General features: G+C 39.9%; 1 protein-coding gene across 2 annotated transcripts; it reads left to right on the top strand.

The window, feature by feature from the left end:
- The first annotated feature begins 27952 nt into the window (after positions 1-27952).
- Positions 27953-143826, top strand: ppp1r9ala (protein phosphatase 1 regulatory subunit 9A-like A). 2 transcript variants are annotated; one of them, XM_060827298.1, is made up of 19 exons: positions 27953-28144; positions 29421-31213; positions 70619-70751; positions 74393-74513; positions 77622-77726; positions 84789-84927; positions 85319-85462; positions 93124-93177; positions 93271-93500; positions 96538-96634; positions 96732-96879; positions 104894-104944; positions 106700-106851; positions 114967-115306; positions 120954-121035; positions 123448-123519; positions 123779-123977; positions 130086-130268; positions 141924-143826. In XM_060827298.1, exons 2-19 carry the CDS (start codon positions 29612-29614, stop codon positions 142092-142094), a joined length of 4023 nt encoding a protein of 1340 aa, XP_060683281.1. In that variant the 5' UTR covers positions 27953-28144; positions 29421-29611; the 3' UTR covers positions 142095-143826. The 2 variants fall into 2 exon arrangements, with proteins under 2 accessions (XP_060683281.1, XP_060683280.1); XM_060827297.1 differs by lacking the exon at positions 27953-28144 and adding an exon at positions 28893-29070.
- Positions 143827-144179: the final 353 nt, after the last annotated feature.

Here is a 144179-nt window from a genome sequence, read left to right as displayed (position 1 = left end):
CTTGTGTTACTTTCTCAGTCATTAGCTGAAAATATTTTTTTTTAAATTAGCAATCTCTCAGGAGATCACAATGGGTTGGGGGAAGTGGAAATTTTAAATTCTACTCTGAACCCCCTTGGATAATCAAAATTATTCCAGAAGACTATTGTAGCCATGATTAATTTCATACAGTATGTATCTTCTGTACAAAATAATCTTCACCCCAACTCATAAGAGATCCAACTCTCATGTGAAGGAATTCAGTGAATCATCACTAAATACCTGAGCTGGCAGTCTGTTCTGCAGGTTTAACATTTTCCAAGACAAGACCTATCTCCTGGCACCTAACCTAGTTCCAGCCTTACATAACTTGTAACGTGAAATTGTTATCCCCATCCTTGTTAACCTTTGAATTCAAATAGCTTTCCACTACTGATGTATTCCTACAGAAATTATTGATAGTGAACAATTCTTTTTATCTTGTAATTCTCAGGATGTTGACATGCTATTTTAAGGACTAGTCTAATCGATCCCAAGTTCCTCATCACCATTCAGTCTTAAGTAGCTAAGTTTACTTTGTTCATGTTTGTGCTCCATTTGCACTAGCGGAAATGTGTACTAATGTTATTAACCTGGTCCTTATCAGCCCCTATTTTCTAACTGTGGTTAGAAGGAAATAGGGAACCTTGACTGAATCCCTGAACCCCACTTCTTTAAGCATGCCTCACCTATATATTTGGGAATATGATAGACATTTACATTCATGCCTGGTCTTGTTTACTCAAGTTGCTGTGCACATTTTTATTTTGACAGTCTGAGTGACTAAGCGCCACATTTTGTCCATTATAGCCCAGTCAGGACAGCTGCCCTCTCTCAGGCAATGCCAGCTAGGTGAAGGGCCAACAGCAGAGCAGTTTCAGCAGTGTTAATGGGAAGAGGACACCATGGAGGATGATACTCTCACAACCTACTAAAAGAGATTTGGGGGGGTGGGGGAGGGGGTTGGAGGTAGGAGAGGAGAGGGTGGTGGTGGTGAGCGCTTGCCAGGGCCAATCAGGCATGCTCCAGTGATGTTGGTGCCATTGTCTCAGAGGCATCATTGCTGCCAGACAGGCCTCTGTGCAGCAAAAAACATCCAAATAGGGAGGCACTTATCAGGTGTGAAGCTACAGGTAGATGGCCAGTGTTCCCTTGCTGGTCTCCCCACACAGCACACAATATCCACCTCTGTCATCACTGCTAAATTGTCAGTGTTGGCAAAAAGGGAATCTTTACTGCCCTCTTGTAGTGTGGTCGAAGTGTTAAACAGCAGGAACTATATAAAGGAGATGTTTACTCTACAGGCAGCAAGGTTAGACTAAACTGTTTCCTGCCCAAAATGGTAATGACATCATCATTACATCATGCTATTGAACACATACACAACAGAATCAGTACCAACTAACACTTCTCCATGGCTAATTAGATGACATTGTGGCGGGAAGATAATAAGCATTCCACCTCACCATTTTGCAGCAATTCCTTCTTTCCTCAGTGGTTTGACTTATAGGCTAAATATTGCCCAAGAAAGCAATTTGTTCTTCTCTGTATAGTGTGATTAGATATATAATGTCTGCCTGCTAGGCCAGTTAGAGCAACAGTTTAACATTTCATTCCAAAGACAGCACTTCCTCAATATTCTGGGGTGTCAGTCTGGATTTTGTGCTATGTTTCTGGCAGGGGACTTTAACCTACATCATTCTGACTCACAGGCAAGAGTGCAACTACTGAGTCATAATCAACACCTAAAAGAAATTATGGTCTCCCAGCAACTACACAAAAACATTCTCTCTTTCCTAATACTTAATGAGACATAAATCTTTATTTGTCAGTTTCTTCTGCTTCACAGAGAATTAAAAGTAATTCATCTTGTTGCATACGAAATACCAAAAATTTTTAATGGATGTACATGTAATACCATATTAAGGCAGTAATACAATCAGGGTTGAAGAGGTATTTGCACTGTTCTGTGATTTCTGATTACGTAGTTTTAATGTTTTTTGTCCGATCGTAAAAATGATATATTTACATATACTTACATTCTTAAAAATAGCGGCTTAGTTATATCAACTGAGATGTCATCCATACTACCATTTTAATCAGACATCTGATCCAGATCTTAACTGCACAAGGAGGGTGGACAAAGACCAGAGCAAGAGAGATCAGAGACTCAACAGTAAGGGGTACAGATAGCCATTTCTGTGGCTACAGATGTGAATTCAAGATGGTGTGCTGACTCCCTGGGGCCAGAATCAAGGATATCACTGAGTGGTTGCAGGGCATTCTGAAGTGAGAGGATGAATAGTCGGTGGTTGTGACTCACACTGGTATCTACGACAAAGGTAGAAAGAGACATGAGGTTCTGAATCAAGAGTTTAGGGAATTAGGATTCAAAACCTCAAAAGTTACAAGTTATGGATTTCTTTTGATGCCATGTGCTAGTGAGGATAGAGTAGATGAATGTGTGGCTGAACAACTGGAGAAGGAGGAGCACTTTCGATTCCTGAATTAATGAGTCCATTTCTGGGGAACGTTTCATCTGAATGAAAACAGGATTGAAATAATAGCCTTATGGGGTGGTGGGGTGTGGTACTAGTGCTGTAGGTGAGGTTTACACTAACGTGGTGGGGGGATGGGGGTACTGAATGGAGGTACAGTAGGGGGTGATATGCAAACAAATAAAGCAGAAAATGCAAGTCAGACTCTAGAGTGAAGCATATATAGTCAAGTCAAGGCACAATGGAGCACAGCAAGGTTGGGTGGCATTTGTTTTAATACTGGGAGTTTTGCATGTAAGACAGATGAATTGAGGGTATTGATTAACACACAGGAATATGATATCATTGCTATCACAGAGGTAAGTTGAAGGATGGGCAGGACATGCAGCACAATATTCCAGGGTTTAGAAACTTCATGCAAAACAGGGAATGGTGCAAAAGAGGAGGTAGTGTTGCAACATTGAGGTCAATTACTGCCATAAGGAGGGATTATGTTTCGGAAGATTCCTTAGTTCATAGAGTCATAGCGATGTACAGCATGGAAACAGACTCTTTGGTCCAAATTGTCCATGCTGACCAGATATCCTAAATTAAAATATTCCCATTTGCCAGCATTTGGCCCATATCCCTCTAAACCCTTCCTATTCATGCACACATCCAGATGCCTTTTAAATGTTGTAATTGTACAAGCCTCCTCCATTTCCTCAGGCAGCTCATTCCAGACAAGTACCATCCTCTGCTTGAAAAGGTTGTCCTTTCTAAATTTTGCCCTCTCACCTTTAGCTTTTGCCCTCTAGTTTTAAGTCCCCTATCGCGGGGAAGAGACCTTGGCTGTTCACCCTTTTCATGCCCCTCATGATTATATAGTCTTCTATAGGGTCACCCCTCAGCCCACGCTCCAGGTAAACAGCCTCAGCCTATTCAGCCTCTCCCCATAGCTCAAACCCTCCAACCTTGGCAACATGCTTGTAAATCTTTTCTGAGCCCTTTGAAGTTTCACAACATATTTCCTATAGCAGGAAAACCAGAAGAGAATGCAGCATTCCAAAAGTGGCCTAAACAATGTCCTGTACAGCTGCAACATAACACCCCGACTCCTATAGGCGGAAGTGGGTATGGCAGATGCTGGAGATTTGACCCATCCCAGACGAAAGGGGTAGCCATGGGCACCTGCATTGTCCCCAGCTATGCCTGTCACTTTGTCAGCTACGTGGAATAGTCTATCTTACGCAGTTACACTGGCACCACTCCCCACCTTTTCATCCACTACATTGGTGACTGCATTGGCGCTACCTCGTGCTCCCCTAAGGAGGTTGAACAGTTCATCAACTTCACCAACACATTCCACCCCGACCTTAAATTCACCTGGACTATCTCTGACACTTCCCTCCCCTTCCTAGACCTCTCCATCTCCATCAACAATGACCGACTCAATACTAACATTTTCTACAAACCCACCGACTCCCACAGCTATCTGGATTACACCTCCACCACCCTACCTCCTGCAAAAATGCCATCCCGTATTCCCAATTCCTCTGCCTCCGTCACATCTGCTCCCAGGAGAACCAGTTCCACCACAGAACACACCAGATGATCTCCTTTAAAAACCACAATTTCCCCTCCCATGTGGTTGAAGACGTCCTCCAACACATCTCATCCATGTCCTGCACCTTCGCACTCGAACCCCACCCCTCCAACCACAACAAGGACAGAACCCACCTGGTCCTCACCTTTCATCCCATCTCAGCCACTTTCCGTAAAGACTGTTCCCTCTGCGACTACCTGGTCAGGTTCACGCCCACTAACAACCCACCCTCCCCTCCTGCACCTTCCCCTGCCACCGCAGGAATTGCAAAATCTGCACCCACACCTCCCCCTCACCTCTGTCCAAGGCCCCAAAGGAGCTTTCCACATCCATCAAAGTTTCACCTGCACTTCCACACATATCAATTACTGTATGTGTTGCTCCCGAAGCAGTCTCCTCTACACTGGGGAGACCAGATGCCTTCTCTCAGTGCAATTCAGAGAACATTTCCGGGACACCCACACCAATCAATCCCACCATCCCGTGGCCGAACATTTCAACTCCCCCTCCCACTCTGCTCAGGACATGCAGGTCCTGGGCCTTCTCCATCGCCACTCCCTTACTACCTGACGCCTGGAGGAAGAATGCCTCATCTTCCACCTCTTCAACCCCATGGCCTCAATATGGACTTCACCAGTTTCCTCATTTCCCCTTCCCCCACCTTACCCCAGTTCAAACCTTCCAGCTCAGCACTGTCCTCATGACCTGTTCTACCTGTCAATCTTCCTTCCTACTTACTGCCCCACCTCCTCTCTGATTTATCACCTTTACCCCTTGCACTCTCAGCTACCTTGTCCCCAGTCCTGCCACCCCCCCACCCTATATATCTCTCCCTCCCCAAGGCTCCCAGCCTCATTCCTGATGAGGGTTTTTGCCTGAAACGTCGATTAATCCTGCTCCTCGGATACTGTCTGACCTCCTGTGCTTTTCCAGCACCACACTAATCTTGACCCCAATTACTATAGTCAATGCACTGACCAACAAAGATAAGCATACCAAACACCTTCTTCACTATCCTGTCCACCTGCGACTTTACTTTCAAGGAGCTATGATTCTGCACCCCAACATCTCTTTGTTCAGCAACACTCCCCAGGACATGACTATTGAGCGTAGATTTGCTATGCTGTTTTGCCTTTCCAAAATGCAGCACCTCACATTTAGCTAAATTAAATTCCATTTTCCACTCCTCAACTCATTGGCTCATTTAATCAAGATGCCATTGTACTCTGAGATAATTGGCTGTCCACTACACCACCAATTTTGGTCTCATCTGAAAACTTACTAACCATACCACCTATGTTGACATTCAAATCATTTACATAAGTGACAAAAAGCAGTGGACCCAGCACCAATCCTTGTGGCACAGCGTTGGTCACAGGCCTCCAGTCTGAAAAACAACCCTCTACTACCACCCTCTGTCTTCTACCTTCAAGCCAATTCTGTACTCAAGTGGCTAGTTCGTCCTATACTCCATGTGATCTAACCTTGCTAACCAGTCCACCATGTCAAACACCTTACTGAAATCCATATAGATCACATCCATCACTCTGCCCTCATCAATCCTCTTCATGATTTCTTCAAAAAACTAGTGAGACATGATTTCCCTGCACAAAGCCATGTTGACTATCCCCAATCAGTCCTTGCCTTTCCAAATACATGTAAATACTGTCCCTCAGAATCTCCTCCAACAACCTTCCCTGACTAATGTCAGGCTCAAAAGTCTATAGTTCCCTGGATTTTCCTTACCACTTTTCTTAAATAGTGGTACCATGTTAGCCAACATCTAACCTTCCAGCACCTAATCCGTAGCTATCAATAATGCAAGTATCTCAACAAGGGGCCCCAGCAATCACTTCCCGAGCTTCCCACAAAGTTCTAGGATCGACCTGATCAGGTCCCAGGGATGTATCCACCTTTAGGCATTTTAAGACACCCAGTACCTTCTCCTCTGTAATATGGACACTTTTCTGGATATTGCTTTTAATTTCCTCAAGTTCTCTAGCTTACGTATTCTTCTCCACAATAAACATTGATGCAAAATACTCATTTAGTATCTCACCCATTTCCTGTGGTTCCCCATATAGGCAGCCTTACTGATCTTTAAGGGGCCCTATTCTCTCCCTAGTTCGTCTTTTATCCTTGCGGACAAATGGGTAGAATGTAAATTCGTTTTGCTTGTTGTCTGTATTTGGTCTTTCAAGTTCATTACAAAATACCATGCAAGGACTGTAACAAACACTGCATTGGACAAACAGGCAGAAAACTAGCCATCAGGATACATGAACATCAACTAGCCACAAAAAGACATGACCCACTCTCACTAGTATCCTTACTTACGGATGAGGAAGGACATCACTTCGACTGGAACAACACATCCATCCTAGGACAAGCCAAACAGAGACATGCATGAGAATTCCTAGAAGCATGGCATTCCAACCGGAATTTTATCAATTGACTTGGATCCCATTTACCACCCCCTGAGAAATAGAACAGGACATAACATCACCAACCCAAGGAAACCCAAACATATAAATACAAAGCAGGCTACACCACCAGTGCTTCATCTGGAGGCTCACTGAAGATGTTACCTAGTATGGTGATGAAACATCTGAAAACTAACATTCCATCTCAATGAACAAACCTACATCCAGAACCTCAACCTGAGCTATACATCTTCTCAAAACTCCCTTACTTATTATCATAATCAATAAACAGCTATTAATTTAAATAATAGATTTGGAAACATTGTGTTTCATGTAACTGGTTCTGGGTGGTGATAGTTTCCTCATTGTTTGAATGTATTCGAGCTGAAAGTTCTTACATTTGTTCTGTGGACCTCCTCACGATTGAAGAATCTGATCAGCATGGACAGCATGGAAATAGTTTTGTTGTAGCTGATGTTCAGGGAATCCTTTGAGCTGTGTCACCTCTGACCTTCTGGGAATGTCACATGTTGCAACTTTTTAAAAAATATATTTTTATTGGAAAAATATGTTAATATTGCAACAAGTACAAAACAATACAAAAAAAAACAAGTAAAAAAACCCAACCCACCCTCATGTACAAATGTATGAACATATATAGAAAAGTATAGAATAAAAAAAAGCAAACTGGCTTTTTAACTAACTAAATAAATAATAGCCAACAACAAACTAATTAATAGTAATAACTCAGCTCAGCCAAACAAAACGCTCATGCGTTCACAGTTTCTCCTGCCTGGATATTGGACCTGTAAAACACAATCATTATGGCTATATAAAAGCCCTTGTTAGTGTGGCAGATAAATCTGTGTCCAGGTATACCAAAAAGGGCTGCCATGTCTTATAAAAATTCTTGGTTTTGTGGTGTACCATATTTGTGAGAAACCCAAGGGAATATTCTTCATAACAATCTTCCACGAACCCAACAGACCCGGGGGTTTTTGGATACCCAACTGAGCAAGGTATTCTTTCTTGCGCAGAACGTGAGAATATTAAAAAGCTTTTTCTTATGTGCATCTGCAGGGAATACAATGGGTACGCTCAGAAGGAGAGAGATAAGGTGCTTCTCCACCCTTACACATGAAATCCTCTCCATTGAACCTGCCACAGCACTCCAATATGTTTGAAGCCCACCGTAAGACCAGAGACAATTGGGTAAGAGTGCCCATACAGACCTTGCACTTGGGACATGCTGGAGATACCCCGGTTTAAATTTTGACAAACGGTCCAGAGCCAAGTGGACCTTGTGGAGAATCTTCAGTTGCAAAGCATGGGTCCTATTAGAAATTAATATCTTCCTTGCATTCTCCCAAATATCCTCCCACGCCTCTGAGGAAATTTCAACACCCAGCTCTCTATCCCAAACCCTGTAGAGTCAATCAAACTCATTTGAGGGGGCAACCCCCAGTTGATGATATAAAGTACTGCCAGAAAGTGTACTGTTAGCACTTAGCACCACCCTCCGCCATGTCAGATTTGCAGGGATAAGTCAAAAGTGTGCTTTTTTAAAAATAAATTCCCTAAATTGAAAAAAAAGAAAGAGGTCTCTATTAGATAACTTGTACTTCCGTACTAACTGATCGAAGGACATCATTAGGGCTCCCTCAAATAAATTACCCATGCAAGACACGTTCCTAGCTGCCCAACGTTTAAGTCCTGAGTCTATCATCTCTGGTTGAAAACCCAGCATACCCACTAAAGGGATAAACAAAGATGATTTGCCAATATTGCCAAATTGTCCTCCATACTTTAACAGTATTGATGACTATTGGGTTATGGCAATATTCCCTAACTGTCCTCATTTTGTCCAAAAACAGCAAACCTGTAAGGGGGCACCTTGCCTGGGAGGCTTCGATATCTAGCCATATTGAAAGAGGGCATGCACTTACGTAGAATAAAAGCAAGCTTAACTGGTAATTTTTAATGTCAGGAATATCCGCTCCTCCCAATCTGTGAGGCAGTTGCCGTTTAGCCAGTTTAATGAGGGGCCGCTTACAATGCCAAATAAAAGAGTTGAACCAGCCGTTCAGCCTCCTGAGTGTTTACTTATGGAAAATTACGAGGAGCATCCGTATAGAGTATAGCAAATGGGGGAGAATATTCATATTCATGAGCGCTATTTGACGCAACCACGAGACCGGACGTGCCTCCCATCTTTGACAGTCTTGTTTAATTTTATCAAATAATTGGATAAATTAGCTTTGAACAGTCTATCCAGAACTGGAGTAATGAATATACCCAAATATATAAAAGCCCCCTGTGACCACCGAAATGTGAAACTATAGTCACCCTCAAGACCCAGCTCCTTTGTAAGGCCACCCATAGGCATAGCCTCTGATTTCGCAAATTATCCCAAAAAAGTGCCAAACGTGCGAATGCGTTGTATCAGGCGAGGCACCGAAACTGCTGAATTTGTCAAAAAAAAGGACATTGTCTGCATACAATAAAATCTTATGTAATTTTGACCCCACTTCTGGAGCTGATATATTGGGAATGGCCTCCACCAATGGTTCAATCACCAGTGTAAAAAGCAATGGTGGAAGGGAACAGCCCTGCCAGCTGCCCCTAAAAATGTTAAAATTGCTTGATCGTATCTCATTGGTGGTGACTGCAGCGAGAGGACCCCTGTAGAGAACCTTTACCCATCTCATGAAGACTTCACCCAAACCAAACCGCTCCAGAGTATCAAAAAGGTACGGCCATTCAACTCTGTCAAATGCCTTCTCTGCATCTAGAGAGGTCACCAATCCCTGTATTGACTTCTGTTGGCATGCATGAATTACATTAAGCAGCCTCCTACCATTATTGGAGGATCTGCAAGCCTTTATGAAGCCCATCTGATCCTCTTTAATAATAGTAGGTAACATAGTCTCCAGCCTTAACACGAGAGTCTTAGAGATGATTCTAAAGTCCATTTTTAAGATGGGCCTGTTCGAAGCACAGTCTTCCGGGTCCTCCTCTTTTTTAAGAATAAGTGAAATATTAGCCTCTCTCAGAGATGGTGGGAGACAATCATGACTGTATGAACGATTAAACATATTGAGCATAGAGCCTGACAGTATACTTATAAATTGCTTATAGAATTCACTGGGAGGTCCATCAGGACTGGTGCCTTTCCATTCTGAAGCTGCCTCACAGCTTCCTGCACTTCTTGCTCTGATAAAGGGGCATTGAGAAAGGACACTTGTTCAGGGGTCATGCCCGGGAGCTTCAGATCCTTAAAAAAAGATTCCATTTGGCCTGCCCATCCTCTCAATCCTCAGATTGGGATAACTTAGAGTAAAATCTCTCGAACACCACATTAACCTTTTTAGAATCACATTTAAGATTCCCAGTTCCCCGATCGCCATAATGGCTTGTGGGGTGCTCCTTTTCCTGGCGAGATATGCTAAGTATTTGCCTGGCTTTTCACCATGCTCATATGACCTTTGCTTTGCAAAAGCTAGCTTCTTCTTTGCCGTCTGCGTGAACACAGAAACTAATGCAGACCGCAGCGCCGTAATCCTCTGTAGTTTGACCAACGAGGGTCTGTCAAAGTAAGCCTTCTCGGCTGCCTTCATCCGTGCTTCAAGGAGACGTTGCTACTCATCCTTCTGCTGCTTCCTACTGGTGAAATAAGAAATAACTAACTCCCTGGCATAGGCTTTGGCAGTTTCCCAGTGGACGCATTAACTATCAAACGAGCCTAACTTAATGTCTAGGAACGCCCTAAATTCCCGAGGAGAATACTCCACAAACTTATTATCCTTGAGGATAAATGAATCCATTTGCCAGTGCCTCGAACCCACTGTAATGTTCTTAATCTTAACCATAAGGTACATTAGAGCATGATCAGAGATGGTAATATTATCAATCGTACAAGATGCCACCAAATCCAAGGTTACCGCAGGGGTCAGAAAAACATCAATCCCAGTGTGACATCTGTGTGGATTGGAGAAAACGTAAAATCCCTGCCTTAGGGTGGAATCACCTCCAGATATCTACCAACCCTAACTGCCCACACAGATCCACTAACTGTCTAGTTTGTACAGAGGGTATCGAGGGACTTTTTGGGCAACCTGTCTACTGTGGGTTCCATGAGACAGTTAAAATCTCCCCCAATAATGATGTGTCGGGACTTGAACCTTATCAGTTTAGGGAAAGCATCTACCAAAAATTTAAGGGGATGAGCTGGAGAGTAATAAACATTTGAAACAACGTATTCTGCCCTGTTTACCAAGGCTTTAAGAATTACAAACCTCCCATGTGTGTCTTTAACACACTCAAACAACTTAAATGGGAGATTCTTCCTAACCAATATAGCACTCCTCTGCTTCTGGTATTAAATTATGAAAAATAAACTCGGTCAAAGCCATTCTGCTATAATTTCAGATGCTTGTTGTCATCCAAGTGTGTCTCCTGTAACAAAGCAATATCCAGCTTCTCCTTTCTAAACTCAAGAATACCTTCTTCCTCTTAATTGGTGAGTGACTTCTCTTGATATTCCGGGTATACCATTTAATCATGTCATTAGTCATAACCTTCTGCAATAGCATTTAAATTCCAGGGAGAAGTAATCCAAACCACAAATCGCTGAGCCTTAGTGTCACATGATCCACTAAATATAAAAACTACATAAACTAAAACCACTACATTTAACAAACCTACAAAACTATTAAAAATTAAAACAAGGAAACCAAAAAACAAACTAACATATAAAGTGCCAACAGCACTGAATAGGGAGCTCACCCCCAGAAGGTGCAACTACCCATCCCAAACTGCCCATAAGTAGGCATCTAACCATCTCAACCACCTTCACTTCTCCCAGCTAGAGCTGCACCGCAAACACAAGCAGAAAAAAGTAAACACAGCATAGAATACCAATATGAATAAAAAACATTAAAAAAAGGAATAAATACCCCACCCATCCTTTGGTATATCCTAACTTAGAAACTGAAAATGTACATCTCAACCACCATAGTTTAAACCAAATTATTATCAATAGAGAAAAAAATAGAAAAATAAAGCTCTAACAGGACTACCTCCGTTTCTTTTACAAAACGATAAAGACATACCCAAATAACATATTGTTCAAATTAGGTTAATTTGTTCACAATGTCTCTTGCCTTCTCTGATGTGTCAAAGAGATGTATGGATCCATCTAAGGTGAAGCACCGCTGGATATCCCAGGGAGTACTGAATCCCAAGTTCCCTCAGTCTTCACTTGACACCGTTGTAAGGTTTTTGTTTCTGGATCACCGCCACTGAGAAGTCCTAAAGAATGTGATCTTAGAGCCCTCATAAGTTAGGGCCTTCGAATCCTTCCCCTGGAACCTAGAAGCCTCCATGATTCTCTCCTTACCCTGGTAATGATGGAACTGCATTAGAAGAGGACAAGGAAGTTGATCAAGACCTGATCTCCGCGCGGTGACCCAGTAAGCCCTCGCTATCTTTAATTCTCTTGTGCCAATCTCCAAGTCAAGGAATTTTGGCAGAATCTTCAACAAATTCCGCAGGCCGCTCACCTTCCTTACCCTCAGGCAGACCGATGATCCGAATGTTTTTTCTCCTGGCCCTGTTCTCGAGATCACCCACTTGGTCACGCAAATTATGGACCTGTGACTCCAGGGCTTGGATCTTATCCTTGGATAAACTGGTATCAGCTTCCACCACTGTGACCCTGTGCTCCACTCATCCGTCCTCTTCTCCAGGTCTCCCAACTGCTGCTCATGCTTCTGCAGCATGAGAGAGATTGGAGCCAGCTTCTCTTCAATCTGCTTCCCCAGCATCTTGTGAGATTTCATGAGCTTGTTCACCAGGGTTGGAAAGTAATTGACTCCAAGGATCCTGCAGGCTAGGCCATAGGCCTAGTCTCGCATGCTCCTCCTCCCTTTTTTGGCATCTCTGGATGGCTGGAATCACAGGTAAGTTAACCTTTAAAAGTTTCTTGGGACTCCACAATCTTTCCAGAGTCCCAAGATATCATGATGGTCGGGGTTGAAGGTTCATCCCACTTGTGCTGCGATGCAGAGCTCTGCAGTGCGATCTCCTTAGATCACAGCCATCTTGGATCCCCCCATTGCAACTTTGTTGATGGTCATAGAGTCATAGAGATGTACAGCATGGAAACAGACCCTTCTGTCCAACCAGTCCATGCCAACCAGATATCCCAACCCAATCTGGTCCCACCTGCCAGCACCTGGCCCGTATCCCTCCAAATCCTTCCTATTCATATACCCATCCAGATGCCTTTTAAATGTTGCAATTGTTCTTGCCTTCACCACTTCCTCTGGCAGCTCATTCCATACACGTACCACCCTGTGTCCTTGAAACATGTGAAACTAAATTTTGCTGCTTGCCTCCACATGGACTGGTTGGTTGTAATGTTGTCCTAAAAGATAAATTCTACAGATTTTTGTAAAGCTTTTCTTAAAGGCTGTATTGTTCTTCGTATCATTTAAGATGATTTACTCACCTTAGACTTTCTGAAAGGTGGTCCCCTTCTTCAACCCAGCACAATGAAGGACCTTGTTGTTTGTTATTTTCTTTTGAGGCAAAAAACCTGCAGATGCTGGAATCCAAAGTAGACAAGTGGGAGGCTGGAAGAACACAGAAAGCCAGGCAGCATTAAAAGGTGAAGAAGGCAACTTTTTGGGTTTAACCCTTCTTCCTTCTTTTATTTTGTTCTGCCATCAAATTCTTGTCATGGAACTTGTGTATCTTTAATTCAAGTGTTTGAGGGATATACTGTGGCATCTTTCACTGATCCAAGATTCCACATCATGCAGCAGGGTGAAAAGGACAATGGTCTGCTGGAGTTGATTTTAGCTTTCAGCTTAATGCCATGCTATGCTCAGACATGATCATGGAGTCAGCCAGAGGAAGAACTTGATCTCTGGATGGATGTATTGGTATCCTCATCAGTAATACTACATATGGAGAGTACTCTACCATGGGATGAGAGATTTTCTAAAGCCTTGAGACAAGTGCAATCAACATTTATGCCTGGTGCTTCATGGCATAAGTCTGGTGCCAGCTGTGATATCACATCAGTCTTTGAGTCACTGTGGAACTGCTAGAAGACATGCAATGAAAGTTGTTTCTGTTTTAGATGAGAGTTGTTTATATAAGCCTCGTCTAATTTTTGTCTGCAGTTTCCCAGTAGGTATGCTAAAACTTTGTTGATTTGATCATGGAGCTATGTTTATTCATCTTCTATGTCTTTTGAGGAAGAAAGATTAAACTGTCAAATAGTATCAAGTTGTGCGGTAAATCTGAGGGTTGAGTTCCAGAGAGGTTTAACACTTAGTTTTCACCATGCTGAGCAAGTTTTGTAATGATGTTTTGGATGGATCTTTAGACTCAGTTCCACCAGCCAGTGTCCTGTCCAGCAGTCAGCTTCCAAGTCTGAAATGTATCCTTTTGCAATGTGCAGCAGCTTTGAACTCAGATGCTTTAGTCAGGGATACTATTTTAAAAATAATTGGGAGAAGGATTAGAGGTGTGTAGAGGAATAATAATTTCATCCAGCTGTCTGAAAGTGTGGTACAGGCATAAGTACTCCTAGCGTTTTTACATTTGAACTGACCTATGAAGTTAACAACCAAGAGCTGGAAGATGGGGATAGGTTGGTTAACATTTTGTTGGCCTATGTAGGTGGGCCGAATGACCTCCCTTCTTTGCTGTAAAATATTTCTATGTTTCTATGTGAGTTGAACATATGTTGGATGTCAAGTTGGAAAAGAAAATTCACATAGGATTCTCCTACTGTGTGCCACTCATGAACAATATCATGTTGCATGTGAAAGAAAAATATAAGACAAGCTGTAAACCACATTCAAAACACCAGCATCTCCTTAACTTTATGCTTATCAAACAGAAAGAAAAGGCTGATGTCAAAATAACTTTTTATATATCGGAAGCTGTCTGCTAGACATGCCATCACCTGGTTGAACTGAGTCTGAAAAATTTTTTTTTAGATTACTTACAGTGTGGAAACAGGCCCTTCGGCCCAACAAGTCCACACCGACCCGCCGAAGCGCCACCCACCCATACCCCTACATTTACCCCTTACTTAACACTACGGGCAATTTAGCATGGCCAATTCACCTGACCCACACATCTTTGTGACTGCGGGAGGAAACCGGAGCACCCGGAGGAAACCCACGCAGACACGGGGAGAACGTGCAAACTCCACACAGTCAGTCGCCCGAGGCAGGAATTGAACCCAGGTCCCTGGCGCTGTGAGGCAGCAGCGCTAACCACTGTGCCACCGTGCCGCCCAAATCTTTAACTGTGTGTAAAAATGTCATGTAAATAAGCCAGTATTAGTTTTTCAGGGTAAATGCATGAATAAATAATCCTTTGTATTTCACCCAAGAAAAGCTTGTGTTCAAACTGTCCACACAGTCAGAGGTTAAGATGGCATACGGGGGATCCAAGATGGCGGCGACCCAGCAAGACTGAGTCCACAGTGCTCTACCCAAAACTTGGGGAAAGTGGGCTATCCACCCCCACTACACTCACTAAACCATTTATAATAGTTGTTAACCTTAAATAGTTACCTATTAGTACATTTAAATAGTCTAATACTAGCTGGAAAATGAGTAAAGGGAAGGGAACAGGCGGCTCTAAGAAAGCAGGGACCCCTCCCCCACCCTCTGCCTCTTCAGCTGCAACAAAGGTGTCTTCAGCTACTTCAGGAGATTTACCAATGAAGATGAGCTTTGAGGAGATGTTTGCCAGGTGGGAGGCGAAGATTGATGCTTTTATCGATGAGTCTCGGCAGAGCAGAGAAGCACTATCAGCCGAGCTGCAGAAGCAGGGCAGAGACATTCAGGAATTGGAGTGCCGAGTCAGAGAGGTGGAGTCGAAGGCCGCAGCCTCAGAGACTGGGATAAAATCAACAGCCGACCACATCCGTTTTCTCGAGAATCGAGTCCAGAACCTAGAAAACCACATTGATGACCTCGAAAATCGATGTCGTAGAAAAAATATTCGGTTGTTGGGCCTGCCCGAGCAGGAAGAGGGAGGTCAGCTGACAGCATTCTTAGAGCATTGGCTGCCACAACTTTTAAATCTGCATAATGGATCAGGCCAGGTAAGGGTAGAATGGGCCTACCGGGTCACAGTACGTGGGCCCGGCTCAACCCAGCGCCCACGCCCGGTCCTGTTCCAGCTGCAGAGCTATAGGGAGAGGCAGATGCTCCTGGAAGCCTCAAGAAATCTGGGAAAAGACCCCCAAGCTATGACCCACAAAGGATCCAGGATCATGCTGTTCCAGGACTTCTCCCCTGCGTTGGTCCGAAAGAGGAAGGCATTCGATGAGGCGAAGAAGCGTTTAAGGGACTTAAATATCCAGTACTCCTTACGATATCCAGCGACGCTACGCCTTAGCCACGAAGGATCCATATATAACTTCGGATCACCGGAGAAGGCTAAGGAATTCTTGGACTCTCTTAAATAAACTGTAAGAGATTGTGGACGCTGGTCTGCCTTTCCCATTATTTTGGTTTACATCCCTTCATCTTTACTTATCTTTCCCCCTATACTGTATATATATATATATATGTTGGGGCGTTTGGTTAATGTTGATGGGGAGAGGTGGTTACCTTATTCTATTTTACTTCTGTTTTTAGGAGCGGGGTTGTTTTTCTTTCCCCTGTTATTTTGTGGTATTATATTTAAGTATTACATGTTGAGATTGTAATCTTATAGTTATATATGGTATTAATATTCCCAAATATATTTAGATGTGGGTGTGGGTGGGGGTGGGGTGTTCACTGTTAACTCTAGCTTTATATTATATTTGAATTCTCCTCATTTTATTGAGGAACACCTGGGTCAAGGGTGGGGCACTGGTTGGAAGAGGGTAAGATGGACTGTGGGAGAGGAAGTGACGCTCCCTGGGAACAAGGGAGAAAATCTCCAATTCGGAATGTTTTATATTTTTTATACTTAGAAAGTGTTTTTTGTTATATTGTTTTGAGTGTATCAGAGAGTCTTTACTTTTGTAAATCTTGTATGCTCCATGCTCGGGATGTTCTAGATAGGGTTTCCCCTCCCGAGGGGTCTCGGATCTGTCCAGATGATTATGGCTGAACAGTCGGTTAAGTGGTGCACCTGGAATGTCAGGGGGAGTAATTCGCCAGTTAAAAGGAAGAAAATATTATCAAATCTTAAGAAGGAGAGAGTTGATATAGCTCTCCTACAGGAGACACACCTGTCGGATAAAGAACACTTAAAATTACGACAGGGCGGATTTGATCAGGCCTTTTTTTCCTCTTTTAATTCAAAAAGCAGGGGAGTGGTTATCCTTGTCCGGAAGAACTTCCCTTTGAAAATTCTAAATCAGATAAAAGACGAATCTGGACGATATATTTTGATTAAAGCCCTCATAAATGGAGAGGAATATGGGATCTTAAATGTATACTGCCCCCCGGCACACCCCTTTAAATTCATAACGGAAGCTTTTTCAAAACTGATGGCCTTTGGTGCCCGTCATACAATTATAGGGGGAGACTTTAATTGTATTATGGATCCGGAAATAGACAGGATTCCCAAGAGTGCCGCTGGAGTATCTCCCAGATCTAGACAACTGGCGGACCTGAATAAAGAATTAGGATTGGTAGATGTATGGAGATGTCTCCATCCACAGGGTAGAGATTTTTCTTTCTACTCTAATCCACATAAATGTCACACAAGAATTTATATGTTTTTTGCCCCATCGACTTTTCTAAATTCTATAGCAACCTGTAAAATAGATACTATAGCAATCTCTGACCATGCCGCTGTATACATGGTAAGGTAAAGAACAATGGGACATCCGCTCGGCATTGGCGTATGGACTCCTTCCTGATAAAAGATAGCAAATTTTTAAAGTACTTCTCCCAAGAACTTAAAACTTTTTTAGAAATTAATACTGGTACGGCTAGCAATCCGTCAATGATGTGGGAGACCATCAAAGCTTATGCACGAGGTTTGATCATCTCCTATTCAGCGACCCAGAGGAAAATGAAGGGAGAGCAACAGCGCCTGCTCGAAGCTCGCCTAAAAGCAGCCGAAACAGCATACGCTGATAGACCTTCTATCACAAAATTGCAGAGGATTACAGCTCTTAGGACAGCTTTAAACACCGCGCTTACTCAAACGGCTAAAAGGGAAATATTATTTGCGAAACAAAGATTATATGAATATGGCGACAAACCGGGTAGATACTTAGCATTTCTTGCAAAGAAAAAGAAAGCCCCTCAAACTATTCCGACCATCAAGGAAAGTACAGGTACCCTGACTCATGATCATAAAAAGATCAATGCGACCTTTAAAGAATTTTATTCTGAACTATATAGATCGCAGGATTGTGAAGATAGGATTAGGAGGATGCAGTCATTTTTAAAAAATTTGACCTTCCCGGGCCTGACTCCGGAACAGGTGTCGGCCCTAAATACCCCTTTAACAGTCCAAGAAATACTTGAGGCAATTAGGCAACTTCAGAGCGGAAAAGCACCGGGCCCGGATGGTTTTCAAGCTGAATTCTATAAAGAATTTACAGGAATATTGGTTGACCCACTTATGGATATGTATAATTTTGCGCATAGTCAGGTCTGTCTCCCGCCCACGCTGAAAGAAGCAAATATTTCTCTTATCCTCAAAAAAGGAAAAGACCCAGAAGATTGTGCATCTTACAGACCAATATCCTTACTAAATGTAGACTTTAAAATTCTCTCAAAAATGTTAGCACTAAGACTAGAAAGGGTACTGCCATATATTATAAAGGAGGACCAGACGGGATTTATTAAGGGCCGCAGATCATCCAATAATATCAGATGGGTCTTGAATATGATCCAAGCCTGTCATCAGGGAAAGATACCAGGAGTAGTAATTTCATTGGATGTGGAAAAGGCATTCGATAGGGTTGAATGGTCATATTTATTTTACACATTGGAAAGGTTTGGCGGTGGACAGGTGTTTACCAAATGGGTTTCAACATTGTATAGTGACCCCAAAGCAGCTGTTATTACTAATGGGTTAAGATCGGATGGCTTCAGTGTGGGTAGGGGCTGCCGTCAAGGATGTCCTCTCTCACCATTGTTGTTTACACTGATAATCGAACCATTAGCAGAAGCCATCCGGACTGATCCTAATATAACGGCCCCGAGGATTGGTACAGGTAAACACAAAATTACCCTCTATGCAGATGACGTTCTCTTATTCCTCAGTAATCCTTTAATGTCAGTGCCTCGTCTAATTCAAGTTATTAATACATTTAGTGCATTCTCAGGCTATAAAATTAATTTTTCAAAATCGGAAGCCATGCCAATGGGTGGTCTGGCTATGATACCCCACTTAATGGACGGATCCCCTTTTCCCTTCCGTTGGTCCCTGGAAGGCTTCTTATATTTAGGTATTTTTATCACGCCAGTATTTGATCAGCTGTATAGGGCTAATTTTGTACAATTAATGGAAAGGATAAGGCAGGACCTCCAGCAATGGAGAGACCTTCCGACTTCCTGGCTAGGGAGAATAGCATTAATTAAAATGAATGTTCTGCCCCGTCTCTTATATCCTATGAGAATGCTCCCGCTGATGCTGCCAAGGCTAGCCCTACGTAAATTATATGGCTGGTTGGGCTCCTTTATTTGGAACCATAGACGGCCCCTTATTAAGCTGAAGAAGCTACAGCTTCCACAGGCAAGGGGAGGACTGGACTTCCCAGACTTTAGGAAATATCAGTTAAGCTCCCTACTAAGTTACATAGCTGATTGGGTTTCATCTGATCCACAATCAATTTGGCTGGATATCGAAGCCTCCCAAGTAAAATACCCACTTATTAACCTTTTATTTTCAGATAAGAGGAAAATCATTACAGACCACTGTAAAAATCCCATAATATTAAACACAATTAAGGCCTGGAATATAATGCGGCAAAATGAGGGTAACTCACATAAAACATCCCCCCATGCACCAATAGTAGGCGCATGGGGATTCCAACCGGGGATTACAGATGCCACCTTTAAACTCTGGAGATCCAGGGGCATCTCATGCTTAGGGGACCTATTTAAAGATGGGATCCTGATGTCCTTTGAGCAGCTGCGTCTGAAATTCAGAATACCTAATGGGGATCTCTTTCGATACTTCCAAGTTCGAGATTATATACAGAGGAAGACTACATTAATAGATAGTCTTTATAAATCAGACAGAGAACGTAATGTCTTACGACCAGCGGGGGCATCCTCCGTTAGTACTATATACCATTTGCTACATGATGGAGTATCAGGAGACATGGATGACCTGCTTAAAACATGGGAGCAGGACTTGGGGCTAGAAATCTCTGAGGATATGTGGAATGACATTTGGGAAAATGCTAGAAGAATTGCTATCTGTAACAGAACTCAGGCTATCCAACTAAAGATACTTCATAGGGCCCATATAGCTCCGGCTCGACTGGCAAAATTTAAGGCAGGAGCAACTCCAATGTGTCCCAAATGCAAAATAGAGGTGGGTACTCTTGCACATTGTCTGTGGACTTGTCAGAAAATCCGCAGATACTGGACTAAAATGGCAAATACCCTGACAGAAATTTTAGGAACGGAAATTAGGGTGGACCCTGTATCTCTCCTTTTGGGCTTTTCGAACCTCTCATCTCTGGATATGCATGGGAAGAGACTATTTTCTATTCTCTCTTTCTGTGCAAGGAGAAATATTTTGGTGAACTGGGTGGCTGAGGGCCCCCCTGGACTTTCAAATTGGCACAGATTAATTATGGAATATATCCCCCTTGACTTCCTCACAAATATGGTGCACCGAAAGACTGAATTATTTTATAAAATATGGCAGCCCTTTTTGAATTACATAAATGCAGATATTTCAGCTATCCTAACAAGGGCTTTTATTTAGTGAAGATTTCAGACCGGGCTGCTCCGGGGCCCCTTAGGAGAGGAATCCTGCGCGAATACGGGTTTTATTATATTTGATGTTTATACATTCCGAGCATGTAAGAGACTTAGGTATACACTCTGGTTAGTTATAGGTTAGATTAGTAGAAAGTTGAGTTTTTTTTTCTTTTTTCGTTTCTTTTTTTTCTTTTTTTGTTTTCTTTCTTTCTCTTTTCTTTGTTAAATTATGACTATTGTATATATGATTTAATTGTACATCAATGTTTGTATTTGAGAGTTTTGTTTATTTTTGTAAATTTGCAAAAATGTTAAATTTCAATAAAAATATCTACAAAAAAAAAGATGGCATACATTTTTCTTTTCAAAACAGCACAGAGCTTATGGCAGTAGGGAAGAGACAAGTGCTCTCTAGTAGCTCTTTCTCACCTTATTCAAAACAGAGACCTTTCTACTCTATTTATCTAAGCACCTTGTAATTTTATATACTTCACCGTAATTAAGGTTCCCCAATTTTATAGAAAACAAGTCAAGTCTTTCCTATCTTTTCTCATAGCTAAAATTCTTCATTCTTGGAACTATCCTTTTAAATCTTTTTGGCATTCTGTCTCACGTGATCACAAAATTTGTGTAATGCAGTGACCAGAAATATATATTATTCTAAGCAGTGATTTAGTTGGTGTTCTTTAGCATCTAGCATTACCTCCTTGCCATTATGCTGTATACTTTGACCAATAAAGAGAACTGCCCCATATGTCTACAACTGTGCACTCCATTGTTCCTCAATACGCTTCAGAATCCTACCATCTACTATATATTAAATCTTACTATTTGCATGTTACTCAAGCCTTGCACTTCTCTGGATTGAGTTCTGGTTGTCTCTTTTCTATCCACTGACTAGACATTGATATCTTCTTGCAAACTTTGTATAATCATAGCCTCACCTCTTTCATTTAAGTCATAATTACTGCTATAATTAATAAGCAGCATAGGATTGAGTCTGCCATATTTAGTCCCTCTCGAAACAACCTTGCTGAACATTATCCTTTGCTATCTGCACTGAACAAATTTGGGATCTAACTATCCTCCCTTCGATCTCATTAGTTTTTTTAATTATCGGGTCAGTCTGCCATGAGGGACCTCATCTAAAGACTTGCTAAAATCCACATAGACGATATTAAGCGTGCTACCCTCAACAACATTGTCACCTCCTCAAAAATCATCTTCCTTTTTCCTTTCACCACTGGGAAGTGAATTTTGATAGTTGTTTATTTGCTAGTGGGGCTATATAGGTGCATGTTTTGCATTTACTACTTATTTTCAATTATTGAGTTAAATGAGAGACTTGTGAAAAGAATTTACATTTATAGAAGATCTTTCATGTCTAATCAGCAGTGCAAAGTATTTTACAGCCAATTAATTATTTTCTGAAGTGGAATGACTGTGGCATATTGGTAAGTTCATTAAGCTATTGAATAATATATGTTGTCAATAATACTACCGATGTAGAGACACATCAGAACTTGAATATCCAACTACAAGGTATAGTAAGTAATGAAAATCAAAGGTACCTTGGGGACTTCTTCATTCTCAAGCAAATCAGCAGGTCAGTCCACTAGAGTTTCTTTGTGTTGAGATGATCCTACATTGCCTTGTTGATTCTTTGACATTCTTTAATGAGGTCCTTTTGTTCTAATTTTCCAAGATTGCCTTCGACACCAAGTGAGCCTACATCTCAAACCGTGTTGACATGCTTCATATTGATACTTTTACATCCTCAATGATTTTACCTACATCTACAGCTGCACAAGTGTCCTACTCAGATCAGTGTCCTGCTGAGGTCCATCTCCTACACATTTTCAGTTGGAATTCCAGAGAAGAAAATCACTAGGATCTTCCTTAGTCTCTTACACTACACTTACACAGATTCGTTATCTTTCAAGGTCCAGCCTCAGATTCAGTGGTGTGCAGCAATCCTAGCATTGCCTATAGATCAGCCAATCCATCCCAACCTTGGTCATGTCCCAGTGGATGCATACCTGATGATCTGGCCAATGTATAGGCATGGAGGAACCTCTATCTGTTATTCAGAGAGATTCCTCCTCCCGAGAATGCAGTCAAGCTCCTAAATGCGGGCAAGCTAACCTCTCCCCCCCCCCCCCCCCCCCCCCCCCCCCACCACCACCACCACCACCTCCACCAGCAATGGATATGACCACCTCATGTCCAGAGACTGGTCTGACAGAGCATCTTCCCTTTTTTCTGACCATCGTTCTTCCTTGTTTCCAGAGGAGAAATAATTCAGTTATTCCACCATGATCATTCCTAGGAAGCACAGTGGAGGAGATGCAGATACTCCAATTCCCAAAGCAATGTTGAATTTTCTCTGAGGCACAGAGAAGAGTATGAAGAACCAGTCATTTCCCTTTCCCATTTTTGTCTTCTCTTCCACCAGGTTCTGAGGTTTGTCTCCCAGTTTCACCCTTTGTTGAGCTCTTTATGAATATCATCTTCAGATCATTGTAATGTGTATGCTCCATGTACCACTGGTTATATCAGATTACACTCATACCCTCCTCAAGGTTCTGCCTTCTGTTCACAGAAAGTAAATCAATAATGTTCCATTCTTCTCCAAGATGGGATGAGAACAAAATCTGTTAAAAGGAATACTAGTGATCAAATGATAGTGCTTTAAAGATATGAAGTGCCTATTTCTATGCTATAAGAATCTGAAAGACTTTGGGAGAGGCGTAGAATAATGGATAAGTGCTATTATAGTAATGAGTAGTACACATTATCAATGGTATAAGCAGGACCAAGCTCTCTACTACGCATTTTTGTATATAGTGTAAAAGCTGAAAAATGTGTTGCTGAAAAAGCGCAGCAGGTCAGACAGCATCCAAGAAGCAGGAGAATCGATGTTTCGGGCATAAGCCTGAAGAAGGGCTTATACCCAAAATGTCGATTCTCCAGCTCCTAGGATGTTGCCTGACCTGCTGCGCTTTTCCAGCAACACATTTTTCAGCTCTGATCTCCAGCATCTGCAGTCCTCACTTTCTCCATATAGTGTAAATAGTTAATAAAATGAGTTGTTCACCAGAATGAGGGCAAACTTGCCTCTGTCTGCAACCTAACTACAACCTCATTACAGTCACTGTTACAACCTAGGAAATGTGGCAACTAACTTGTACACTGCAGACTCTTTCAGTGTGTTAATGATCAGGTCTTTTTTTTTCTGATGATGTTGATTCAGGGACAAATATTGGCCAAAATACCATAGATAGCTCCTCTGCTGTTCTTCAGAATAGTGCTTTAAGATATTTTGCATCTACCAAAGTAGAGAATGGAGACTTAGTTTAATGTATCATCTGAAAGACAGCCCTCCAAAAGTTCATTGCTCCCTCAGCACTTCACTGAAGTCTCAGTATTGAATTTTGTGCTCAAGCCCAGGAGTCGGACTTGAACCCAACACTGTGTGATTCAGGTTCAACCCATTCAACAATGATTGACTTTTTGTCTTTGGAACACTTTTGAAAGTCTTTCTTACTTGACTATGAGTCTTGAAATATACTTATCATGTCTATAAACAAAGCAATAATGATAGGAAGATATAGTGGCCTTTGAAGTGGCACTGTGCAGATTCAGCTATAAGAGTTAAGGAGTTAAAGTATACCTCATTGTACACTTCAAAGTCTGACTTTACACTCACTGTGAACACCAGTTTCTGCTCGTACAAGCTAACAACTGTGCCACAACTTTACACCAATCTGACTGTACTTTGACTTCACATAAGACCCAATACATGGTAGCTTGTGCATCTATACTTGGATTCTGCATATGCTGATCTCTGACCTTGCACCCTGCACATATATCGTTCTCTGTCAAATCCTAACTCTGTATCAGTATGTGTTTCAGTATCTATATACATATATATATATAGCCCTGCCTCTGTTACTTCTCCTCATCTGTCTCTGCCTTTTAATTACATGTTTCTGTATATACTTGGCTTAAGAATGTCCAATGTCACAGCTCTGCAAATTTTTCAGCCCAACTTCTTTTGAAGTTTGAAGTGTGGCTAAAAAGAAAAAAATATCCAATTAATGAAGGATTCAATAGGATTGACATGAAGAAACTTTCCTTGAGTGAGAAAACCCAGAAAGAGGACACAGTATTAAAATTAGAGTATGTCATTTAGGATTGAAATCAACAAGTGCTTTTACACAGGGATAATGGAAATTTAGAACTCTTTCCCACAAAAGGCTATGGGTACTGGGTCAATTGCAATTTAATTCTGGAGCACATTTTATTTTAGGTGAGAGTTTCAAGGAACCCCATACAAAGGTGGGTCAATGGCATTGAAGTACAGATTACTAGTGGCAGAAGAGGTTTGAGGGGTGCCTAGCCGACTGGCATTTCTAATTTATTCAATTGTTCATTGAATGTAGTATTAGTTCAAATTAAACATGAAAATATGCAGCATATTTCTATATTGTGTGCTACATTTAGTGCACCAGCAACACATGCGAATGGGTACCTATGATCAATATTAAGGCACTTCAGTTTTACAAAATGGTGATTCTGAACAGAACCTTTCCCAAATACAAATGTCTAAACAAAGTTTACATGTACAGTCAAGAACTTTTTGGGCTAACCTATACTGTATAAACTGTATTTCAGATTACTTAGTACACTGACTAAACATGTAAATCAATGAGACTAAGTAGCTATATGCTGCAATTCTGTGATCTTTAATGGGATTAATCATTCAGCAAGTAAATGATATTTTGAAAATGACAGCTAACCTTCAGTATTTATTCAAAAACAGATTAAAGGAAGAATATCACAATTGAGGATATATTGTATCTTTTTAAAATAGATTTTGATTAAATTACTAATTGTATTTTCAGAAATGTGAAGTAGAATACACATTCATTATCTAATGCAGTACTGTAATCATGTGCTTGTTATGATCCCAGTTGAGTGTAACTTAGGATAAGTCAGATCTGTTTGTGAATCTTTGCATTTTGGTTACCATAGTAGTCAGTCATTGAACATATTCACAGGAACCTGCTTATGTGCTCCCGTAAGACGAAAAAGTCAAAAGTTTCTCCCAGTAATATCCTTAACAGACACCGAATTCCAGCGAAGTATTATTCCTGTCTTCACTTTAAAATGTCTTACTAAACTGAAAATGTTGCAAGTGTTTCCTTTCAGTGATTTTCTGCGTATTTACCTGATGTGATTCTCTCTGTCTCTACAAGAGAGTCAAACTTGGGCCAACTCACTGACTTTTCTTACTGAATTCGAAGGAAAGTCCAAGGCATTTTCTTTATAACTTGAACTGCCAGAACATCTTAAGATTTCTTTCAACTCTGATATCCTGGAGATTATCAATACTAAAGCTGCACTTCTAGTGTTATGGATCTTTTGTTCTTCTGAACTGAACTGCTCATAGTCTCTGGCATCTCTTTGTACATGTCATGAAATTTAAATTTGTAAATGCTTCAGCATTTAGCTCCCCAGGTAGGTTATCTATTAATAATCTTAAGTCGCATGCTTTTCTGAAAATATTCTTTTGCATTCACTGTTCAAACTAACTGTCTCCCCTCCCCCCTACCCCCCTATCCCTGTAACCTTGCATTTCCCATAGCTAACCCATCTAGCCTGCACATCCTTTGACACAATGGGCAATTTAATATGGCCACTCCAACTAACCTGCACATCTATGGACTGTGGGAGGAAACCAGAGTACCCAGGGGGAACTCATGCAGTCATGGGAGCGCATGCAAACTCCACACAGCCAGAGGCTAGAATTAAACCAGGTTCTTAGTGCTGTGAGGCAGCAGTGCAGTACTTAGCCACCATGACACACTACGGTTTTGTTGATGTTTCACTTCCACTTCAACAATTTGTCCCATTTTTATTATAATGAAGGCTGATGTATGCAGTGTCTCAGGTTGGTTACTCTGAACTTAACTTTCAGTCAGCAATGCATGGTTTGTATTATCTGTTCAAAATCAACAATCTTACAGAGATAACTCCATTAAGAATGGAAATTTGGGCTTTTTGGCAATTATACAGAATCTTGGTAATTGTCTGAAAAGCGCAGAAGCTTGACAGTACATTGTGATTAACTTCATGCTATGCAAAGCCCAGTATGGATTGCATAAAATTGGATTTTCTCAACATTTGTGAAAATAAATCCCAAAGCAGTGACTCAAAAGTGGCACTGTGCTAGTCTCCTATTAATCGCTGCACCTCAGGAATAGAGAATTCGACGTTTCGAGCATAAGCCCTTATGAAGGGCTTATGCTCGAAACGTCGAATTCTCTATTCCTGAGATGCTGCCTGGCCTGCTGTGCTTTGACCAGCAACACATTTGCAGCTGTGATCTCCAGCATCTGCAGACCTCATTTTTTACTCCTATTAATCGCTGTAGATATCTTAAGTTACTAATAACTTTACATTTTAAAATTAAATCAGTAACTGAAATTAAGGCACATTTATTGGTTTATTACATAAAGCTGTTTTAGCACTCAGCTTCATCTGATCCCAAAACAATTATAATTAGAGTAAAAACTGTCTATTTAAAGGTCTCTCCACTGAACAGGACACAAAAAACTCAGTGGATTTTCGTTTTTGGTTAAATCTGTAGCGACCCAGTTAGAATCATAATAAATTATATTTGGTCTATTGTTTGTATTTCTGATAATTGTCCTGAATTCATTGCTGATTTGTGTACATTTAAAGTGCAACTTTATTTAGCAGGCCTTTGAGGTCTAAGTTCCACACCCCTAGTTCCTCTTCACAGATACTGCCTGACCCACTGAGTGGTGCCAGAATTCTCTGCCTTAAATGTTTGCTCGCCTGTACAATTAGGTCAGCCACACACAAGGGAGATGCGATAGAAAACCCAATGTCAGATCTATTGAATCAAATCCAATCTAACCCTCTCAAAAAATTTAAAATATCCACTGAAATTTCACAGATTACATCTGCGTATGATCTACCTCGTTATTGTTAACGATGACTGTTTTGTTGATAGTAATTTCATCACCTAATCTTTCTGCATGACAACCTTTACGGTAAGCAAGTAGCTTTCTGAACTATTTTTGCACAAATGTTACCAATATATCCAAGCAAACCTTTCGAATTAAATCCAGAGCAGGTTTTGGTTCTTATCATTACTCAAGAGGAAGGACTGCAAATCCGAGGAAATTGTTGAGAGAGAAATGCGGTATTGAACCAACATACTAGTTCATTAAATTATCATCTCTCGTGTGAAATGCCTGTTCAATATACCTTAAAGCAATTACATGACGGTGAAAAGATGTTATTGTCATCGTTTTTTTTTGAGCATGCGTTAGTTTAGCCTCCCGCCCTTCACATGGAATGAAAGGACATTGAAGAAAAATGCAAAACAAACAGTTTGTTCATAACCCTTCCCCGACTTGGTGTTTTTTTTTGGCCAAACGGCGGGAGCCTCGCAAAACTGATACTCTACAATAAACCCATTGGAGTCTTCGAGCATCGATGCTCCGATCCTGTGGGAAACTCTGACAATTCAATTTGCGCTCGTTACAGGTTACTTCTCTGGCACCGACTGTATTTATAGGTAACTCAATACGGAAGAAATGGAGCGACATGTGGCCCACAAAATTAGAAAAAGAAATGTTCCTCGTCACATCATAAGTAAGTTTTAGTTTGGGTGCAATAATTGACAGTCGACGGCCAACCAAACATGGAACATCTGTATAAACATGGAATTATTTCGAATCAAAACTTTGGGGGAGGGTAACTGGTAATAAACTTAATAGTGAAGGTGGGGGGCGTAGGTCTTTATAGACCAAATAACGACCAAACTTTAGCAGGTGAAATCAGAGAAAAAGAGCAGTTTCGTCTTCATAAATTTGAGACCGGGTATTTTTGTGGGTTGTTATTTCTTTTCAATCTGTTAATTTGCAAACCGATCGGGAGCTCCGTGTTCCCCTGTCACCTCCCCCCACCGCCCCCGCGAGACTGAAGGGGCCCCGTAACGCCCCCCGCGAGACTGGAGGGCACAGTGCCCACCCCCCCGCGAGACTGGAGGGCACAGTGCCCACCCCCCCGCGAGACTGGAGGGGGGCACCGTGATACCCCCCCGCGAGACTGGAGGGGGGCACCGTGACACCCCCCCGCGAGACTGGAGGGGCACAGTGCCCACCCCCCCGCGAGACTGGAGGGGGGCACCGTGATACCCCCCCCGCGAGACTGGAGGGGGGCACCGTGACACCCCCCCCCGCGAGACTGGAGGGACACAGTGCCCACCCCCCCGCGAGACTGGAGGGGGGCACCGTGATTTCCCCCCCACCCCCGAGACTGGAGGGACAACAGATCCTCTCCCGCGAGACTGGAGGAGCTCCTTGGATCGGGCGCGCGGCCGTTGCTGGCGCGCGCGGCCCGGCGGCCTCGAGAGCTGGTGGTGGAGGAGGAGGAGGCGGGAGCGGTAATGGCGGTGGCCGGCTGTTACGGCGCTGGCACGGAAAGTGCCGAGTGACCTCCTCCCTCCCTCCCTCCCCGGCACCGCGGAGTTGAGGGGAGGTAGTAGACTTCTGCTTTCCTTTAGAAGTTGTGAGAAGGTACTTTTCCTTATTTTCTGAAGCGGGGGAGGGGGGGGTAGCTCTTGGACAAAGTAAACTCTGGGGGCAAACCATGTCTGGGCCGTGACCCGGGTGAGCCAACCCCTCTTCCTGCCCCCCCCCCCCCGTGTTGGGTTTGGAGGGGGAGGGGGAGTTGTTGGCGGTTGGGGCTCAGTGTCATCGCTGGGCTGGCCTGGACTCGGAGGGAGGGAGGCGCTGTCTCCTGTCGGGACAAGGCGCCGGGGAGTTACGGAATGTCTACATGGATTCGGGCCGCCCTGCCCTAAACTTCTCCGTCTTCAGTTGTAATTCCTTACCGACTTTCTTCCCCTTCTCAACTCTTGCTGCAGATGGAGAGTTTCGAGCTGCCAAAGTAACCGGCGTGACTCCGGCGGCTTCTCGTCCAGAAGTTGTTTCTTTGAACGCTTTTGTTTAGTGGCGGAGGAGCCGATGGTAACCTCCTGGGGACGTGCGCGCAGACTTTGCCATCGATTCCCAACATAACACAGTGCGGGCCTAATGGTCGGACATTTGATCTAACATGATGAAGGCTGAAGGTAAAGGTGAGAGAACGTTCAGGAGCGCTTCGCCCCACAGGAATGCGTACAAGACGGATTTTCAGGCTTTGAGGTGCACTTTTGATGGAAGCAAACAGGAAACCGTTTCTAAAATGGGTGCCCAGAAAACAAGCCGAGAGACTGGGCACAGGGAAGAGATGAGAGGAAGGCATTTCGGCAATCGTGTACATAAAATAAAAAGTATGCTGCTGCAAATGGGCAACACACCCGATGAAATCAACGAAGGCAGCAAGCCTGATTTGCGTCCAGTTTCTCCGCAAAAACAATCAAGTGGAGTTGTCTATAACAGTGCCCATAAGACATATCAAAAGACATCCAGTTCCGATAAAACGAATAGTGAAGATGGGGATTTGGACAAAACTAGCATGGCTGAAAAATTCTCAGAAACCAGAAGACTCTTTGAGCGTCAAAGTGAGGAAAAAGTATTTGATAAAACCCCTCACAAAAACGATAACAAAGTTTCAGTAATAAGTGTTTCATCCGAGAGTAGAAAGAGCGGCTCTTCGTCTTCAGAAAGTGGAGGCAGAAAAGTTAAGAGCGACTCAAATCCCTCTGTTTCCAACAGCGATTTGAAAGATCGAAGTAATCTGAAAACCACTAGCGATTTAAAACAAAATCATCCTCGCTCATCTCTAAACGCTGGCCCAATTTCGAGACGATTAGAAAGCTTTCTAGCGGATAGTGACAGCGATGAAACAAACAAAGACACCAAAACAAAGACCTCTGCTACTGACTATCAGATTTCTGGAGGGCATCAAATGCCGCCCAGCAACACAGTGAATAGTAAAAGCACGTCCCCTGCAGGAGATGATGATGAATCATCTCGTTCGATTTCAATAGGTGGACCGAAAAGTAAAGATCAGAAAGAAGCAGAAATACCGACCTGTAGCAATAAATTAAGGACTTGTGAAAGTGACTACTGGGAACCAGATCAACGTAAAAACAAATCCCTTGGTTTCTCTGAATCGTCGTCCTCCCGTAAAACTGTTCCTGTGAGCAGCAGCGTCTTTAACAGCAATTTGGATCGCCATGTTTCAGATACGGGTGCAAATAAAATAGGAGTAGTTCGGGCAGAGTTGGTGGAAATTCAGAACGAATCTTCGGGAAGTGAAATTGAACTGGATAATGTTTTTATTGAGAGGGAGCTAGAGAAATCAGTGGAACCATTTGCTCCGAGTATTAGCCATGACATAGGACAGTCGCATGAAACTTCTGTGAGCAAAGAACATGAAGACCAAATATTTGAAGAGATACTGACCAAATCAGATGACAGCGTCGGAGAAGAGGAAGATGAGGATATTGAGAACATTGAAGAGGAGGACAGAGTTAGTGGAAAGTTATTTGTTGGGTCAGAAGTTTGTGGAATAGAGAATGCTGCATTTGTGGATGATAAAGATACTGAAGAATCGTTACCAGAAGAAAACGAAAGCAAGTGTGAGGATGAGTATTTGTTTGAAGACGCCAGCTATATCCTTGATGATGATTATGAGGAAATATCCGGACTTTCTGAGGAAGAGGAGCCAAACTTACATAGAAAGGTTCACTTCTCTACATCTCCAATCAAGGTACATATCTTTTTTTTTCTTTTTTAGTTAAAAACACAAGGGGAAGAGAAATAGCTCAAATAATATTTGTACTGGCAAACACCCTCTTCTTTTTGATCCCGATATTGCAGTCTAGAGATTAGTTTGATGATTCTGAAATAAAATCTTTTCTTCCAACTCCCAATTAAATTGAAATCCTGTTACAAAGTTTGTGAGAAGATTTGTAGCTCGGGTGCTCGTTGTTGTGGTTCTGTTCGCCGAGCTGGGAGTTTTTGTTGCAAACGTTTCGTCCCCTTTCTAGGTGACATCCTCAGTGCTTGGGAGCCTCCTGTGAAGCGCTTCTGAGACACACCACTATAAATGCCGGAGGAATCAGCACAGAAGCGCTTCACAGGAGGCTCCCAAGCACTGAGGATGTCATCTAGAAAGGGGACGAAACGTTTGCAACAAAAACTCCCAGCTCGGCGAACAGAACCACAACAAATCCTGTTACCTCAATAAAAACAAAATATTGAGGATGTTGGAAATCTGAAACAAAAATATAATGCTGGAATAACCCAACACGTTTGACAGCATCTGTGGAGAGACACAGAGGTCACATTTTCAAGTCTGGTATGACTCTTTAGAAGTGATGGTGTGGAAATGCCTGTGTTGGACTGGGGTGGACAAAATCAGAAGTTTCACGACACTGGGTTCTAGTCCAACCAGTTTATTTAAAATGACAAGCTTTTGAAACACAGCTCCTTCCTCAGGTGAAGTGAGGGGGAGTACACAGAATATATCGGCAGAATATATATTTTATCCATATATTCTGTGCCTGTGTGCTTCTCTCACTTCACCTGACTAAGGAGCAGTGCTCCGAAAGCTTGTGATTTTAAATAAACTTGTTGGACTAGAACCTGGTGTCAAGATACTTCTGTCTCAGAAGTGAAGAGTCTTAGTGGACTTGAAATATTAACTTTGCTTCTCTCCACACACATTCTATTAGACTGTTAACTGCAAGAAATCAATAGTGTTTAACAGTGTATAGAAAGTTTTATGGTTGGGTCAAAGGAGTGAAGGTCTACTTTTGATCCCAGATCTGATCTGTAGATACTCAATGTCTACATTGTTCAGAGAGCAGCCAGTACTTCACAAGTTCATTTCTCCTTTGCTGAGCTTTCTGTTTTATTATGTGCAGTTTTGAGGGTTGGATTTTCATTCATTTTAACTGGACTGAGACATCACAAACAAGGAGCAAGAGGAGGCCATTTGACCCTCAATACTGCAGACCATTCAGTAAGATCATGGCTGATATTGATTTGTGGCCGACTCCAAGTTCCTGCCTACCCCTTAACACTGCTTGAATCCCTTGTTAACCAAGAAACTATCTATCCCAGCCTTAAAAATATTCAGTGATTCTGACTTAATTGCTTTGTGTACATTTTTGATTTCAACATCAAATGACTGCTGGTGACTGTGGAGTTTACATGTGTGAAACTTAACAACTTCCAGTACTAATTGGGAATATCCTGAACTGTGATATTTGTCTTCCTTGTGCTGATGGTCATACAAAACTCTTTCCAGGTGTGAAGAGTCTGTTCATCTTTCACTGAAGATATTCCGTGGAATAGAACGATTGTGCAACATCATTGACATAGAGCAGCTCTCTGTTTTGTGATTGTATGTCATAGAGTCCTACAGCACAGAAACAGACTCTTCAGTCCAACTCATCAATGCTGACCAGGTTTCCCAAACTAAACTAGTCCCATTTGCCTGTGTTAGGCCCATATCCCTATAAACCTTTCCTATTCATTTACCTGTTCAAATGTTTTTTAAACGTTGTAACTGTACCTGCATCTACAACTTTCCTGCCAGTTAATTCCGCATACGCATCATCCCTTATTAGGAAAATATTGCCCCTCGGGTCCCTTTTTAAATCTGTCCCCTCTCACCTTAAACCTATCTCATCCAATGCTTTCAATTTATCTATAGGCGTTGTCTGTTTGCATAACAGTAATGATAGAAAGATGTTTAGCTCTGACTGCCTGAAATTCAAGACAAAACTCTTGCCACGTCTTTAAGGTTTGCGTAAAGATTTGTAGTTCAGATGCCGGTTATTGTGGGTGTGTTTGCCGAGCTGGCAAGTTGATTTGCAGATGTTTCGTCCCCTGTCTAGGTAACCTGTTCAGTTCGGAGCCTTCTGGCAAGCGTTGTGTTACTATGTATACTGTGATTTATTTGGTTTCTTTCTGGTTGTCGGTTCCAGTTGTTCATTGTATTGGCTGGTATACTGGGTCCAGGTCTATGTGTTTGTTGATGGAGTCCGTGGAATAGTGCCATGCCTTTCAGAAATTCTCTGGCTGTCCTCTGTTTAGCTTGTCCTATGATTGTTGTGTAATCCCAGTTGAGTTTGTTCTCCTTTTCATCTGTGTGTATAGTTGCTAGGGACATCTGGTTGTGACAGCCAGACTTCTCTGACCGCAGGGATTCATGACAGCCCATAAACGGACAGCCATGCTCAAGACAACAACTTACCAGAACAAAAGACCCTATGCCCTTCATGTGCAAGACAAACGTAATTTACAAGTTTCTATGCTAAGATTGCACAAAACACTAGAGAGGACAAACAGGTAAATAACTAGCAATTTGCATCCATGAACACCAACTAGCCACTAAATCCTACGACAAGCTGTCCCTAATAGCTATACACACAGATGACAAGGATCACAAATTCAACTGGGACGACACAACAATCAGAGGACAGTCAGAGAATTTCAAAAGACGTGGCACTTATTCACGGACTCCACCAACAAACACTTAGACCAAGACCCAATATACTGGCCACTACAACAAACAACCAGAACTGGCAACTGGAAGCAGCAGAAGCAGAACCAAATAAACCCCAGAAGGCACAGTACCACACAACTTCACAGGAGGCTCCAAAGCACTGAAGATGTCACCTAGTTAGGGGACAAAACATTTGCAAATCAACTTCCCAGCTCGGTTAACATAGCCACAACCACGGCATCTGCCATGTCTATATACGTTTTGTTGTTTGCAAGTTTTACTTGTTGATATGATTTTGAAATACAGTAGTTCAACCACATGATTACTTATGAATCAGTACCATCCAAATTAGTGAACTTTTGTGCATAAAATTTGAGTTTTCTAGATTGAAATTTTTAAATTTTTAGCTAAATTGCACTGTCTTGTTTTTGTGAAGCCTTTTGCAGCAAAACCCTTTGAAATGAACTTCTGATCTGATTACTAAGATGTCTGGCAGCATATGACCACCATTCATGTTTCCACTTCGAACATTTCCTTCAGCAGGAAAAAAAGGAAATAATTCACTCGTTTTTATGAATTCTGATTGCACTTTTTAGAAAGAATATTAGATAAATATTTATTCTGGTATGAAATATGATTACCCTGTGCATCATATATTGTAGGCTGCACATTTACCATATTAATTATGATGTTCAACAAACCATTTCTAAATTTTGTCAAATGTTTACTTCGTTTGGAGTACTCATTAATTACATCATTAGTCATCATAGAAGAATTTGAAAGTACGCATGACTATATCCTCAAAATAGCATTTTACGTATTTTCTGCCGTTTCACTTCATTTTATATCATTCCAATTGAATAATTTTAGTGACACAATTTATGAGAGATTATTCTTATAACTTAAAATTCCTTAAAAGACAACAGAGGAAAGTGGGCTAGTGTAGGTTAGGTGGGCTTGGATCGGCGCAACATCGAGGGCCGAAGGGCCTGTACTGCGCTGTATTTTTCTATGTTCTATGTTCTAGTTGAAAAATGCACAACTTAAACTTTTGTTCCAAAATTCCCATAAAATTGTGCAACCAGATGAAAATATTTTCCTGTGTTATCATATGTCAGATGTTTTGTAAACAACTAGACTGAAGGCAGGTATTTCTAACATTATAGTTTTGAAACTTCATTCAATAGTTGACCTTTAAATCAAAATGACAGCTAACAATAAGGTTGGCAGTTAGATAAGTTATGGATAGGTGATATTTAACCCTCGAATATTTATAGGAAATGTTTATGATCTGTTAGCATGTTAATATGTTTAAAAATCAGTTGTTTTTTTTTGAGTGAAATACGACCTTTTACAGAATGAAAGTTTCAGATTGAAAACTGGGACTTTACCAAGTTTCTGGTGATAAATCAATGAGACATTCACTGCAGGCTTATGTGTGTGTACAGGTATATTGGAAAAGGGCAATCAATAAGACTCAGGGCATCTGTGACCAATGGACATTTCAAGACATGAAATAGTGAATATATTGAACTGCTGTTATAAGAATCAAAGGACTGCTTTACTTAGTGGTGCATGCCTCAGATTGAGGGATACATAGATACTGACATCTGTCCTGGTGACACTGAGTTAATCAGTGCCAACTTTTTCAGTTCACTCCCACTTTAAAAGTCTAGACCTGACTGGGTCATATTTCTTTCCACAAAGTGCTTGGGCGAGTTTCGAATCACATTTATGCATTTGAGCCTTGCTAGTTTTCAGAAATTTCCGGAATCCATTCATAGCTTTGTATTGAAGTAAAGAGGGCCCCCACACTCTAAGCATCTTTATTCAATTTTTCTTAATTACTTGAAAATAAATGCATTCCATTCTTTCAAACCATATCACACGAAAACCTTAACTGCTCTGTTTTTATTCTGAGTTGTTCAGTTAAGCACAATTTATAATGATGTGTTCAGCAACAATGATTGCTTAAATAGGAATTTAGATTTAAAAAGATTTTTAAAATAATAGCATTTTTCTTTTTGAACTACTTTAAAACTCAGGTTAATTTTGTCTATTGCCACCTCCTTATGACTGTTACCGAACTTTTCTGAAGCAGGATTTTTCTTGATCTTAAACATAGAATTCATCTCCCCAATGCTCCTGATTTCAAGAACCTTCCTTTCATTGTGCCCAATCAGATCTCAGAAGTTTGCTTTAACCACTTGCATCTTACATTCCTCAAGCATTCTCTTCTAATGATTTGCACAATACAAAGTTCAAAAATGATATATCTCACTGTAACATACCTAAACCAATCCAAAAAATTGACTTTATTTTTGCCAGAGCTTTGATCCAGAACTGATAGAAGTGCAGTAGCTGAAGTATATACAGAGGAACCTCGATTATCTGAACGACACAGGCAGGGAGTATTTTGTTTGGTTAATCAAATGCCGGATAACACAGTTCAGCCAAGCGTTGGGACCTTGTGATCTTGTTCGGATAATCCGAAATTTGGATAATCGATGGTCGGATAATTGAGGTTCCTCTGTATTCAGTTTCCTTAGATTCATCAGTAGAATTTACTTAATTCCCAGAGTTAGGAAGTTTTTTTTGCTTCTAGCAATTTTGTGTCACTGTGTTTTAGCATTGTTAAAATAAAGTCTAGTGGACATATTTTAATGTAATATTCATTTTTAAAATATAGATAATTATAATCCAGGATGAGTTTTTTTTAAAAAAAACTAGTTTCAAACATGACCTATAGATTACAAACTTAATTAAATTTATTAAATCTAATTTGACTTTCATCAAAAGATAATGTCTTTGTTCATTTATTTTGTGCTATTGCAAACTTAGTTCAAGCTTTATTTGATGGAAATGAGTGTCACTGACAGGGCCAGCATTTTTTGCCAATGTCCAATTGCTCTTAAAGTCAAGGTGAGGTCTGATCATGAACCAAGGAAGAGGTCCAGGACTTTGATGTAACTGCACGAAAGGATTATTATTCCAAGTCAGAGTGGTGTTTAGCTTGCAGGGATACAGGTGTTCCTTTGTGTATGCTGGCCCACACCCTTCTAACCATTAGAATATTTGAAAGGTACCATTGAAGGAATCTTGGTGAGTTGTTGCATTGCATTTTGTCAATAGGAATTAGATAATTTTGAGTAGGTTTCCAATTAACTTTTTAAATACAAGTATTCCATCCTTTACTTCAGAAAGGATGTATGTTAAGTGACTTCCATCATGGTCTACATTTTGCTGAAAAAAATGTCTTAATGATGTATGTAAGAAATATTCCTTTAGCTACCAATCCCCAGAACTTGTTAGCCATCTTGTGTCTCTCTCCTTGCTTCACACAAATGATATCTCATCCTTAACCTCCTAATTGTCTTTAAAAGCTTGTTTGGTTCACACGTTAATTGTCTGTTAAATATGTCACTAAAATTTAAATTTGGCAATTAACACATGCATGCCTTTAACAATTTGACATCACATTGCTCTCTTTGGTTGAGACTTGAAGAATGGAAGTGCTTCAGTCTGATTCCTGCATGTAGTCAATTATCGGAGGTTTTAAAATGTCATTTTGTTTCTCTTTTTGTCTTAACTTGCTTTACTAATCCAATTTGTTGTTTTGTTTTTATTTTACTTTCTGTATCTGAACTGACTTGAATTCACCCCTCATTATTCTCTTTCTTTCTCAATTCTTAAATTGCTGTTGTTCACTAAGCTTTCATATGCTCTTTCACCTCAGCATACTTTTCGCAAGTCATGCCATTGATATATAGAGGAATGACGTTGAATATTAGAATTGTCCAATGTAGTCAAGTCACAGTTATATACTTTTTTCTTTATCTCTCCAAAGAAAATGTGTAACATGATGTTAATATTCCATTATTATATTTGTCTACAAAATATGGATGTCTGGCATCAGCAGTCCAGAGGAGTGCAAGAATGATGACAGACTATTCTGTGTGCTAATGATTTCATTTGCAAGAGAACACCATTTTATAAATGAATAAGCAGGGAAATCAGGTACCACTTTCACTGTACATAGGCAGTGATAAATATGAAACTTTTGAAGTAATACAAATTGTTTCAAAGTATGGTCAAAAGAAAGGATAGTGCAAAGTCATGGAGAGGCGATGGGATATGGATGAAGAGCATCTGGCATTTTGAGCATAATGTGTTTCCATATTTTGTAAAACAAATGAAATATTTTTGTTCTTGCCTTTTTCTTGTGGAAAAAGTACTTGTTTCTTTTATCCACCTAGTGTGCACATTTCATTGATCACACTACTGACATACTGTAAATTATAATGTACAAGTCTAACCCATTCTTTCAGCTTTTACAAATAGCTTTGTTTTGCACATACTCGATGTGTAAGTGGACCCTGCAATTCATCCATTCCCTACTATATTTGCATTAATAGCCATCCTCAAATTTTTCAACCCTCAGATGTACGTTTAATTTATGGGTATTATGTAATGAAACAAGAGATTAAAAATTGTGTTGTGAAGATGTGCAAGAGCCTGACAGATGTAGACATTCATGGTAAATGATGAAGTGAAATAAACTTTCCTACAAAATAAATTAAGTTTGTAACTGGGTTCAGGATAAATGTCATGGAATTTGCTGCATTGTAGTGGTTACGTGTTACTTGTGCAAGGAAAAGAAGGAATCTACTTGGAAGAAGATGCCCAAGACCAAGTGCACCATTAGAACAGAGTCCAGCTATTGAGAAGCATGTACCAGAATGGGTCTTTGCAAATTGTCAGTGCTTATATTATTGCTAGAATTGCAATACATACAAAACACACTTAGGTGGGGAAAGTGAGGACTGCAGATGCTGGAGATCAGAGCTGCAAAATGTGTTGCTGGAAAAGTGCAGCAGGTCAGGCAGCATCAAAGGAACAAGAGAATCGACGTTTTGGGCATAAGCCCTTCTTCAGGAATGAGGGGGGTGTGCCAAGCAGGCTAAGATAAAAGGTAGGGAAGAGGGACTTGGGGGAGGGGCGTTGGGAATATGATAGGTTGTAGGAGGTTAAGGTGAGGGTGATAGGCCGGAGAGGGGGTGGGGGCGGAGAGATCGGGAAGAAGATTGCAGGTCAAGAAGGCGGTGCTGAGTCTGAGGGTTGGGACTGAGAAAAGGTGGGGGGAGGGAAAATGAGAAAGCTGGAGAAATCTGTATTCATCCCTTGTGGTTGGAGGGTTCCTAGGCAGAAGATGAGACTCTTCCTCCAGGCATCGTGTTGCCATGGTCTGGCAATGGAGGAGCCAAGGACCTGCATGTCCTTGGTGGAGTGGGAGGGGGAGTTAAAGTATTCAATCACAGGGCGGTTGGGTTGGTTGGTGTGGGTGTCCCAGAGGTGTTCTCTGAAACATTCCGCAAGTAGGTGGCCTGTCTCCCCAATGTATAGGAGGCCACATCGGGTGTAACGGATGCAGTAAATGATGTGTGTGGAGGTGCAGGTGAATTTCTGATGGATATGGAAGGATCCCTTGGGGCCTTGGAGGGAAGTGAGGGGGGAGGTGTGGGCGCAAGTTTTGCATTTCTTGCGGTTGCAGGGGAAGGTGTCGGGAGTGGAGGTTGGGTTGGTGGGTGTATGTGGATCTGACGAGAGTGTCGCTGAGGGAGTGGTCTTTCCGGAACACTGATATGGGTGGGGAGGGAAATATATCGTTGGTGGTGGGGTCTGTTTGGAGGTGGCAGACATGACGAAGGATGATATGATGTACCTGGAGGTTGGTGGGGTGGTAGGTGAGCAGCAGTGGGGTTCTATCCTGGTGGCGATTGGAGGGGTGGAGTTCAAGGGCAGAGGAGCGGGAAGTGGAGGAGATGCAGTGGAGAGCAACGTCAACCACGTCTGAGGGGAAATTGCAGTGAACAACCCATATGGCCTCCTCCTTCAAAAACCTCCAGGTACATCGTATCATCCTTCGTCATTTCCTCTACCTCCAAACAGATCCCACCACCAAGGACATATTTCCCTCCCCACCGCTATCAGCGTTCCGGAGAGACCAATCCATCCGCGACTTTCTCGTCAGATCCACACCCCCCACCAACCCAACCTCCACTCCCAGCACCTTCCCCTGCAACCGCAAGAAATGCAAAACATGCGCCCACACCTCCCCCCTCACTTCCCTCCAAGGCCCCAAGGAATCCTTCCATATCCATCAGAAATTCACCTGCACCTCCACACACATCATTTACTGCATCCGATGTGGCCTCCTATACATTGGGGAAATAGGCCGCCTACTTGCAGAACGTTTCAGAGAACACCTCTGGGACACCCGCACCAACCAACCCAACCGCCCAGTGGCTGAACACTTTAACTCCCCCTCCCAGTCCGCCAAGGACATGCAGGTCCTTGGCCTCCTCCATCGCCAGACCATGGCAACACGACACCTGGAGGAAGAGCGCCTCACCTTCCACCTAGGAATCCTCCAACCACAAGGGATGATTGTAGATTTCTCCAGCTTTCTCATTTCCACCCCACCCCCCATCTTTTCTCAGTTCCTACCCTCAGATTCAGCACTGCTTTCTTGACCTGCAATCTTCTTCCCGATCTCTCCGACCCACCCCCTCTCCGGCCTATCCCCCTCATCTTAACCTCCTTCCACCTATCGTATTCCCAACGCCCCTCCCCCAAGTCCCTTGTCCCCACCTTTTATCTTAGCCTGCTTGGCACACCCTCCTCATTCCTGAAGAAGGGCTTATGCTCGAAATGTCGATTCTCCTGTTCCTTTGATGCTGCCTGACCTGCCGCACTTTTCCAGCAACACATTTTTAAGCACTTAGGTGGGGCAACAGAATAGGTAGGTAATTGACAGATGAAAACCTTCACAATGAGTGAAAATATGCATGTTGCCTGGAATACTTTTAAATGTCCATTACATTTTTGGATGCTATTAGTGCACAAAGTGTCATCAATCTTTTAAAAATGTGGAATATCTATTTGAATAGGTGGAGAAGAAACTAATATTTTAATAAACAATGTTAAAACTGAAATGCTACATCTGATCCAGAGTGAGATCGTTATGATGCCATAATCTAAGTTACTCAATGAACTTGCTGACCTCTGTGGAATAGAATGAACTTGACGTGTTCTAAAAATGTTTAATAGTGATTAAAACTATCTTTGTCAAATTAATGCATTTAGTAAACAATGCCATATTAGTCTGAATTACTGGGGATCTTATGTATTCTACATATTTCAAAATGGTGACCACTTCGATTCACATAGGCATTTTCTTAGCATGTTTTGAGAAGATTTGTCGCTCAGGTTAAGGTTTTTGGATGTAGGTTTACTCGCTGAGCTGCAAGGCTCATTTCCAGATGTCTCGTCACCTTACTAGGTAACATCTTCGTGGGCCTCAGACGAAGCACTGCTGATAATTCCTGGTTTCCATTTATATGTTTGGATGTCTTTGGATTGGTGATGTCATTTCCTGTGGTGAAGTCACTTCCAGTTCCTTTTCTCAAGGAGTGATCGATGGGGTCTAACTCGGTGTGTTTGTTGATAGAGTTCCAGTTGGAATGCCATGCTTCTAGGAATTCTCTTGCATGTCTTTGTTTGGCTTGTCCTAGGATGGATGTGTTGTCCCAGTCAAAATGGTGTCCTTCCTCATCCGTATGTAAGGATACTAGTGAGAGAGGGTCATGTCTTTTTGTGGCTAGTTGGTGTTCATGTATTCTGGTGGCTAGTTTTCTGCCTGGTTGTTCAATGTAGTGTTTGTTACAGTCCTTGCATGGTATTTTGTAAATGAAATTAGTTTTGCTTGTTGACTATATAGGGTCTTTCAAGTTCAGTAGCTGCTGTTTTAGTGTGTTGGTGGGTATACATTTTTTTTACATCCCAAAATTTGTTACTTTTGAAACCTTTCCATCATGGCAGTACTGCTGAGAGTCATGATTTGGAGGTGCCGGTGTTGGACTGGGCTTTGCAAAGTTAAAAATCACACAATACCATGTTATAGTCCAACAAGTTTATTTGGGAGCACTGGTTGTTCATCAGGTGGTTGTGGACAACCATCTGATGAAGGAGCAGCGTTCCAAAATCTGGTGCTCCGAAATAAACCTGTTGGACTATAACCTGGTGTTGTGTGATTTTTAACTGCTGAGAGTCAGTTGCTTAGCATGAAGTATGACTGAAGGTTTACTGTTTAAAAATGGCATAGTCAGTTAATGGCAGTTTGAACCTGTATCTCCAGGTTAATTTAAAAGAAAATGCAACAAAAGCATCTGTTCTTTGTTGGGCTTGCATTTTGATCTTTATGCACATCAGTTTTTCCTTCTACAAGAAGGGGTCGATAAATAAAAAAAACAGTAGAATCATAGAATAATCTAGCACAGAAAGAGACATTTTACCATCATAACCTGTGCTACCTCTTTGAAAAGACTCTGAATAATGTGATTCTCTTGATCTAACTTAATAGCACTACAAATTTAAGTGCCAAAATCAGGTTACTTGCTTATATTAAATCATTTGGTGATTGTCCTTCAGGGGAGTTTAGCCATACTTGTATTTGGCTCTCTGTCTCTCGTTCTTCCCTGACCTCTCCTTTTAAATAAAGTGTTCTCTCCATGTTCAATAACATCTTTTATGACATTGCTATCTTTTATAATCTTGAATGACTGACTTCATTGCATTCCTTGTAATCTGATGTCCTGTAGCATCTGTCCCTGAAATAAATGCTTCCCTCTAGCTGCTTGCTGTACTTTGACACTTTCAGTTGCCCAGTGCTTGGCAATCTGTTACAATACTTCTGAAGTATTTTAGGGACTTTGGTCATAGCTAAGTCAACTGGATGACTGGTTTGCGATACAGTGAAGGACTGTCCCCTCAATCTCTCCCCTTGCCTTGAGGTGTAATGACCTCTGGTTAATCCAGTTGTGTGTCTCTGTAATGAGAGAGCAGCCGTATGATCCACTAGGACTAGAGGGACTTTTTATTCAGCTGAAAATGTGTTGCTGGTCAAAGCACAGCAGGCCAGGCAGCATCTCAGGAATTCCTGAGATGCTGCCTGGCCTGCTGTGCTTTGACCAGCAACACATTTTCAGCCGTGATCTCCAGCATCTGCAGACCTCATTTTTTACTCGGACTTTTTATTCAATCATGTCTACACCTATGTCTTCAATAAACTGTCTCCCCCATTCTGGTTACTCTACCAACTTCCCCATCCTCATTCCTTTTGGCTTCCAGCTGATATTGCAAATTCTTGAAGTATGGGGTTTCAACGTTTCTCAACACAAACTGGTTTAGTCCTCTGTCACCATATCTGACTTTTCCACCTTCAGCATTCTTTCATGTGTCTTTTTCTTATCATTCACATTTCCCTTGAATCTCTACTTCAGTATTTTATGAATAAATTCCTTCTTATTTGTATGCTGCAAAATGTTTATTTTTCAACATTTTGAAATGCAAAATTAGAAATTGTTCACTAACCTCTTCTAATTTCTACAAAATTTAGCCTTGAATCCACAAAATGATGACTTCTCGTTTGATCTCATCTGTTCCTTTTTCAGAACTAGTGGTTCACATGACATACTAAGTCATTTACCTTGGAGTCGCTATTTTAAAAGTTAGATTTTTATATAATTTTTCTTTTTAAAAATATATTTAGTTGTCCTTCTTGATTTTGTATTATCATAGTTTAGTTTATTTTGTCCTGTGAATACTATTTGTGCAGTTGATAGTTATAAAGTAATCTGTTTTGAAAATGTAGTGTTGTTCAGTTCAACCTGGAACAAGGGAGAGCTATAAGGCATGCTATCTTTAATGATCCTTGCTGATGCTTAATTTTGACAAAATGACAAACAGACTTCCTTTAACCTTGAACGAGAGAATTTTTGATCTTGAATCGGTATTTAGAATTTTTTTTTAAATACAAAGGAAGAAGGTTAGGGCATGACTGAGAGTATAGATTCTGTCAATTTAATGTTGGCATGAGATGCTGCAGTCAGAGTAAGACTTTAGCTGAATGAGCGTTCAGGGTGTGAACACCCTAAAGCTAATAAATGCTGTTGATTATTGAAAGACCGTAGCCCAAATCTTCTAGTCTCTGGGTTGTTGGGATCCACATGTGGAATGGGTGATCTGTGTAAGGACCCTGTTACATGGACCTATGTGGCAAAGTAACCGAAGTCTAAACTTCTGAAGGCAATTCCCCTGCTATCCAGGACGCCACACAAAAGTCTGATTCTGAGCTAGAGGTGGAGACTTGGATGAGAATTGTGGTATTTAACCTGCATAGTTACATGTCATAGCGAGGATGCCATATACTTTTCAGAGACATGCTTAAACTCTCATCGTCATATAATAGCTTCTATCCAAAGCTCTCCATCTCTATCCCAACTGTGCCATTTGAATCATGCCATACTAATGAAAGCACACTACAATTTGCAGCCAAATACATAGTGTTAACCTGGAAACTAAGGTGCCTGTGACTGTATTTTACTAAGAGATGTAGTAAACATCTGTTAAATCTGTCAGTGCCATGTTACTGAAATGGTATGTGTTCTTGCTTTGAAGTTCTCTGTGGATGCAATGTTGTATATTTCTTTGTCTGCTAGGATCCAGGGCAAAATACACAGCATCTGTTTAGGAAAATTTTCACGTAGCCCATGTGCCAAGTATTGCTGCTGCTTTAAATCAGACCCATTGTGTGTAACTTAATTTGTTTGGTACTTTGGGAAAAAGTTTTCTCTGCAAAGTGCAATAGAAACAAATATGAATTTGTGATTTGGTGTACAAAATTATTATAGATATTTAGAAGTTGGCCATTTTATTTTTTTTAAACCTTTTCAACTATGATGGACCTGCATCATCTTATACAAGGCACAATTATCCTTCAAAGAACTTCAATTTGAATGAAGCTTGGCCTTCCATTGCAAATAGTACGTGCATCTACTGCTCATAGGATATAAAAGGCCATTGTTCAAATTAAGTCTCCATGGTTACTTTTTTAAAAAATGCTGGGAGGATTTTATATCTGGGCCACACAAGCTGTAATAGTGTAATCAAATCATTGTAATAGCGCACATTATAATCAAGCATTTGTAGTGATTTCCATGCACTGTACATTCCATGTTGTATAACTTTTTGGAAGTCTAAGCTTTGTTCACTACATGTAATAATTACTGATCATTCAACACCTATGTGCTTTTTCTACTACAAAAAGTTGTCAACTGTTTAACCAAACAGAAGAACATACTTAAGGTCAGATGTATTGGCAGACAAGGATTGATTTAATAGTTTTTACTCATTGTTGCAAATTTTAATTAAGTTTTTATTACATGTGGAAAGAATTACCAAGGAAATGGTTCAGTCTACATTAATCAGTATTTTAATGCTTGCTTGTGAAACACCTAGATCAAGAATCTTTCAGTAGTTGCAATAGGTTTGTAATAATTCTGATTTAATATTTAATGTGAATTATATGCTCCATTTGTATACAGAGGCTATACTGCAATTTTTCTAAGTGTTAAATTTAGATTTATCTTTGTAACTTTCTCAAAACTGAATGTTGATGGGGAAAGGAATAGTATGCCTAGAGATTTGCAGATTCTAGGGATCTAAAAGTAAAGCAGGAAATGTTAAAAATTCAATGCAGGCTATTCAGTATCTCCTTTGACCTTGATATTGTGACAATGCTGTGATTTTAAGATGTTATTGTGTCCGTATTTTTTGAGAGGGTTTAAAAAGAAGTGAAGAGCTGCTAGTTTGAAAGCCAGTAAAGTAAACAGCTTTTGAGTCTTGGGCTTTATTTTAAAGTTGGAATGATAGAAACATCCTGGATGGGTATGGCCAGCTCACTCAGACCAGGATTTTTTTTTAGTTTTTAGGTTTAGATTTAAGCAGTTGTTGTTGGAGTCTCAACAGGGCAGAAGCTGCTAGAGTTTTGAAGGAACAGAAGCTTTTTTTTGTCTCCCTCTCTGTTACAGCCGAAAGCTGGAGGTTCTTTGCCTGCTGTGGGAGTTGCCTGTGAGACATTCTGTTTTCTGAGTTTACGTTTTTGCTAAGGATGTTTTTCTGGCATGTTACTTATATTGGAACAGTTGATGATCATTACTGTATCTATTATTCTGTTAAGTTTTCCAGTCGAATTAAGTCAATCGAAGTTCTTTCTTTGGTTATATTTTTACTATCGTGTTTGAATAAATTGTGTTTTGCTTAATGTCGATTAGTTTGACCAATTGAATTGCATCTGGATATTTACCTTTAAAATAAGAAAAGATTAGGGTCTAGGCTGCTGGTTAGAATGTTTTGAGAGGGTCTGGTTTAGTCCATAACAATATTTCTGTTGGCTAATGGATGGCAGTTGCCATTCACTTCACTGTTAACTGTCCACAAAGTTTTGGTGGACTTCAAGATACCCACTTACACTCATTAAGTGTGTGTTTCAGCACAGTCTTGTCAACAGCAATATGTGCCATTTGAGATTGTAAAAGAAACAAGAAGACGATTCAGCTGATCCGTTTGATGAATACTCAGAGTCATGCATTTAGGTGATGGGCATAAAGTGAAATAAATGTTGTTGTCCGTGGATGGGGTTAAAAGAGATTTGCTAGGAATGTGTTAATGGCCGCCCTAACTAGTTCTACTTCTGAATGATAGTGATGAAGCTTTATTCATGGTTTGATTCAATAAGTCCAACAATGTGGAAATACATTTATGGTATTCTGTTAACCTTGTTTTTTTGCTCCATTGTGCTCTCTGCTTTGCTCTAAACTTAGTTTTATTTTGGAGTATCAATTATAAGTTTGAAGCTTGCATAAACTATGCCACACAAAAAAAGAGCAATTATCGAAAGCAGCAAATGACTTGAATAGTAAAATAGAGAAGAAGCTGTCTGAAGCCATGGATACTTGCAAATGACCAACCATGGATAACCCTCAACGTACCATACTCTGTTATAGCTTAAATTATGGGACATAGCCTGTTGTAAAGCTGCTTGATCTGGAACTTTCTCTGGTACTTTTCTTTGGAATTCCCTTCCTCAAAAGGCAGTGAATTCAGAATCTTTAAATACTTTTAAGGTGAAGGTGGATAGATTCTTAATATGCAGGAATTTAGAGTTAGGATTAAAATTGGATCAGCTGTGATTTTATTGAATGGTGGATCAGGCTCGAATGCCAACCTTTATTCCTTATATTTATTTACAGTGTGTCACCAAATTCTTGGGTCTGATTATTCAGGCCAGTTTTGTGAATGAGACTTTCTTCACTTCACGTAAATGAAGATGTGATGTGACATCATTTTCTTGGAGGATTACAGGACACTTGTAAGAATGGACAGGTGCCTGTAACTTACAGCCTTCAATATACTTTTCTCACCCCTGTCTCCTTTTCTGTTCTGCCCATAACATTCAAACTTTCAAAGCCTTCTAAGAAAGTACACCTCACTTGTTTATAGCTGGTTCTGCTATAATGCGGTAGTTCTTTTCTCATGCAATCCCATTTCATAAAATCACATAATAGCAGCACCATTTAAACTAACGGGGCTGGAATCATGTTATAACCAATACACACTTTAAAAGTTTGCACTTTAGCAACACTGTCCCCAATTTGTGAATCGCGTTTGTATTCGTGAATGACAATTTTGTATTAATGAAACGTGCGTTATAGCAGAACGACCTGTACTTCCAAAGTCAGTTCTGAATGGCCAAGTCTTGAATCGCCTGACCATCAAAGATCTGTTTGGAAGGTGTGTTTGGCAATGAGGCTTTACTTAATTTTACTTTGTTTTTGAATCTAAATAATTTGACATCTGACATAAAATCAGGAAGTGGTGAAGGCACTCAGCAAGTCTGGCAGCACCTGTGGAGAGAGAAACCAAGTTCATAGTGCAAGCCCAATGACCTAGAGTCATACAGCATGGAAGCGGACCCTTTGGTCCAAATAATCCATGCTGGCCATGTTCCCAAACATGCCCCACTTCCCTGCATTTGGACTGTATCGCTCCAAACCTTTCTAATTCAAGTCCAAATGTCTTTTAAATATTGTAACTCTTCTTGCATCTACCACTTCCTCTGGCAGTTCATTCCACTCATGAACCATTTCTGTGTTTTTTTTTAAAACAAAATTGTCCTTGGTGTTCTCTTTAAAAAATCTTTTTCCTCTCACCTTAAAAATATGCCCCAAGTCAAGACCCACCATGCAACATTCGAAAATACAAAGAACAAAGTAGTTAAAGATTCTGAATCCACTGCCTTCTGAGGAAGGAAATTCTAAACATAGATGGGAAAAGACCCTTGCTATTCACCTAATCTATACCCTCAACATCCAATGCTCAAATGAAAAAGTCCCAGCCTATATAAATTCAAACCCTCCAGTCTGGCAACATCCTGGTAAATCTTTTCTGAATCCTGTCCAATTTAATAATATTGTTCCATAAGAGAGCTACTAGAACTGTACACAGTACTCCAGAAAAGGCCTCACCAATGTCCTGTACAATCTTAATATATCATTCCAATCTTATGCTCAAGGGTCTGAGCAATGAAGGGAAGTGTGCTAAATATCTCCTTAACCACCCTGTCTACCTGTGACACGTATTTCAAAGAATTATGTACCTGAACCCTGAGGTGTCTCTGTTCTACAACACTACCCAGGGCCCAAACATTAATTCTATGAGTCCTGCCTTGTTTGTTTTACCAAATGCAATACCTTGCATTCTTCCAAATTAAAGTCCATCTGCCACTCAGCCCATTGACCCAATTGATCAATATTTGTATGTAATCTTAGATAACCTTCTTCACTGTCCACTACATTGGAACAGGTTTGGAAGAAGAGCCATTGGACTTGAAATATTAACTCTCCTTTCTCACGCCTTACTGAAGTCCATCTAGCTCACATCTACTGCTCTGCCCTCATAAATCCCCTTTGTTACTTCAAAAAACTCAATCAAGTTTGTGAGACATGATTTCCCACACACAATGCCATGTTGACTATCCTTAATCAGCCCTTGCCTTTCCAAATACATGTTAATCCTGTACTTTAGGATTCCCTCCAACAACTTGTCCACCACTGATGTCAGGCTCACTGGTCTATAGTTCTCTGGCTTGTCCTTACCACCCTTCTTAAACAGTGGCACCACATTAGCCAACCTCCAGTCTTCCGGCACCTCACCTGTGACTATCAATGATACAAATATTTCAGCAAGACACCCAGCAATCACTTCCCGAGCTTCCCACAGAGTTCTAGGGTACACCTGATCATGTCCTGGGGATTTATCACTTTTATGCGTTTCAAGACATCCAGTACTTCCTCCTCTGTAAAATGACCATTTTTTAAGATTTCCATCTATTTTCCTACATTGGGAATCCCTTATTGGGATTGTATTTTCGACTCCCTAATAGTCAGAGGGAAATCGAGAAACAGATTTGTAAGGAGATCTCGGTTATCTGTAAGAATAATAGGGTAGTTATGATAGGGGATTTTAACTTTCCAAACATAGACTGGGACTGCCATAGTGTTAAGGGTTTAGATGGAGAGGAATTTGTTAAATGTGTACAAGAAAATTTTCTGATTCAGTATGTGGATGTACCTACTAGAGAAGGTGCAAAACTTGACCTACTCTTGGGAAATTAGGCAGGGCAGGTGACGGAGTGGGGGAGTACTTTGGGGCCAGCAACCATAATTGTATTAGTTTTAAAATAGTGATGGAAAAGGATAGACCAGATCTAAAAGTTGAAGTTCCAAATTGGAGGAAGGCCAATTTTGACGGTATTAGGCAAGTGCTTTCAAAAGCTGTTTGGGGGTAAATGTTCACAGGTAAAGGGATGTCTGGAAAATGGAAAGCCTTCAGAAATGAAATAATGAGAAACCAGAGACAGTATATTCCTGTTAGGATGAAAGGAAAGGCTGGTAGGTGCAGGGAATTGTTCTCTTGAATTTCACCATTAGATTAAGCTTAATCCAATTGGGCATGCACAACAACATAACTGTGAATCTACTCCTTTCATGATCAGTTGTTTACACTAACACTTTATGACCTTGCTTACTATTTGACTGGCTGACATCAAATTTCAAAGGTGATGCATGTATAATATGCTAATCTATAAGCATCCTTTTGTCAATTTGTTTGATTATAGATCAAGTTCTGCTGGGAAATCCTGGTGTTCTGTCATAAATCAAAGTTGTTTCTCTTTATAAACTTGGAACATTGTTCACGAGATAAAACGGCAGTTAGGTGACAGACATGCAGAACACCGAAGCTGTCTACAAAAATGACGCTGAGCTTCCAGTTGCCTGCCTCTTCAAGATACCACTGTGTTCCCTGGCCAAACTTTCTGTTGCAGGCCTGTTGCAGTTTTCTAGCAAACCTCCGTGCAAGTTTCAAGAACTACATCTCATTTTCCAATTGGGAACCTTGCAACTCTACATCAAGTGCAATAACTTCAGATCCTGATTCATCTTTCCATGTTTTTTTACCCACCCCACCCCTACTCTTGTTACCGTATTGATTGTTTTTAGCACAGCAAACCCATTTTCTCATTCTTATTGTCTCTTATTCAGCTTTTCCTTTGTTCGGCCTGCTATCCATTATCTCTTTGTTTACCTAGCCATTTCATAACTATCTCTCCTCTCTCTGGGTCCCATTTCCATCTGTCTACTCACATAACCTTCCCCCAACCCCTCAATTTAGTTTCAGTATAAATACCAATTTTTCTAGCTTCTGACAGTTCTGACGAAAGGTCACTGTACTTGAAATTTTAACTCTGCTTACTCCCCACAAATGCTGCCAGACCTGCTGAATTTCTTCAGCAGTTGCAGTTTCTGTTTCCTTTGTTGAAACTCTCAGTTACAATCATTGAGTTTTTGGAGCCATTTCTACATTGTAATGCTTGTAAATCATAAAAAAAATTGCAGAACAGAAAAACTGATTCGACATATCCTCTACCATGTTGTTCTTATTGACAGATGTTCGTTTTATCTGTCAATCAGCTATGGTGTGCCAATTTTTACCTGCGGACAGTGTCCATCATGGAACAAATTCATTCCTATGAGGTGTTTCAGTGTATAGGCAATGCATCCCTCACCATGTTCAATATTGATGTTTGACAACGTACACTTTCCTGCAATAGATGTTTTTTAGAATATGACCCCTTGTTCTGTGTATTTTCTCTGTACGCATTCTTCCTGGATAAGTTATCCTTCTAAATATGGGATACCGCAACTGTTTATGTTCAGTGAATGTAAGAATACAAGGTCTTGTCTTAGCTAATTGCTCCATGCTGTCCGAAAGGTCAGTTATACTGCTGAATGTGACAAGCATTAAATTCTTTATAACCATATGTCACAATCACTGGGTGTGCCTACCTCATGGCAGTGAATTGTACTACATATTATTATAGATCATATTGATCCCTTTTAATTTGTACTAATTTACATTGAAGCAGACCAGCAGTCAAATTCTTGTATAAGCAATTGAAATGTTAATTTATTATAAGTTATCACTGAAGTTTTCTCAAGCCTGAAGACATGAACTTTTATTAATAAAAGAAATTGCAGATAAGGTAGAAGAATGTTTATCAGAAGAAACTCTCATGAAGTCTCAATGGTATAGTTTTGGAGCCCGGTGCTTGAGTTTCATGGGGCTGATGCAACAGGTGAACACTTAAAATGGGCCCAACAGCTGTTATAGCCTGTATAGTTGAGGAGGTGGTTTGTTTTCTCTTGTGTGGGTGGATTCCTCAAATTAACAGATTTTGTGAGGGTGAGAAAGACCCTTGTTCTTCATAGTCCTGTGATTTTGGTATTTTGTGCCTGATTTTGTTCTGACAGAATTGTACTTGTTTACTGTATATCTTCATCCCCTTTGTCCTTGGTCAAAACAACCTGAGGATGGTTTCTCAAAGCCTTTGTGCATTGGAGTTCTGCACCTCAGGTTACAATAATTTTAATAAAGTTTCCAGTGATGCTGAGTCACCTTTTTTCAGTTGGGGGCTGATAGTTCAGTTGGGACTCGGCTCAGCATTGGATTTTAGCTAAGGCTTTTCAATGTTAAATAAATTTGAATAGTTCCCATTTTGAGGCATGAAGCACAGGTTTGTACCTTAAAAGGCCAGAACTAGGTGCACTTTTTGTAATTTAGATTGAGGCACCACAGTGCACAGAATTGTTATAACTCCAAAGGTTCCAATATGCCTGTACCAGTTCCTCAAATGAGTATTATTACCGAGAGCAAATCTCCTCCATTTTTCCCATTCCCTTGCATGCTGTTTCTATCCAAATAGTCATCCAATTGATCCCTCAATTAAATCTGCCTTCATCACGTTTCCAGATAGTGCATTCCATATCCTAATTACTTGCCGTATGAAAAGATTTTTTCCTCAAATCATAATTGCTTCTTTTGCACATAGGTTTAAAACAATGTCCTCTCGTACTTGTTCTTTTAGGGTTAGCGTAGTTCCTCCCTATTTGTTCTATCAACTCATTCATAATTTTGAAAACCTCTATCAATCTCCTCTTGCCTTTGTCTCTCCAAGAAAAAGCAGTCTCAACTTCTTCAATTAATCCTCACAGCTGAAGTTTCTGATTCCTGGAACCATTTTTGTGAATTGTTTCTGTACTTTCTCCAATGCATTTACATCCTTCCTATAATATAGCACCTACAGCTGCACATAAGTTCAGCTTCACCATCTAGCCCTGGTACTCCATGCCCCAAAGACATAGAACCAAAGACTTTGTATGCTTTATTACTTTCTCTCTCCAACTAACCTGCCACTTTCAGTGATCTGTTGTATGTGTATGGCCAGATATTTCTGCTTTTACATTTACTTTAGTTTTACCTTTTACTCTGTTAATTTTCCATGTTTTTCCTACCAAAGTGCATCACCATCTACCTCTGTGCATTGAAACACATCTGCCACATATCTACCCACTGCACCAACTTCTCAATATCCTTTTTGGAGTTGCACATTGTCCTCTCAGTTTATAATTCTTCCAAATTTCAAACTAAGTTTAATAGACTTTAAGACAGTCTAGTAAGAACACAGAAATTGCTGGAAAAACTTATCAGATCTGGCAGCATCTATGGAGAGAAAGCAGAGTTAATGTTTTAGGTCTAGTGACCCTTCTTCAGAAGGGCTCAGGGTTCTGCAGAAGGGTCACTGGACTCGGAACATTCATTCTGCTTTCTCTCCATTGATGCTGCCAAACCTGAATTTTTTCAGCAATTTCTGTTTGCGTTTCTGATTTCCAACATCCACCATTCTTTAGTTTTTTGTTCAGTAATAAATATGGCCTCTTGTGGCCTCCATCTTGAAAATGGTTTTATAAACAATTTCTGATGTAGAGATGTTTAAAGCAGAAATGTGCTGACAACCTTCTGTTCCCAGCTGATGTTATTAATGGACAAATCTGATCTCAGACTGAAACCTGGCTTAATGGATCATGCTTCGTTTTGGTAACTCTGTGGTCTTTCACTGAAATGTAAGCACACAATTTTGCAGATTTGGTTTTAATAAATTGCAAAGTAATTGAAACATAGAATAGATCAAACTATTTACATATAATACACCTTTAAAGATTAAGAAACATGGTAGAAATAATCCCATTACTCCCAAAACACTCCTTTACATATCCTTAAAATGACCCTTGTACAGCACTCCCACCAGTGAAAAATGTCTGTTAATACCTCGATGGGCTTAACCCATCTCTGACTTGAACTCCTAGTCTGCAGCTAGTATCCTAGATCCTAGCCAATATCCTTGCATGTAAAAGTTTTTCCTTAAATCTGAACCCTCTGGTTCTCCATACTTCCACCAATGGGCATATCTAATTTCTTCCTGACTGTTTCATCACAAAGGAAAACAGTTTTAGTTTTTCCAAACTAGCTGCGTAATTAACTCCTGATCTCTGGGATCATTCTAGTGACTTTTACTGACCTCTCCGAATTGCCTTCAAAAGCTTACTAAAGCATCATGCCCAGAACTGGATGCAATATTCCAGTTAAACTGTACCAGTGTTAACACAGGTTTAATGTAATTTTTTATTATAATGTAGGTTAACTTAATTTGTCCACAAAGTTCCATAATCCTAATTTCCTTGCCTGATCAAAAACCGACCAATCTCAATTTTGAAAGAAGCTCCAGATCTTTTTGAGTAAAGAAGCACTTGATAACAATCCATCTGATAAGCAGCACTTTAAGTTTCCATCCTTTTCTCCTGATCCCATTCTCTGGTTAATTTTCAGTCCTATATATCTAACTCCCCATGCAATTTGTTAAAGATGAGATGCTGACACATTTTGAAATGAAGTCAAAAGAGAACTGAAGAGCACGAGAATAGATACTGACCAAAAAAACTGGGGAGAATGCTGTTACTATTCTTGGAGATTATGCTATAACTTTTTATGTTCATGTCGGGACATATACAGGGGCATGGTTTCATGTCTATTCTGAAGGTAAGTACTTTTGTCAGTGCAGTATTACCTTTGTCGTGAGAGGGTGTCTCTTTAACTCGGCGGTGAGGATGCTACTCTGTGCTACCGCTGAATCACAACTGATGCTCAGTGTACAATCACTTTTTCTGTTGTTGAAACTGCTGTGAATAATGTAGAGTTACCTGTTATAACGACACGTCAATCTATATGTTAGCACAGCTAATGTTTCCTGTCTCTCTGTACATTGTTTACTTGGACTTTATTGTATGCAAAGTGGTTAATTATCTATAATGTGGAAGCAGATATGATAGGGGGGGCATTTAAGACACTTTTAAGTGAGCACGTGAAAATGCAGAGAATGGAGGGATGTGAACCAAGGGATGGTAGAAGGGATTAGTTTAATTTGGCGCCATGTTTGGCACAACATTCTGGGCCAAAGGGCCTGTTCCTTGTGCTGGACAGTTCTAGGTTCCACCGTAAGTGATTGTCCCCTATTTTGACCACTTATCCCGAATATTCAAAAGGTCCCTACTTCAGTGGTTACCAATGGACTCCCAAGTCCCACCTTTTATTGTTGTCATCACACCTCTAACAGTCACTTTGTCATTGTCAGCCAAAATGCTCCTTTTTCTCTTTTAGGTGTTGATTCTGCTGGTTGACACTTCATCTGGATTCAAAACCCAGCACTTTGAAAGCATTTCACATTTCAGTGCAAGTTGGGTCTAAATCTTGATGGATTGGACATAAGGGAGTTGAAATATTGTTTAGATTGCAAATATGTGTTGTAGTTACCGATCAGATGAAATGTTAAATCAACATTCCAACTGCCTGTTCAGGTGGATGAAATGGATCCCATTGGCATTATTTTGAAGAAAAGCAACACAGTTGTCCCTGATGACTTGGCCAGTAACTCTTCCTCAATTAACATCACAAAAACAGATTATCTGACCTTTGTCAGATCGTTGGTCACACTCAGAAAATGTCAGTAGAATACAGATAGTAATTTGTGAGGCTGACAACCAAAGCACAAAGAGGAACAATTTATACTTCATTCTCCAAGTTTCTTTGCTTTCTTTCCTTAATGAGACTTAAATTCATGATTTGGTTCTCGTTATTGATTCCACACCTTATCATACTGAATACTTGGACCAATTTGTGCTTCCTGCCAATGATTTTTTAAAAATGTTTCCTCTGACCATTTGCTGTTTAAGTAAAGGATAATGATAATAGGCTATGGACTAAACGTAGATAAATAAGATTAGTGTTGTTTGGTTTTTGTTGGTCAGCATAGACATGGTGGACTGAAGGGCCTGTTTCTAGGCTGTATGATTATATAAAGATTTGCTTTCACATTCTAGATGCTTTATATTTTAAATCCTTGTTGGGTAATCTCTGTAAAGCAAAATCACTGGCTCGGTAACATTAAAAGAAATACATTAGATGTATAATATTAATTACTCCTTAGAGAAAGTGATCTATGTCTGCTCCCTCTACAATAATTAAGAGGGTGCTTGTATCCTGCTTCTGAACTTGTGGCAATGTTTGATCACTATGAAGAAATACATAACAATCTGACAAGATTATATTTGATTCCTTTTCTTTTGTTCCAGAAGTGCACAAGCATGCCCCTTGCATTTCAGTTGGCAAGGTTCAAATTGGAAACTGAATGGCATACCATTGTGTTTTCCAGATTACTGTCGGTACAAGTTGATACTCAGCCATACCTGGCAGGATTTCCTTGAATTAAAATGAAAATAAAGAGTGATATATAATGCAGCAGGTCTGATGCTACTATATTGTAACTCTTGCCAATAAATAATATATAGTTTAGAATATAGTTAATATTTAACATAATAGGCGAAGTAGGAGTGGGCCATTTAGTTCCTGGACTACTCCATCATTCAAAAAAAATTGTTGGCCTATAAACTCAACTTCACTATGCTGACTGATCCCATTTCCCACAATTGCTCAAAAATGAAAATCTATGTCTCAGTCTTGAGTACACAAAATGACATAGCATCCATGGTGCAGAGTCTTTCAAAAATATACATCCCTCTTGTTCATGAGAGTTTGGAGAAGATTTGTGGCTCAGATTACAAGTTTGCTCGCTAAACTGGTAGATTAATTCTCAGATGTTTCGTCACCATGCTAGGTAACATCATCAATGAGCCTCCAGTGAATGTTGCTGTTGTATCCTGCTCAGTATTTATCTGTCTCAGTTTGTCGTGGTAGGTGACAGCATGTCTGGTTGTGTTTCTGAGAGGTTGGTAAATAGGGTCCAGATCTGTGTGTTTGTTCATGGCATTCCAGTTTGAATGTCAGGCCTCTAAGAATTCCCATGCGTGTCTTTATTTAGCCTATCCTGGGATGGATGTATTGACCCAGTTGAACCGGTGTCCCTCTTCATCTGTGTGTATGGATACCAGTGATAGTTGGTCATGTCTTTTGGTGGCTAGCTTCCTGACTGTTTGTCCAATGTAATGTTTGTTGCAGTCCTTGCTGGATATTTTGTACTGAGTACCCAATAAGCCCCGACTGCCGATTCCTGAACAACAGACCTAAACAAGAAGACACAACACGCCCAAAGACTCTAGCCACCCTACCATACATCAAAGACATCTCTGAGATTACCAGTCTATTCTGGCCATTAGCATTATGGTAGTCCACCACCCTACCACCAAGCTGAAACAGCTCCTGTTAAATTGAAAGGAACCCATATCAACAACCAGCAGAATGAACGTCATATACAAAATATCCTGCAAGAACTGTAAAAAAAGATTACATTGGACAAATGGGCAGGAAGCCCACCACCAGGATACATGAGGAGCAACTAGCCACCAAAAAACATGACCAACTATCATTGGTATCCATATACACAGGCGAAGAGGGATACCAGTTTGACTGGGTCAATACGTCCATCCTAAGACAGGCTAAACAAAGGTATGTACAGAAATTTCTAGAGTTCTGGCATTCAAACTGGAACTCAATTATCAAACATATTGATTTGGACCCCGTTTACCAACCTGTCAGAAAAAGAATCAGAAGTGATATCACCCATCATAACAGATGAGAATAAATGAATAGCAAACAGGACAGGACACCTGTACTTCATCAGAGGCTCACTGATGATGTTACATAGCATGGTGACGAAGCTTCTGAGAACAACTCAGCGAGCAAACCTAAAACCCAAACCCCTCTTGTTCATCTTAGTCTTCAAACTCATCATCTCAGTTTTAAATGATCAACTCCACAGCCTGCACCAATTCTATGTTTTCCAACATGGGAAACAACTTCTTAGTATATACTTTGTTAATTCCCTCAGAATTGTGTGTTTCAATTAGATTACTTTTCATTCATGTGTATGCCCATTCTCAGCATAGACTAGCCCTGTCTTCTTAGAAATCAACACTGTTTTGAAGGCAAGTATATCCTGCATTAGATTGGAAATCAAAAAATACACAGGACTCCAGATCTGGTCTCACCAATGCTTAGCACAAAAACAAGAACACCTCATTATTGTAGCATTCCAAACCCAATGCACTGAAATCCAACCTAGTAATAATTTGCTGATTACTTGGTCTCCCAACATTTGAACTTTGTTTATTTTATGAGTGCACTTACATTGCTTTCAACATCAATGTTTAGAAGTTTCTCACCATTGCTTTTAAAAACAAAGCATTCTGCTTTTCAATTTGATCTTCACCTCTTATTTCATCGTCTTTATTTTCCCCCTCAACCCATCTATTTCCTTCAGCAGCACCATTGTTTGTTTCTAACAGCATTTTGCTCCATCTATGTTAGAATTGTCAGTAAAGTTGGATGTTGTGTGTTACTTTTGGCACCGTCATCTTAGTCATTAAAATACTTTGAGCATCACAGTGCTTCCAGCCAGACCATTTATTTCTGCACTTGATTTCTGCCTGTTATCTAATCCTTTATTAATATATTCTCAACAATCTGTCAGTCGTCTAACCCTTGTCTTGTGCAATAACCTTTTTTGTGGAACTTAGTCAAATATCTTTTTTCAAATTCAAATATGCTCCATTTAATTGTTCCCCTTTACCCTGTCATTGCAAATTCATGACTAATCAATTTGTAAAACAAAATTTCTCTTTTCTAAATCATGTTAACTCTGCTTAATCATATTATGATTTCTAAGGGCTTGTTTAAAAGTATATTGCACTATTTTCCTGATGGCTGTCAGTCCAACTGGCCTGTGCCTGTTCTCTATTTCCTTGAATAACAGAATTACACTTGCGTTGGAGTCTGTTGACAATGGCTAGAATTAAGAGCATTCTGAAAAATCAAACCCTTGCATCTAACATCTGTGTGGTTAGTGTTTTAGAAACCCAGGAAATATATCATTAGATGCAGGGGGCTCAGAGATTTTGTCATAACTAGTCCCTAGGTTATTTTGTATTTTTCTCTGCTGTTGTTAAATATTTTATGATCCTTCCTAAGCTGCCAGTTGGTTGTTTTTACTAATTTCATTATGTTGCCTGTCATTTTCCATGAAGACAGATACAAACCAAATTTTTGATCCTGCTATTTCAAGATTTTCCATCATAATTTCCCTTGTTTTGACCTTTGAAGGGCCCTATGTTTACTTTTGCAATTGAGTTCTTCATATACTTGTAGAAATACTTAGTCTGTTTTTATATCTTTTGCTTATTTATTTTCAGCCTGCCTTTCTATCCTCAGCAGTCTTTTGTCATCCTTAGCATCTTTCTAAAACTATATGAATCCTCAAATTTATTTTTTCTTTGTCACATTATGGGCCTCTTTAAAACATAAACTACTTTGAACTTTTATTGTTAGCCATGACCAGATCATTAATTTTAAAGAAGCTTTTTGTCTCAGTGAAATTAATCTTATTTGAGAATTTGAATTATTTTGCTAGATGCTGTTCACTGTTCATTTACGTGCACACCATTTCATCCATCTTGCCAGTGAATCGTAGCCAACTATGCCTGTTGTACATATGTAATTGGTTTTATTTAGACTTAAGACTCCTGTTTTGGAATTACGTTACTCAAACCTAACATAAATGTGTCATTATTATGATTATCCTTCCCCATAGGATCCTTTGCTATGAGATTGATTACTAAGTAGAAGATCTAAGCTTATTAGTGTTTTTATTTTTTGTTTTACATGTATTAAACAGTTGCTCACTCAACAAAAACCAGAACGAAATCTGTGACCTTCCTGGTCTGTGTTTTCCACTGTCAAATAATTCAGTACTGATTGATTTCTAGAGGTTTTAATGCAGTAATTCTGCTGAAAATGCTCAGAAGTTAGTTTATTTAACTTTTTAAGTGGAAATCCTCAAGAAAATGTTTATGAGCATTATAGATTTTTGTATTTGCAATGTCACACTTTCTCATTTTGTTTTACTCTTCTATGTCAGTTGAAACCAGACATCACATGACAGCCTTTACCCTGTATGACATTGTTACGATACTGTCCACTTACCACAATGAGGTTACTGTTGGTAAGGCATTTTACTAAAGAGTGGAATAATCAAGCTGAATAGGAGGAAAGTCACTGATCTTGGCATGGATAGAAACACTGTAAATTTAGTCTACTATGTCTTAGTTACAGGATGCAGTGTCATTATAGTTTAAAATATTGAATTTAAATTTTTTAAAGTCTATCATTCATATTGAACACCTGATGGGAATTGCAAACAGTTTTAATTAGGGATGGTTAGATTCACTTCATGTTAAATTGATGTAAATTCTTCAATTTATATGTAACTAGTTTTGAGGCTGCAGATCACGTGTAAATGAAGCTTCCTTTTTTGTCTTTACATATAGTCCATTTCTTGATAATGAAATAAATGTTTGTGATGTCTTTAAGTTTATTAATATAGAATAGGGCTGTGAATAAGAATGCCAGCATTTGACTCTGCATTGGCCTTTTCAAAGAGGAACCAGTTTTTTTTCCCTCTCTCTTGTGCACGCGCACGCATGTACTTTACGTCCCTGCAATGTTTCTATCCTTCAAGTATTTATTCACATGCCTTTGAAGGCTGCTATTGAATCTGTTTCCATTATTCCATCAGACAGCCCATTACTGATCGTAATCATGCTTTCCGTTTTTTTAAAAAAAAGGCTCCATTTGCAGACAGTCAATGCCAAGTGGAACATCACAGGAATTTGAAATGTCCACTTGCTCAAAAGAAATAAAGCTTTAGGAGACTTAGTAAATTAGGATACTTCAAGCATAGCTGCATTCATAAATTATTTTTAATTAAAATACAACTTTCATATTGGTGTTCTTTTCTGACTGGTTATGTATTAGATATATGTCAAAGAGCACTGGCTCAAAAAAAACAACCTATACGAATCATTACCATAAATCTTTCTAATAATCAGAAGTTGGGATAATATGATTTAGAAATTTAATTATTTTCTTTCAATTATCACCTACATTTATTGAACCTCTTGCATTTCACTTTCAAAGTCTGCCCTCTTGTTATTGACCTTCTACTAAGGGAAACAGCTCTCTATTCATTCTGTCCATACCCTTCATAACCTCTATAAGGTTCCCCCCCTCAACTTTTTCTGTTCCAAAGGAAACAAATCAAGGTTGTCCAGTCTCTCCTCTTAGCTGAAATGCCCTATCGCAAGCACCATCCTGGTGAATCTCCTTTGCACCAGTGCAATTGCATACTTCGTATATTGTGGTGACTAAAACTGACCATAAAGCATAGGAGCAGAAATTAGGTGATTCAGCCCATTGAGTCTGCTCTACTATTCAATCATGGCTGATAAGTTCCTCAACCCCATTTTCCTGCTAACTTACCTTAACCCTTGATCCCCTTGAGACTCAAGAACCTATCTATCTCAGTCTTAGATATACTCAACTGCATACTGCACTCCAGCTGTGACCTAACCAAACTTTTGTGCAGCTCCAGTATAACCTACCTGCTCTTCTAATCAATGCCATACTAATAAGGGCAGATGTAATTTATGCCACTTTATTCATTTAACTTGGCCTGCCACCTTGAGGGATCTGTGAACAAGCACCCCAAGATCCCTTTATACCTCCTACCTTCCTAGTGCCTGGCCATTCATTGTGTATTCCCTTGTCTTGTTCTTTCTTTCAAAGTTTCATCACCTCACATTTATCAGGGTTAATTTTCATCTACCACTGATTTGCCCATCTGACCAATCTGTTTATTTTCTCCTGTAACTTAACACCTTCCTCTTTACTGTCTACCACTTGGCTGATCATCACATCATAGAGTCAGACAGCATGGAAGCAGGCTCTTCAGCCCAACTCATCCATGCCAACCAGGTTTCCTAAACTGAACTAGTCCCATTTGCCTGTGTTTGTACTGTATCGCTTTAAATCTTCTCTATCCATGTGTCATATACACTCAAGTAATAGTTGAATTTTTTGGCTACTTTTTATGGTTGAATTTTTGGGGTTGACTATTACATGGATACTACTTTTGAGGGGCGAAATTTATGCCTGTCAAAATTCTTACTGTATCATTAACGGAAACCATTTACAATATTGAAAAGACATCTGGATGGGTATACGAATAGGAAGGGTTTAGAGGGCTAAGTGCTGGCAAATGGGACTAGATTAATTTAGGATACCTGATCAGCATGGATATGTTGGACCGAAGGGTCTGGGACTATGCTGTACAGCTCTATGACTATAAGCCCAATTGATCTCGAAACAAATAAAGAGGGAAAAAAGAATTATGGTCATTCTGAAAACTTGAAGAAGAGCACGACAGCAAGTGGACTGGAAGACCCGAAGTGGAGCTGAACAACAGTAGACTGGAAGGTCGGAGTGGAGTGCAACGGCTAGCCCACTGACTCATAAATGTTATTTGTGAAGAACTAGGGTCAATTTTCACACACTATATATGGAAAATTCCAGACCTTTTGACCAAAAGTAAAGGGTCGACTTTTACATGAGATTAACTATTACTTGAGCACATACAGTACCTATCCAAATGTCTTTTAAATGTTTTAATTGTACTTGCCTCTACCACTTTCTTTGGCAGCTCATTCCATAAACGCACCATCCTCTTTTTGAAAATGTTGCCCCTCAGATCCCTTTTAAATATTTCTCCTCTCACCTTAAACCCATGTCTTCCAGTTTTTGGACTCCCCTACTCTGGGCAAAAGTCCTTAACTATTCACCTTATCTGTGCCTTTCATGATTTTATAAACTTCTATAAGGTCACTCCTTAGTTTCCTAGGGTCCAGGGAGAGAAGTCCCAGCCTATCCAGCCTTTCCTTATAACTCAAACTTTTCAGTCTTGAGAGCATCCATGTAAATTGTTTTTGCATTCTTTCCAGTTTAATAATAATCTTCCGATAGCAAAGTGACCAGAATTGTATGCAGTACCTCCAGTGTAGCCTTACCAATGTTTTGTACAGCTCTAACATGATATCCCAACTCCTGTACTCAGTGCTGCAACTAATGAAGGTACGTGTGCCAAATGCCACCTTCACCATGCTGTCTACCCATGATGCTGCTTTCGAAGATTTCCAAGGGACTATGATTAACTGTGTAAGTCCTGCCCTGGTTTGTTTTACCGAAATGCAACACCAAAATGCCATCCACAAACTTCCTTATCAACCCCCTTGATTCTCATTTACGTTTTTTTATGAATATCACGAAAAAAGGAACCCAGCACTGATCCCTAAGGTATGTCACTGCACACTGCACTGCAATCATCCTCTGCCTCCTGTCCCTAAGCCAAGTTTTAATCTAATTTGCCAAGCTGTCCTGATCCCAAGAACTTTGACCATGTGGGACTTTGTCAAAGGCCTTACTAAAATCCATATAAACTACATCAACTGCGCTACCCTCATCTACACACTTGATCATCTCCTTGAAAAGTTCCACTAGATTTGTTAGAAATTTTCTCCCTCTAACAAAGCCATGCACACATATAAATTTGTGGGGTGTATTTGCACTTGCAGGAGTACGTTTTACTTTGCTCAAAAACTGCGCGAATCCATGTAAGATTCTGTAAATCCGTTTTTTAAATTAGTATCAGTCTGACCATTGTGGCACAGACAGCCTCAGAGGAAGCTAACACCTAGGTATAAACAATGACTGCAGATGCTGGAAACCAGATTCTGGATTAGCGGTGCTGGAAGAGCACAGCAGTTCAGGCAGCATCCAAAGTGCTGATGAAGAGCTTTTGCCCGAAACGTCGATTTCGCTGCACTTTGGATGCTGCCTGAACTGCTCTACTCTTCCAGCACCACTAATTGTGAAAACACAAATGTAAATTTACAGCACATTCTGGTTAATATAATGAAATATTTTTCTGTATGCACTTACTCAGTTACAGCGTCACATCCATTTAACAAAATCCCCCTATCGGTTACACATTACCAGTGTATTCAAGAAATACTGAAGCATAACCGATTGTTTGTGGCAATTATTTTTAATTATCTAAGACCATAGGCAGCGCAACTTTGGAAACAGCTAATGTGATAGGGTGAATGGCACACTAGTATATGTAAATGCAAGTGCAAAATTTGCTTGAATGGCTTGCATGCACTTAAGTGTGGAAATCAGGTAGATTGTTTGATGAAGCAGAGGATGGGTGAGGGCCTTTCAAAGTTTGCTGTTCTGTGGAGCCTACCTTTAAAAGAAAACCCTGTCTGTTCAATTGTAGATGCTATTGCAACTGCAGCTTGTCACTGAATTATATAAGTCATTACAACTTGATCTGACATCACGTGTTACTAAATATCAGTACAGCACTAAGAGCTCAATCAATGGGCCCAATGTTTGTGCGAAGATTTGTAGCTCGGGTGCTTGTTGTAGTGGTTCTGTTCGCCGAGCTGGAAGTTTTCGTTGCAAACGTTTCGTCCCCTGGCTAGGAGACATCATCAGTGCTGTGGAGCCTCCTGCGAAGCGCTTCTTTGATGTTCCTTCCGGCATTTATAATGGTCTGTCCTTGCCGCTTCCGGGTGTCAGTTTCAACTGTCTGCTGTAGTGATTGGTATATTGGGTCCAGGTCGATGTGTCTGTTGATGGAGTTTGTGGATGAATGCCATGCCTCTAGGAATTCCTTGTAGAAAAGGATAGCCAACTCCCATTCCTAGACGTAATAGTACAGAGAATACCGAACGGAGAATTCACCACAAGGGTACACAGGAAAACAACACACACAGACCAAGTCCTAAACTATGAAAGTAACCACCCCAACACACACAAACGAAGCTGCATCAGGACACTATTCAAAAGAGCTACAACACACTGCAGTACACCAGAACTGCAAAAAGAGGAAGAGGAACATCTATACAAGGTATTCGCCAAAAACGGATACCCGCGCAACTTTATCAACAGATGCCTAAGAGATAGACCACGGAACGAGGACATGCCACCACCAAAAGGACTAGCCACACTACCATACATCAGGAGCGTTTCAGAACTGACAGCCAGACTACTGCGACCCCTAGGATTCATAACGGCACACAAACCAACAGCCACGCTCAGACAACAACTTACTAGAACAAAGGAGCCCATACCCAACATGAGCAAAACTAATGTAGTTTATAAAATACCATGCGAGGACTGCACAAAACACTATATAGGACAAACAGGAAGACAGCTAACAATCCGCATGCATGAACACCAACTATCCACGAAACGACACGACCAGCAATCCCTAGTAGCCACATACTCAGACAACAAGCAACATGAATTCGACTGGGAAAACACTACTATCATAGGGCAAGCCAGACAGAGAACAGCCAGGGAATTCCTAGAGGCATGGCATTCATCCACAAATTCCATCAACAGACACATCGACCTGGACCCAATATACCAATCACTACAGCAGACAGCTGAAACTGACACCCGGAAGCGGCAAGGACAGACCACTATAAATGCCGGAAGGAACATCAAAGAAGCGCTTCGCAGGAGGCTCCACAGCACTGATGATGTCTCCTAGCCAGGGGACGAAACGTTTGCAACAAAAACTTCCAGCTCGGCGAACAGAACCACTACAATGGGCCCAATAGTATGCTGTGAAGATTTTTTTGGGGATAATGTTCTTATAAATATTATATTGACCTTTCTGTAATTGTTTTAATCTAAGAGTTTTTAATTTCTTATGGATGATATATAGTGAACTAAACTTGAGATTGTATACACAAAAACTTGACTGTGGGTCTGCTTTAACTTGAATCATTATGAATTAAAAGGGGATGTGAGAACTATATTACTGTACAATTCCTTGACCATGTTGTAGATGCACCTAGTCTTAAATAGGAATTAAGCAACTGTAATGTGCATAATTGACTGCTGAGCAGTTGAGATAAGCTTAATAGCTCAAAGATATAGAAGAACAGCAGGGTTGATACTGTTCAGTCATGTCGCCTGTTCAAAATTCAGAAATCTGGAATAAGGTGGACAACGCTTAAGAAAGGTGGACAACGCTTGTTCAGATGTGCTACAGACTGTGTATTGATTGGTAAATTTCTAGTCAATGATGAAAGAAGCATTGTTTGAATTACATCTGGAGCAATAATTTAGGCAAATAACCGAAATGACTAGGAGAACAATTAGAAAATGACCAACTCTAGTATGAAATGACCAAATGCTTAGTATGAAATTAATAAGAGATAATGAAGTCAAAAATTGATGTTAAACTATTAAAAGACAGACGTAAGCTAAGAAAGGATCCTGCTCAAAAATAACTAGATGGAAAAGCTAGTGAACAGAACTGATTAAAGTATGAGAAAATGGAATGTTTAAAGCAAAGGATTAAAATAAAGATCTGCCAAGTTTAACATCTGGCTTGAAAAATATTAGTTAAGTTTGATATTGGATACTAAAATATAACAAATTTGGTTATCGAATTAAAAATGCTTCATTTCACAAGATAAACTGGAGAAAAATTGAGATGTAGTGGTTAAGATTCAAAAATGTCAGTTTATGTTCTAACAGTACATCATTGCAAAAAATAAGGCTGAAGCATTTGCAGCAATCTTCAGTCAGAACTCCCAAGTGGATGATTCATCTTGGCTTCCTCCAGTGATCCCCAGCATTACAGATACCAGTCTTAAGTCAGTTTGATTCACTTTGTGATGTCAAGGACATTTGGAGATACTGGATATTTCAAAGGCTGTGGGCCCTGACAACATTCCGTAAATAGCACTGAAGATTTGTGCTCCAGGATTTGCCACTCCCCTACCTAAGCAGTTGCAGTACAGTTACACCACTGGTACTACCTGACAATGTGGAAAACTGCCAAAAGCAGGGCAAATCCAATCCAGCTGATTACTGCCCGTCACTCTAGTCTCGATCATCAGAAAAGTAATGGAAGGTGTTGTTAACAATGCTATCGAGCAGCGTTTGGTGGGCAATAACTTGCTTGTTGACGTCTAGTTTGGGTTCCACCAGGGCCATTTAGCTTCTGACATCATTACAGTCTTGGTTCAAATATAGACTATGGAGCTGAATTCCAGAGGTGAAGTGAGAGTGACAGCCCTTGACATCAAGGCTGCATTCAACCAAGTGTGGCATCAAAGATCCCTTGCAAACCTGAAATCATTGGTATCAGGAGGCAAACTCTTTGCTAGTTAGAGTCATATCTGGCACATAGGAAGATGTTGTGGCTGTTGGAAGTTGGTCGTTTCAGCTCCAGGGAATCTATGCAGGAGTTTCTGAGGGCCAACCATCTTCAGCTGCTTAATCAATTACCTTCCCTCCATTATAAGGTCAGCAGTGAAGATGTTTGCTGATAATTGCACAATGTTCACCATTCATGACTCCTCAAATATTGAAGCAGTCCATGTTCAAATGCAACAAGATCTGGACAACATCCTGGCTTAGACTGACAAGTGGCAAGTAGCATTTGAACCACATCTGCCAGGCTATGACTATCAACAATAAGAGATAATATAACCAGTGCCCCTTGCCATTCAGTGGTGTTGCCATCATTGAATCACCCCAATATCAACATCCTGGGGGTTACCATTGACCAGAATCTCAACTGGACTTGCCATATAATCACAGTGGCTAAAGAACTGGTTAGAGGCTAGGAAAATTGTGGCAACTAACTCACCACCTGACTCCCCAAAGCTTGTCTATCATGTACAAAGTGCAAGTTGGGTGTGTGGTGGAAAACTCCCATTTGCCTGGATGGGTGCAGCACCAACGGCACTCAAGCAGCTTGACATTGTCCAGAACAAAGTAGCTTGTTTGATTGGCACTATATCCACAAATAACCACTTCCTCCACCACTGATGCTATTGGGAGCAGTGCATACTATTTACAAAATGCACTGCAAGTATTCACCAAAGATCTTTAGACAGTACCTTCCAAACCCACAACCATTTCCATCTAGAAGGACAAGGGTAGCAAATACCTGGAAACACCTTCAAGTTCCCCTCCAAGTCACATATATCGCTATTCTGTCGCTGTCACTGAGTCAAAATCCTGAAATTTTCTCCCTAATGGCATTGTGGAGCAAGCCATAGCAGGTGGACTGCAGCAGTTCAAGAAGGCAGCTCACCACCATCTTCTCAAGGATAACTAGAGATGGGCAACAAATACTGGCCAGCCGGCGATGCCCACATTCCACAAATGAATAAGAAAAACAGGTAGAATAAGAAATAAATCTCAGCTGAACAGGCTGGTTTGCAGTAAGACCAAGAATATCCTGTTACAATTAAAGTATTAATAATATCACACACAGGTTATTGAATAGGTTGTGAGAATGAAGGAAAATATGTATATTTTTGCAATATAATGATTTTAGCAAAGGACAACAAAGGTGATTTCAGTGAAGCTTGGAAATAATAAATAGATCAGGCAGTATCTAGAGAGAGAAAAGTCATCTTAATGTTTCAGGTCTGTGACCCTTTACTAGACTTTGTGATAAATACTCCAGGTTCTAGAGGCCAAAGCAGCTAAAAATATTGGAAGCCAGAAAAGATTGTGAATAAGATCATTAAAGTGTAAGGGTAATTACAAAAGAATGAAGGCACATCCTAGTTGGAGTGGACTGAGAAAAGAATTCATCAGCAAAGATGGCTGAGTAAAAGTGACTGACTTTCAAGAAAATAGTTCATCCTCACAGGATGGACTCTAGGAATGGGAGAAGCCAATAATGGTTAACCAGAGATGTTAATGCTAGTCTTAAATTGAAAGAGAAAAAGTATACTGGACAAAAATTAGCGATAAGCCAGAGAATTGGGAAAGCTTTTTAAAAAAAACCACAAAACACAACTAAACAAAAAAGAAAGAGTTGAACTTTGATAGTAAACTTTCAAGTAATAACAAGGGCAAGTATAGGAGGAACTTCATTAAATGTACAAAAATGAAAAGAGAAGCCAAAGTGAACATAGTTCCTTTTGAGTGATGTTGGGGTAGTAATAATAGGGAGACAGCATAGGCAGAAGAGTTAAATACTTTTCATAGGAGAAGACTCTAATAGCAGTCCACAATATTAATAACCAAGGGTCAAAAGGAAGAGAGGAAATAAATGCAATTGCTATCACTGAAGAAAAATGTACAGGGGAGACTAATGTGGCTGAAGACTGAAGTCCCCTGGATCTGATGGGCTGTATCATAGGATTTTAAAACAAGTAGCTACAGCGATAGTGGATTGTGGTAATCTTACAAAAATCCTTAGGTTCTTGAAAAGTCTCAGAGAACTGGAAAACTGCCAATGTGACACCTTTATTTGAGAGAAGGATTGGGACAAAAATAGATAGCTATAGGCCAGTTAGCTGAATATTTGTTGTTGTTAGAATCTGTTGCAAAGTTTGTAAAATCAGAGCAATTAGAAATACATAATATGATCATGCATAGCCAGCATGTCTTCACAAAAAGAATGTCATGTCTGCCAAAATTATTAGATTTCTTTCTGAAGGTAACAAGTGGAATAGATAGAGGTGAAGTAATGTTATACATTTAGATTTCCAGAAGGTGTTTGATAAGGTACTGCAAGTTAGAATACTTAATAAGAATTCATGGTGTTGGAGGTAATATTTTAGCATGGTTAGAGGATTGGCTAACTAATAGAAGATGGTTGGGATTAGGGGGGTTTCAGGATGGCAACCTGCAACTAATGGAGTGCTACAGTAATTGGGGTGACAATTACTTTATACTAATGACTTGGATAAGGAAAATGAATTTACTCTAGCCAGGTTTGCAAATGACACAAAAATAAATGGAAAGGTAAGTGGTGAGGGTGACACAGCCTGCAGAGAGAGAGAGAGAGAGACTGGTTGAGTGAGAACTTGGCAGATAGAATATAATGTGGGAAACGGAGGTTATTCACTTCGCAGGGAAAATAAGAGGAGCTAAATATTAATAAAATGAAAAAAGTCTGCATAAAGCTACAGCACAGAGGGAGTTTGGGGGTCCTTGTGCATGAATTACAAAACAACCCAGCAAAAGGTTCAGGTAAAAGGGAAGACAAATGGAATGTTGGCCTTTATTGCAGAGTGATTGCTGTATAAAATTAGGGAAGTTTTGCTAAATCTATACAAGGCATGATTTATACCACACCTGCAATACTGTAGAAATTTTGGTCCGTTTGTCTAAGGAAAAATGTACTACCATTGGAAGCAATGTAGAGAAGGTAACTAGATTGATCCCAGCTATGGAAGGACTGCCTTGTGAGAAGAGGTTGTGAAGATTAGGCTTGCACTCACTGGAATTTGGAAGAATGAGAGTTAACTTATTGAAACATACAAGACTCTTGAGGCACATGATGATCTGGAAAGGTCACTCATTTAAGACAGAAGTGAAGAATTTCTTCTTTGAGGATTGTGAATCCGTAGAATTCTTTACTGTAAAGGCTGGATTGTTAAGCATATTCAAGGCTGAGCTAGATCATTTTTAATCAGTAAGGGAATCAAGGGTCATCAGGAAAAGGCAGGAAAGTGGAGTTGAGGATCATCAGATCAGCCATGATGCTATTGAATGGTGAAACAGCCTCAGTGGGCTGAGTGGCCTACTTCTGTTCCATATGCTATGTCTTCAGAGGTAGGCCATTCAGTTTGTCGAGTCTTCTCCATCTTTGAATGAGATCATGGCTGATCTGATAATCAGTTATTGTCATGTTACACTGAATTCCTATGTAAAACATTGGAGGTTATTCTAAAAATAACAAATGGTTGTGGAGAAGTTTCGATTCATTTTTGGTCAACAGCATTCTTCTACTTCATATAATTTCTGTAAGAAAGCTATGGAGAGGATCTGAAATTAATTGATTAGATGTGCAATGGCCCTGTGGAACATATTTGCAATATCAATGTACTTGATCTTTTCCAGGTTTATAGTACCTACTCAAATGATGACTATGATCGACGCAATGAGGAAGTTGACCCTGTGGCTGCTTCAGCAGAATATGAGTTGGAGAAGAGAGTGGAAAAAATGGATGTTTTTCCAGTTGAAATTGAGAAGGGTAACTATTTAAATGACTGCGTCTTGATGAAGTTTCAAGTATTTATTATTTAAGTGTATTTTGTTCAGGCATTTATTGCCAATCAGTAATTGCATGTGGAAAGATATTTGTCTTTTCCAATACATTTATTTGATGCTAGCTAGCTATCTAATGTAGAGAAAGTAGTGAAACAAATACGTAGCATTAACTCATAATCACAATTGAAGGCGCCATCATTCTTTAACTTGAACATAACTTTACACAATCACATCAATATTCATGTCATCAAGCAGAGCACCATCACAAATCTGTGTGAAAATACCTCAGGCTGCTTTCTCCATATTTTGGAAAAATAGTTAAGAACATGAAAGCTTTCATGATTGTGTAAAGTTATGTTCGAGTTAAAGAATGATGGCGCCTTCAGTTGTGATTATGAATTAATGTTAAGTATTTGTTTCACTATTTTCTCTGCAGTAATTCCCAAAGGGGGAAGAACATGCATAAAATGCACTACCTATCAGCAGGAAGTTTATATTGAATAACGTTTATGACACCAATCCTATAAAATTCTTTTCAAATCCTGAAAATGTTAAGACTCCACAACATAAACCAAAGTTTCATAAAATATGAAGCACATAGCTTTTACTATTCATATTTGCTATCTACACAATACAACCTGTTGCTTATCTAATATAAAATTGGTCTCACTTTTCAATCTCACTTCATGGTTTTTTTAAAAAAATGCTAAGACAATTTTCAGCTACTAATCACTTCCATTCTAGAATTAACTTGTTAACTTATGTCTTGTTGCATCTCTCATAATCCTTAAAATTTTCCTTAAAGTGAAATTACTAAATTATGAGAGAGGACGTAATAGGAGGTAAGCAGATGGAAGAGACTTGGAGTAGGATTAAGAGATAGAAAAGAGTTTACAACTACATCTATAGTTCTTTATATGACCTTGAATAGTATCTGTGAAATGCTAAGATTACGCAAGTGGCAAAGATGTGAATTGGATATTTTACATTGATACAGATTGCAGTAAACAAATATCTGAGATTATAGTGAATGTTTTGCATCCCTGTGGGACAGTTCTCTGCAGCAATATGCCGCAGAGACAACAAGAAGATATTGCATACTAGATTTAGCAATAAGACTGATTTATTTAACAGCTTATTAGTGTATGCACATTTATTTAAAAGCCAAATATAATTGAGATCATCCCAACATTTGAAAGAGACTCAACAGCTACTAAGATTATAAGTTTAGATATAGTTTAGTTTAATGATCTGTGATTAAAACAGTCTGCAGCAAGCTGAAAATGTCTGTTAATGGGTAAAATGACAGAGGCCTGAGAACTGTTCCAAACAGGCATTTAACTTGAGACAGAATCTGTTTATTCCACCGAAGAGCAAGAATTCTATTTGCAATTAAAAGCAGCTATAGATGATTAAAGGGCTATGAGACGATGTAAAAGAAAAGTATGCAACTTCAAAATTGACATTTTGTCACAAATGAGAAAGCTACAATGATCTGTAAAGGATGACAAAGCCAATGTACAAAAGGAAAATAGAATCAAAATTGTAATGGCTGTTAACATCAACAAACTTCCACAATTTCATTAAGATGAGGATAATTAGAAACAATGTGGGCACCTTAAATTGCTCATGGTGGTATGTATGTGAATTTAAAGAAACAGCAGACATGCTGGTTATTACTTTGGGTCAATATCTACAATAGGGGAAGAGGTCAACATGCAGGATACCCCAAGGAAACAATTATTGAATTGGAATAGGGATAAAAAAAATTAACAGAAGCAAGATGGACAAATTAATGACACTGAAGACGAGGAAATCCCCAGGAGTTGATGGTTTCCACTGGGGATTTTAAAGGAAGTTGTTGAGAATATTGCAGATATTTCGATTATAATCTTAAATCCTGTTCTCTGGATTCAAGAACTATTTCTTTAGATTGTTATTTTTCTTAAATAACAGACAGACACGCACAATCTTTCAGAAGTAAATCACTGAATTAAAATCCAGGCATACATACATGTTTAGCCAGAAAATAAGAAGAGTCTACCATTAGGAATAGAATGACTGAGCACATAGAAATTTTTCGGTTGACCAGAAAGAGGTAGCGTGGATTTGTAAATGGTAAGTCGTGTTTGAGAAACCTGATTATCTTATTTGCTTCCTTATAAAAATACATTGTTCAGGGAAATGTCAATATCTGCCATTTATATGGATTTCCAGAACGTATTTGATGAAGCTTTTCATAAGGTACGTGTACTTAAAATTGAAGCTTGTGGAATTAGAAGCAAGTTATTGACTTGGTTAGGAAATTTATTGGACAGCAAGAGAGAGAGCAGAGATACTGGGCAGGTACTCTGTTTAGCAGGATGTGACTAACCATCTCCTGCAGGGTTCTGTGATGAGGACTCAATGTTTCCCGCAATCATTAGCAACTTTTATAGGATAGAAAGTTAATTTAAATTTGTATTGGTGACACATGGATGTGAGCTATTTTAAGAGGTACAACTTGAAGGGCAGTTATAAGTGAGATTGATAGACTAATTGATGGACAAACGTCACAAGTAGCTTTGAATACAGTCAAATGCAAAATAATCTATTTTGAACCTAAAAAAAAGTTACATGGTGGATAAACTGGAAATAAATGAAGGTTTAGGTGCATGAATCATTTAAATTTCATAAACAACTACAGAAATAATCTCTAAAGTCTAATGGATTATCGGCCTTTATATATGAGGGACTTGAACACAAGGGGTTTGAGTTTGAATTGTGCTTCAATTACGCAAAGTCTTGGTTAGTTCTTAGAAAAATTAGTTTATCTAGAAAATACACTGTGGGAAGGACATATGGAGTTGATGTAAGTGCAGCTTTGAGTTATTAGATAATACTTAGACTCCAGTGTTAATCTACAGTAAGTATTAATTAAGTGTTGTTTCCCTGGAATATTTTTGGTTAAAGGATTGTTTAATCATACTTGTAAGATATCGAAAATAATGGAAGAGCTAAACTGGGAAAATGAAAGTATTTCTGCTAATTTGGAAGTCTAAAACCAGGGACTATGTTTAAAAACTAGAGCCAAACTCTTGCGAAATAAAGTTAGGATACAATTCTTCATGCAAAGAAAAGTAGAAAATTGACATGTTCTTTGCTAAGTAGGTGTTAAATTTGTAACTAAATTTGACCGTTCCTTCTAACCATATCCCTTAGGTTTTTTGATAATGGTTGGTATATGGAATTAGGACCCAGATGAACCATTATCCCATTGAATGATGGAACAGATTTCTCACTGTCGACCATTATTTCTGAAGCACATTGCGGAATTTTACTACAGTCTGTTCTGATATAATGCGATAGTTCTGTTCTCATACAATCCTGCGTTCTAAGTAAATCGTGTATTAGCAGCACCATTTAAACCAAAGGGACCAGAATCACATTATACCCAATACAGGTGAGAAAGTCTGCATTCTGCAAATAGTGATCTAAATTCTTCAATCGCGTTATAGCCAATTCACATTGAAGGAACATGTTATTGCAGAACCGACTGTAGTTTAATGATGTGATCAAAATACACCATGTTAATTATTGATTTATAACAAATGAATTCTGTTTATGAAATAATTTGAATTTTAGGTGAAGCTGGTCTTGGAATTAGTATCATTGGAATGGGTGTTGGAGCAGATCAAGGGCTTGAAAAGCTAGGGATTTTTGTGAAAACTATCACTGAAGGTGGAGCAGCATATAGAGATAAACGGTAAGATGCTATCCATTAATATTTCTCTTTTTTGTGTGTTAGCTGTATTTAGTTTTGAAAGAATATAGATATTATAACATCTATGAAGCATTGTAACATAGAATGAGAAAACTAATGAAAGTTTGATTAAAGCTAAGAAAGGGATTCAGATTTCAATCATCTACTGTTTTGCATTTTGGTACATTTTCATTAAAACCCCTGTTCCCTGTCGTGCCTGAAGATTCTGCAACTTGGAATGTTGAACTGCCAATCCTGTTCTTGCCCCAACGATGATAACAATAATATCATATTCCCTTGTATTAACTAGCACCCTCAACCCATGTACTTTATTCACAAAGCCCCTTGCGTTAAAATAAATTGTCATCCAGCCTTATTTAAATATACATTATATTGCAACTTGTATGTAAATTTTAAGCAGTTAATACAAGCAAGTATTAAACATCTGTTACTTAATTATAATTGCCACTAAAGTTTGATCTCTAAAGTGTATTTAGTCACTAACACTGTTGATGTCATTTACTACCTTCTATCTTAGTTTTAGACAATTTTAAAACATTTTATGATTTTCTTTAATTTAGATTGAAGTGTAATGCACTTCATCACAGCAAAGTAATCTGTCTATAACTAAGTGAAAATAATCTTTTTGATTAATTTGTTTAGTTTAAAGTATTTGATGATAAGCTACCTCTTTGGAGAATCATACTGATGTGGTATAATATCCACTACTTTATTTGATTAGATTTCCTGTAGATTAGCCTTCTTTCAGTGTAGAATCAGGTCCTTCGGCCCAACAGGTCCACACTCCCCCTCCGAAGAGTAACCCACACAGACATGAGGAGAATATGCAAACCCCACACAGACAGTCACCCGAGGCTGGAATTGAACCTGCCGCTGTGGTTAATCACATCATTAACCACTGTGCCATCGTGCCACCCACTTTTTTTTAAACAGGCCCTTCAGCCCAACAAGTCCACATCGATCCTCCGAAGAGTAACCCACCCAGTCCCATTTCCCTCTGACTGTTGCACATAACAATGCGTGGGTGGCACAGTGGTTAGCACTGCTGCCCCACAGCGCTGGAGACCCGAGTTCAATTCCCCCTCAGGCGACTGTCTGTGTGGAGTTTGCACATTCTCCCCGTGTCTGCGTGGGTTTCCTCCGGGTGCTCCAGTTTCCTCCCACAGTCAAAAATGTGCAGCTTAGGTGAATTGACCTTGCTAAATTGCCCGTAGTGTTAGGTGAAGGGATAAATGTAGGGGAATGGATCTGGGTGGGTTGCGCTTCGGCAGTGGGTATGGACTTGTTGGACCGAAGGGCCTGTTTCCACACTGTAAGTAATCTAATCTTAACTATGGGCAATTTAGCATGGCTAATTCACCTGACCTGCACATCTTTGGACCATGGGAGGAAACCAACGCAGACACAGGGAGAATGTGCAAACTCCACACAGACAATCACCTAAGGCTGGAATTGAACCTGGGACTTTGGTGCTGTGAGGCAGCAATGCCAACCACTGAGCCACCGTGCCACCCACTTGTTATAGCTGCTTAAAATTTGTATACAAGTTGAAATGTAATGTATAATTAAATAAGGCTGGATTGCAATTTATTTTAATGAAAAGAGTTTTGTGAATGAAGTAGATGGATTGAGGGTGCTAGTTAATACATAGGGATATGATGTTATTGCTATCATGATTGGCAGTTCAGTATTCCAGGTTGCAGAATCTTCAGGCGCAACAGGGAACAGGGGTGAAAGAAATCATGATGTTGTAATAGCGATCAAGGACAATTACTGCAATAAGGAGGGATGATATTAGAATGTTCCTCAATTGGGGCTGTATGAGTAAAACTCAAGAACATAAATGTACATCGCCATAATTAGTGTTGCTATAGACCCCAAAAAAATCTGAGAGACGTAGAAGGCAGTACGTAAGCAAATTTTAGAGAAGTTTGAAAATAACAGGGTAATAATACTGGATTTCAACATGCCCATTATTCACTGGCATTGGCAAAAAGTGAGAGTGGGCAAAATTCTTAAAATAGATATGAAAGAGCTTTTAAAGTCAGCACATAGAAAGTCCTGCATGAAATGGGTAGTGCCAGACTTAATTTTGGAGAACAGAGCTGGGCATCAGTTATAAGTTGCTTTTGTGACTAGAAGCCTGTGTCCAGTGGTGTACTGGAAGGATCACTGATGGATCTCTTGCTGTTTGTAGTATACATTTTAATGATTTTGACACAGGTTATTTTATCAATAACTTCACAGATGACACTAAAATTGCTAGTGTGGCAAATAACAACGAGGAAAGGTTATGCTGGGTCAGATGGTTAGAGCAATGGCAGATGGCGTTTAACCCTAAAAATGTTAGCTGATGCATTTTGGGAGGAATAAGAAGGTAAGGGCGTACAATTTGAGTGGTAAGATCCTAGAAGTACAGAAGATCTCAGGGATCTTGGTTTGCACATTCATAGATGTTTGTAGTCAGTAGGACAGGGTAGATAAGGTGGTTAAGGAGGCATATGGGATACTTGCCTTTATTAGTCAAGGCATCGAACATAAGAACAAAAAGGTTATGATGAGTAGTATTTGTTAGTTCACAGCTGGAATACTGTGCAGTTCTGGTTGCTATACCATGGGAAGAATATGATTGCGTTAGAGAGGGTGCTGAAGAGATTCCATCAGTATGTTATTGGGATGGAGTATTTAAGCTATGAAGAGAGACTGCATAGGCTGGGATTGTTTTCTTGAAACAAAAGGCTGAGGATAACCTTAAGATCTGTAAAATTATGAGGGGCATTTAAAGTTGATAGGAATAAACATTTTCCTTTGCTATAGGAGTTAGTTACTAGGGTCATAAATTTAAGGATAGAGGCAACAGGCTGAGAGAGGATTTAAGGAGAATTTTTTTTCCACCCAGACATGGGAGACTATCTTGAACTCAGTAAAAAAGGTGGGAACCATTACAATATTTAAGAAGTTGAACACTTTAAACACCACAGATTACAAGGCTATGTACCAAGTGCTAGCACAGACTCAGTGGGGTAAAAGGCCTCTTTCTGTGCTGTAATGCTTTGTGACTCTATATGTATGTGTTTTCCATTATTGCAGAATTCAAGTAAATGATCAGATAGTTGAAGTGGACGGGGTTAGTTTGGTTGGTGTCACGCAAATCTTTGCAGCTACTGTATTGAAGAACACTAAAGGCATAGTTAGGTAAGTGGTTATCGTAATTGAAATTAAATAATGACACTAGTAATCATGCACAAACACTGAATTTATGGTGTACCTTTAACCTGAAGTAAACTGGGCAGTTTTTATGACTGAAAATTTGAGCATTTGGTAACACACAAATGGTGTTCATTAACAGGATGCTCCTTTCAAGCCTAAAAGATAGCCTGCTTAATACACAAAAACTAGTGTGGGATATAAGTTCAAGTGACAGTATGTTGCAAGATATATAAGCCTAAATCCTTGTACTCATGAAAGAGGTTCAGTGAGGTAGACTGCTACCTTGAAAAGTCATCTAGACTTGAAACATTAGCTTACTCTCTCTATATGGATGCTGCCTGACTCGCTGTGATCTCCAGCATTTTTTTTCATCTTTGGTGCATTTCTTCAGTGGTCAATATGCTGATAATCATGTCCAGATTTTCATGTACATCGAGACCAAGTCTGTGACACATTACAAGTTAAGGTATGAACTCGTAGCTAGAGTGCAGCCACCAGCAGATCAAGAACTACGAATTATAACCTTCCTCTTTGCCTGGAGTCATATCAGATTGAGATGCTTCTCATCCACTTGATATCTGATTTTGATGGCTAATCATTTGTGGAAGATAGTCTAAAGCAAGACAGAGGAAAACCTGAAGAATATTTGTACTGGAATGCAATCCTATTTGTTATGAAGTGTAGGCATGTACTGTACCTTTAAGAGAGTTGTAAAGCTGGCAAGGACTGACTGCAAGCACAGAATGCTGAAGAATTTAAAATGTAATATTTGGCTGTGAAACCAGTAGTGCAGCTGAGTTACCATGGAACAAAAACAAATTCAGCTCCAGATATCAAAATTCAATCAAATTTGAATTTAGTGTTTTGATGACATCAAACCAAAGAAATGATCCAGTGTTTTAGAGTATAAACTGGACGTTTTGAACAGTTAGGGGGAGAACTGCCAAGAAAACCAACAAGTACAGACTGCTAGCCAAATAGCTCTCTGAACGATACCTGTCCATAAGAAATCTGTGCAGCAGAACACCGAAGCTGACCGAGAAAAATCTACAAAAGAAAGTTGACAAAGGTTTTGAAATGTGGTTTTTATTTTGTAAATCTTAATCTTAAAGATCAGACTAGTATTGTAGAGTGGGAGCTAAGAGATAGATAGGTTTAAGAGAAAGGTGTTGTAAATAGTGGTTTTAATGCTCTTTTTTGGATTTAAAGAACAAAATTGTTAATTTTTACTTTAGTGAAATCTGTGATTGTTCTTTCCCTCTTGAAACTTAACAGATTATGGCATGAGGTGAGCTTTTCTGTGTGTCAGGTTTAAATCAGCAGAGGGGTTTACCCCATGTCATAACATATTCAATTCCATTGACTGGGAATTGGTTAGAATTAACATCATTCAGGTCACAAGCATATTGCCATAAAACTGTTGAAGAATTGCGATGAATTTCTTAGCAGCTGAATTTCTCTAAATTACCGAACAGTTGACTGTAAAAATTGAAACAACTGCGGATGCTGAGAGTCAGAAACAAAAACGGAAGTTGCTGGAAAAGCTCAGCTGGAAAAATCAAAGTTAACATTTCGGTTCTGGTAACCCTTCCTCAGAACTCAGTTACCAGACCTGAAATGTTAACTTTGATTTGTCTTCACAGATGCTGCCAGACCTGCTGAGCTTTTCCAGCAACTTCTGTTTTTGTTCCAGTTGACTGTGTTTGGTTTTGATCAGATCAGCAAAGTCATTTCCCTGAACAGGTTTCTTGACCTGTTCTGAAACCATGTTGGCAACAGACTCTGGTCAAAATGTTTCATTCAGTTATAGAGTTATAGAAATGTGCAACATGGAAGCAGACCCTTCGGTTCAACCCGTCCATGCCGACCAGATATCTCAACCCAATCTGCCAGCACCTGGCCCATATTCCCTCCAAACCCTTCCTATTTATATACCCATCCAAATGCCTTTTAAATGTTGCAATTGTATCAGCCTCCACCACATCCTCTGGCAGCTCATTCCATACACGTACCACCCTCTGTGTGGAAACATTGCCTCTTAGGTCTCTTTTATATCTTTCCCCTCTCACCCTAAACCTTTGCCCTCTAGTTTTGGACTTCCCAACCCCAGGGAAAAGACTTGGTCTATTTACCCTATCCATGCCCCTCTATAAACCTCTATAAGGTCACCCCTCAGCCTCTGACGCTCCAGGGAAAATAGCCCCAGCCTGTTCAACTTCTCCCCATAGCTCAAATCCTCTACCCTGGCAAGGTCCTTGTAAATCTTCAGAAGGGTTCCAGTGAAAGTATTGACCTGAGAATGGAAAGGAGTGAAATCTATATATAATTATTGCAGGATTGGCGTGTTCATTTCCACTTGTAAAGGTGGACAGTGGAGGCATCTATATTCCTTTGGAACGGTTTCTCACACTACGTTATTGAAATGAATTCAGAAGGCTTCTGCGTCAGGCATTAACTTCTAGTTTTGTAGAGTCACTTGGGACACAAACAGTTTCTGCAACCTTAGATGATATACAGGTGATTGCTAGTGTTTGTTATTTCTATAAGCTGGAAAAGTCATCAAGACAGTAGTTCATAGCAACCTATTGATTAATGTTTCATTTGATGTATGAAGATTGATTTCAGGATGTGGTTAAGGTGCCCTATGTATCCTTCTGGAATTGGACATTTCCTGTAAACAATGCTAACTTTTCAGTATTAAGGATCGGTGATAGATCGTGGTCAACATTTCAGGGCAACATAAAATCTTTTTCAGTCTTTGTGGTCTGCACATGATTGACATTTGTCAAAAAGTGTGGTGCTGGAAAAGCACAACTGGTTAGGCAGCACCTGAGGAGCAGGAGAGTCAACGTTTTGAGTATGACATGTTCAGGAATTCCTGATGAAGAGCTTATGCTCAAAATGTCAACTCTCCTCCTCAGATTCTACTTGACTGGCTGTGCTTTTCCAGCGCCACACTTTTTTACTTTGACCTCCAGCACCTACAGTCCTCACTTTCTCCTATATGATTGACAGCTGCCTGCTTCCTTATTCAGCCAAAAGTCTTGCATCCTGGACCTGCATTGTATGGTCCTGAGGTTGTTTTGATAGGCATTATACTTGGATACTGAACCCTTGCATTGAATAAACCCTGTAGAGGAAATGTTCATCTTGCAGTCATTTCTGGATTCCTTGTTTTTATTGTACCAACCTTGATGCTTATGAAAGGCATGGACAAGGCCTTTTAGAGCAATGACTGATTTATGATCGTGTTGATAGATCTCTTCCTATTTTATGGCCTGCAGATCAGGGGTGAGGCCAACTATATATAGAGTGCTTTTTCATAAAAGGGTGATAAGCAGTCTGGTCCCGAAAAATATTTCTCAGGGGATATTGTGTTCCATTGTTTCTTCATTCCAGTGAAAAGACTCTTATGATCTGAGTTGCCTTAGTGCCAATTCATGACTACAACTTCCAGCAAATCCATACCAACTGCACAGCCATTCACTCATTACCACAGGATTTGGGATAACGTTTGGCAGATCATAGAAAGCTAATGAACATGGCTTGCATGTGGTATGAACAAGCTTACGCAGTATGAGCAGAGAAAGACCACTTGCCCCCTTGAGCCTACTCAGTCATTCCATAAGATCACAGCTAAACTGATTACTCAACAATCTTGCCTACTCCTGATGCTTATCATCACTACCCAATGCTTATCAAAAATCTCTCTTTCTCCATCTTAAAAGTATTTGAAGTAGAGAATTTCTGAAACACTTTCAGGAAGAATAAATCCTTTTCTACATTTTGAATGAGTGCGATTTAGAAGCATTTCTTAGGTCTAGATTCTCCCACAAAAGGAAGCATTCTTTCCACATTCAGTTTGTCAAGACCTCTCAGGATCTTGTATGTTTCACATAAGTCATCTCTAAGAATTCTAAAACTCCTCACCTGTCCAAGCTATTCTCATTGCAATCTGCCCATTCCAGTATTTGGATTGTATTGAGGAATCATTGTTGCATGCTAAAAGCTGTTGGTGCCACAGCTGTGTGTTGGATGCAGATGGGGTCCGGCACAGATGAGTCATCCCAAAGAACGCAGTTATCCTGCTTGTGAAAAATGCTACTCTTACACCCTTGTATTCCATGTGATGTGCTACAGAATGGTAAAATATTGGATGATAGGATAGGTGCAGCACAAATGAGCCTATTTGGCCCATTGAGTCAATGTCAGCTCTGTGAAAAACCAGTTTATCAGGTCCCAACTCTGTAGGCTTACAATGTTTTCCCTTCCAATGCCTAATCACTCAATTTAATCTGGATCGCCCACCATTTTGAGCATTGGTTTTCAGATTGTAATCGTTCACTGCAAAAAAAATTTTCTTCGCATGAACTTTGCATCTTCTGAGTAACAAATTTGATAATATGTCCCTCTACCTACTCTGTTCAGACATCTCTTGAATTTGAACAAATCTTCTCTTATGATGTCCCTAACTCCCAGAATCATTCTCACAAATCTCTATCCTCTCTAAAATCTTCTAAAGATTCTGAGAATTGGACATATTGCTCTATTTGCAATTGATCCAATATTCATAATAGTTCATCTTCATCTTTTTGCTTTAGCACTCTGTGTAAAGATTGGGATTGTATTAACCATTAAATTTTTAACCACTTGCTTTATTTAGGAGAAAGTGAGGACTGCAGATGCTGGAGATCAGAGCTGAAAAATGTATTGCTGGAAAAGCGCAGCAGGTCAGGCAGCATCCAAGGAGCAGGAGAATTGACGTTTCGGGCATAAGGCCTTCTTCAGCAATGAGGAAGATGTGCCAAGCAGGCTAAGATAAAAGTAGGGAGGAGAGACTTGGGGGAGGGGCATTGGGAATGCGATAGGTGGAAGGAGGTTACGGTGAGGGTGGAGAGGTCGGGAAGATGATTGCAGGTCAAGAAGGTGGTGCTGAGTCCAAGCATTGGGACTGAGAAAAGGTGGGGGGAGGGGAAATGAGGAAGCTGGAGAAATCTGCATTCATCTCTTGTGGTTGGAGGGTTCCTAGGTGGAAGATGAGGCGCTTATTCTCCAGGCGTCGTGTTGCCATGATTACACCTCCTCCCACCCTGCTCCCTGTAATAACACCATCCCATATTCCCAAATCCTTCGCCTCCGCTGCATCCACTCCCAGGAGGACCAATTCCGATACTGAACAACCCAGATGGCCTCCTTCTTCAAAGACCACAATTTCCCCTCAGACGTGGTTGACGATGCTCTCCACCGCATTTCCTCCACTTCCCGCTCCTCCGCCCTTGAACCCCGACCCTCCAATTGCCACCAGGACAGAACCCCACTGGTCCTCACCTATCACCCCACCAACCTCCAGATAATCGTATCATCCTTCGTCATTTCCGCCACCTCCAAACAATCCCACCACCAAGGATATATTTCCCTCCCCTCCCCTATCAGTGTTCCGGAATGACTCCCTCGTCGGGTCCACACCCCCCACCAACCCAACCTCCACTCCCGGCACCTTCCCCTGCAACCGCAAGAAATGCAAAAATTGCGCCCACACCTCCCCCCTCACTTCCCTCCGAAGCCCCATAACCATCACCAATTCACCTGCAACTCCGCACACATCATTTACTACATCCGCTGTACCCGCTGTGGTCTCCTCCACATTGGGGAGACAGGCCGCCTACTTTGTGGAACATTTCAGAGAACACCTCTGGGACACCCGCACTAACCAACCCAACCGCCCTGTGGCTAAACACTTTAACTCCTCCTCCCACTCCGCCAAGGACATGCAGGTCCTTGGCCGCCTCCATCGCCAGACCATAGCAACACGACGCCAGGAGGAACAGCGCCTCATCTTTCGCCTAGGAACCCTCCAACCACAAGGGATGAATGCAGATTTCTCCAGCCTCCTCATTCCCCCGGCCCCCCCCAACCCCCACCTTATCTCAGTCCCAACCCTCAGACTCAGCACCGCCTTCTTGACCTGCAATCTTCTTTTCGACCTTTACGCCCCCACCCCCTCTCCGGCCTTTCACCCTCACCTTTACCTCCTTCCACCTATCGCATTCCCAACGCCACTCCCCCCTACCTTTTATCTTAGCCTGCTTGGCACACCTTCCTCATTCCTGAAGAAGGGCTTATGCCCGAAACGTTGATTCTCCTGCTCTTTGGATGCTGCCTGACCTGCTGCACTTTTCCAGCAACACATTTTTCAGCACTTGCTTTATTTGCCCTGCTAGCTTAAAGAATTATTCAAATTATTTCAAGATTTATTTCTTCCTACACTTTCTTTAGAATTGTATACTCAGGCTTCTTTTACCTTTTCTTTTTCCTGTCAAAGTATATCATTTCACATTTTTCTACATTAAATTTTATTAGTTCACAAGCCTGTCAGTGTCCACTTCATGTTTACTCTTATCATTCTCCATGCTGTTTGCTGTGCTTCTAAGTTTTGTCATCTGCAGATTTTGAAATTGTGCTCTGGAGATCCATTAATATTCATTTTTTTAAAAAAGGCAGTCGTCCCAGCTATCTACCTTTATATCTACCTTCAATCCAAAAAGTAACACTATTCTGTTTCCTGTTACTCAGACATGTATCCCTTTTACCACTATCCCTTTTATTCCATGAGCTTCACCTTTGCTGACAGTCCTGTTTTGTGGTGCTTTATCAAGTGGTGCTTTGGATATCCGTGTGAAGCTAAACAACCATATTACTGTAATTAACCTTTTATGTTATTCAACTTAAATGCAATTTGCCTTTAATAAATCCAAGGCAGTTTTCCTAATTCATGTATACTTGTTAAGTAATTTTTAATTTTTTTACCAGGTTATTGTTTCTAAAAGTTTCCCCATCACTGAGGTTGAACTGTACAGCTTGTAGTTATTAAGTTTATTTCTGCATCCTTTTTAACATTTGGATTTATCTAGTCTTCTGGAATATACTCAAATCTAAGAATGATTACATATAAATTATTCATCTATTGTAGAGGAAAAAAGTAAATCTGTTAATAAGTTTGTAAAAAATCAAAGATCGACACAAAGAACTATGAAAATGTTTACATAGATTCCGTATTGGTCGAGAAAAACCTGGACAACAGAGCGAGGTTGCTCGTCTTATCAGTGAAACATTAGAACAGGAAAGATGCCAGGAGGCACTTCTGGAGCAGCACTGTACCCGGTATAGTACAAGTGATAATGAACAGGTAAGATGATACATGTGATACTCACTTCTATCGCCTTGCTGCTATCCATCTAATGTTAATTATCTAGAATTATTAATGTAAACTTTAATTCATAACTTTGGTGTAACTTTATTCTAAGGAGCTTCGCCAAGATAAAATTCTAGTGCTAGCAGTTAACTGTTTATGTTATATTTAGCATACTCAGATTAAGAGAATATTCTTATCAAAAACAGAAGTGTACAAAAAGGTCAAATATATATTCTTATTAGTGTTAAATGGTTTAGAAGATGGAGAGATGAGCTAAAGAGTATTTTTCTGACAAGAAACGGGTCTTAGCGTGACCATCTATTGAGAAATAGTCATATGAAATTGCTTAGTATTTTGTGTTTATCGATTTGATTTTTTTCTTGAGTCCGAAGAGTTTCCTGAAGATGAAAGAACAATTTCAAATGAAGTTGGAGCTGGAGGGACAGTTGAAGTTGCTCAACAGACTGAAGATGAAAATTTATATTTAGCATCAGACATGGATTCATTACTTACTCTTAAATTGAAAGAGGTAATAATATTGCATTTAGTCTTTTGTACTTCCCATTTTCTGATACTTTTGAAACATTAGGGATCAGATCTTCTGTATCAGAACTAGGTGATTCATCAAAATTAGATAATACTATATGCTCATGTGCTGTGAGCATTTTGATTTTGTTTATTGAGTGGATAGAATACATCAATTTATAATGCATATTTACAAAAACATGATGAAGTTTGTACATTGAATTATCTCTTGCATCTTCACTAAAGTCTTTTCTTTAGGTCTTTACTCTATTTCATTCTTCTAGTTCCTTCATCCCAACTGCATCTGTTATGATGATGCCAACTTAGACAAGGGGGCCTCCGAATGTCCATTTTCTCCTCAACTGAGAGTTCCCCAGTACTGTAGTTGACAGGGCCCTAAACCGGGTGTGACTTATCTCCTGCACTTCAGCCCTCTCCCACTTTCTTCCCACCCAAAACAGTGATAAGAGTCCCCTTTGTCCTCGCCTACCATGTACATGCAGAGGATCACTAGTCGTTATTTCTGCCATCTCTAGCAGGATGTCACTACCAGACCCACATTCTCCTCCCCTCCCTTATCAACCTTGCACAAGGACCCTTTCTTCTGGGACACCCTGGTCCACTCCTCTTCCACTCCTAATACTCCCCGCCCCATGGCACATTCCACTGCAACAGCAGAAGGCGGAACACCTATCCATTTACTTTCTTCTTCCTCAGTATTCAAGGGACCAAACACATCATCCAGGTGAAGCAACACTTTACCTGCACTTCACTCAATATAGTCTACTACATTCGTCACTCATGATGTGGTCTCCTCTATATTGGAGGAATGAGGCATAGACAGGATGACTATTTCGCAGAGTACCTATGTTCTGTCTGCAAAAAAGATGCTGAGCTTCCAGTTGGCTGCCGGTTCACGACACCACCTTCTTCCCTGGCTGACATATCTGTCTCATGCTTGCCTCCAATGCTCCAGTGAAGCTGAGTGCAAGATGGAAGAACAGCATCTCATTTTCTACTTGAGAACTGTACAGATTTCTGGATTCAATATCAAGTCCATAGGCTTGAGTCACCACCTCTCACATCCTTACCCTAACGCCCACACACCAGACCTTATTATCACATGGTGTGCTGTTACACACGACCCATTGTTAGTCACTAATAGTCCCCATTAGTAGTTATTCATTCTGCTAGGCCAGTCGTTATCCACTCCTTTGTCTGTCCAACTGTTATCAATCTCTGTTAGTGGGCGGCACGGTGGCACAGTGGTTAGCACTGCTGCCTCACAGCGCCTGTAGACCCGGGTTCAATTCCCGACTCAGGCGACTGACTGTGTGGAGTTTGCACGTTCTCCCCGTGTCTGCGTGGGTTTCCTCCGGGTGCTCCGGTTTCCTCCCACAGTCACCAAGATGTGCAGGTCAGGTGAATTGGCCAAGCTAAATTGCCCGTAGTGTTAGGTAAGGGGTAAATGTAGGGGTATGGGTGGGTTGCGCTTCGGCGGGTCGGTGTGGACTTGTTGGGCCGAAGGGCCTGTTTCCACACTGTAAGTCTAATCTAATCTAATCTCCATCAATTGTTTACTCTTTACCCCCTTCCCCACCCCATCTGCATAAAACCAACATTTGCCTTACTGCCATTAGTTCTGAGGAAGGGTCAGTGGACCCAAAATGATAACTCTGATTTCACGCCACAGATGTTGCCAGACCTCCTGAGCTTTTCCAGTAATTTCTGTTTTTGTTTCTTTACTTTAAGGCCATCACTTCTCTAAGTAACCTAGGTTTAAAGTTTGTATTTTTAATTGCAGCTGAGAGTTGAATTTCTATTGTGTATGTGCACTATACCTAGGTTCCCAAGTTGTTTCTCTGCCAATCATCAGTTGCACTGAGGATTATTTTCCTTAGTTTCCAGCAGCCTCTGCTGAAATATTTAAAAACTATTTGAAGAGAAACTGGAAGAAAGCTTTCAGAAACTTTACTGAGGTACAATATACATGGAGTGTTAATTTGGAAAACAATCTGAGAATGCATATATTTGAATATAATAGAAAAAAAAAGTTGACACTTTTCTGAATAAGTAATTATTGTAGCATTTAGTTTGCTTATTTTTCTGAAAACGAGGGGAAATGATTAATTATATAGAGACTGATAATGAGGTTATGGAAAGAAAGTGTGTCTTGTAAAGTTTTCAGTTTTCAAAAATCTTGATTGAACCTTTGAGCCATAAAGTTAGAAAAACTGGTAGTTTATACCTCTTCAATAAGACCATAAGAAATAGGAGAAGATTGTTCAGCTCCTTGAGCCTGTTCTACTTTTAAGTAAGATCCACGGCTGATCCAACATTCCTCATGTTCACTTTCCTGCCCTTTCCATGTAATCCTTGATTCTCCTACTAACCAAGAAACCTTAACTATGCACAAGGATTCTGCCACAATAGCTTTGTGGCAAAGAGTTCCAAAGAACTCTCAATTCTCTGAGGGAAGAAATTCCTTCTCATTTTAGCCGCTTTATTCTGAGACTGTGCCCCCTGGTCCTAGACTTTTGCGCAAGGGGAAATATTCTGTCAGCGTTTATCCAGTCAAGGCCCTTAAGAATCCTCAATGTTTCAATGAGAACACCTCTCATTCTTCTAAATTCCAGTGAGTAGAATCCCGACCTGTTAAGTATTTGCTCATAAGACAATCCTCCATACTGTGCATTTGTAAGTGATGCACACTGCTGCCATTGTGCATCAATAGTGAAGGGCATGATTCTGGAAGGTGGTGGATAGTGTGCTAATCAAACAGTCTGCTTGGTGTTGATCTTCTTCAGTGTTGTTGGAGCTGCATCCATTCAAACATGTGTAGAGTATTCGATCACACTCCTGACTTATGTCTTACAAATGGTGGACAGGTATTGGTGAGGCAGCAAGTGAGTTACTTGCTGCAGCATTCCGAGGCTGTGACGTGTTGTTGTAGCCACAGTATTTATATAGCTGCTGCAGTTCAGTTTCTGTTATTTATAACCCCCCAGTATGTTGACAATGTAGATCTTGAAGCTAATGCGATTGAATTTTGCGGGTTGATGGTGAGATTTTGTTAAGTGGGCACGGTCAGTTTTTGTGAGTTAGGTGAGTTGGTCAGATACATGAGTTACATGCAGTAGCTCACTAAGCCTTCCTCAAAAACACTTACTGAACCTGTCACTTTTGCCTCCTTCAAGGACAAAGGGAGCAGATAACATAGGATACCACACCCTGCAAATCCCCCTCCAAGCCAAACATTATTCATACTTGGAATTATATTCCCATTCCTTAACTGTCGTTGGGTCAAAATCCTGGAACTCACTTCCTCACAGCTATGGGAGTACCGACACCTCAATGATTACAGCAGTTTAAGAAAGCATTTATTGAAAGGAGTCACATTCTCTAAGGCACTTAGGCATGGGCAATAAATGTTGGCCTAACCAGTGATGCATTCTTTCCATGAACAAATTTAGTTAAAAAGTAAAAAAAAAGTTAAGGGGCAGAAATATACATAAGTTAAAATAGCAAAACAAAAACTGCATAACAAGAATTGGTGAGAAAATCACCATATTCTCTGACTTACTCTTTGCAATGCCAATGTTAAATATTGTTCATGAGCAAGTATCAGTGCATCAAAACCAACATTTGCTCATGGTAAAATAAATTGTATCAAAAATCTTGTACTTCCTATAGTCAAACTTTGTCATTCCTTCCATTTAATTGTTCAATTACAATTGTTATTATAACCTCCCACCAGTAGTGACAATATTTCTGTTTTTGTCTCACTGCTCAGCATTTACTATAATGAGCATCCTGTGTACTAACCAACTCTGGTTAGCTGATTCCTGCTTTCCTATGCAGGATAGTGCACAGACCAATATAGCTGAAATTTAAAAAAATCGATTTGCCTTTCTAATCGCTTTGTATGCAAAGTTTGCGCACAAACTTTGTGATTCATGTACCAGGACAGCCAGAGCCCTGCCTACCCACCAAGCTCTGCAACCTGTCTGCAGTTAAAGGATATACTGTTTTTTTATAATGATTAAATGCACAGCGGAGTAAAACTATTTTCTTGATGTAGCTATTAGAAGTTAAAAAGTCTTTCAGAAGTTAGAATAGAAACATATTTTCTCCTGCGAGTTTATTATTATTTCTGCACAATGGTTTGAAGTGTTCTAATCAATAGATTATTACAAGAGGTGAAGGGGATTAAACAAAATCAAATAGTTGTAAAAACTGTGCTATATTACATTGGTTTTATTATACAGTGATCTTCTATGGTTGGCTTTTCAACATCGTTTTCCTAGTTACAGTTTGGTGTCAACTTTGCAGTTGTAATACTGACAAAACTAATAATGTTCACAGTATTAGTTTTTGTGTCTTTGTCTTTGTGAAACCTATTACAACTTCTTTTGTCTATACATGTGTGATTAAATGTGAAAATCCAGATACTGCTTTTGGGATTCCTGACAATCCACGGCCAACTAGTCAAACACTCTGCAAATGGCAATCTTCAGAATGTACTGAGCTAACTTTATGCTGTAATATCCAAGAAAATGTGCATTTTATTTGAGATGCAATTGGGTGTTTTACAATATTAAATTCTAACTGTTGATAAGCAACTTTCTGAATTTGGAAGCTAACTTTATATTTGTGGAATGAGTTTTCCATTATGATTCCATTGTTTAATGGAAAGGTTTTGAGGCTTTATTTTTAATATTTCAGGTTTCAAATGTTTGTCCCAATTTTTATATTTCTTTCTGCAAAAAGTATGCAATAAAGAAGGATAGTGAACTTTATTTCCTGATTTGCTGACTGTAAAAATGACAAATCAATCTATTGAAGCTACTTAACAAGACTCCTTACAAGCCAAGCAGCACAAGCAGAAAGTGATAGTAAGAACTAAGTGAACATACAACCAACTGATTAGATCGAAGCTCTGCAGTCCTGCCACATCCAGTTGTGAATGGTGATGGACAATTAAACAACTCACTGGAGTAGCTGGAGGCTCCACAAATATTTCTATACTCAAGAGCCCAATACAAAATGCAAAAGAAAAGGCTGAAGCATTCACAGCAATCTTCAGTGGATAAACTATCTTGGCCTCCTCCAATGGCCCCCAGCACCACAGATACCAGACTTCAGCCTATTCAGTTTGCTTCACATGATAGCAAGAAACAGTTAGAGGTACTGGATACTGCAAAGGCTATGGGCCCTGACAACATTCTGGCAATAGTATGATGATTTGTGCTCCAGAACTTACCACTCGTCTATCCAATCAGTTCCATTGCGGTTGTAACATGGCATCTACCTGACAATGTGGAAAGTTGCCCAGGTTTGTTCTGTACAAAAAAGCAGGATAAATCCATACCAGGTAAAAGCAATGACTGCAGATGCTGGAAACCAAATTCTGGAGTAGAGTGGTGCTGGAAAAGCACAGAAGTTCAGGCAGCATCCTAGGAGCAGTAAAATCGACGTTTTGGGCAAAAGCCCTTTTTCAGGAATTGGTCCAGTCTCTACAGAAGCGTGGGTTCAAATCCCACCGCTGCCATTGGTGCGACTTGCAGTTTGCCCTGCAGCGAGTTAAACTTTGTCGTCTGGTAGTGTAAATCCACAGCAGCCAGTTACAGCCCCATCAGTCTAGTCTCAAACATCAGTCTAATAATGGAAGGTGTCATCATTATCAAGCAGCATCTACAGTGACTTGCCTAGTGACATCCAATTCTGCCAGGGTCACTCAGCTCCAGACCTCATTACAGACTTGGTTCAAACATGGACTGAAGAGCTAAATTCCAGAAGTGACAATGAAGGCTGCATTTGACCAAGTATGACCTCAAGGAATCCTAGCAAAATTCGAATCAATGGGTATTGGGGGCAAACTCTTGAGTGGCTGGAGTCATACCTGGCATCAGACATCTGAGCTCCAAGACATCTGTGCAGGAGTTTCTCACGGCTGTGTTCTAGGCCAAACCATCTTCAGCTACTTCATCAATGATCTTCCCTTTATCATAAGGTCAGAAGTGGAGATGTTTGCTGATGGTTGCACCATATTCAGCACAAGTCAAGACTCCTCAGGTGTTGAACCAGTCCATGTTCAGATTCAACAAGACCAGAACAATGGCCAGGTTTGGGCTGACAAGTAACATTCGCACCACATAAATATCAGGCATTTAATCACTACCTCTTGACATTCAATGGCATTAGCATCACTGAATCCTCCATTTACCTACATGCTGGGGTTACCATTGACCATAAACTCAAAAAGACTCACCGCATAAACACAGTGGTGACAAGAGCGGGTCAGAGGAATATTGCAGCAAGTAACTTATCTCCTGACTTCTCAAAGCCTGACTACCATTTGCAAGGCGCAAGTCATGAGTGTGATGGAACACTCCCATTTGGCTAGATGGGTGCAGCTCCAACACGCTCAAGAAGCCTGGCACCATCCCAGAAAAAAAACAGCCAGCTTGTTTGGCACCTCATCTATAAGCATCCACTCCCTCCATCACCACCACTCAGTTGCAATTGTGTGTATAATCTACAAGATGAACTGCAGAAATTCACCAAAGATACTTAACATCTTCCAAACCCATGACCACTTCCATCTAGTGTGACAAGATGCATGTGCAACAGATAAATGAGAACACCACCACCTACAAGTTTACCTCCAAGCCATTGACCATCCTAACTTGGAAATATATTGCCACTCCTTCACTGTTGCTGGTCAAAATCTTGAAAACCCTTCCTTAAGAGCATTGTGGGTCAACCCACAGTACATGGACAGCACACCACCACCTTCTCAAGAACAACTAGGTTCAACAATAAATGCTGGCCAGCCAGTGACTCCCATGTCCCATAAGTGGTAAAGAAAAGAACTCTTTGAAATGATTGGCTGTTTACCCTGCTTGAGTCATCACATCTATTTGAGAGTTGGAGGTCTACTGGTCTTAACACCGCATTCACATTTCTGTCAGTTAAAGGTGAAATCCACACTAGAAATTGCTAGACAACTTTTTTTGAGATCGATGAGTGTTGTTATTCCATTGTAAAGTTAAAATTTGCACAAAATTGTGGGATTTACAATAAGCAATTTTTTTTTAAAAAAGAGTTGAGGAAATTGTCCATCTCATTTACAAGGACATCTCATTGTCTTAGTAAGTTTTGTGTTTTCACTTAAATTGTTGATTTGGTGCAAATTTCACGAATGCGATCTATTTTAGAAAACCCATTTATGGAAGCTTTGTATATTTCATCTGATGGATTTAAAAACAAAATATACCTTTCAACTTAAACTTTGACCAAAGTGTTTTATTCAATGTCATCCAGTTTTATTTTAAGCACTTACTTGATTTCTTGCACTATGCAGAGAAATGAAAAGAAATGTGGCTTGAACATATGAAACTTCTAACTCCATAGATTCCTTGTTTTTGTGCTATTTTGATGGAATTTTTGAATGTGCCATATATGACATCTTATACTGAATTCTAATAAAATAGGTTCTAGGTAATTGAATAAGGAAACCCTGTCTTCTTTCAGTCCTGGAGCATTTCAGTGTTGATAAATAATATATCATTGACCCATACCTGTACATCAGTAGAAATTTACCTGTGTAGTACTTTGCAGCATCAATTTAATTGTATTTTCAATTTATATATTTATCTCTAGCTTCAAACTAAGAATGCAGTAACTGCAGCAGAAGTCAGTGAATTGGCAGAAAGGGTGTGTAGTTTTTTTTCTATTAAAAATAAATTCTATTTGAAAATTTGTATGTAGACTGCTTTAGTACTTACAAATGTTCTTCATCTATGACAGCTGAAAATTGCTGAAGCAGAGAAAATAAAATGGGAAACAACAAAGATGCAACTTCAGCAAAGTGTTGAAGAGAATAAGGAGAAAATGCAAAAGGTGGAAAGGTACTGGTTAGAAGCGCAAAACCTTTGCAAAATGGTAAATGAACACTTGAAAGAGACCCAATCTCAGTATGACGTTTTGGAGAAGAAATATAACAAAGCTAAGAAACTGATAAAGGAATACCAACAGAAGTAAGTTTTTTATTAATGCACTTACTGAGTATTCTGGTAATACCTGTGAACTGTTGGAGTAAATGCATTATGTGATGGCTGGATATACCACCCTCACCCATGTCAATGTATTTCACTGCTAAGATAAAAAGAAAATATTTGTGTTTATGTTGCACTTTCCATAAATCTCAGGCTGCCTCAGAGCAGCAGTCCAGACAGTAACATAACAATGAACAGGTAATCTGTTTTTCTGATCTTAATTGAAGAATAAACATAGGCCAGGGCATTAAGAATAATTTTTCTCCTCTTCTTTAAAACCATGCCTTTGGACCTTGTATGTCCCTCTTACAGTGCAGATAGGACTTCAGTGTAACATCTCACCGAATGATGATACCTTTGACACACTGACCTCTCTTAGTACTCCACTGGAGTATCAGCTTATATTTTTGTTTTCATTCTTCTGAAATGGGATTTAAACCATAAGAAACAACAGTGCTTGAAACTGATCCACAGCTGACACAACCACCTCATGAAGGAGCAGCACTCTGAAAGCTAGTGCTTCCACATAAACCTGTTGGACTATAACCTGGTGTTGTGATTTTTAACTTTATACAACCCAGTCCAACACTGGCAACTCCAAATCATGACCTTCAAAATAGTTTCGAGTAAAAAGTGAGGTCTGCAGACGCTGGAGATCAGAGCTGAAAATGTGTTGCTGGTTAAAGCACAGCAGGTCAGGCAGCATCCAAGGAACAGGAAATTCGACGTTTCGGGCCAGAGCCCTTCATCCTGATGAAGGGCTCTGGCCCGAAACATCGAATTTCCTGTTCCTTGGATGTTGCCTGACCTGCTGTGCTTTAACCAGCAACTCATTTTCAGCTTCAAATTAGTTTAGCAAGTACCATATTACAGATTTTAGAGCAATCCTAACACTCAAGCCCCATAATTCCAAACATAATATTACATGTGGTGATCAAGTATTAACAGCCTATCCACTGTAAAGGAAAGTGATTTGGAGCAGATGCTCTGTCATTTTCGTAGAAAGGTGTCAGCCACTTCTAGTTGAGAGGTAGTTTGAGGGTGATCAACAGTGACTGGGAGAAAATGAGGACTGCAGATGCTGGCGATCAGAGTCGAAAAATGTGGCACTGGAAAAGCACAGCAGGTCAGGCAGCATCCAAAGAGCAGGAGAGTTGATGTTTTGGGCATTTGGGGTGGTGTGAGAATGTGGGGTGCTGAGAGATAAATAGGAGGGCAAGGGTGGGGGATAGGTAGCTGCGAAGGCAATAGGTAGATGCAGGTGGGGGGTGATAAGTCAGAGGGGAGGGTAGGAAAGAAGGTTGATAGGTAGGAAAGTTCAAGAGGACATTGCCAAGTTGGAGGGTTGGATCTGGGATGAGGTTAGAGGAGGCGGGTGCAGATCAGAAACTAGTGAAGTCAGTGTTGATGCCGAGTGATTGAAAGTTACCAAGGCAGAAGATGAGGTGTTCTTGCTCCAGTCGTCGGGTAGCTTGGATTTGGCGGTGGAGGTGGCCCAGGACTTGCATGTCCTTGGTGGTTTGCGCGGTGGGGTTGTTTGGTGCATATTCCCTGAAATGTTCTGTGAGTTGGCATCCTGTCTCCCCAATGTAGGGGAGATCACATTGAGAGAAACAACAAGATTTTTGGATGTGCTAGCTGTGAAAAGATCCTTTGCAGCTTGGAGGGAGATGAGTCAGGAGGTGGGCTATGGGCTCAGGTTTTACATCTATTGTGGTGGCGTGGGAAGATGCTGGGTGTGGAAGATAGGTTGGTGGAGGGGGCTTGGACCTAACAAGGGAGTCACGGAGGGAATGGCTTCTGCGGAACGCAGATAGGGTTGGGGAGGGAAATACATGTCTGATGGTGGAGTCTGATTGTAGGTGGCGGAAATGACAGAGGATAACGCGCTGTATCCAGAGATTAGTGGGGTGGAAGGTAAGAATCAGGTGGTTCTATCCAACATTTGTGGTTGGAGGGGTGGGGTTCAAGGGCAGAGGTATGGGAAGAGGAGGAGATGTGCTGGAGGGCATTGTTGATTACGTGGGAGAAGAAATTGCAGTCCTTGAAATAGGAGGCCATCTGGAATGTCCTGGTTTGAAGGTGGGGAGTGTGGGTGGTGTCCTGAATGTATCTGGGGAGTTCCTGGACCAAGGGGGACAGGATGGTGTCAAGATACGAAGAGATAAGTTCGGTGGAGCAGGCAGAAGTGATAGGTCGACCAGGGCAGTCAGATTTGTGAATTTTGGGTAAGAGATAGAACCAGGCGATGCAGGGTTCTGGGACTGAGGTTGGAAGCTGAGGTTGTGGATGGTCTGGGAGATGATGGTTCGGTGTTGAGAAGTAAGGTCATGGTTGAGGGGCAATAAGAAGAGGTGCCCATGAGTCGTTGCCTGGCTTCGGCGGTGTAGAGGTCAGTGCACAAAACTACCCCTGGCAAGCCCAACCCCCCCCCCCCCCCCCCCCCCCCCCCCCAAATTTAATGGTGAGGTTGGGGTTGGAGTGGAAGGAGTGGAGGGCTGTGCTTTGTGAGGATGAGAGGTTGGAGTGGGTGAGAAGTGGTCAGGTGAGGTGGTTAAGGTCATGGCAGCAGTTGGAGATAAAGAAGTCGAGGGCTGGTGACAGACCAGAACAAGGTGTCCAAATGAATGGAGTATGTTGGAAGTGAGAGAAGGGGGTCCTCAGAGGGTGGGTGGAGTCACGATTGAAAAAGTAAGCGCGGAGGTGGCGGAAGGAAAGTTGATGCTGTGCTTTTCTAGCGCCACACGTTTTGATGATGATCAACAGCTGTGTACTAAATACCCTGTGGAAGTAGAATGTGTTTGTTGAGCTGTGGGAAATGTAGAAATCCAATCCTAAGAGAGGTAGCCTGTCAATAATAATTAATATAAATGTAAGTTAGCAATTCTTCTTCTTTGAGAATCAAAGAAACTACCTTGTTCAGTACTTTGTGTAATAACAGTGACCAATAATCTCTGTTTTGTGATGATTGGAAAATTAGCACTGTGATAAAATAATCTCATTTTGCTTTCCAATTTAGAGAGATTGAATTCATTAAAAAGGAAGAGGATTACAGAAAAGTTCTGGAAGATCAAGAAAAAGAACATGCAAAACAGCTGAGAGCACTACATGATCAGGTTAAAACTGCAATTAAAATTCAGTTGCTGTTTGTCTACAGAATCCATTATTACGTGCAAGAAGTAATATCTAAATGTAAACACATATATTCTTCAGATACTAGAACTGAAAACTGAACTGCAGTCCACTGGACAAATGCCTCCAGTACTCAGCAACAACACGCTGCATGAAACGGTAGTGGAGTTTGAGAGTCAAGAGCAGTTTGAAGATAATTTTAGTAAAGAGGAAGATGACACAAACCAAAGTGAGTCATACTACATAAAAGGGATAAAGATGTTTTATAGCATTGCTTTCATTTTATGTGGAGAAACTGAAATGAAAATATTTTTGCTATGCTAAAATTCCATCAAGGGCACACTTATTTTTGTTAAAAATCACACACCACCAGGTTATAGTCTAATAGGTTTATTTGGAAGCACTAGCTTTTGGAGCATTGCTCCTTCATCAGGTAGTTTTGGAGTATAAGATCGTAAGACACAGAATTTAAAGCAAAAGTTTACAGTGTGATGCAACTAAAATTATATATTGAAGAAGATATGTTAAGTCTCTATTCTTTTAGAACGACCATGCTGGTTTCACTTACTTTTGACCTATATGCTATGTCCTTATGTTGCTCTTCAATTTGCCTTGCAGTAGAGGACCCTTCCCAATGTTTTGCATGTTAGTTTGTAACATCCAGAGATTCCTCAACATAAATTAGCCTTACTGTACATTATGCAAGATGTAAAGAATGAAGTATTTAGGGCAGCCAACAGAATGTAGATGCAATGTGTGTGATTTTGTTCTGTATTCAGTGTATCACATACTCCTCACATTGTAAACAAAAAGTTGGATATGAGGGAAACTGATCCTTCTGATAGAAATGTAGGATGGTTATAGTACAAAAATAAGTTTTTCAACTGGTCGTATATATTTGCTGCCTTTTTGCAAGAGCAGCTTGCCTATAGCCACTCACTCTGCCCATGGAAATGAAACAGATTGGCTGAGTTTTGTCTTTCATAGCTGTTGATGTATACTAATGTTCAACTAAATTATGTGGTTAATTCAGCATTAGATAACCAAAGTAGCTCATAGCCACTCATCACTATTCAAGACAGCAGTCATTTAGAAAATGCTGTAAGGAAATGAGCCCTAAAAAATGCACTAAAAGTCATTGTATGATCAGATAAATTCAATATGATTTTATGAATAAGGAAATTGTATTTGATAGATGTGGAGTTTTTAAAATATATTTAACTAGTAGATTGGATCAAGGGGAGCCAGTAGATGCAATATACTTGAATTTCTAAAAGACAATTAATAAAGTGCCAAACAAAAAATTACTGTACAATATAAGTGCTCATGACGTTGGGGGAAATATATAGCATGGATAGCAGATTAGTTAATGGGCAGGAAGGATAAAATAGGAATAAATGAGGAATTTTAAGATGGTAAGAAGCAGTGCAGGAATTTTACCTATTCACAATCTGTATTATGGATTTGCATTGAAGTGGAAAGCACAATATATCTAAATTTGTTAACTGCAGAAGTTTGATTTACAGCTTTTTGAACTGGTGAAGCAGCTGGAATTTCTGCTGTATATCCGTGAAGCAAAGAGCTCTTAATAGCGCATTTAAGGAGATAGTCACACCGCAGGTTTGGAACATATACACACAAAGGGAATGGGTGATTGCCAGATACTCTGAGAGAACAAGCAGGCAGTGCGTAAGTTCCCCAAGTCTTGTTTGATAACCAGTTTTTGGTTTGCATGCTAATGAGGCCAATAGTTCCTCGGGCATGCTGAGGAGTGGAGAAAGAAAAATCTCTAAGGACAAGATTGATTGAGAATTTTATAGAAGAGCACACTGGCGTTTCTGCCCTGTAGATGTGACCAAATGAGACATATAGAATAATCCGAGGGTTAGATAGGATTGTTAGTGAGAGTCTTTTTCCTTCGATGGTGATGGCTAGCATGAGGGGACATAGCTTTAAATTGAGGGGTGATGGATATAGGACGGATGTCAGAGGTAGTTTCTTTACTCAGTAGTAGGGGCATGGAACGCCCTGCCTGCAACAGTAGTAGATTGTCCATCCTTAAGGGCATTTAAATGATCATTGGAGAGACATATGGACAAAAATAAAATAGTATAGGTTAGATGGGCTTCAGATTGGTTTCACAGGTCAGCGCAGCATTGAGGGCCGGAGGGCCTGTGCTGCGCTGTAATGTTCTATGTCCAGGGTCGAGGGGATCACAGAGTGGCTGCAGGAAATTCTTCTGGAGGAGGGTGAATAGATAATAGTAGTGATCCACATTGGTACTAATGAATTGATAGGAAGATGGATGAGGTCCTGAAGGAAAATTTTAAGATGTTAAGAAAAACATTTAAAAATCTGGACCCTAAAAGGAGTGACCTCAGGATTACTCCCAGTGCCATCAGCTGGTGATCACAGGAACATGAGAATTGAATGATTGAACATGTAGCTAAAAATTTGATCGAGGAGGGAGGACAACAAATTTGAGGCACTGGGGCTGATTCTGAGACAAATCCGACCCATATAAGGGTTGCACCATATCAGAGTCAAGAGTGTGTTGCTGGAAAAGCACTGCAGGTCAGACAGCATCCGAGGAGCAGGAGAATCGATGTTTCAGGCCGGAGCCCTTCATCAGGAAGCATCTGCAGACCTTATTTTCTCCTTGCACCCTATCAGGACAAGGGCCAACATCCTCAACAGGAGATGTGCAGCTGCTGTTTGGCAGGATTTAAACTTGTTTGGCAGAGAGCTGAGAACTGAGATGGAGATCAGATCAAATTGGGGAGAAGCAAATTGGTAACGAGAATTTGAAAAGTAGTAAGCAAAATTAAAAGTCAGAGAAAATGGAGGGAAACACCATATAGGATCAGAATGTGGAAGAATTTTTAAATTTATTTGGTCATCACTGGTTGCCCATGAGAATGCAGTGGTGAGCTGCCTTCTTGAAATGCGGTAATCCATCTACTGTGGATCCAGAATGCTGTTGAGGAGGGATTTCTGGGATTTTCACCAAGTAACAGTGAAGGAATGGTGATATATTTCCAAGTGAGAATGGTGAGTGGTTTGGATGGAGGGCGTAGGTAGTAGCATTCCCATGTATTTGCTGCCATCCTCCTAGATGGAGGTGGTTGTGATTTTGGAAGGTGTTGTCTAATGACTTTTGGTTCAACTCTGCCATGCATCTTATAGATAACACACACTACTGCTGAGCGTTGGTGTGGAATAATTGAATGTGGTGCCATTTAAGTAGGCGGCTTTGTCTTGGAGGGTATCGAGCTTCTTGTATTGTTGGGACTGCACTCATCCAGGCTAGTGAGGAATATTCCATCACACTCCTGACTTGTGCCTTGCAGATGGTGGATAGGCTTTAAGGTGTCAGGAGGTAAGTTATTCATAGCAGTATTCTTAGTATCTGACCTGCTCTTGTAATCACTGTATTTAGTCCAGTTCAGGTTAGATTGTCTCTTATTAGCGATGGGTCATTGTCTGGCATTTGAATAGTGCCCAAGCCTTGAAACTATTCAAGTTTTATTACATTTACATGGACTGCTTCACTATCTGAGGAGTTGCAATTGGTGCAGAACATTGTGCAATCATAGGCCAATATCCGCACTTCTCACCTTATGATGGAGGGAACGTCATGATGAAATAGCTGAAGATAGTTGGGCCAAAGAACACTACCCTGAGGAACTCCTGCTGAAGTGTCTTGGAGCTGAGATAACTGACCCTCAACAAACATAATAATCTTCCTAAGCGCCAGGTATGAATCCACCATTGCTCCGTGGTTCCCATTGATTCCAGTTTTGCTCAGGTTCCTTGATGCCACACTGAGTCAAATGCAGCCTTAATGACAAGGGTTGTCACTTCCGCCTCACCTCTGCATTCAGCTCTTTGGTTCATGTTTGAACCAAAACTGTAATGCGGCCAGGAGCTGAGTGGTCCTGCAGAACTCAAGCTGTGTGTCACTGAGCAAGTCACTGTTGCGTGATAGCACTGTTGATGAAAACTTCCATCACTTTACTGATGATTGAGAATATTCTAATGGGGTGTTAATTGGGCAGGTCTTTTCTTCCTGCTTTTTGTGTACATTGATATTGCGGCAAATTTCAACATTGTTGAGTAGATGCCCGTATCATAGATGTACTGGAAGAGCTTAGCTCGGGTATGGCAAGTTCTGGAGCAGAAGTCTTTAGTAATATTGGTGCAATGGTGTCTGGAGCCCCAGCCTTTCCTGTATCTAGTCTCAAACCGATTCTTGTTATCACACAGGATAAATGGAATTAGGTGAAGATTGGCACCTATGTTGTCAGGGATCACTGGAGGTGGCCAAAATAGATCATCTACTTGGCACCTCTGACCAAGGGTTGTTGCAAATGCTTCAGCATTATCTTCTGCACTAATATGTGTGGTTCTACCATGATTAAGAATGGGTATATTTGTGAAGCCGCCACCTCCAATAATCACATCTGGATGTGGCAGGACTTCAGAGCTTATATCTGATCCGTTACTTGTACGTTTGCTTAGTTCTGTCAATCATTTGTTGTTTATACTGATTGCCCGTAGTGCTGTTTTGCAGCTTCACTAGATTAACACCTCATTTTTAGGTGTGCCAGTTGCTGCTCCTAGCGTGCTGTCCTGCACTCTATTGAACCAGGATTGATCCTCTGCCTTATTGGTGATGGTTGAGTGGATGATATGCTGGGCCATGAGGTTGCAGATTGTGTTTGAAGATAATTCTGCTGCTGTTGCTATTGCCCATGGTGTGTAGAGGCTATCCAGTCTCGAGTTGCTATATCTGCTCAAAGTCTGTCTCATTTAGAATGGTAAAGTGTCATACAACATGACGTAAGGTATTAGATTAGACTTAGATTAGACTTACAGTGTGGAAACAGGCCCTTCGGCCCAACAAGTCCACACCGACCCGCCGAAGTGCAACCCACCCATACCCGTACATTTACCCCTTACCTAACACTACGGGCAATTTAGCTTGGCCAATTCACCTGACCCGCACATCTTTGGACTGTGGGAGGAAACCGGAGCACCCGGAGGAAACCCACGCAGACACGGGGAGAACGTGCAAACTCCACACAGTCAGTCGCCTGAGTCGGGAATTGAACCCGGGTCTACAGGCGCTGTGAGGCAGCAGTGCTAACCACTGTGCCACCGTGCCGCCCACGAATTATCAATGCGAACGTAGGACTTTGTATACAAGGACTGTGTGGGTGGTCACTTTTATGAATACTGTCATGGACAGATACATCTGTGTCAGGCAGATTGGTGAGGATGACGTCAAGCTTGTTTTTATTACTTGTTGGTTCCCTCACTACCTGCCACAGACTCTGACCAACTTGAGCAGTCACAGAGTCATAGAATACCTACAGTGTGGAAGAAGGCTATTTGGTCCATGAAGTCCACACCAACCCTCCAAAGAACATCCCACCTCCTAGCCAATCCTATAACCCTGTCTTTCCCATGGCTAATCCACCTGCACACCTTTGGACTGTGGAGGAAAGCAGGGATCATCCAGAGGAAATCCCTACAGACAATGAGAGAATGTGCAAATTCTATACAGCCAATTGACAGAGGGTGGAATTGAATCCAGGTCCTTGGTGCTGTGAAGCAATAGTGCTAACCACCGAGTCACATGCCACCATGCTGCTGCCAAGCCATTCTTTGGTGGTGGACATTGAAATGCCCTATGCAGAGTACATTCTGTGCCTTTTCCATCCTCAGTGCTTCTTTCATGTGTTGTTCACTGTATCGTCAGTTGAGGTAATGTGGTACATGATAATTTGCAGGAGGTTTCTTTGCATGTATACCAATGTGTCTTCACTTTTGCTGTCTTTGTGCTGCCAACGATACAGTTCATGTCCAGGTCTGGTAATGGTGATATCTGGGACATTGTCTGTAAGGTATTATTCTATGAGTATGACTATGTTGTTTGACTAATCTGCGGGACAGCAGTTCCAATTTTGTCATTAGCCACCAGATGTTAGTAAGGAGGTGTTTGCGTTGGTCGGTTGTTTTTGCCATTGTTGTTGTGCAAAGTGGTTTGTCTGGCTTTATTTCTTTTCATCTTTGGAACTTCTTAGTGATTGATGTAACTGAGTGGCTTGCAAGACCATTTCAGAGGGCAATTGAGAGTCAACCGTGTTGCTGCAGGTCTGGAATCGCACCTAAGTCAGACCTGGTGAGGATGGCAGATCTTGTTTCCTAAAGAACATTTGTAAACCAGGTGGATTTTTCTGACAATCAACAGTCATCATTAGACTCATAATTCCAGATGTTTATTGAATTCAAATTCATCAGCTGTGGTGGGATTTAAATATGGCTCCACAGAACATTACCTTGAATTTCTGGATGACTAGTCTAGCCAAACTACCACGAGGTCATCGTCTCCCCAAAAAAAAGTTGAAAAGACAGTTAGACAACATTCTTGGAATATTCGCAGAATTTCTAACAAAGTAGATGATCTGAAAGCACACAATAGGTGAATTGACGTAATGGCCATAATGGCGATATGGTTACAGGGTAACCAGGATTGGGAACTCTATATTGGGGAATATGCAACATTTAGTGAGGAGAGAATGAGATTGGGGGTCGTGAGTAACAGTTAAGAAGGTATGGCATTAGCAGGTGACACAACATTCTCTAACAGTTACATAAATGGCATCACCAATGCTTCTTTATCCTGGTACAGATTTGACGCTGTTACAAAAGGGATAACCTTATAAAGTGAATGACATGCTAAAGAATGAATCAGGAGACAATAGGAGCATCTAGCAATAAGATGCTATTACGTTTTACGAAACCAACAAGCATTGGGTATACACTACCTAGCCAATCCAGGATTGTCAAGCATGATTTCCATTTCATAAATCCATGTTGGCTTTGCCCTTTCTTCTCACAAATGACAGAAAATGTTATCTTACCTGCTGTTGGACTAAGCAGCTGTATTTTGGTATAAACTTTTAAACTAGCTGATGCATTGAGACATCCTAAGAAAGGTCCTTGGCTCGATGCTGGAAATCTTGATCATTGCTTCAGATACATGTTAACAAATCTTGTACAGGCATGTTGCATTTCCTGTGATTGACATTTGTTGACAATTGATATCTCTGTAAGGTCTGTATAGATCACTTGGTAGCACCCTGAATTATGGGTCAGAAGGGTTGTGGGTTCAAGTCACATTCCAAAGTCAAAAATCTAGGCAGATACTTGAGTACTGAGGGAATTATGCTCAGTCAATGCAGCCTTCCAAAGGACACAATAAGCAAAGGCCATCGTTGCTTCCAGGTGGTGATATGTGTTCTGCTGTCCTGTTCTGAAGAGCAGGGAAATAATTCATTGTGCCCTGGCCCATATATATCCCTCAGGATGAATAAATACAGGTAATAAGGTTGTTACATTAACGCATTGCAGTTTGTGGGACTTTGTTATACGCAAACTGGCTATTGTTTCCTGTGTGAACTCAAAAGTATTTTGTTAGCTGTTTGAGCAGCTAACCTTGAGCATTTTGAAGTCTTGAAATGCATTATTGTAATGCCGGTCTTTCTTTTGCATTTTCTAAGAATCCAGTTGCTTAAACTTGTGACTGAAAAGTGAGACTGGTTTACTTCAGTGCCAGGAAGAATAAATTGATGCTCAAGCATGTAGAAAGTCCTTGTATGTTTAACATCTGCAAAACGCCTTAGATTGTATTCAGCATCTCCTCAGTAAAATGTAAAGGATACAATGAGAAGAAATTCCTTTCTAAATGTATTCTTTTTAAAGTAAACACATTCTGTCGAATGATTTTTGTGGTAATTACTGTAGTCTACTTGTCTATAACAAGCAGTGAATACCAGTACTGGGCTTTAATCTTTTTTTAACTTCTGGCATCCAGAGTTTGGTCTGATATTCCAGAGTACAATACAGCAAAAATAGGGCGATCTGGTAGTAAAGTGTCTTTAATTTCTCACATGATAGTTACATTTTCTCTTGTGTTATGTAATGTGCGTCTGTGCTATGTGCTTCGTTGAGCCACTCAAATTTAATAAAGCAGAGTTTTTTAAGATGACAAAAAATGGTTCTTACTGTGGCTTTGGTTTGAATTAACCCCACTTTAAGAACTAAGGAATAAGGAAAGAAATTTAATAATTTCCTGTTCCAATTCGCTCCTAAATATTTTTCTATAACTGAACATTTAAAAACAGCATTGTTAACCATGCAACTACTAAAATATATTGTTTCTTTTATTTGCAAAGCTCCCAAAACTGCTTTGGAATGGGAATGTAGCAGTACTTCCAAAATTTGTGGTAAGTTGGTATGCTAAAATTATTGGTTAAACCATCTAAAAGGATTCTCAAATTAAAATAATGGAGATTGAAAGAACCGCAGTTGTTAAATATATTAGTATACCTAAATTTTAAAGTAAGTTTAAATTGTCGTAGTGGGCATTTGGAATATTTAATATATGTAACCACCGATCACCACTACACCAGCCCGCACAAATTAGAGTCTTTCAAACTTCCCGATGTGTTTTGGAGGACTACTGAGACCGCTACCAAGAGACAAAAGTATTCCAGCTAATAGATGAATTTCATACCATGAAAGCTGTTAGATTAATCTTGCTCTTCTTGAATCTTCAATCCAAAAGAACTTGATAAGAAGATTTCTCTGTTATCAGTTTTCCACTGGCAAAATCATATGTTTGCTATGATTTTGCCCATGGGATAAATGGAGATAATGTTTAGCTTGTATAAGGCTACCAGAAAAGTGTTGTTTCGTCAAGAACATTGGTTGCCGAAGCTGCATGTAGCCTTTGCTCCAATCCCTTCAGCCACATGCAACTGTGATATTGGCCAGTGTGCTTAATGGTCACTTTTTATATTGTTTTACTCAGGGATCTATGCTGTGTTGCAGTGCCTTTTGAAGATCACACAGGAGGTGGCCTCCTGTATCAGTCTGTAGGGCCATCAGAACTCGGGGCTCAGTATCTAAAAGTGGGGGCTAAAGATATCAAAGGTCCCTTTGCACTCCAAAATAACTACGCACGTACATACATCCAAGGCCCTTTTGCAATTCATTTTCTGCCTTAGCAACTATGGCTCAAAAGTATCTGTTTTTGTCAAGAGCTCTGCCTCGATAAGGTTGGTGCATGAGTCTGGTTGCTAGCATGTGCCAGTTTGCGTGCATCCCCCCCCCCCCCCCCCCCCCCCCCACACACAATTTGATCTCTATGTTGTAGTTCTAAAACCAGCAGAAAAATCTTCTATGGGGAGTCAAGACATTTTTAACTTTACAGTCATGCAGAATTAGAGGATGGAGAGATAAAACAAAGACAGGCAATGTTAGAATGAAAAGGGAGGGTGAAAGTTGGTGAGGAGGGGAGAGTGTGAAGGTTTAAGAGGAAAAATGGGATGGTGGAACTCAATATTTGCTTCACTGGATAAAAGAGCCAGTGGTACTTTTCACCATGGGAATGTGGCAGGGGTAGATGATGATGTATATGAGATTTTTTTGGTTGGAGGTGATGTGGAGCTGTGTGCTTCATGTAAAATGTTTTACTTTGAACTTCAGTGATTGTTGTTAGTGAAGTGCAAGTTAGTTTGATTGTGTTGATTGAGAGTGTATACTAGAAGGAAATCCTGTTAAACGTTTTTAATCAAACATGTTCAGATGTGTTATGATACCTCTGGAATAGGTGGGACTTGAATCCAGGTCTCCTGGCTCAAAGATAGTGACCGGAAATCATGCTCCTCCAGTTGGTACCATTATATTCATCTGAATACAGGAAAGCAGATTGAAATATCATTTTACTGTCACTACATCTTCAACTGTGCAGCATTCTTGTGCTTCATTGGAGTTTCAGTTATATAATCAAGTTGTGGTTTAAGGATTGAGATCAAATTCCAGATTGAAATGCAAGAGTGCTCCCATTTATTACTCTAATTTTGTCAACGCTACTTTTTAAAATTAAACGCAAGTTGAAAAATGTTTTGTCTGAAATTATAGTATTTTAATGGCTTCTAAAATTGCAAATATATTTACAAATTATTTTGATACTTCAGATTTTGATGAGGCTGTTCCTGAAACCAAGCGACTAGATACGAGTTCACACAAAGCGAAAGCCCAACTTGCTTTGAAAGTTAAAAGACAGCCTCCATCTAGGTTTAAACTAAAAGAATCCTTTGAAGTTGGCGATGATTGTGAAAATATACAGGTAAATACAATATAAATTGTTTAGTTTTTGGTCAGATCATTTCTAATATGGTTAGTTAAATCATGTTTGTGCTGAATTAATCAGAATTAAAGTAAACAACAGAACAGCTTGGGAATTTGTTGAAAGGGAGTACGCAACAGAGGTTTGCATACAGGATAATTATTGTGCCTGAGAATTCTTTGTTATAGTGATTCAAAATATTTCCCATAGCACTGTTCTTGCCCCTTGTGCTTTATCTTCCTCTGCTCATGTTTGAATGGCTTCTGCCTCTTGCACATTGTGACATGGTATTCCTTCTTTCAACAACATTCTGTAGAAAGTAATTTTTCACAACCTCTCTATTCCTTCTTGAAATAAAATTGAATTGCCACTTGTTATTGCTTCTCAAAACAGGAAATGGTCCTTCACTAATCACTTGATCAAAATTCTTTATAATTTTAAGAACTTCCGTTAACGCTCATCAGCATTCTCATTTGCACTGAAAATATAGTGTCTGAAGTTTCTCTTTATAACTGTTTTTCATCCCTAGTATCATCCTGGAGAATTGATCCTATAGTTAGCACTCTCTTAAACATTTTATTGTAAATTCCTGAGTACTTTACTGTTGTACTCTACTATATGTCTATAATTGAGTTAGTCTTTGAAAGGCTTTATCAACTAATTACTCCATGGAATTGTATATTTGTACATATTCATCCATGCCCTCCAATGTTATTCCATGAAATTTTTACTTATTTATTTATTTGTTTCTTCCCAGAAGTATTATTTCATAAACCTACATTAGGTTGCATTATTTTGCCAAATGGTCTGCCTTCCTTGTTTGTTTAGTGTCTGTTCTGTCCTCCCACAAATATATTTATTCCATTCTTTTAACAAGTTGACTGTTAAGTTATACCACAAGTTAAAACATCCTGCAGCAATTCCTGTTTGCTAAATCACCACCTCTTTCATTACAATATTTGAGATTTTTTTTCCCTCTGTATCCAAATTCAAACAATCTACAAGTACAGGTCTATTAGATTTTGAACAATCATTTGGAGAAATAGCATTCATAGCCCTTATCTGTTCTGTGTAAAATCTGTTATCTAAACTGTTTCCTAACTGTCAATCAGCTTTCTGTCCATAATGTTACCTTACTTGTAAGCATAAACTTTTAATCAAGGAAAGAACATATAAACTATTTTAACAAAACACTGGATCATTGGTCAGACTACAATTCTTAATAAGGTAAAGTTGCCATAGTTTTATCAGACTGTAAGGTTGCTCTCTCATTAGAGAGAGGTGACTGGTGATAGTTTAACCAGAGGGCTACCACACCTCAGACGAGGGGAGAGGTTGAGGGTCCTTCATTGTAACCTCAGTTACAGTTTATAAAGAATTGGTTAATAACATGTCTGGCACACTAACCCACTTTGGGCACTGTTTTGGGTAAAGTGTAAAATGAGAATGTGGGTTGCTTTACATATTTTCCATCTTTTTCTGTCAGACCAATTTTGCATTACTGCCATAATTTTGACCAAAAACCATAACCACTTTACTGCCGATCAGACTGTTGGAATTTAAAGTTAGCAAATACTAGAATTATAACAATGACAAATAATCAATGTGTCCCTTTGTGCCATCCTAATCATTTTCATCACTTAAGTTACAAATTAAGAAAATGCACTCTATTATTCATCACTAAAATATGAAAACAGAAAACCTGCACAAATTATTTAACTTTTACTTAAATGAAATCTTGAAATAATTTATTCTACGTTAAGACCTCAAATCTTGAATATGTATAAGACATTACCATGCAGTTTTAAATCTGCTGTCACATATGTAGACCTATTCTAATTACTTATCCAAAGGATTGAAGTTACGAGTTGGTCATTGGAAATTTGATTACCCAAAGGTCTAATCTATTGTGTTCATGGATATTTTTAGCAGGACATTTATGCATATTGTACATGTTCCAATGCAACAAATTAGGCAATGGCCATTCTTGTTCATTTCTCAGGGCAATATCACAATCAATCTGCCAGTGCCAAATTTAAACAAAGCCTGGCTGCAACCTGTCAGTCGTTTATTGTTGAGTTCATGATACCGCCACCAGCAATCAGAGTCCACATGCCAACCAGTCAACATTCTCCTGTCATTTAAGTTACCACTACCGAAGCACAGTAGCAGCTGTGTACCATCTACAAGATGCACTGCAGAAATTCATCAAGGCTCCTTAGGCACTCCTTCCAAATGAATGATCATTATTATGTAGAAAGAACTTCGGTTGATGTAAATCAGAAGCAAAAACAGAAATTGCTGGAAAAGCTCAGCTATTCTGATGGGTTACCAGATCCAAAATGTTAACTTTGATTTCTCTTCATAGATGTTGCCAGACCTGCTGAGCTTTTCCAGCAATTTCCATTTTTGCTTCTGATTTACAGCAACCACAGTTCTTTCGTGTCACCAGCAAAGCCAGCATTTCTAGCTCATACCTAATTGCCCTTGAACCACTGGCTTGCCAGGCTATTTCAGGAGGCAGTTAATAGTCATCCATATTTATATGGGAAATTGCTGGAAAAGCTCAGCAGTTCTGATGAGGGGTCACCGGATCCAATATGTTAACTTTGATTTCTCTTCACAGGTGCTGCCAGACCTATTGAGCTTTTCCAGCAATTTCTGTTTTCGTTTCCCACATAAATATGGTTGACTCTTAACTGCTTCCTGAAATAGCCTGGCAAGTCAGTGGTTCAGTTAGGAATGAGCAAGAATTGCTAGTGACACCCATTTAGCATGAAAATAGCTAGTCTGACTTCATTGCACTTTCCCATGGGCCTGCGTATCTATTCTCTTTTTGGATGATTATCTAATTTTATTTTGACAGTCTCAATTGAATCTGCCTTTACCTCTATCTCCGTGTATTCTTGGTCCAAACCACTCATTATGTAAAAATATGATAGTCACAGGTGAGGTGCCGGAAGACTGGAGGTTGGCAAACGTGGTACCACTGTTTAAGAAGGGTGGTAAGGACAAGCCAGGGAACTATTGACCAGTGAGCCTGACCTCAGTGGTGGGCAAGTTGTTGGAGGGAACCCTGAGGGACAGGATGTACATGTATTTGGAAAGGCATGGACTGATTTGGGATAGTCAGCATGGCTTTGTGCGTAGGAAATCATGTCTCACAAACTTGATTGACTTTTTGAAGAAGTAACAAAGAGGAGTGATGAGGGCAGAGCAGTAGATGTGATCTCCATAGATTTCAGTAAGGCGTTTGACAAGGTTCCCCATGGGAAACTGATTAGCAAGGTTAGATCTCGTGGAATACAGGGAGAGCTATCCATTTGGATTCAGAACTGGCTCAAAGGTAGAAGTTACAGGGTGGTGATGGAGGGTTGTTTTTCAGACTGGAGGCCTGTGATCAGTGGAGTGCCACAAGGATTGGTGCTGGGTCCTCTACTTTTTGTCGGTTGCATAAATGATTTCGATGCGAGCATAAGAGGTACAGTTAGTAAGTTTGTAGATGACACCAAAATTGGAGGTGTGGACAGCGAAGAGGGTTATCTCAGCTTACAACAGGATCTTGACCAGATAGGCCAAAGGGCTGAGAAGTGGCAGGTGGAGTTTAATTCAGATAAATGCGAGGTGCTGCATTTTGGGAAAGCAAATCTTAGCAGGACTTATACACTTAATGGGTAAGGTCCTAGGGAGTGTTGCTGAACAAAGAGACCTTGGAGTGCAGGTTCATAGCTCATTGAAAGTGGAGTCGCAGGTAGATAGGATAGTGAAGAAGGCGTTTGGTATGCTTTCTTTTATTGGTCAGAGTATGGAGTACAGGAGTTGGGAGGTTGCGATTGTACAGGACATTGGTTAGGCCACTGCTGGAATATTGCGTGCAATTCTGATCTCCTTCCTATCGGAAAGATGTTGGATGGGTATCTGAATAGGAAGGGTTTGGAGGGATATGGGTTGGGTCATGGCAATTGGGACTAGATTGGGTTGGGATATCTGGTCGGCATAGACAGGTTGGACCAAAGGGTCTGTTTCCATGCTGTACATCTCTGACTCTATGACTAGGTTACATTGGTTTACCACCAACTTCTTGAGAGCAGTTAGGGATGGACCATAAATAGATGGCCTTTCAAGCAACACTCCTACCGGAAGAACATGTTCTTATTTTGAAAAGTATTGTTTGTTTCTTGACGCTTTGGTCAATTGGAAAATTTTTTGGTTATGTACTCTGTATGAGTACTGTGTATTCTCCTTACGATTATAAATAGCTCTCTGAAATCTCTCAAATGTATAAGGATTACAACTGCAGCTTTAACAATTTATCCATGTAACTGACGTCCCTCAAACCAAAGCCATTTGTGGAAATATTTTCTCTACCCTCTAATGCCTTTGCATCCGACTTGAAATGTGGTACTCAGAAAACCGTGCTCCAGTTGAGGCCTAGCCAATATTTAAATAAAGATTCTTCAGAACATACCTGCTATTGTATTCTTTATTTTTATTTGTGAAGCCCAGAATCCTATCTACCTCTTTAACCATTTTCTTAATCTTCTCATCGTAGAGCCATATAGCACAGAAACAAATCCTTCGTTCCAACCACTCCATGCCAATTATAATCCCAAACTAAACTAGTCCCACCTGCTCCTGGTCTATATCCCTCCAAACCTTTCCTATTAATGAATCTATCCAAATGTCTTTTAAAACGTTATAATTGTACCCACATCATCTTCAACAATTTGTATACATATGTCTCCAAGTCTTTGTTCCTGCACACTGTAGATTATGTTGCATCCAAAGAAAGCTACAGAAACGAAAGTTGTCGAGGAAGGTTTGGCTACTGAGTCAGTATGGTTGGAAGTTAGGAACAACAAAGGAGCAGCTACCTCATTGAGGGTTTTCTACAGACCCACTAATAGCAGGAGGGCAATTGAAGAACTCATAAGCCGGCAGATTTTGGAAAAATGCAGATATAGCAGGGTTGTTGTTATGGGTGAATTCAACTTTCCCAGTATGACTGGAACCTCCTTAGTGCAGATGGTTTGGATGGAGCTGTTTTTTGTCAGGTATGTTCAGGAGGATTTCCTAACTCAGTATGTAGACATGCCGACGAGGGGAGAGGCCATTTTGGATTTCGTGCTTGGCAATGAGCCAAGACAGGTGTCAGATCTCGTGGTGGGAGAACACTTTGGTGACAATGACCACAACTGCCTCTCATTTACCATAGCCTTGAAGAGGGAAAGGAGCAGTTCCAAGGGAAAATATTTGATTGGGGAAAAGGAAATTATGACGCTATCAGACAGGGGTTGGGAAGTACAGACTGTACGTGGATAAGGGTGATAGTGACACAGTAGGTGTAAGGGTTCAGGCTGATAGCGACGCAGTAAGTGTGAGATGTTCAGGGTGATTGTGACGCAGTATGTTTGAGGATGTCAGGGTGATAGTGATGTAGTAAGTGTGAAGGGGTCAGGGTGATAGTGAAGCAGTAAGTGTGAGGGGGTGTCAGATTAATACTGACGCTGTAATTGTGAGTGTGTCATGCTTGTGATGCAGTACGTGTGAGGTGGCTCAGGCTGATAGTAAGGCAGTAAGTGTGAGGGGATCAGGATGATAGTGAGGCAGTAAATGTGAGGGTGTCAGAGGCTGATAGAGACGCAGTATGTCTGAGGGATAGTAACGCAATAAGTATGTGGGTGTCAGTGTGGTAGGACACAGAAAGAGAGAGGGGTCAACGTGATACTGATGCAGTAAGTGTGAGGGTGTCAGTGTGGGCAAGAAGGAATAAGATTAAGGAGCCTTGGATGGCGAGAACAGAGGAGCTCCTCGTCAAAAGGAAGAAGGCAGCTTACGTAAGGTGAAAAAAGAAAGGATCTCGCACAGCTTTAGAGGATTACAGGCTTGCTAGAAAGGAGCTCAGAAATGGACTGAGGAGAGTCAGGAGGGGGACGAAAAAGGCTTGGCAGGAAGGATTAGGGAGAGCCAAAAAGCATTTTACTCATACGTGAGGAATAAGAGAATGATCAGGGAGAAGTTAGGGCCAGTCAGGGATAGCGTAGGGAACTTGTGCATGGAGTCTGAACAATTAGGGGAAGCCCTAAATGAGTTTTTCGCTTCGGTTTTCACTGAGGAAAGGGACCTTGTTGTGAACGAGAACTTTGGGGAGCTGGGAAACAGGCTTGAACACATCAATATTGATGAATTTGATGTGTTGGAAATTCTGGCAAACATTCATATTGATGAGTCCACAGGGCCTGATCAGATTTATCTTAGGTTGTTCCAGGAAATGAGTTACGTTGGAGGATTGGAGGGAGGTGAATGTTGTTCCTCTTTTTAAGAAGGGGAATAAAGAAATCCCTGGCAATTACAGACCAGTCAGTCTTACGTCTGTAGTCAGCAAGGTTTTGGAAAGAATTCTGAGGGATAGGATTTATGAGTATTTGGAAAAGCGTAGCATAATTAAAGGCAGTCAGCATGGCTTTGTGAGGGGCAGGTTATGCCTTGCAAATCTTGTTGAGCTCTTTGACGAGGTGACGAGACCGTTCGATGAAGGTCGAGCACTGGATGTAGTGTATATGGACTTCAAGACATTTGATTAAGGTTCCCTTGATAGGCTCATTCTTAAAATCAGGAGGTATGGGATTTAGGGATATTTGGCTGTCTGGATTCAGAATTGTTGGCTGACAGAAGGCAGAGAGTTGTTGTAGATGGAAAGTATTCTCCTGGAGGCAAGTGTTGGGTGGGGTCCCGCAGGGCTCTGTTCTTGGGCCTCTGCTCTTTGTGGTTTTTATGAATCACTTGGATGAGGAGGTTGAGGGGTGGGTTAGTAAATTTTCCAATGACACAAAGATTGGAGGTGCCGTTGATAGTATCGAGGGCGATTGCAAGCTGCAGCACGACATAGACAGGATGCCGAGCTGGGCTGAGAAATGGCAGATGGAGTTCAACCTGTATAAATGCGAAGTGATGCATTTTGGAAGGTCGAACTTGGATACTGAATGTAGGTTTAAAGACAGGATTCTTGGCAGTGTGGAGAAACAGAGGGATTTTGGTGTTAATTTGCATAGATTCCTCAAAGTTGCCAACCAAGTGGATAGGATTATTAAGAAAGCATATGGTGTTTTGGCTTTCACTAACATAGGAATCAAGTTTAAGAGCCACGAGGTTTTGCTGCAGCTCTACAAGACCCTGGTGAGATCACACTTGGAATATTGTGTCCAATTCTGGTCACCCTATTATAGGAAAGATATGGTGGCTTTGGAGAGGGTGCAAAGAAGGTTTACCAGGATGCTGCCTGGACTGGAGGGCTTGCCTTATGAAAGGAGCTTGACTAAGCTTGGACTTATCTCCCTGGAGAGAAGGAGGAAAGAGAGGTGACCTGATTGAGGTATACAAGTTAACGAGAGGCATGGATAGAGTCAATAGCCAGAGATATTTTCCCAGGGGAGGATTGACTGGCACGAGGGGTCATAGTTTTAAGATATTAGGAAGGTATAGAGGAGACGTCAGAGGAAGGTTCTTTACACAGAGAGTTGTGAATGCATGGAATGGGTTGCCAGTGGTGGTGGTTGAAGCAGTCATTAGGGACATGTAAGTGACTGCTGGACATGTACATGGGCAGCAGTGAGTTGAGAGTTGCATAGGTTAGATTAGGAATATTATAGATTAGGAATAATCCTTGGTACAACGTCGTGGGCCAAAGGGCCTGTTCTGTGCTATACTTTTCTATGTTCTACGTTCTATGTTCTATATTTCATCACTTTCCATCTCTTGAAATTTTATTTCCCCCTTGTCTACTAATTCCAACATCTTGCTCAATTATCTCTTGAAGGTTATTGCTTTCTATCTTCAATTAAAGCTTTCAAAATTTTAATAAGATCCACTTTTTAAATTCAGATTTTCAAAATGTTAGAAGAAATTAAATTTGTGTTTACTGCAGTAAAAGTTTACAAGTCCCCTGATCTCTAGAGTATAACAGTTGTTTTCCTTATTTGGTTTGTTCTTCCTTTTGAAGTGGTTACCTGGATAAATTGAATTTAGGTTACTCTTGCTACTTGACATTAAGTGGTTAATTTTTTAAAACAATTCTGTTTGAAACTGTTAGCTTTTCAGTTTACACTTTCTATTTAGGATAATGATGAAAATGATGAAGAAAATGAAGAAATTCAGCAAGCAGAATCCTCACTTGTCCGGAGTAGCTTGGATTCTTTACATGCTGTTGAAGATACATCTGTCCCTAAGATGAAAGATGTAACATTAGATGGAAAGTGTGATGTGGAGAGCATAACGAGCTTGCATGATGGAAGCTCATCTGCATCCCCTTGTTCCTCTCCTGTTCACAAGATAATTGAGAGCGATGTGAGCATAAAACATTCAATTTCTAGAGTCACAGCACCTTCAAGTTCTCCCACCTCACTTCTTTCAATGATGAAGAAACGTGAATCAAAAGGCAAAGGAAAAGAGACCAATGGTAAACCAATCTATTACTCTGTGATCTCTATATATAACTGAAATATTATGCAGAAATGACATGCCCTCTCAGTACTCATGAGCGGGAGTTGGCAGTGATTAAAATAAATTTTTATTCAGTTACAATTGCTAAAATGGGAGTCTATATCTGAAGATCTGTTTAATATTTTGTATTATGTGGTTCTAGTTAAGACACTTCTTCTATTTGTGAGAAATTTGTTATGGACAGAATTTTATTTTTACAAAAACAAAAGTTGTTGGAGAAACTCAGCAGGTCTGGCAGCATCTGTAGACAAAAAGCAAGTTCATGTTTCGTGTCCAATGGCCATCCAGAACTGATAGTAGTTAGGAAAAGGTTGTATTTATGCTGAAGACAATGAGGTGTAGGATTAAAAGAGTAAGCAATAGGTGGAGACAGAGCCAAAAGGGAGAAAGGACAGGTGGATGAAGGAATAGATAATGGTAAACTAGGGAGAAAGAAAAGCTGATAATGGGAACAGTAAGTAGGTTGAAAATCGGTTAGCTGTGCTGAAAGCAGCATGCATCATGATGGGGCCTGGCCTTTGTGAGTAGATACAAGACATGCAAGAAAGTCTTCAGCCTCTGAAATCATTGAACTCTGTATTGAGGCCCAAACGCTGCAGTGTCCTCAAGTGGAATACAAGATTTTTTTTCCCAAAGGGTGGCATGATGGCTCAGTGGTCAGCACTGCAGCCTCATAGCACAGGGACCCAGGTTCAATTCCATCCTTGGGCACCTGTCTGTGTGGAGTTTGCTCGTTGTCCCCGTATCTGTGTGAGTTTCCTCCAGGTTCTCTGGTTTCCTCCCACTATCCAAAAATGTGCAGGTCAAGTGGATTGGCCATGCTAAATTGCCCATAGTGTTAGGTGCATTAGTCAGAGGGAAATGGGTCTGGGTGGGTTACTCTTCACAGAGTCAATGTGCACTTGTTGGGCCAAATGGCCTGTTTCCACACTGTACAGCATCTAATCAATTTTTACTGAGCTCCCTGGAGCACTGCATCAATCCTTAATAAGAAATATTAGCCAGAGAACATGGTGGTGTGTTGAAGCTGCAGGCAACTGGAATCTCAGGGTCATTTTTGCAGACAGAAAGTAGGCATCCTGCAAAGCAGTTGTCCAGTCTGTTTTCAGTCAAATGGTGTAAATGTTCTTTCCTGATTTCGCTAAAAACAACTAAATTGTCAATCTAAACAGTACAATTATTTTGATAACTTCATTGGTAAACATTGAAATGTTGCTGGTGCATCTTAATTCCGAATGGCATGACTTTATACTGATAAAGTCCATCTGGTGTTACAAAAGTTGAGGTTTCTTTAGTTCTCTTGATTTGATTAGATTAGATTAGATTAGATTAGATTACTTAGTGTGAAAACAGGCCCTTCGGCCCAACAAGTCCACACCGACCCGCCGAAGCGCAACCCACCCATACCCCTACATTTACCCCTTTACCTAACACTATGGGCAATTTAGCATGGCCAATTCACCTGACCTGCACACCTTTGGACTGTGGGAGGAAACTGGAGCACCCGGAGGAAACCTACGCAGACACGGGGAGAATGTGCAAACTCCCCGTGCTTACAGGAATTTGTCAATACCCCTTTAGTATGATTTTTGTGACAAATCGACCATGTCCAATTTGTTCCACGCAATCCTCCAGTCCAGTTGGCTCTATGATAATTAATGCAAAATCTTTGTGACTGGTTCATAACAGCTGACTGTTATTGACTTAGTTCAATAATATCACTGTCCATCATACATTTATTCTCATCTCTCACGTGAGCTAATCTCTTTGGATTGGCTGAATACAAGTATTGCTTTATAGTTTCTGCATTCCCTATAAGACCATAGATACAGGAGCAGAATTAGACTGTTTGGCCCATTGGGTCTGCTCTACCATTCAATCATGGCTGATATATTTCTCAACTCCATTCATTTGCCTTCTCCCCATAACCCTTAATCCTTTTAATAACTAAGAACCTATCTATGTCTGGAAATAGAAAAACTGTGGCTTTGGCACAGAGGGCTGTGGAAGCTGAATTCCACATATTAACCACCCTCTGGCTGAAGAAATTCTTCCTTATCTCAGTTCTAAAGGGTTGACCCTGTACCCTGAGACTGTGCCCTCAGGTCCTAATCTCTCCTACTAGCGGTGTCCTGTTCATGTCCACTTTATTCAGGCCTCCGTATTCTTAAAGATACCATGCGATCCCCCATCATCCTTCTAAACTCCATTGAGTACAGACCCAGAATCCTCAACCACTCCTCGTATGCTGGGTTCTTCAATCCCGGAATAACAATACGATCAGCATGGTTTTTCTTGGCCTATTCTCACAAGTTAGGCTTTGTGAGTCATCTTTATAGTTTCGGGGATATAAGAGATGATGCTATCTATCCTTTAAAGTATCCTTTTGTTTTCCAATTTTATTGTTAGAAAGTTAATGTTTAAACATTCTATTTCAGATTCATTCTCCCATTGCTTCAGTGTTTCTATTTTGGAACAGAGTCTATGGTAATTTATTGACATTGTATTTGTACAGGAAATAGTGAAAAGTGTTGAAGTCACCATTCTCGGGAACCTGTTTTCATTACAGAAATCATATATTAAAAAAATTAAGATAAAGACCATGTTTGTTCAATTCACGGCTCATGGGTTCGCAAGGCTGGGGAAAAGACAGGAACAGCATTATTCTCATTATTGAATCTCCTCTTAATTTAAGAAAGAAAAAATAAACCTTGTTTAATAGTTCTCTAGAGACAGGCAACGACACTTAAGACCTAATTTCGTGCAGTAAAATGTCAAGTGTTGGCATTTTTTGCTCTCTTTTCATTATTTGTTGAGATTCTTTCATTTTTTTTAAACAGCCAGCTCATATGTGTCCATGAGTTTATGAAATTTGATAAAAAGATTGAAAGTGTGATTTCTGAGATTTGGTTTACCAGCTCTTTATTAATTTAAGTGGTCCTTTTTCCTCATTTCTGTTTATTGGTTCAAAAGGATTAAATTCTGTGAACTCATTAGGAGTGTCCCTAATGGCTAATAGTAACACTAGAATTCCCTTACCATAATCATTTGGACAATCTTGACAATACATTCTGATCATAATCTTTAAAACTTGATGCCATCTGTCCAATGCACGTTGTGATTGTATATTGAACTACATCAAAGTAGCTGTTATGAAAGAGGATGAGTCACGAAGATTCTGCATTAATTATCACAGTGTCAACTTGACTGGAGGATTGTATTGAACAAATTGGACATGCTTGATTTGTCACAAAAATCATACTAAAGGGGTATTGGAAAATTCCTGCAAGCAAGAGAGCTAAAAGAACCTCGGCTTTTGCTTAATCCCTAAATTAGTCACAGTTTATTTAAGGAGCTGCAATATAAAATTTGACCCTTAATCTGATTGTATTTCTTTGGATGATCTATGTTTTGTAAAACAAAGCTACCTTTTCCATACTACTTTAGTTTTTTTTCCTTAGTCATTATGAAATCATCTGGAAACATCCATAATCAATAAAATATACCAATTCCCATTCCTCGTTCTAGGTAGTCATCCTACACAATCTAATAACATCCAACTAAACAGTTCTTCAAAAGCTGATTTGGAATTAAAAGTACAGATTTAATTGCGGGATGCAGACATGAACATGTCAGGCAAAATTTGACTGCATCTTTATGTAATCCAGCCTCATACTGGAGCTAGTTAGTCCCTGATGCTGGCTGAACATGCTATTTATCGCCTTCTCTATTCTGTTTCATGATCAGCTCATGCTCTTTAATTTCTTTATTTCTTTGGAGTTCAGGTTTTCCTAATTCAATTTCTCTCTACTTTCCTTCTCGTGTATTTTTTATTTTTCATTTTCCTTAATTTTTTGTTTTTTAAACTTATGTTTTTCAAAGTCTGGTTTTTGACTTTCTAACTATGTGCTAGCTAATTCTAGCTCTGACATCCCAATTCCATGTTTCCTTTTCTGATTCTATATGTTGTATAATCACTTACATATATATATAGCAACTCAACTTTCGAGATCCAGAAGACTTGTAATGTGTCTCACTTGCTTGTGCTAGAGGCTACATAGATTCAGATGCAGGCCCTTATTCTTTGTAAGCAGAAAGAATATGCTGATTTTTTTTCAATTACATTTTTTTCACTTAAAAGAAAAGCTTGGTGGACAGCCACTCCTTGGTGCATTTCCCTAGCAATGCCTTGATGAATTAGAGTTGACTTGGCTGGTTGTATTTAAACAAAAGCTTAGGGGTTAACTCTTTCCTGATGCATTCCTCATGGCAATCCCTATATGAATCAAGTCCACTGTCAGCAATCCCTCTTTATACAGAATAATGCTTGCAGTTCTGACCTGATGAATGCACGCAAAGAATCTTCAGCAACTTGTCTCTTTTTTTTGCAGAAAAACGAATAACAGTTTCTTTTAAGCATGTGTTTGATGGCCATTGTGTTTGCCAGCTACAGTCTACCTTATATGAAGCCAAAAAGAATTTTGCTTTTTTACCAAATATTGGATTTGGACTGAAATTAAGACATGAAGAACAGTTAATGTGCAACTGTGTTATGTGTGGTTCAGTAGGTAGTTTTGCATGAAAGGGTTGGAGTTGCAGTTTGCACTCTGGAGAAACAAGTGAAAAATCTAGGCCACATGCCAGTGTTGTATGGAGGTAATGCTGCACAATCAAAGGTACTTACTTTCAGACGAAAGGATGCAGCAAGGCTCACCTGCTCTTTCTGGTGGACAGATAAGACATTAATTTTGAAAATGAGCAAGGAGTTTTTTCCTGATAATTTGGCCAATATTTATTCTTCAGCCAACATGACTAAGATAGATCATCTGATTGTCGCAACCTTCTGTTTAAGACCTTAATGTGCATAGACAACTAGCTATCATGTTTCCTGTATTGTAGCAATGACTGCACATTCAGTTGTAGTATGTAAGCTGTGTGAAGGCCTGTCTTGGAGTTGAGAAAGGCAATTGGTTTTGATACTTCTGGACTAGTGAAAAGAATCTGAGAGCCAACTTGCTGATTGCTATTCGGTGACAGTTGTCGAAAAGTACATTTTAAATGAGAATACTTGATTGTGATGCTCTGAATGACTCAATAACCTAAAAACATTCATTGTATAGGTCCATCCACTACTTGATTACTTTTGATGGGCTATTAGTGCCAGTTGAATTATTATCCAACATTCATTGTCAAGTTCAAGAGAAAGGAAAGAATGTACAATTGTGTACGTAGGCAACAGTGTTGATCTAAACACTGGATCCCAACCAGTTCTCTCTCCCTCCTGAAGAATAAGTGCAAGGTTAACAGCATAGGGAGGACTTCTCTCCAGTTGTTCTACAATCTGTTCTGGTTGTCACATTTGCCTTGGTGATCAGTAGATGTGTTACCCGCACATGTTGTTTTCATCATCTAAACCAGAATATATTTTGAAGTATTTTGTCAAATTAAACTTATTCCATAGACCACTGAGACTTGTGCACTTGATTACTGATAACACAGATTATTGATAACACATTTGTGCAATCCTTTGATTATTAATAATCTTGTAAAACAAAGTTATAATATGGTGAATAAAATTAGGCCAAATTTATGTTTGTTGACAGAAGACAAGAAAAGTGAGGAAGAACCATCCTGTGGAATTGAAAATACATCAGGAAAACTTAAAAGAAGATTTCCTGATTTTGGGTATGATTTCAGTTGCTTATGAGAATTTATTTGTAAGCTTATCATTTTATTTATTTAGTAATGGATGCCATTAATATTACCTTGTACCAGGTGACATTTTAACCACAGAATATTTTGTTAATTCAGAGCATAAGTTTGTTTCTCCATATTGATTTAGTGACGAAAGAAGCATTGCGTATTTCTGCCCTATCCATTTGCCTCAGTACCAGGAACTTTAATTCACATCTTTGTTCTTTTTCCAACACCCAAATTGTTGTCCACTGCATATTAATTCTCCTCAAGCTTTAACTTACTGTTTAATTCTAATCTGTGCATTCATTGTCCATTTTATTTTAAAGTTCCCTTATCCTATCTGTTAATTTTAAAACTTTTGACTTTGTCAACTTTATGGAGGTGCCTTAGATCCCATTCCTGATCATTTTCCAAAACCTCCAATGAAACTGTGTCTCTGTGTGTGGCCTGAAAGCAGACTCCGTATTTGTGCTCAATTCCACAGTTAAATAATTAATTGCCTGCCTGTATTCACAGTTGGCTCTCGTCATATGTGTTTAATCACTGGCATCTGACCTTTCAAAAAATATTTGTTGAAGTCTGGCTTCACCATTAAATGAATATATTAAGGTTATTATATTCAATCCAAATAAAAGGTATAAATTACATACTGACAGCTTGATATTTAAGCTAGATGTCCTGAGTCTGAAAATTAGTTAAAACTTGCTGAACTGAGTGAAGTATTGGATTTTAGAAAGAAAATGGTGATGTGTCACCTGGTAAAGCCTTTGACAAGGTTCCGCATTGTAAACTAATTAGTAAAGTTAGATCAAATGGGATTCAGGCTGAGCTTGCCAATTGGATACAAAATTGGCTTAACGGCAGGAAACAGTGAAGATGGAGAGTTGTTTTTTGGTCTGGAGACCTGTGACCAGTGGTATTCCAGGGATCAGTGTTGGGTCCACATTTTTGTTGTTCAGATAAATGATTTAGATGACAATATAGAAAGCATGGTTCATATGTTTGTGGTTGACCAAGATTGGTGGTATAGTGGACACTGAAGAAGGTTTTCTAAGATTAATTAGGTCAATGGGTTTGAGTGGCAAGTGGAGTTTAATTTGAATAAGTGCAAGGTATTGCATTTTGATAAAACAAACTTATATAGTTAATAGTAGGGCCTTGGGCAGTGTTATAGAAAAGAGAGACCTAGGGGTTCAGGTACATAATTCTTTGAAGTTTGCATCACAAACAGAGGGTTGTTAGAGTGTTTAGCATGCTTGCCTTCATTGCTCAGACCTTTTGAGTATAGGAGTTGGGACATTATGTTGAGGTTGTACAGGACTTTGATGAGGCCTGTTCTGGAATACTTCTGGTCTACCTATTATACAAAGGTTATTATCAAGCTATAGAGGGTTCAAAAGAGATTTACCAGGATGTTGCTGGGAATGGAGGATTTTAAGTTACAAGGCGAGGCTGGATAGCCTGGGACTTTCTTCACTGGAGCGTAGGAAGTTTAGAGATGACCTTATAGAGGTCTATAGGATAATGAGGGTGCAGGTAAGGTGAATGGCAGGTGTCTTTTCCATAGGTTGGGAGATTAAGACTAGGGGGCATATTTTTGAGGTGAGAGGAGAAAGATTCAAAAGGGATATGAGAGGCAACTTTTGTACACAGTGATGTTTGTATAGAATGAACTTTTAGAAGAAGTGGTGGATGCAAGTATTGTTAGAATGTTTAAAAGACACTTGGATAAGTACATGAATAAGAAATGTTTGAAAGGATACAGTCCAAGCGCAGGCAGGTGCAACTAGTTTAATTTGGGATTATAGTCAGCATGAACTAGTTGGACCAAAGCGGCTGTTTCCATGGTGTATGACACTCTAACTCTGTGCTCCACGTTCACATTAAGTAATATTGCTAGAGGCATGAGTAGAAGTAACTGCTCACAGTGATTGAGAACCATATTGTCAATCAATCACTTGTGGCGTCTTTAGTGTGTGCTGGCTCCCTGAGAATTGCACCACTAAATATGACTGACTTAAAACTATAGTCCCACCGTTTTCATCCATGATCCATCTGAGCAAATAGCTACGTGAAGAGGCTCTTGTGGTGCACTGGCAGTGGCCCTATCTCTGGGTCAGAAGTCCCATCTGCTCCAGGGAGGGTGTCATAGCACATTTGAACAGTTGAGTAAAAATATCCAGAGTTCAGTGAAAGTACATTCTATTCAGATATGATTTAGCTACAGGTGGAACTAAAGAAAACAAGGTAATGTTATTTTCAAGAAACTATGTAAAAATTCATAATTTAGCATAGGTTTATTTTGAGTAGGCAGTATATATTACTGGCAACCATGTGCAAAGGTGACTAATAGTCTAACCTTTTCTTCCTCCTTTTTCCCTCACCCTTTTATACAAATAGTGGATTAAGAAAATCTGGTGGAAAAGGCAAGAAATTAGATAAAGAAGATCGTCGAACCTCTCTGGGTAGCAGGTATTCTGTTATAATTACACGATTGTTCATCTCTAACTGCCTCAAAAATTCAGATTTTAAATATTCAAATATTTGTGAAAATTGTGTAATGATTGCCTAAATAATTTTGAGTGAAGTTTGTATGAGTTTTGATTTTATAAACTAATCATTTTGGTAAGGTTGGCATTGCATATTGTTTTCGTCTCCTGTTCTTCAGTTCACTTCGCTAATGTATAAAGAATGATTTATATGCAATTTTCCTTCAATTTATGTTTGACAGGGGATCAAAAGAAATGCTTGAGAGCTCAGGTGGTAACCTTTCTGCTGCAGATTCAGTCACATCTATACCAACTTGCATGCCCTTTTCTTGGTTTGGTGATAGTCGTAAGGAAGCAGTCTCTTCCAACAGCAGCCTTCATTCACCTCCAAGTTCACACGACATCTTTTGTGAAGAGGACAAAGAGACACCTGGAAATAAAGTAAGTTGGAAATAATTGGTATTTGTTCCTTTCTTTCAATGGAAGCACTTTTATGATTGTTTAATCTTTTGATGTAGAAATGTTTTTAATAATGAGAAGATGAAAGACATTAGTTATGTCCCTTCACAGTTTTTGCAAAAACAGTTTATGTATCTAAAAATGATATAGTTCTATTTGTACCTCCATAGCAGGTTCTTGGTATAACTCACCTTTTTAGGATTACCACAACGGTGGTATGCAGAAAACAATCTGTTCCTTGATTCTTTTTTACATTTCATTTTCTTTTCTTTTAGTATAAGTTATATTTAAAACAAATTCCAACTTTTTTTTCACTTTTTGCAAGTCCCTTCAAGGCCTCACCCCTCTCTACCTCTGCAATCTCCTGTAGTCCAATAACCCCATCCTTTTAATTGCCCTTGAAATGAGTGCTTTGCTGAGCCATTTCAGAAATCAATTAAGAATGAATCATATTGTTGGGATTCTGGAGTCTCATGCAGGCCAGACCAGGTAGGGAAGAAGATTTCCTTCCTCAAAGGTTATTAGTGAACTAGTTGGGTTTCATGATCTGCATTACTAAGGCTAAGTTTTTAATTCCATATTTTAAAAAGTTTGTTAAATTGAAATTCCACCAGCAGTGTGATTCATCATTAATCATGTATTTAATCTAAAGTCATGTCACATTCATTACAGCAAGCCAGAATGCTGAAGCATTGTCTTCAATAAGACTCCATTTATTTTTTGAATGAGGAAATCATGTATTAGCTATGTAGGGTTTTGTATCATTTGCCATATATTCTCAAATGCTTTTTGTATTTCGTATCAATTGTGCAATTTCCCTTTTATTAGGAACAGCTGTTTTTAAACTAAATTTGATCTTGACTTGGCAAGAATCAAACTCAAGATTAGTGGTGCTGGAAAAGCACAGCAGGTCAGGCAGCATCCGAGGAGCAAGAAAATCGACGTTTCAGGCAAAAGCCCTTCATCAGGAATGAGGCTGTGAGCCTCTGGGGTGGAGAGATAAATGGGGGGGAGGGAGAAGGTAGCTAAGATTGCAGTAGATGGATGGAGGTAGGGATGAAGGTGATAGGTCAGAGAGGTGGGTGGAGCAGGTAAGTGGGAAGGAGGATTGGCAGGTAGGACAGATCATGAGGGTGGTACTGAGCTGGCAGGTTGGAAATGCAGTAAGGTCGGGGGAGGGGAAATGACAAACTGGTGAGGTCGACATTGATGCCCTGAGGCGGAAGATGAGGCATACTTCATCCAGGTGTCAGGTGGTGAGGGAGTGGCGGTGGAGCAGGCCCACGATCTGCATGTCCTTGACAGAGTGGGAGGGGAAGTTGAAATGTTGGGCCAGGGGGCGGTGGGATTGATTGATGTGGGTATCCCAGAGATGTTCTCAAAAGCGCTGTGCGAGAAGGCGTCCAGTAACTTATGCAACTCGGTCAAGTATGTTATAAAATTAAAAATGTGTTAATGTAAAGTTCAGAGCTGAAAATGTGTTGCTGGTTAAAGCGCAGCAGGTCAGGCAGCATCCAAGGAACAGGAAATTCGACGTTTCAGGCACAAGCCCTTCATCCTGATGAAGGGCTTGTGCCCGAAACGTCGAATTTCCTATTCCTTGGATGCTGCCTGACCTGCTGCCCTTTAACCAACAACACATTTTCAGCTCTGATCTCCAGCATCTGCAGACCTCACTTTTTACTCTAATGTAAAGTTCAACCTAGTTTTTTTTTGCCTTGAAATTGTGATATGTGTCTTGACTTTTTGTACTTATTAAAGTGGGATGTTGAAAGCAATACAACACATTTGCTTCAATTGATGTCAGCATTTAACACTCCTTCTTCTCTGCCCCATTCATTGAATAATCTTCGGTCAATTTTAGCCAACCTAAATTTCATGGTCCATATCAACAGTGGAAACTAAGCCTTAATACATTTGTAACACTTCAGTCCCTCTCCTAGTGAAGACCTGCCATTACCACTATCAAAATAGTGCAAGAGGATGTTGGATAGGGTAAGCATGATTTAGCAATGCATCAAGATTTTAAAAAAAGTGAAAAGCTCATAGGACAAAAAAATGAATAATCCAAGTGAATATAGCAATTTGTTTACTAATAAATAAGCCAGCAATGTTGAAAAATAATTTAAAAAGTATGATATGCTGTTAAAATTTGGAAAAATATCCTGTTTTATGGGTGCTGCATAAATGTAGCATGACAAGACAAGAAAATTAGAAAGGTAAATGGAACTCAAACAGTGCAGTATGGTTTTCATGATTGCCCTGACTCTGCTGGACATGAATGGAAGCTTAATTTTAGACATGTTGGAAGAACTGATATGAAAGGGAACCGATTAGTACAGATGCAATGGAAATCGAGAGCTTGTACAATACCTAGGATGATAGGAATCATAATCAAGTGGACTGTAGAGTGTGAAGTAGATACTGGTGGGAACCCAATCTCCAGAGATGTTGTGGAAGGATGAATCGCAGTTGGATGATGTGAAGTTGAGTTCACAAGCTGATTAGAAACAAGTTGATAAAATTTCCTAGTTTTGAATGAAAGCAGTAGTTGTTAAATAGTTCTGCTTCTGATTTTGTGGTTTCCTTACAAGTTGATATATATCTTGATAATCTCCCAAGATACTTTTTCCAGTACTTAGAATATAATCCGTTTGATCTGGTACTCTTGTTTTCTTTGCCATTCTGTTCATTATATCTACCGTAATCATTTTTCTTTCTCATGTCTTACCCCACAAGCTGCTTCTATGATCCCTGTTGATCGCCCAATTTTTTTTTCAAACCTTTCAACATTCCCAGTTGCACTGAATTAGAAACTTTTGAACTGTCATCCTGAGGTCTTCTGAGTAGTGGCTGTGGGAGTTGATGGGCACCTATATGAGCCATATCTGCACTAAATGTTCAGGAAATTTAGCTGAAAGCTGGTGAACTCAAGTTGAGCTACAGACACTAGAGGAAGGATATCCAGACACTTTGTTCTAGAGACAGTCACACCAATCAGGCTAGACACTTTGAACTTCTTCCTTGGTCAGATTCAGAAGAGACTAGAATGAAGCAGGTATGGGAGTCCAGAATGTACCAATGGAGAAGTCCCAACCTTTGCACTTTTTCAATAGATTCTAGATTCTTGTAACTTGCCTAAATGAAAGCAGAGCCCGCAAGGAGAATGAACGGACAGAACAGAAGCTGTTCAACTGCGAGGTGTTAAAAGGAATATAGTTGTATTAGGAGAAAATATTATTACTGATTTACGTATAGTTTTGGCTGAGAGTGAGATTCACAGAGTCATGCAGCATGGAAACAGAGCCATCAGAAAAACCAGTCCATGCTGACCATAATCCCAAAATAAATTATAGAATCATAGAAGCCCTACAGTTTGGAAGCAGGCTATTTGGCCGATCAAGTGCATACCGATCCTCCAAACAGCATCCTATCCAGACTCACCCCTCTAATCTAATCCTGCATTTCCCATGGCTAATCCACCTTCCCAGCACATCTGTGGACACTGTGGGCAATTTAGCATGACCAGTCCACCTGACCTGCACAAGATTGGACTGTGGGAGGAAACCAGAACACCTGGAGGAAATCCACACAGACTTGGGGAGAATATCTATGTGCAATTCGCACAGTCACGCAATGCTGGAATTGAAACTGGGACTCTGGTGCTGTAAGACAGTAGTGCTATCCACTGAGCCGCCCGTTATCTTTAGACTTGGCTATTATAAGATGCTCCTGGCCAGTTTCTTTCAGTAAACTGGAGGTTTTTCAGAATTCTGCCCATGCTCAAACTCTCTCTAAATACCATTCATCTGTTATTGCTGTGCTTGCTGAGCACCACTGATTTTAAAAATTGTTATCTTTGGTTTCGATTTAGAATGTTGCTTGTCTCATTCCTATCTTCATAATAACCTTATAACCCTCCAAGATCTTTGCACCACTCTAATTCTCATCTCTTAGTCCTAGAGACACATAGCACAGAACAGATCTTTTCGTCCAACTCATTCCTTTTGACCAGACATCCTGAATAAATCTAGTTCCATTTATAGAATCACGAGGGTGTTCAGCACGGAAACCGATCCTTCGGTCCAGTTTAGCTTTGCTGACCGGATTTTCTAACCTAATCTAGTCCCATTTGCCAGCACTTGGCCCATATCCCTCTCAATCCTTCCTATTCATATACCCATCTGGGTGTCTTTTAAATGTTGAGTTGTACCAGCCTCTTCCACTTCCTTTGGCAGTTCATGTCATACAAGCACCACCCTTTGCATGAAAAAGTTGTCCCTTAGGTCCCTTTTAAACTTCTCCCCTCCTCACCCTAAACCTATGCCTTCTGGTTCTGGACTCTCCCATCCCAGAGAAAAGACCTTGTCAATTTACCCTATACATGTCCCTCATGATTTTATAGACCTCTAAGGTCACCCGTTAGCCTCTGATGCTCCAAGGAAAACAGCCCCAGTCTATTCAGCATTTCCCTATAGCTCAAACCCTCCAAATCTGGCAACATCCTTAATAAATCTTTTCTGAACCCTTTCAATCCTTCCTATAGCAGGGACACCAGAAATGCATGCAGTATTTCAAAAGTGGCCTAACAAATGTCTTGTAAAGTCACAAGCATTCCAAACACCGCCTTTACTATCCAGTCTACCTGGGATTTCACTTTCAAGGAAAATGAACCAGCACTGCAAGATTTCTTTGTTCAGCCACACTCCCTAGGACGTACCATAAAGTGTAAAAGTCCTATCTTGATTTGCCTTTCCAAAATGAAGCACCTCACATTTACCCAAATTAAACTTCATCTGCCACTCGGCCCATTGGCCCGTCTTCTGTTCACATCCAAATCATTTATATAAATGACAAAAAGTAGTGCACCCAGCAATGATCCTTGCAGCACACTGCTGGTCAGAGGCCTCCAGTTTGAAAAACAACCCTCCACCCATAACCTATCTTCGACCTCTGAGCCAGTTCTGTATCCATATAGCTAGTTCTCCCTCTTGATTTTAATTGCTGCCCCATTTTCTACTGCTCCTTAAATCTGAAATTCTCTCCCTAAATAAACATCTCAAATCTTTACTTCCTTTATTTAAGTCAACTTATTAAGACCTACCACTGACCATGCATATGAGTGTTTGCTTTCTCCTTAATTGATGCTGCCATATTTTGCTTTACATCACTTCTGAAATGTCTTGGGTATATTGTTGTCTCAAGGGCACTATGTAACTCCAAGTTAAAGTTGTAAGTAACTCTGATTGAAGAAAAGCAGGGAATCCTGTAAACTTCTCTTTGACTAAAAATCCTTGGTTTGTCATTATTATTTTGAATGACATCTTGCTTTTGTAACATTGCTTACCACGTTTGCCTGCATAAATTGATGTATTTCAAAATAATTAATGAAATGTAAAATACTTTGTTTACATGAGATTATACATAACACAAATAGAGAATTATCTCCTGTGTTTTTCTGGCAATGTAGGGTTTCAAGTTCTATGACATTTACTACTTCTAAACCTATGGTGAAAGTGCCAGAATCACAGAATTGTTATGGTTCAGAAGAGGGCCATTTGGCCACAGAGTCAGTACTCCATAATATGAATCCCATAATATGATTACCTACTTCTATTTCTTTGATAGTTACATTAATGAGGTAATTATATATTTTACGGTATTTTTCCCACCACATACTTTGAATGTTTTTTTTCATTGGAAGTAATGCAATAATGTACAGTGACCAGTAGCATACTGCGTAGTTTTATAATTGTTGGTTAATTTAAATAGTTGTTGTATAGGATGCTGGAGATCTGAAAATACAAAAGCAAAAAATTTTGGACTAACTCAGTAGAAGTTCTGAAGAAGGGCCATTGGACTGGAAATGGTTTGTGTTATTTTTGTTTTATCAGTGGTAGCAGTAAATCAATAGAACAGAAGAGGATTAGAAAACAATCCAGTTCTGAATGTTCAGAGTGAAAAGTATTCTATTCCTTCGTATTGATGTATCTTAAAGGGGTAACTTAAAAGTTTTTATTGTGCCTCATTTACATTAAGATAAGGTTATATACTTTACCCGTAACATTTTATTTAACTCTGTTGAAACAGGTATCTGATCAAGCAATGACAGGAAAACAGAACCAATGGCAAAATCGAGCAGTTTCTCAGTGGACAACCCAACAAGTCTGTCACTGGCTGATGGGAATGAATTTAGAGCAATACACAGCAGAATTTGTTTCTAAAAATATTGATGGAGAACAACTAATGCAACTAGATAGCAGCAGACTTAAGGTACAGTATTGCAAGTTGTTCCACAATACTGCTAAATGTTGGATTTATTAAAGACAAATTGTGTTGTGTGTGCGCAATAAGTATTAGTCTAGAGAAAGGATAGAGAAATGTTTCACCATTGGGACAGGGTGTAGGAAAAGATCAAGTAGCTTTTCTACTGTGTATAAACATCTATAGGCTTGATCATGATTCTCCAAAGTCAAATAGGTTTCCATATAAAATGTGTTTTCTTAGGGAAGATTCTTAATATGTTAAGAAGCAGGTATTTCACTGTCTTCAGAATTCTTTAGAAAAGGTTGTGTAAATTCATCTTGTTTTTGGACATTTACCATTTGGATCTGAAAACTGAGTTTCATAGTTTCAGAACCTAGATATTGAGAAAGCTGAATGGAAAGTCACAATGTTGAATCTTTAAAATACATAAATGCACCAGACTGACCATTTCAATTAAATAAACAATAAATGTTCCACATGATATGCACTAAGAACAACAAAATATTGTAAATTCACAGCAATCAGTTGTTATTGGTAAAAGGAAACAGCATCAAGGACTGAATGTCTACTTCTGCCTCTGTTTTGTACAAAAAGTTAAAAGTTACAAAAAGCGTTACCCTTCATCAATTCTGATGATAGATGTTCAATTTTGAAAGTGTCAGAAGATCTGGCCTGCATGTGACACTAGATCCACAGCAATGTGATTGCCCAAAGGGCAGTTAAGAGTCAATTAGAGATGGGCAGTAAATGCTGACCTAGCCGGTGACACCCTTATCCTGTGAATGAAAATGAAAAAAAGCTGTTTTTTTCCTGATGTTGACTGATCTCCGTTCATTCAGCAACACGTCGTTCATATTGTAGATTAAGTAACACCTCTTGTTAGGTATGAGAAACCTAGAACTGACATCTGTTCTCACAGGAGAATTGTCTGACTTAGTCGTTGGGCAACTAATAAGTGTAAATTTGAGCTGCCTTGATAGGCTCAGAGAGAGAGAGACCAAAAAGACCAGAGGTTGCTCGCAAATACCTAAATGAACAGGACAATTAAATGTGAGAGCATATTACAAGTATCTTGCAGATTACAATTGATGCAGTCCCAACTTTGATGGAGAAAAGCAGCAGCATTATTCCTTGGTACATGAATATGCAGCACCAAAATTTACTTTTACAGCAGCTCTTGAATGTTGCGAAGTAGCCATAGCTTGCTGCAACTCATATGAACAGGCACAAATATATGGAACTTGTTGAATGTGGTGCAGTTGCTATAAATAGAATTTGAAGATCTAGACCTTTGTATTAGATGGTATTTGGCTAAGTGTATTCACACGTTTTTAGTTTTGAAACAGGATAGCAGCACAAAGATACCCTTGACACTGGAGGATGTGATTTTTGAGTATGTTTGGGTTCATTACCAACATACTAAGTATGGAAAAATTGACTGGAATGGTGAACCCTCATCCATGAGACACTAATCAACATTTCAAGACATCAGTTGCATAGGAAAAAGAGATGTTGATATTTCGCTGATGTAAAGGAGGGAAGACTCAGGAACTCTTGACTCATTAGGTTTGCCCAAGGGATATATAGTTTTAGTATGAGGTGGCAGTCAGTGATTGAAATTCAGAAGATTCTGTGCTTCTAAGAGCACTGTGGAACAAATGATCCATTGAGATGAGATGCAGATCAACAATATGAATAGTAGATTGATTATTGATTTATAGTTGTCATATGTACTGCAATACAGTAAAAAGTTGTTTTGCTGCTATGCATGCAGATCATATGATACAAGTGCATCAGTATAGCAGAACACAGTGTTACAGCTGCAGAGAGAGGTCAGAATTAACATTCGAGGCATTCGTTCAAAAGTCTTATAAAAGTGGAGATGAAACTTGAATTTATTCATTCTTGTATTCAAACTTTTATATCTTCTGCCCAATGGAAGAGGGTGGAAGAGTGTATAACGGGGTTGGGAGGGGTGTCTGATTATGTTGGGTGCCTTCCTGAGGTAGCGGAAATATAAATGAGTCAATTAATGGAAGGCTGGTTTGCGTGATGGACTGGGCTGTGTATACGACTGTCTGTAGTTTCTTGCAGTCTTGGGAAAAGCAGTTGTCATACCACACTGTAATGTATCCAGATAGAATGCTTTCTGTAGTTCTTTAGTTGAACCTTTAGACAACTTTTATTCAGCCATGACGAGGCATTCAGAATGGTTGTTCTGTCATTGGCTGCGGAGGATGAAGGATGTCATGGCATCACTGAGAAAACTATGAAAGCAGAGAGTATATCAAATATTCTGCTGGAAACAACAGTATAAATTTAATTGTAAATAATAAAATTAAGAATGAATATAAAATTTGAAATATTTAGAATACATTTATGACCAATGAGCCAAACAGAAGCAAGTCTTAATTTTACAGTTGGGAATTTGAATTTTAAATTCAGTTCACTGAGGAAAAAAATCAAACTAATTTATGCTAAGATAGACGACTCAAAACTACCACAGCTCTGTCTAAGACTCTACAATCAACTTGATGTTTGCATCTCATGTCTTTTACTGATGTGTGAATATAGCAAGTTAATGCAAAATGTTGACACACATGGCACAAGAAAATTGACTGGTGCTGACAGTGTTTGCAAATATTCATGTTTGCAATATAGTTAGTTAGATGAAAGAGAGGGATCTGGCTTAGTCGTGGACATGATTTAGACCTTAATATTCTTTGTTGCATTTTCAGGAGAAAGATATATGGTGATGGGGAACTATATACATTTTAACAGTGTGCTAAAATTCAGTAAAAAATGATCTAGCGGGGCTGCATTAAAAGGGAGCCAGCAAACTGATAAGAGAAGAATTAGTAATAGAAAACACAATCACAGTTGAGTTTAATGCAAGAATAAAAAAGATAATGAAGAATCACGAACTAGGGAAAAAACAAAGTTCATTCATAAAAGATCTGGTTCAGCTTAATTAGGCAAAAAATTTAACAAATGGCTGACAGATCAATGGAAGTATGTTAGATTGAGTGCAAGATAAATTGAATGTCAAAGAAGTTTTGCTGCTAGAAATGAAAGCTAAACTCAAACTTCAAAAGGCTACCTGATAAAAGTAATGATCACAGTACTAAAGATAACTGTGAATATAGAAAATGGTGCACATGAAAGAGCTGTTAGGTAGTATGAAAGGAAATTTAGTTATATAAATGTTTTATGTCGGTGTTTCCAAATGTTGGTATAACCTAATAAATGGTTGGGTTTTCCAAATTTTCTGTCTTTCTGAATAAATTAATAGAATGGAATAAGCCATAAGGTCCTGATGGAGCACATCATTGGTTGTTGCTAAATGTCCAAAGATGGCAAGTGTTGTTCAGAATGTTTTTAACAAATATTGTCTTATTGAATGAGAGAGCAGACAGTGTAATATTTTTCAAAAGAATGATGAGAAGACTAAACTGTGTAACTGTTAACCTGTTGGTCTACCATTAGTTGTGGACAAACTTGTAGATTGACAGTCTCTGATAACGTTAATAAATATTTAGGCATGTTTGGGTTAATCAGTGACAGTCTGCAGAGTTGATAACGTTACTTGTGTCTTTGGAAGAAAATGTTGGATAACTAGCATTAGCATGGAGATCCATCATATATGGATTTTGAGAAGATATTCAATAATGTGTCTTAGAGGTCAGAAGAATTCAGAGGTGTGATCTCAGAGAAATAAATCTGAATAAATAAAAGGTTTGACAGCCAAATGAGAAACAGTTAGGATTGCTTGGATGTTGAAGGAGTAGAAATAATACCTTTCAGTGGTTGGATGATTTTTCATTTTTATAGAAGATTCTTGTATGAAGAATACAGTTTAAAAGTTTGGAAAACAACTGTAAAAACTTTTGGAAATCATAGGCATAATTTATAATTATGTAACCAGAAATAAAATTTTATTTGAGAAAAAGCTGAAAACGCTGGGGTTTTATTCCTTGAAACAAAAGAAGCTAAGGGGAGATTTCAAGTGCAGAAAATATGAGGGGCCTAAATAAAGTAGATAAGAAGGACCAGTTTCCCCTAAGGAATTCAGTAACTAGTGGAATAAATTTAAAGTAATTGGAAGAATTTTTCGAGCAAAGTTGAGATTTTTTTCACCCAGAGGTTACTGAAAGGTCTGAATTCACTGCGTGAAACAGTCGTAGAAGTAGTAACATCACACTTAGAAAGCAAATACTGGCTATGCAGTCAAGTGTGAGTAACTATCTTGACACTAAGGTAGCATCTCTCTGTGGATAAAACTAAATTCAGTTGGAATTGAGGAAGTCTCTCCTACTGTTTGGAATTATACCTAGTGTAAAGATAGTGTTATTGGAGGTTATTGATTGCAGTTTCAGGACATCAGTGGGTGAGTTCCTCAGGGTAGATTCCTAGGCTCAACTATTTTCAGTGCTTCATCAATAACCTTCTCTCCGTCATAAGATACTATGTGGAGAGATTTGCTGAATGTTCAGCATCATTCACAACAATCCAGACTGAAATAGTCCATGTCCATATTCAGCAAGGCTTGTGCTGATACTTGACAAGTAACACTCATGCCAGGCAATGACCATCTCCTCTTGACTTTCAAAAGTGTTACCTTTACTCAATTTCCCACTATAATCATTCTGGGGATTACAATTGACTAAGAAGTTAACTATCAACCACGTAAGCCACAAGGACAGGCAGAAAGCGGAAATTCTGTGGCTCGTAACTTGCCTCTTCAGTCTGAGGAGTGCACTTCAGCACCACCCAGGACAATGCAGCCCACTTGATTGGCACCCTACTCACCAATTTCAACATTCACTCCTTTTACCAATAGTATACAATGGCATTAGTATATACCATCTACAAGATGCACAACAGCAATTCACTGAGACTTCTTTGAGAACACCTTCGTAACCTATGACCTCTATCATCTAGATAGACAAGGCCATACCGTTCTGATTGGAATTATATTGTTATTACTTCACTGTCACTAAGTCCAGACATGAAACTCCCTTCTTAACAGTGTGTTTGAATGTGTGACTGTACCACATGAGCTGTTGCAGTTCAAAAAGAGGGGTCAGCATCACCTTCTCAATGGCAATTATGGATGGGTAACAAATGCTTGCCTGCAAATGGATACATTTTAAAAAGCTATATAGATCCCCATCACACAAACGAAAACATTTTTTTGTCAATGTCAAGAATCAGTTGTGATTAACCTTATTTTTTAATTAATCTGAGAGAACTGCTGTTTGGTTGCTAAATTGCAGAATTCTAGACAGGGGAACAGGTAAGTGACATTTGTCTTGCCAGTATTGAGCTGAGGGAAGGGAAAGCAAAAGAGCTGGATTTTGCTAGTGTGCTTCTGAAAATTAGTGGTCTGTCTAAAACAAATGTATATAGACAGTAGCATGTAGGCCTGCAAATGGTGGAAACTCTTTATAAAGCCTTTGGTCACCTGAGATTACTAGAATGGACTGTTGAAATGCTATTACAAGACACACACTAATTCAGTTAGGACAGCAAGATTCTAATAAAGTAAGGGCAGTGCCAGAAAGTGACTTAGAGGAGGCAAGTTAATTGAATTATCCTCAGGGATATGTGTCTACTAGATGCTTGCATTGTTTTCTGTTACTTTAGTTGCAGAGACCAAGAAATTACCAGCCAGCAGGCTTCTCTTGTTAGCCATTATGGAAGTCCAATCTAGGCTTTCATACTTCAGAGCTGCGTGCCTTAGACTGATCACTCATAGAATATGTTGTTAGCCACAGTAACTTGACTGCCATAAGTGCATCCTATTGTTTAATGTGGAGTACTAATTTTCTTAGATGGAACATTTAATAATTGTATAATATATCATAAGTGGGGACACGAGATAGCCTTGGCTGAGAAGATTATAGTGCATCCAAAGAGGTTCTTTAAGAATAGGACCCCTCAATGATCAAAGTGGACATGTATGTATAGAATCACAGGAGATGGGCAAGGTCCTCAATGAATAATTTCTCCTCTGTGTTTACCATGGAGAAAGACGTGTAGAGTTGGGGAAGTTAGTGGTCGTATCTTAGGGAAGTCCATATCACAGTTGAGGAGTATTGGATGTATTAGAATATATGAAGGTGGATAAATCTCCTGGTCCTGACCAGATATGTCCAAGAATACTGCAGAAGGCTACGGATGAAATCGCTGTGACTCTGCCTGATATTTTTGTATCATTGTTAGCCATGGGTGAGGTCCTGGAAGACTGGAGGGTTGCGACTGTTGTGCCCTTAGTCAAGAAGGACTGCACAAAAAAACCTGGGAACTATAGACCAGAAGGCCTAACATCCTGGGAACTGTAGAGCAGAAAGCTACGTTGCTTGAGAAGATTCTCACAGATAAGATATACATGCGTTTGGAAAGACAGGGTCTGACTAGGCATTGTCAGCACGGCTTTGTGCATGGGAGATCATCCCTCACATATTTGTTTGAATTCTTTGATAAAGTGACCAAGATGGTTGATGATGCAAGGGCAGTAGATGTAGTCTATATGGATTTCAGTAAGGCCTTTGATAAGGTTCCACATGGTAGGCTGCTGTGGAAGGCTAGATTGCATGGAATCTAGGGGAAGCTAACAAATTGGACACACAATTGGCTTGATGGTAGGAAGTAGATGGTAATAGTGGAAGGATGCTTGTCGGACTGGAGGCCTGTGACTAGTGGAATGCCTTAGGAGTTGGTGCTTACTCCATTGCTGTTTGGTATTTATATCAATGATTTAGAAGAGAATGTTCAGGGCATGATTAGTAAATTTATGAATGACACTAAAATAGGCTATATTGTGGACAGTGAGAAAGGATATTAGAAATTGCAGTAAGACCTTGATCAGCTGGGAAATGGGCAGAGAAATAGCATCGAGTCAGAGAGATGTACAGCATGGAAACAGACCTTTTGGTCCAACCCGTCCATGCCAACCAGATATCCCAACCCAATCTAGTCCCACCTGCCAGCACCCAGCCATATCCCTCCAAACCCTTCCTATTCATGTACCCATCCAAATACCTCTTAAATGTTGCAATTGTAGCAGCCTCCACCAATTCCTCTGGCAGCTCATTCCATACACGTATCACCCTCTGTGTGGAAAAAGTTGCCCCTTAGGTCTCTTTTATATCTTTCCCCTCTCACCCTAAACCTATGCCTTCTAGTTCTGGACTCCCTGACGCCAGGGAAAAGACTTTGCTTATTTACCTCTCCATGCCCCTCATAATTTTGTAAACCTCTATAGGGTTCACCCCTCAGCCTCCAACGTTCCAGGGAAAACATCCCCAACCTGTTCAGCCTCTCTCTATAGCTCAAATCCTCCAACCCTGGCAACACCCTTATAAATCTTTTCTGAACCCTTTAAAGTTTCACAACATCTTTCCAATAGGAAGGAGACTAGAATTGCATGCAATATCCCAACAGTGGCCTAACCAATGTCCTGTACAGCCACAACATGACCTCCCAACTCCTGTACTCAGTACTCTGACCAATAAAGGAATACATACCAAAGGCTTTCTTCATTATCCTATCTACCTGCGACAAATGGAGTTTAATATAGGAAAGTGTGAGGTCTTGTATTTTGTAAAGTCAAATCAAGGTAGGAGTTTCATGGTGAATGGTAGGGCCTTAAAGAGTGTAGTAGAACAGAGGGGTGTTGGAGTTCCGGTGCATGGTTTCCTGAAAGTGGAGTCGCTGGTAGGCAGGGCAGTGAAAAAGGCTTTTGGCATTCTGACCTTCATCTGTCAGGGCATTGATTATCAAAGTTGGGAGGTTATGTTGCAGTTGTGTAGGATGTTGATGAGGCCGCAATTGGAGTATTGTGTTCAGTTTTGGTAACTCTGTTAGAGGAAGAATGTTATTAAACTGGAAAGAGTGAGAAAGAAATTTGCAAGGATGTTAGCAGAACTCAAGGGTCTGAGTTATAGGTAGAGGTTTGGCAAGCTAGGACACTTTTCTTTCGAGCTTAGGAGGCTGAAATGGGATCTTATAGAAGTGTATAAAATGAGAGGCATGGATAGGGTGAACGCACTCCCATCTTTTTCCCAAGATTGGGGAATTGACGATGAGAGGAGATCAGATTAAGGTTAGAGGGAAAAGAATAAAAGGGAACCTGAGTGGCAGCTTTTTTACACAGGATGGTATGCATATGGAATAAGCTGCCAGCGGAAGTGGTTGAGGCAGGTACATTAACAACATTTAAAAGGCATTTGGACAAATACATAGATGGGAAAGGTTTAGAAGGATATGGGCCGAGTGCAGGGAAATAGCGTGGATATATATTTTGGTTGGCATGGACCAGTTACACCAAAGTGCCTGTCTCCATGCTGTAGGACTGTACGACTATATGTGTTCCATTTCAAAAAAAAGGAATACCTAAAATGTTAATTATTTTCATTAGAGTCATGAAGATGTACAGCATGGTAACTTGTCAAACTCATCTGTGCAGACCAGATATCCTAAATGAGTCCAGTTCCATTTGCCAGCTTTTGGCCCATATTCCCCTTAAAGCCTTCCTCTTCATGTACCCATCCAGATGCCTTTTAAATATTGTAATTGTCCAAGCCTTCACCACCAGCTCTGGCAACTCCATGCACGCATCACCCCCTGCATGAAAAAGTTATCCCTTGAGATCCTTTAAATCTTACCTCTCCCACCATTTACAGATGAACTACAGAAGTTCACTGAGGCTTCGACAACACCTTCGAAACCCATGACCTCTACAATCTAGACATGCCAGTAATTAGTCATTAAATTGTGAACAAATACTCCTTTGTTTAATAGAAAAGTTCAGTATTTTAAGTTGTGTTAAAGTCGCTTTGAAATGCAGCCTTATTCTTTCCTATGCCTCTAACCTTTCCTCCTGTCCTGGGCTGCTTTTTCTTCGCTTCGTCCATGATGATTAGAACATTGAACAGTACAGCACAGAACAGGCCCTTCAGCCCGTGATGTTGTGCCGACCATTGATCCTCACGTATACACCCTCAAATTGCTGTGACCATATGCATGTCCAGCAGTCTCTTAAATGTCCCCAATGACCTTGCTTCTACAACTGCTGCTGGCAATGCATTTCATGCTCTCTCAACTCTGTGTAAAGAACCCACCTCTGACATCCCCTCTATATTTTCCTCCAACCAGCTTAAAACTATGACTCACGTGTTAGCCATTTCTGCGCTGGGAAATAGTCTCTGACTATCGACTCCATCTATGCCCCTCATCTTGTATACCTCAATTAGGTCCCCTTTCCTCCAGTGACAAAAGTCCGAGCTCAGTCTACCTCTGTTCATAAGATAAGCCCTCCAGTCCAGGCAGCATTCTGATAAACCTCCTCTGAACCCTCTCCAAAGCTTCCACATCTTTCCTGTATTAGGGCGACCAGAACTGGGCGCAGTATTCCAAGTGCGGTCTAACCAAAGTTATATAGAGCTGCAACAAGATCTCACGACTCTTAAACTCAATCCCCTTGTTAATGAAAGCCATTAGAATTCTATGATTCTATGTTGGCAGCAGCATTGTATAGACCTGTTTCACATCTTGAAGAAGTTGGTCGATGTTGCTGGTCCCCATCATTGAGCGAGAGTGGTATGGTTCGGTATGTTGCATCCAATTAATTTATATTATCATGTATTCCCTTCTTGCAGAGTTTGCTACCTGTTTCTTCCCCAGCCACAGGGAGAAGCAGATGAGCTAAATGAATAAATGTAGTGCTGCAGATCGCAACCTGAAGCGTTGAGTATATTGTGGCCTAGTTGTCAAATTTTTCTGTACCTCCCTCCACCACTCCACCCCCACCCCCTAACTACCACCACAAATAAAGTTTGAGATCCTACTCAGAGTCCAATCTGCATTCCTACAGTGAATTTATTGCTGTGTCTTACCCCTTGCAAAATGTTTCCCATGCCCTAACCCCTGTTGAGTGAGGTTGTCTATCCATAAGTTTTTGGATGGCCATTTTAGGAAGCCAAACAAAAAGAAATAATATAACTCTGTTATAGTATTTCATGTCCTGAACTTACCCACTTCAATGGTGAGAGTTTTCTGGCTCAGCCTAGCTGAAAAAGGCTCACAGTCTACATCACTCTGTTTGACAGGTTAGGATAAATATAGCTGAAAGTAAAATACTGCAGATGCTGGAAATCTGAAACAAAGAGAGAATGCTGAAGAAATTTAGCAGGTCTTGTACTGTCCTTGTCTCATGCATGTGATGGGGATCAGCGTGAGGGGAATTTTACCTTTTGTTGAAATGAGAAGGGGAACATCTGGATTTTAAACTATTGTTGTCTCTGTCCCAGAAGTGCTCGATGGTAACGGAGCAGAGGGTTTTATTTATTTGCTTGTTTATTCGTTTTTGTTTTCCTTCAGAGTAATAGCATCTTTGTTTTTGGTTAATGATGTCAAGGCAGTTTTAGTTTCTGTTTTGAAAGAGCAGAGTGCGCTTTGCTCTGTGTTTCACCGGGTGCTGTCTCTGTCGCAGGAGTTTCTGATTGAAGTGGTGTTGGGGTGTCGTGGTTTTTTTTTGTCTTACACCTTTCCTTTAAAAGAGTGGAAGGAGGCCTGTCACAAGCGGTGTTCGACAGGGATTGGTGCTGGGTCCTCTCTTTGTTATTTATATAAATGATTTGGATGAGAATATAGAAGGCATGGTTAGTAAGTTTATGGACAATACCAAATTGGTGGCGTAGCAGACAGTGAAGAAGGTTTTCTAAGATTACAAAAGGATCTTGATCAATTGGGTCAATGGACTGAAAAATGGCAGATGACTAGTTCAATCTGGATAAATGCAAGGTATTGCATTTTGTTACAAAAAATAAGGGTAGGGCTTATATAATTAATGGTAGGGCCTTGGGTCATGTTGTAAAGCAGAGGGACCTAGAGGTTTAGATACATAATTCTTTGAAGTTTGCATCACATATAAACAGGGTGGTTAAAAAAGCATTTGGTACGCTTGTCTTCATTGCTCAGTCCTTTTGAGTGTAAGAGTCGGGAAGTCATGCTGAGGTCCGACAGGCCATTTGCAGATACATTCTATTTTGTTCAAAAAGCAGACAATCTGTAGGCAGCCTGTCAATGTGACATTTTATAAATTTCTACTTTGGAAGTAGAACTAGTCTAACTCCAGGTTGGGATACAGACAGACTCTAACCTCATACCTTTAATACATTGTCTGAGCTGAGGCGTCACATTTTTTTAAGATACTGATGAAATCTTAAGTTATCTTGGGGCTGTGAACTGAAAGAAATTTTGGGACTTACATATTAATCAATTGAAACCTGCATCCCCATCCTAAGTGATTTAAGACTTAACAGCAATCTCGGTTTGTTCAATACATCCCATCAGTTGTATGACACTTTGATCTTTTACTATCAATTCTGTGTCCTATGATCCTGCCCCACTAGCTACCTGATAAAAGAGCAGTGCTCCGAAAGCCTGTAGTTTCAAATAAACCTGTTGCACTATAATCTGGTGTTGTGTGAGTTTTAACTTTGTCCAGCCCAGTTAACACTGGCACATCCACATCATGATCACCAACCTTGTCAACATCATTCAATTTCTGAAGACTGCAGTACAATACAGACTTTGTATGCATTAAACTTTAATTGTTTACAAAATAATAATTTTGTTATACTTTGATTTTTCTAGACTTTAGGTGTTGCCAGTCAAAATGATCGTGCCACAATAAAGAAAAAACTTAAAGAAATGAAAAAAGCACAAGAAAAAGTAGAAAAACAAAGAGAGAAGATTCAAAAGAAAGAAAAGGATCAACAGAGGAAAGCTGGTAAACAAGCCACCTCTGTGGAAACAATCTGTTAAATGTGACTAAACTTGTAATGGAGATTGCTTTAGACTATTGTGCTTGGCAGTGTTATAGTATATTATATACTTCACAAACTACATCATTCAGAAATAAGAAAAGACACAAATTTGTTAGTTTAACATTTCTATTAGATAAATTTATGGTACATTTTGAAGTGTGTTTGGACTAGGTTAATTTCTGTATATATTGTTAATACATTTTTGTAGGTTTATAATTCTATACAGTTTTAACTAGCTCTGGCCTTATGGTAATAAATGAAATTAATATTTTAATAAAACCTAGAGCACCATTAAAATTTGGTATAATACTTTGACAAAGGGTTATGAGAAGTATCTTTAATTGTGATACAAGCTTACACTGCAAGAAAAGAGTCATTTATGTACATTTTTTTTAGGAAAATATAATGCAACATTGAAACACTTAATGTTATGTCTATGGGCTAAATTGCTGCAGGGTTTATGATGCAGTTCACAAAAGGTGATACATTTTGTACGTAGAATGCAGACTGTACAATTTTACATTTTTATAATTCTGTACTTTATTCATTGCAGGTAAAGGCCAGCACTGTTTTGTATGTTTTTTCTAATCCTCTCCATTGAGTTAATACAAATTTATTTCTTTTTATCCAAAGAATAAAAGGTAACTGGAGAGTGATTATTAGAAAATACATTGAACATTCTAATATTGCAGACCACAAAGGCTATGCTTTGTGAGGGCTGTTATCTTCTGTATCCAGGAAGAGACTATTTTAATAATCATTTCTCCCAGTGACAAATGTTGCCAATGTCTAAGGCTTGGATGGTTCTTTGCTTTCACTTTTTACACTTATCTGATCTTTCTCACCCAAACGTCAGCTTTTGTTATTACTTGAAATCTTAAGATTTTTGTATATGCCATTAGATATTTTTTTGTATATCTCGTGTAGCTGCACATCAAGATATCATCCAGTATAATCTGAAGTACTTTTACTCATTTCCTCTCCAATACGCTATCAAAAGCTAAATCATTGCGAATGATTATTTACTTACATCTCTCCATTCTATGTTAGGACAGCTTCCTGTTTATTTTCCTCTGGAATTTCTGTTTTTTCCATGTTGTCTCATGGTTTTCCTGATCTCTATCTCAACTGCATTCTCTTGTCTTCTTTATCTAGCTTGATATAGCACTCGTGTGAGCAAATTCAAAACTGGTGCCCCAAAACCACCTGTATTCCCTTGTCAGACGTTTTTTTTTCTAAATAATACAGCTAGCTAAATAAAATAAAATATCAACATATTTTTTGTATTTTATTTAATGTTTCAATGAGATTTGGCAAATAATATTAAAACAACGGGGGAATGGGGAGATTATGCAAGAAAAACAATTAGTTTTGGTACTTCACATGAAAAATATTCATTTTTTAATGGCATTCGCTTGAATTTAAAATTTCAAAGGAAAAACTGTAAGCAGTGAGCCATTATACTATCATTGAAATATCAGGTTGAATGTGCATTGGGAATGTACTTTTTGACTGTGGGTCTTAATGCCAATGACTGGATCCAGGGTGCTGCATTCAGTAGTATGATGTAATTACTGCAAAATGTATTATGAAATTGTATTATGGAACTGATCTTTGTGTTCTTCTGGAAAGTTAGGATTTTTTTCCTTTCGTTGCTAAACAAAAGTTGTAATGAAAAGGAAAGAAAAATCATTCATTCCTAATAGTTTATCCACTGAATAAAAATGAATAATCATCGAAAGAAGAGTTTGTGTTATCTTTAACAATCATGTACTCACTGTTTTTTTATACCCCTTCCAAGTTACTCCATAGAAGACTTTGCACCTGAGTTTGTCAACACTTTTTGACTTAAGGACATTTGGCAAGAATACAAATTCAAGTGGAAAACCAACATTTTTTTTTGTGTAGGTGTGCCCCAGGTGCAGGTCAGGCCTAGACAGCATCAGGGTGGTAGGCCTAGGTGCAGGTGGAGCCTAGGCAGCAGCAATGGAAGCAGGCCTGGGTGTTGGTGGAGCCCAACCAACATTTATATTGCAAGAGATGAGAGTTCTGATTGGTTAGCAAGTAGACTGATTGGTAGAAG

This window comes from Hemiscyllium ocellatum, chromosome 7, assembly GCF_020745735.1.
Source record: "Hemiscyllium ocellatum isolate sHemOce1 chromosome 7, sHemOce1.pat.X.cur, whole genome shotgun sequence".
Classification (NCBI taxonomy): domain Eukaryota; kingdom Metazoa; phylum Chordata; class Chondrichthyes; order Orectolobiformes; family Hemiscylliidae; genus Hemiscyllium; species Hemiscyllium ocellatum.
Note: the sequence above shows the minus strand (reverse complement) of the source record. Positions and strands in the feature narration are given on the sequence as shown.

Excerpts from the sequence above, each read along its gene's own strand:
- ppp1r9ala (XM_060827298.1), top strand. The coding sequence starts at position 29,612 with ATGATGAAGGCTGAAGGTAAAGGTGAGAGAACGTTCAGGAGCGCTTCG. Across the intron at positions 93,178-93,270 it reads TCAGTGAATTGGCAGAAAGG|CTGAAAATTGCTGAAGCAGA; the intron begins GTGTGTAGTTTT and ends CATCTATGACAG. Across the intron at positions 130,269-141,923 it reads TAGATAGCAGCAGACTTAAG|ACTTTAGGTGTTGCCAGTCA; the intron begins GTACAGTATTGC and ends TGATTTTTCTAG.